A 122,180-nucleotide genomic window follows, 5' to 3' on the forward strand; every position below is an offset into this window, starting at 1 on the left:
CCCATGGCTTCTTCTTCACTGAACCAAAACTGGTTCCACATAGAACCTTTGGGTTCCATTTAGGTTCTTTAATGGAATTAATCGATATAGAACCTTTGGGAACCCAATTTCGGTTATATATTGAACCTTAAGGGGTGCCATATATGAAGCAAGCATAGAACCGTTTTTGGTTCTATCCAGATGTGTTTTTTCTAAGAATGGGTATAAACTATAGAATATAGTATATATCTAACAACATATATATTCGCAATGAATTTAAGAATGTCTGAGTCGAAGCTTCAATTAGTACTAAATTTAAAAAAAAAACTACACAAATGTCTGCTTAATAGTCTACATGTACACGTGAAATTACACTTGATATTTGTCAAGAAAAGTTCTGGTCCTTTGTCTTCAATAAACAATTTACACGTGGCATAACTTTTTCTCCCTCAGTTTGATATCACGCCTGCATTTATATGAATGACATACTACAAACCAATTACAAACGAGTTGGAGTGGAAGAGACAGGCCAGAACTATAATAATCCTTGATATCATTTTAAACGTAAAGAAAAATATTTTGTCACCAACCATTCTTTATAGACTCATGATCAATTGTAGATGGATCATAGAGGCTTTATTTAATTGAATGTTCTAGCTTTTGGTGATTAAAAAAGCACCTAACTACGCTTAGGCGTTACTAGGACTTCTAGGAGTACACATACAAGGAATGGCACTACCGTAAAATGTTCTAGAAAAATAGGGCTGCTAAAGTAATTAAAGACAAAAATACATTTTGGAATACTCACATTCGTTAACATTTTAAATAGATTTTAATCGAACAAACGTTATTGTGCAACTGCTGGTGCAACAACGACTAGCTACAGTTATTTGATTGTATAGGTTAGCTTAATGCAAAGTCTACCTCTTATGAAAATCAGTTTGCCTAACAAGTCTAGGCCTACCCGAGAGTGGGGCTGATAATATGTACGTCCATTGGATTGTCTTAATGTATTGACGAATACCAGAACGAAGTGACTTTCCTATAGTGGCATTTGCAGCGACTTCCAAGAAATAATCATATTTATCGAATTATTTGCGCGGTCTTGTTTTTATGTTAGCCTATCTTAAAGATTGCTTATTGAACTATATTTCATTTCGGCTATACCCACGTAACTGATTGCAAAGTATTTTCTCCACCCCTTTGTTCCTTCCGCCCGTGGCTTTTCCCCCCGAAATCTCTCCGCTAGGTGGCGCCCTTTCACCGTGCAAAAATCACTTTGCTTAACAACTTGACCGCACTGACGTCACCTTAGTCTGGAGCGTCAATGCCACTTCCACGCCGCTATTGGTCTGAAAATCACATGACGGAGCTCCAAGAATCCATAATTATGTTGCTGATATTTTTGGCTCCAAAAAGTTGTCAGTGTCCTACTGTCCTTATTCTCCTCGAGAAAAACCGTTACCACAGGAACACAAAAGACAACAACAATACCAACAATAAAAAATAATGTCATGCCAGGATAACATTGCTGCCGGTCATTTCCTGATGGATTCTTTGATGGGAGGATCATCTTCTTCCTATAGAGGCGAGGGCTTCTCCGGCAGCAACCCAGGAATGTACATCCACTCGGCTGCATCTGAGTATGGATGCTCAATGATGAGACATTTTGGAGTAGTTGGATCGCCCCTTCCCAAAAAAGACGAGGTTCCTCCGAGTAGCCACCCTCTCGGCTCCTACCAAGATGCGCTATACCTGTCATCCCAACTGGGCACTTGGACCTCTGTTTCTAAAACTAACAGTGACGAGCAACCTGTTGCCCAGTCCAGTTTACAACCGTGTTCGTTTCCAATCGACAACGTCAAAAAAGAGGCGTTCTGTTGTCTGTATCAGGGTGACAGTAGCAGCAGGGCTAATACGGACAATACAGAGTCGGCTACTTACATTCGGCTTGGGAACAATAGCAGCAGCCAGACGGACCAAATCGCTGTCTCGGAGGTGTCCGAATGTTATGGAGGTGTAAGACGGGTATACCCAGGAGAGAGCAGGGGACAGCGAGAGGAGCAGTTCGGGGCAGGGTTTGCGTCTTTGGCCCCGGTGACGACATCTGTTGAATCACCAAGAGAATCAACGGTTAACAAATCTACGCAGGAGAAAGTTAGCGAGGAAACAGGCATCGAAGAGGAAGAACAGCGAAAGCGCAAGAAAGAAGAGAGTGCAAAGACTGACAGTTCTTCTGATAACTCTGACGAATTGAAAGGTAATCCAGAAAGCTCCCACCCCCCGCTCTCTCTCTCCTTCTCTCTCTCTCAGGCACACGCGCGCACACACACAGTGCAATGTACTTACAATCCTACAATAAAGCCTCTGCTAGAGAGTATACTAAAATATCCTCTGCATGCATGTCATTCAGTGTTTGCGTTTTTATATTGTTGGTTTGCTACTGTATATCTACGCTATGTATATATCGGAGACATTCTGAACATGCATTTCACGGTCTGGCCTAGCAGGGGTTACTGTGGCGGCGGCACTTATCACCTTTCTATTTAATGTGCGAAGGTGAGTTGGGCAGTTATCATTGAAATTAACAAGATCACACACTCATAACGCGCGTGCACCGTAAAACAGATAGACCAGACAGACACACACACACGCCCCAATTTCCATAATTACTGTTTTTGGTAAAACAGTGTAGGCCTGCGATTTACTTTTTAGACTGAAATAACACTCATAAAGATGGAGAGGTGATACTACTTTCCTAACATGAGATCTTTGATTGAGAAAAAGCTTAAACGCCATTTTAATTATTATGGTGGATAAGATAGCGTATACAAGGAAACACAATGGTGAATATATATATATTATTAATGAATGTTCAATGTATTATTATTATAATTATTATGATTATACAACTAAGATTCAACAAAACAACCATTAAAATGCAACCATCATTATAGTCCCCATAACATTCCAGTTGAAATTTGACTAATTTATGCTGCTACACTGCTTAAAAAAATATCCATTGTTTGTTTTCTCAACAGTGTCGACTACATATTTTCCGGTACCGCTATTTGTAGGCTAAATGCGCCACACATCGGGTTATTTTAACCGCTACAATGTAGCCTTCCTTTTGGTATTATGGACCATTCATTAACCCTATATTATTCCCTTTGCGTCGTCTTTTATGAGCGAAATAAGACCGTTGATAATCCAGAGATGCCCTTCTTATATTATGCCCTTTTGTTTGAATTAATTTCATCAATCGTTTAAAAAGGTTGGGCATTTAATAGGCAATCGAAGAGTTGGTCTAACAAACATGTTATCCATGTACCCTGAAATATGGAATATGCGTAATTCATTATTGAACTATTTCCAATCAAATTTGCGTGTCCGTATAGCCTCAAACCACATAAAGGCTATATGTTGTCTGGGCTTGTATAGTTCCCCTATAGCCTCAAACCACATAAAGGCTAAATGGTGTCTGGGCTTGTATAGTTCCCCTATAGCCTCAAACCACATAAAGGCTACATGGTGTCTGGGCTTGTATAGTTCCCCTATAGCCTCAAACCACATAAAGGCTACATGGTGTCTGGGCTTGTATAGTTCCCCTATAGCCTCAAACTACATAAAGGCTACATGGTGTCTGGGCTTGTATAGTTCCCCTATAGCCTCAAACCACATAAAGGCTATATGGTGTCTGGGCTTGTATAGTTCCCCTATAGCCTGAAACCACATAAGGGCTACATGGTGTCTGGGCTTGTATATTGTCTGTAGGCCTATAGCCTGAAACCACATAAGGGCTACATGGTGTCTGGGCTTGTATATTGTCTGTAGGCCTATAGCCTGAAACCACATAAAGGCTACATGGTGTCTGGGCTTGTATATTGTCTGTAGGCCTATAGCCTGAAACCACATAAAGGCTACATGGTGTCTGGGCTTGTATAGTTCCCCTATAGCCTGAAACCACATAAGGGCTACATGGTGTCTGGGCTTGTATATTGTCTGTAGGCCTATAGCCTGAAACCACATAAAGGCTACATGTTGTCTGGGCTTGTATATTGTCTGTAGGCCTATAGCCTGAAACCACATAAAGGCTACATGTTGTCTGGGCTTGTATATTGTCTGTAGGCCTATAGCACAGGGACAGACACTGTAGAATCCCGTCAAAATAAATAGGTCTGAATTATGTTTCAATTTAAACTATTTGTATTTTCCTTCCAAGCGTTCCAAGAAAGTAAAAAAATTAGGTACTTATTAAACCCGTGTATTTAAAGAGCGTGGACATTTGATTCAAGCTCAAGAACTTGAATGTGCGTTTGAGATAAAGACTGGCAGAGACCGTCCAGACATTGCGGTGCGGCAGTGCAGACCTGACGCAGACCAATTGGAATGCAGTATTTCTGATATAGTCTGTCTTGAACATGGAAGTAGACCTTCAGTAGGCCTATGCTCACCTTTTCCATATTTTTATGTCTACAGATGATTTTACATTGGAAAATGCTCCAGGAAACTGGTTAAAAGCCAAAACTGGACGGAAGAAGAGATGCCCGTACACGAAGCATCAGACGCTCGAGCTGGAAAAGGAGTTCTTGTTTAACATGTATCTGTCTCGCGAGCGCCGTCTGGAGATCAGTAAGAGTATCGATCTGACCGATAGACAGGTAAAGATCTGGTTCCAGAACCGAAGGATGAAGCTCAAGAAACTCAATAGTGAAAGTCGGGGTCGGGATCATCTTATGGCGGCCTACAACTTCACCTGAAATTATATTATCTATAAAACCCTTCCATTTACACACACACACACACACACACACACACACACACACACACACACACACACACACACACACACACACACACACACACACACACACACACACACACACACACACACACACACACACACACACACACACACACACACACACACACACAGTATTCCGTCATACATTGACAATATTTCAACGATACCCAAGAGTACACGACTTTATGAAGGAAGGACTTCAGCACTTGACTTTGCCTTTCGACACATGAACATTAAATAGCGGTGCCGTTTCCATTGTTATATAAAGCAAACATATAAGTGAAGGCCTGTAACGAACACCAACACTCAAGCAGCTTAGAACTGCTGGAATGAAAAAATACTTTGTTTTGTTTGTTCTCGAGCAATGTCCTCTTACTCCCTAGCTTCATCGTGTTGCCTTTAGTTTTCTGCTGCTATGTGTCATAGGCTATTCTTGCACTGGACTTTTTGCATCCACATTGTTGCTCGCGTCATATTTGTCTCGTTGATTATTCCTATAGAAAATATAGTTTGTCCTTCCCATTATTATCCATTTGGCACTATGTTAAGAGAGAGAGAGAGAGATAGAGGGAATGAGAGAGAGGCTGCGGATAAGAGAAATTGGGAAGATCATGGCCGTTTTAATAGAAGAGAGAGACCATTACGTTGATTTAATTATTATCCAGGTGAGCACAGTAAGTCAAGGTCATAAAATTCTAACGTCAGAATCGTCTCGTGGTAGAAGCGCACAGCTAGGGGTGTATTTTATGATCTGCAAATATAATGTGCTAGCTGGCTGCTGCAGTTAAGATGCATAGTTTAAAGGTGTGTGGAGGAGAGGAGGGACAGGCTGCTCTACACATAGGAGAGGGCCTACTGGATAGAACGAATGCGCTCGGGGGGTTCCCTCTGCTATGGAGGCAAGCTGCAGCCTTCTATTGTGGATACTGCATCTCAGCAAGAAAGGAAACAGATGGATGATTATCAACAACAATTACAACGACAACAAGGACAGCATGGATAAATGAGGACCACGACGACAGAGGGTGTGTGAGGAAATGCAAGGTAGGACACAAATAGATATTTATTCTGCTGTTATTTTGAGATGAGTAGCCTATGTCCGCCGGTTGCTCAGCCAAATGCGCTTGGTTGACAGCTCTTGTTATTGCTGCTATTGGTCTTGTCTTTTATGTCTACATGATTGCCATTTCTGGAGACGTTAGAACAGTTTATGACATATTCTGATGTTCTTCAGCATTTTGTCTAACGAGCTTTCCCTTTTATTGGTTCGGCCTTTTTAGACACCTTGTATTATTCTTATATTAATAGTTTACACAATAAGCCTATTTAGGATAGCATGAGAGAGGCGAGAATATCATTCGGGTAATAGCTATGTTATTGTAGACATACAATAAAATCCTTACTTGGCTTTGAATATTTTTGCTGTTTATTTCGTTTCCCTTCCGGTTGGAACACCACGTCTCGCGCAGCTGAAGCGTGGTTTAGGTAGTTTCATGTTGTTGGGATTCGCTTCCTGGCTCCGCAACAAGAAACTGCCTTGATTACGTCAGTTCGTCTTCATCAAGGGCGACACTTTCCTTTAAATTACACCCTAGGCTCTGACTGAAATCATCACAAATGGCATTGTAAATGAACTGGAGCTTTAATAGCCGGGACGGACACTTTTTCTCCCCGGCTCTCATGTTTGTGGCGGGCTGTAAAAAGTACTCGAGCTTCTCAGATGGAGAATGAGTTGTAAACGACATGGGGTAGACGTTAGACCGCTATTGTTGCCTTATCATTTTGTTCCTGGTTTTTGGTTAGGTTTCCCCTGATTTTGGTTTAGGTTGGGTTTTGGTTTCTAGACCATGAAATGATGGGAATGTCCTTTACAGGCTTAGCTTGGTCGGCCATCATCTAAAGATCACATGGCTATCAGGCCAGCCAGCCAAATGTTGACTTCATTTAGTTTTCTTTTCTCTAAAATGTGTAAAATATTATTGATCTTAAAGCTGGAAATGTATGTTGTATTCATGTGGGCTCTTTAATCTTCTTCTGAATATAAGTTTTCGTTGGTACACATAGTCCAGTACTTTTCTGAGTGTGGCACTGTGTGTGTGTTTGGGTTAACAGAATGGACATTTGAATATCCCGTAGGTTTTGCTGACTTGTAACGCATTTGCACCTGTTTAAATCAAGGGGAAATGACTCCATCATCATAATATATTTACCATGACATTTTTATCGTATTTAACTATGCAACTCAGTTATGAACAAATTCTTATTTTCAATGATGGCCTAGGAACGGTGGGTTAACTGCTTTGTTCAGGGGCAGAAGGACTGATTTTTACCTTGTCAGCTCGGTGATTCGATCTAGCAACCTTTCGGTTACTAGTACAACGCTCTAACCACTAGGTTACCTGCCGCCACAGTTCCTTTGATTGTTTCCGTTTCCTCAACATTCTCAAAAGACAAAACGTGTTCTGATTCAAGAAACTTGGTCATAGACTGGATTTAGACTATAATGCGTCCAGAGGAAGAAGTCTGAATAAAACAAATCTAATCATTTACAAAATGTTCATTCAATGGAAAGGAATTGGGTAGATTAGCCTATAGATGAAATACGCTGGGTATATTACATAATATTTATTTATGTATTATGTCCTGTTTCTATTTCATTTGTGCATTTGTGGGCAAATTGTATTTCGCAATTGTTATGTTATTATTCTTTATGAATCATTCATGTAGTTTACTAGGTTATGTCAAGTTATCAGCATTGGAATGTTGGGCCATATAGGTTGATTTAATTTAATTTAATTTGAAATGTTTGTGGTAATAATTTAACTGATTTCATTCGCATGACCCAAATGACAAGACCGAGAAACATGTGTAATCAATTTTATTTGGAATATCATGTGTATCATAATACACAACAAAATGATTTAATGTTGAAATTATTTCATGTTTAGCCAATAACTTTTTTACATGGCACAGTGAACGTCCCCTCTCTGGGAGAGCATGTGTTTATATTTTCTTTCGCGATTTTGTCTTGTTGTTTTCTCAACCCCCCATCATCACAGCAGTAAGTGCAACTAGCAGAGACCGTCTGGAATCCAAAGTCATTTTCATTCAGTTTAGTGAATAGGCGTCTCCCCCTGGAATGCATCACTGACAAAGAGTTTACACCACTCCAAATAGCACCCACAGGAAACACACATTGCTTACACACTGAGACGTGCGTAATTCGCGCTGGTGTACAATTACGCACTAACGCACAATTACGCACAGCCATTACGCACGTATGTAGCAACCTTTTTAAATAAAGGTTCTCGTTACATGGATAATACGTTTGCCTCTTTTGTCCACAAGTTATTATTTCTCAAATTAATAGAAATTTCAATAGAAAATAGCATGCTGTCAGCAACTGCACAGTGGCATTTGATTAACCCATTTTAAATATTAAAACAGGTGGAGCACGGAAGAAGAAAATAAGGGAATAGCTTGGCTAATGGAGGTATTTGTTACATGTCTTTACAGTCCACTAGGCCTGTATCTCTGTCTGTGAGCGGCTAGGGAAGTACTAGTTGTTAGCTATTAATAAAGGCTAACTCATTGTCACAACCATCCGTGTGTCTGGGTATGTGTAGGCCTAATGCTGGCTGATGTAAGGCTGGATCGTGTGAGAGCGGCTAGCACTGATTGTTGTGTGATGGCAAAACAAAATGTGTGCATGATTACTGCTATCTGAATAGGCATAACCAGAGGTATCTCGTACCGGATTCAAGGATTTGCGGTGGGCCTATATTCTGAAACGAAATGGTGCATCACTGTGGCAAGTAGCCTAGTGTAACCTTAGTGTGTGTGTGTGTGTGTGTGTGTGTGTGTGTGTGTGTGTGTGTGTGTGTGTGTGTGTGTGTGTGTGTGTGTGTGTGTGTGTGTGTGTGTGTGTCCATGCGTTGTTAATTTTATGAAAAGGCGCCATAATGTTTTTTAAAGCCACCGAAAATCCGTTCTTTCTATGTCATACGTTTGTGTTATCCTTCAGTCTTCTGTGATGTATTTAAAGTGTAATGTTGGAATGCATACTAAAAATCGAATACTATATCTGACATGGTACAGGTGTCTTCTTTTTTAAGCCCATAACCATGTGTGTGAGGTGTATACTTGTTTCAAAGTAGATTTGTTTAAGACTGCCAAGAAACACTCTGTGACCCTTGATATAGCCCACTGCAGTAAAACGTTCAATTCGGCCTATGCCTATACTGTGTAAAATGTTAAAATGCAACATGGATCATTCAAAAAAACCTTCCTTAAACTACAAGCAGGCACGCAGTGCAAGCACATTGATTACATCAGAATTGGTTTAAATATTGTCAATACTGTTTAGCAGTTTGTAAAATATACAATTAATGACCATTACAACGATGATTGCATTCAACCATTTATTTAATTAATAACAAATTCTTATTGACAATGAGGAACAGAGGGTTTGCCTTGTCCAGGGGCAGAATGACAGATGTTTACCTTGTCAGCTCAGGGATTCGATCCAGCTACCTTTCGGGCCCAACACTCTAACCACTAGGCTACCTGCCGCCCCACCTCCATAACTTTGGGCAGTAAAAATAAGCTATCTACACCTCAGTAACCAGCTATATCTCTCTTCAGAATGTGCTAGTTTGTTATCAAATCACATTTTATTGGTCCATACACATATTTAGCAGATGTTGTTGCAGGTGTAGGGAAATGCTTGTGTTTCTAGCTCCAACAGTGCAGTATATCTAACAATTCATAACAATACACACAGATCTAAAAGTAAAAGAATGGCATTAAGAAATATATAAATATTAGGTTGAGCAATGTCATTCGGGTATGGAGTAAATACAGCCGTTTTTAGCTCATTATGCAATTATTTCTAGGTAGAAATTTAGTTCCTTAGTGTGATTGTTTTCAATTAAAATGGTCAAAAATAAACAAAGATAGCTTCTTAACAAAGGGCAATTTCTCAAGCAAGAATTTTGCTAGGACTGTCTAGGAGTCGTCTTTAGTGGGGAGAGGAAAACTTATAATGTCCTCTTATTGGGAGAGAGGTTTGGAACTATCTTTCTTATTGGTCTTTTAACTCATTTATGCATGGTAATGTCACCATAGAAGGCCAAAACTCCATCCCACCTCATAGTGTGGAAATATATGTAAAATACTTGGAAATCACGCTTTTGAGTGCACTGGGCCTTTAAACTTTCATTCTGCTTATATTTTGTGATCTGACACGGGAAGAAGCACTTGGCTGTTCTACTAGTGGTCTGGGTTTATTATTAATTAACCAATTAAATTAAGTGACGTGTTATAACGCTTTATAACCATTTAGTCATGAAGGGCATCATGAAAAGGAAAACCTTATGGCAGTTTTTGTAGCATCTAAAGATTATTGTGCTATATGAAGTATTTGGGGTAACTCATAGACCTACCTCATCCTTAATTTCCCTAAATTAGCTGTTGCCTTGAATGTAATTTATTTGGGTAAAAAACATATACAACAGAATGTACAATGTGGACCCAGAGGATAGCACTTAAAAGTATGAATTATAACACCTGTTTTCCAAGTGGCCTTAACCATATACTTACTGTATGTGAATGTTTATGGACGGTATTACATTTCTGTTATTTATCAGAATAACAATATGTTCCCTGAATAGTTTCCAAATAGACACCTTGGTGATTCAACATACATGTTTGAGGGTAGGAGTTCAACATGCCAATTCTGAACTGTATAGACCTATTCATTTGTCAATTCAAATTAGCTTTGACAATACAACAACATGTACCTTGTTCAAATATATGTATCATATAGGCTATGAAAACAAGTATTTACTTGAGGTTCCTTCACGTAGTAATGCACGTGAATAAACTGATCACTGTAATACGATATTTTCACAATTAATTCAGAAAAAGCTTAATTGGTTATGCGACATGGATGCAGGGTTCAGATCAAACCTAGAATTTACTAATGGAAAGATGTGGATTCAAATTCTAGTTAGCCAGTATACTATCCTCCTGATTTGAATATTATTTTAGCGCCACACATTTGCAATCAAAGTTTCCAACAATGACGTTGATCCATATAATGTTACATAAGACTTTTAAAAAATCCTAAATTATTTAGGAGTAGGTTTATATCTAATCACATTTCAAATTAAAAATGGTTCTATGGATTCTGATGATTTTTTTTATTTAAACATATTAGTGCGCAAAGTAGACCTACTAACAAAGCGGAAAGGGACTTTTTTTTACTGTTTCCCTTCGTATTTATTGGAAATTATATCACCAACTTAAGGTCGTTATTATGTAGGCGAGCTAGTAGGCCTATGTATTGTAAACAGTAGCCTTATGTTTTGGTTATTGATTGACTGAAACATGTATGCGCAAAAAAATATGGATTTCTCATAAGCGTCTCTTGTAGCATTTCTGAACGAAGAGTTGGGAATCCGACTGCTAACAATATATTGCAGTCTGACCCCTGCACTGAGACGACAGCACCTTTGGACACTACTGTTGTCTACGGTGACAGTCGGCACCTTTTCATCTCCTGCAGCCCTCGCCCTAACTAATTCACCATATTTGGACAATGAATTCCAATGCCATTGCTCTAAACAAATGTCCAACCACAAGTTGACAGTCAGTGTAAATACATTATTTCAAAGCATTTCCTATTATTGGATGTGCAGGATACATGGACAACATTTGTGGAATTTGATAGAATAACATTGTTAGGGATGATAAAGTAGGCTATGGAGAAAATACAAAATATTTGGCAATTTAGTTAGGCTCTTTTGATTTAACCAGAACAAACGATACATAAAAAGGATCATGGTGACGTGCGAAAGAGCGCATTTGGGTCGCACAGCATATGGATTGCTCCAGCGTATCATATTATGGAATGTACTTGAAGTGAATGAATGAACAGTAATTCTATACTAGGCTTTCCAATCAGGGGTTGCATTATGGCGTAGTTTATTCTATCAGTAGGCCTACATATAGCATAATAACAATAGCTGTCACGACACAGGCAACACGCTAATAGGCTAATAGCCTGAAGTTATCAGAGAATTCAAAGTATGGTCAATAACAGAAAAGGAAATAAGCCTAGAATCCACAAAATATTATGAAAACCAGGATACATACATTGGATATTTGATTTTATTATCAATAATCATTAGGACAATAAATACATTCAAACATAAATAACAAGAAAGCAAAGCAATGAGAAAAATAAGGGAATAACCATGCTCAAATTAGTATTTGTCTCCTGATATAATTACATTTGTCCTGTGAATGTTCCATCCAATAGACAATTCCAATATTAATATTGGTAGATTAATTTCATATGTGGCTAACAATACTGAACAAGACTCAAACTGCTCTGTGTCTTAGATATACGTGCAGATAGTCTACTGGCTCTATGGGTATCTACCAGCATGCTAGCAGATACCCATAGACTTTCCAGTCATTGCGCTAACGCCAGTTAGCATTGGATTGTGAAACTACCTCTTAAACTTCCTTCATACTGGACAAAGAGACATAGAAGTGGTAATCACGAGTTCATCTGACTCTGGGGAAGTATATAAAGGGCCTCATTGCCAAAATCCCGGAGTATCCGTTTAAATAAATGAATGTAATTTATACTAATAAAATGATCAATTAAATCACTAAACAATAGCCTACCCTTTTCCAAGGCTGTATGAGGAAGATCTGTTTAGTCAAAACGTGTTGCAAAATGCCGACCAGCCGTAATTTAACTGATCTGATCCTAACCACATATAAATATATATATTAGTAGATATTATTGTGAATAGTTCATTAGTTTCATTAGTACCGGCTGCCTTTTATGCGGAAAATTATAGAGCGTGCATTACGCATTGGTTTGAAATACATTATGACAGATAGATGTATTTTAGACTTTTGTTAATGAAATATTACCTTGGCTATAATAGATACGCTATATTTAGGATTTCATGGTGTTGATATCATGGGTAACCCCTAGGGTTAAAATAGGCGTGTGCTCTCATTGAGCCTGAATGTTAACTGTGTATGAGAAAATACTCAACGTTAGTGAGCTCAAGGTTTATGCTTTTTAATTTGAGCAAAATACTTTCTATTTGCCTGTCTTGATATTTAGTCGCATCGTATTGATAAAAACATATTGGATTACTCGTCACAATATTTAACACAACCTAAAAATGACATTGCCTAACAAGTCGCCTTCTTCCCCACCATCCATAATACCGTAAGACCATACTGTACGACACAAACACCTGCTACAGGTTACATAATTATTAGGTGTTCATATTTCATGGTTGACTCTGAACCAAACAGCCATGAAAGAGAAATACACTTCAAAATCTAAGGATGCTGTACAGCATATACATGTTTTCATTACAGGAAGTTCAAATGATGCAGTAGTTGATGAGATAATTAAATAATCACATTTTGAGACGTAAGTTTGCATACATTTATTCAGTTTAAAGCCAAAACGAATGACCTCCCTTGATCTTGTAGGTCACCAACGCAATGACTTCACACTAGCAGTTGTCAAATAAAAAAACAAGATACAGTCGAAGGGGCCATAGTTATAGTCCCCTTGACGAATATAATAAAAATCTACTATTCAAAAGTTACATTTGAGATAATAGGCTATATCTAGTTTGTCATTTTGGAGGCAACATTGTGCATTATTGTCTGTTATTCGTTTAGACTGCAAAAGCTCAAATGGAATATTTGGATTATTCAAGTATGTGTCTTACCATAGCATGCATACAACGAATTGCAACATGTATCACCAATGTCAACCCTTATCCACTAACTACTCACTATCCCTTAGAGTCAAGTCCGTCGTCGTTTATCGCAGTTAATCTGAATCAAGCTTTTTTGTATCGTTATCGTTAACTCTGCGCGGTTGGAAAATGACCCTTAAATAAGTAAGTATTTCACTGTTAGTCTACACTTGTTGTTTACGAAGCATGTGACAAATAAAATGTGATTTTGCATTTTATTTTTTAGAGATGCCTATAGATGGCTGAGATGAGAAAATGCACATTCGGAATACACAAATGCACATTCGGAATACACAAATGCACATTCGGAATAGACAAATGCACATTTAGTTTTGTTAAGTATTACTGCACTGTTGGAGAAACATAAGCATTTCGCTGCACCTGCTAAAAAAAAATACTGGACAAATACAATTTGATGTGATTAATATGTTTATCTGCGCTATTAGAGTATTCGTAGACTTCTTCTCTAGGCATATATGACAACACAAAGGCTTCTTCTCGGATCATAGACCAGTGTATGCCATATTAGTCTCACAAAACAAGAAAGTGTATTCCTCTTGTTGCAAGCCTACATCTCCAGCCTGATTATTCCTTGAACCAATATCTCATCTCCCCTGCAGCACAAAAATCCCTTAGTCCCTGTCGTTGCTGTCTGTCCTCACTGTTCCAGTGTTGGTTTTATGTTAAGCTAGGAACTCGATTGTAATTTTATTAACGACACGTTTATGAACAATCAAATGGTCCTCGTAAACATTTATTGAAGGACATAAAAACATGCACTGCCACTTGTCGAATATAGCCGCTGTAGTTGCCAAGTTTCAAGCATCGTAGTAGTAACTCGTTCCTCTATCTATCCAAACATCATTTTTTTGGGGGGGGGGGGTTATCCCAATTCTGCTCCTTTGTCGTCTGTGCAAACTTTTCTCTTGTATATACATTTTGGTGCAATGGTAGTAGGATAGAATGTACAATATTATCTATGCAGGCTGCTCATAAAATAAAATCAAGTAAACTATATTTTCTCCAAATGAAAAGATAAATACGGTTATACAATGATAAACGCAGAATAATTCAAAGCCTAATGTGTTAGAGAGTGAGTTTAATGATCCATTTTACTACTGAACTAAGTCTATTCGCGCATAAAACTGGACTACAGAGACATTAGACAGAGATTGATTACATCAGCAAATAGTGCCTACGATTTCATACCTCGCCTAACCCAGCCTGTTTGACGACTAGTTTCACATATTCTACTCATTTTTGCTGCTATTTGATCAACGTCAGAACATAATACTGTTGAATTTACCTCTTATGCATCCAGGGAAAAAACATCTGAATATGATTTTATAATCCATGTCTAGCGCAATGCTTTGCCAGGATAACTCGCGCATTGATCCACAGTGCAATTTTTTGGGGGGTAAATATAATCACGTGTTGCTTCGGCAGCCAATAGCAGCCGGGGAAGCTTTGAGAAATAATTACCTGCCTTGATTGTTCTATGGGTAGATAAAAAAGTACACATACCCCTCCAAAAAATAATCGGATGCATGTAAAATAGAGGGGCAGCATCGACATGTCGGCCACGGTTCCCTTAAGTAATTATTATGTAGATTCCTTGATAAACCACGAAAGCGAGGATGTTATTGCGGCTCGATTCTCGGGTTCTGGTTCGCACCCTACCGGCCCTCGTCCGACGTCCCTCGTATCGGAGTGTGGTGACTATCCCTCCTGCAGCTTTGCCTCTAAACCATCCGTTTTCACTACATCCTGGACCCCTGTTCACTCCCAGTCCTCAGTGGTCTACCATCCATACAGCCATCAACCTCATCTAGGAACGGACTCAAGGTATGTGCGGTCATGGCTGGAGCCGATCTCGGGGGCAATGTCCTTTCCAGGCTACCCTGCCAACGCCAGACACTATGGGCTGAAGCCCGACGCCTTCCAGGAGCATCGAGCCAGTGACTGCCTCGCCTCCAACGGACGCACCTACACGGATTATATATATTGCACCACCGCTGACATCCGAGAAAAGACCCAACCAAACATCCCTTCTCCCGAGACCGAGCCTTTGGCTTTCGGGAAGCACAAAGACGAGAAACCAGAATTAGACCCGAGTAAGTTCGAGCCCCTTGTTCAAAACCGGGAATGTGCGTAGTAGGGAAGAAATTCTGTCTGTGTTCATTTAATTTGGTTTAGAGCTAGACCGTAGCGTCTCTCTGCCACAATTTCATCCCCCTTTCTTTCCTCGACTGAATCAACTCGGCTAGGGGGGGCTACCTTGAGGGACTGTAAAGAGACAAACACTAGTTGGATTGGGCTATAAAACGACGAGCGGGTTATAAAATAGGGGACTACTCGAAAAACCTATGGACGTTGTAAATTTGAGGGACTCTGCAACATGCCCGCATCTCAGCAAATCTGTTTTAGATGCCAAATACTTTTTGCCCGAGAATTGGGACTGTCAATATTAATAATCATTATAAACCATGTTGTATGGCCACTATGGTTTACGATGCTAGTAGACTATGCCACTATATCCCCCAAAGTCTACTAGTAAATAAACTACAATTATATTTTAAAGAGATATTATGTTGCTATGTCAAGTATATCAAGTAAAACTGGATCCGCTCTACACCAGAGAGAAAGCCTGATAAGGAACTACAGTAGCATGGCAACACATGAACACGCGGTGTAGCGTAAGTCTATGTTGTCTGTTGTCATCCTACATCATCTTTTTCCATTCCAAACCAAATGTCGATATAACTCCAACAGTTGAGGAATGTTTGCAACATATTCGAGGGACTTTCACTGGATGTAAGGCTTGAAATACAGGCCGTTTTTATGGGCCTATAAAGCGAATAGGCATTGAGTATTTTACGACGGCATTTCTCAGAAGTCCAAGAAAAGGAAAAGCTGGAAGAGCAACACTAAATGTTCTAAAGTTAAAAGATACATTTGACGTTTGTTTCCTACAGCAATATATTTACTAATGCATTTGAGGGACCACCACTACCTCTGAGATTTAGCATAGCTTTTGGAGACCCAAAAGTACAAGGCCTTATCATGCGTCATAGATTCAAGTTTGATATTATTGCTGACTGATAATGTGTTATCTGTTTTTATGTGTTGATTTTCAGATAACCCAGTTGCAAACTGGATTCACGCGCGTTCAACAAGGAAGAAGCGGTGCCCTTATTCAAAATACCAGACTCTCGAACTTGAAAAAGAGTTTTTGTTCAATATGTACCTAACCAGAGACCGTCGATATGAGGTGGCAAGAGTCCTCAACCTCACGGAGAGGCAGGTCAAAATCTGGTTCCAGAACCGGCGCATGAAGATGAAGAAAATGAACAAAGAAAAAACCGACCGCAACAAAGAACAATAATAAAGGAATGGTTACAACAACGACAAAAGAACAAAAAGAAGAATCAGACACAGTAAAATAACCACTACTGCCATGGATAACAACAAAGATAAACCAAAATACATGATGCCTCCTTCTTAATGTTGGATTTTGTGTTGGATGTTTTTTTTTTTATTATTAACCCCACCTTCCATGTTTGATGCAAAATATGGTTTGTTTCTCCACATGCACCTTTCCTTGTCCAGGTTTAAAATAGCCTTTAAGGAAAGAAAACATTTGCACTTGTGAAGATACCTGTAGGCCTCTATGTTTATTTACATAAGGAACATTTGAAACATGAAACATATTTTGAACAAATGTATAACTGTCCCAAAGTATAAGGAATGGAACACTGGAATGATTTTAATTTCTACCCTCCATAATTTAAGACGTCCGTGCGAATATTCCTTACATGTTTGTTTCTTGTGAATGTTATGCAGAGGTGTTGTGGCATATTTTGTACAGAAAGAGAACATCTGCCCTCTTAACAAATGTATGTCTGTCTTCTGTATATGTGGTAACGTATCCGTTCGGTGTACTTATTTGTGCGTTTCGTATTATTTTGATTGTATAGACAACACGTGCCATTCATTATAGAACGTGTAGATATAGACCTACTCAAATATAAAACTGATCATGAGGCTCTTGTGTTTTCTGTATTTTCAAGCAATCTCTTAACAAAACAGACGTAGATATGCATAGAATCTTACTACCCGTGCAAACCAATGTAAAATCACATATTGCGACGTAGAGCACACATTTGAGGCGCTTCAAATAGACCAAGCCAGTATATTTATGATGTCAACACAAATGCACACAAACCAGATTGCTGTTAACCTGGAAAGAAACAGCTCTAATACATTAAATAGCCGAATTTCCCCGCAAGTGGAATATTGGAAGCAGATGGAACGTTTCCTCATCTTCTGATAGCATTTCCAGGCTCAGCAGACTCTTAGGGCTACCACGCGCGCCCGTAAATGGGTGATTATTTCGAGTAGGCCAACACCACAATGATGTAACTAAATATGATTTAACGAAACATTTTTGTACTCCTTTTATATGGTGTTGCGACACAAAATTATATTTGAATGCATTAATATATGTTTACAAGTCCACTAGGTATGCACAGGCCACCACAAGTATCCACAAACAACCACATTTAAACCACATTTTGGTCTAATTGTAAACATCCAAAACATATAAATCAACATTTAGTAGTCAAATGTTTTATAGAACACATTAGATTCCGTCATTACTCATAACCTGGAAAAACATATATATACATTTATTTCGTGATAAAAATGGCAGACAAACAACCCAAATGTGGTTGTCAACTTCATATGCAAATTTGACAAATAAACCTGTGTGTCAATCACAGACCTATCATATCTGTGTCACTTGAAATACTTTTTTAAAGCAGGAATACTAACAGCTGCTTGTTAAGATACTATTATATTTTTAACCTTTAACAATTTCTCACATTTTCTAAATTGAATAAGGCCCTATACCGTTACGTGTGTGTAAAGCTAAGTGAAGAGTTTAGTGCCTGTAAGAATCGTTCGACTGGAATCCTGGATTAAAGCTATAACCTAAACCTTCTTTCAGTCAACTTTTTGAAAAATAAATATTTTACCTCAACTAAATTACAATTAGAAACACATTTCGAGACATTGGACCTATTTGAAAGGTAACGAAATGAAAATCTTCTAACGTGAAAATAAATTCCCATGTCTGGCATTTGTTTACTGGGTCTTGGCCTAAATTGCCTTTTTGTGGTGTTGAACAATACGGACAGGATGCTGTAATTTCAAAGCCCAATCCAGTGCATTTCCGCACAGGACAAAAATGCTGCGTTTACAGCGCTGCTAGAACTCAGTTGCTTGTCTCAAATGCAGACGAACAAAGCAAACCCGACTAACTGGCTAGACGTCTGGGCTAAATTACTTTATGGTTTTAATGGTGGGACGGTGAGTGATGTTGGGCTCGTTCAAAGGGGGCTTTTTGCAGCTAGTTTTTCTGTTGGGCCCACCGCAAACATGCCACTGCCTTTTAAACAAATGTTTTATTTAACCAGGCAAGTCAGTTAAGAACAAATTATTATTTACAATGACGGCCTATTGGGGAACAGTGGGTTTACTGCCTTGTTCAGGAGCAGAACGACAGTTTTTTACCTTGTCAGCTTGGGAATTCGATCCAGCAACCTTTTAGTTACTGGCCCAACGCTCTAACTAGTAGGCTACATTTGCCAAACTCTAAGGGCAGCTCCCACCCTGAGCAGGTCAGAGTAGACACAGGCTATCTGACCGCAAGAAGAAACCAACGTCAAAAGCAGCATATTCGCATTGGACAATGTACATGTATCTATAGTGGTTAGCAGACAACCCATAGGATAGTATCATGAAAAGAAACACATATCCTGAGTCTACTGAAATAAAAGCAGAACGTAGGAAGCCTACTAATATAGTTTATTTGACGGATCGTGAAATACATATTCAACACATTTGTTATGTCGTCTACTGCATTTTTCCCCTCGTGTAATATATGTGGGTTTGATAAAACCATGCATGGTGCATTTGAATGTTGGTGATCGACCTTAACACTAGATGACGCTGTTGACCGACTCTTTGGGCCTGTACGGCTAGTGAGTCCGTGCAGTGGATTTGCGTGGTGCAAAAACAGGGAGAAGGCTAGGCGTATGTCTGTGGGTCTACTGATGAAAGAAATGCTGCTTCGCTCGTTCATCACATTTTTAAGAAAAAAATGTTGTGATATAATTGACTGTCTCACTTGTAGGACTGGGTACAGGAGACATAGATTATGCCTGTTGAACCTTTCATGCGCTTGTGTTGTCTGTATAGCCTAATAATTGTAGGCTATTTCTAGGATAGGTCTATTTTCCATTTGTACATTCCTTTACCTAAATGTCCCATTTCCACATATTATGACCTTTACAGTAGTAGAACATTAGCCTAGTATTTGTTAACACACTAAAGCTGTTTTGTATACATGTTATGGATTCATTATTCATGGTTGTAAACTGTTAACAACTGCTAGCAAATCGATTGGGTTGATTCTGTATATGTGCACCAACATTGATGCTCAATTAACATTTGGACTAACATTTGAAAACATTACACTTTTCAAGTTAAGCGCAATTTAAATCACTTCTTTGTCTCTTCTTTTACGCCAGTGGTGTGGCCTAGTTTTCCTGTGGAGAGGCGTGGACCATGCACCATAAACGTGTAATAGTCACCATATATATACTTAATAGAATATGACACATTTCCATATCAAACCACTTTAAGAAGAAAACATCTTCAAAGTCAAATGAACAAATAAAGAAAGTATTTATTTCAATGTATTGAAAAATAACACTAAAGGCTTCAATAATCAATTACCCTAATACAAATTTTAACATTAATACTAGATCCTAATAATAATATTATAATACTAGAAGAAGAATTATTGTAATAATAATGTTATTATTAGCAATTATAGGCCTACATCAGAAGCAGTATTATAATAGTCGCCTAGTATAGTGTGTTTTTTATAGTTATTCTCTGTGTTTTTGTTGTTGAAATATGTCTATAACAGCAGCTCAAATTTCCACGACGGTAAATTGCAACAAAGACCAGCAATCAGCATATTTATAGACTGTACGACAAGTCTATACATTTTCTCGGTGCCTTTCCTATTTTACGATCATGTGTAAAAATCGTCAGTAAACACCACAAAGCCCACATGAGCGCATTCAGAGAGAGACTTTGCTGCAACTACACGAGACACAACTGAAATAAATATTGTACCAGCAGTATGTACGCAGAAATAACGAGACATCTAATGCAAGCGGCATATTTACTACATCTACTCATAGGTTTACAGGGTCAGTACAGTGAGTCGGGTATTCACAACAGGTCGTGTTTATATTTGAGCGTTACGGTGTTTCACCGCCTTCTGTAGTTTAAGTGCGCGAGAGACATGGGAAATCGCGTAGACCTATATATATCTCAAGTATGAACACGTAGCATGGACTAATGTTGAGCAACAAGGGTTATTTTTATATTTTTGTGATTTTGTTAAAGATGTCATTATAGCCTTCTTATTGTACGCCATTATCAGTAGACTTACGCATGTTGTATATGCTAAGCCTGGTCTACTCGTTTTTAAAGTTATATAGAACTCTATGTTTAGTTTCACTGTCATAATAGCAGGCAGTATAGGGGCCGCAAGCAGTGCTATTGTGTAAGCTAAGTATTTATGGTAGTCTAGGCTAACAGCATCCAATTTAAACCTTTGTTGATATAAGGAATGGCTCAGAAACTGTAAAACATGAGGGTACACATGAGGACTTTATGAACAAAGCCTTTTTATTATATTCATTAGGCTATACGTGTGTACTTCTATGTATCATGTAAGCACCGTGTAAGAGTAATATGACCACAACGATATTTTGATTTGATAATTTTCACATCTTTTATGCATCAATTTGAACTCCTCTGTCTAATAGAATGGTTAGGGCATGTTGCCTCTTAAGGGGTATGTAGCCTACCCGCTGACAGCTTGTAGAAAAATTAAGGGAGGGGGGGTGATTGGTGTTGGGAGGGGAAATTGTGGTGGGGGTGGTTGGGTGGGAAGCAACAAAAAAGGAACGCTCGTGACACTGTCCGCGGAGCAAGCCAGCTTGAACCTCAATGCATCCAAAGCACACACCATGAGCCGGATTTGAGGCTGAAAAATATAAGATACTGGAGATAGTGAGAGAGACTGGAAGAGAAGAGTGTTGGAGCGCAAGAGAGCTGCCTGAGACTGTCTAAGGGGGCAGCGTTTCTCCATCTAGTTCCGGTTTGTCAGTCTGCGCTGTGTGCGACTGGGAACCTAAACAAAAGGCTGCCACAATCCAAAAGGGGATATTCTACAACGAAGAAATATCGTCTGTGGTTTAATGCAAACTAAACAATGAGCTCATATTTTGTTAACCCTCTTTTCTCCAAATACAAAGGCTGTGAATCACTGGAGCCAACTTACTACGACTGCAGGTTTCCACAAAGCGTTGCCCGTAGCCACACGCTGGTCTACGGACCCGGGGCAGCTGCATCGGGCTTTCAACAGCCGTCCCATCATGTCCAGGATTTTTTCCACCATGGGACCACGGGGATCTCCAACCCTGCATACCAACAGAACCCCTGCGCACTTGCTTGCCATGGAGACGCAACGAAATTTTATGGATATGAAGCACTTCCGAGACAACCGCTTTATGGTACCCAGCAAGAGCCAAGCCTCGCGCAATACCCAGACTGTAAATCGTCTAACGGCTCTAACCCCGGAGAAGGACAAGGCCATTTAAATCAGAACTCGTCTCCCACTCTTATGTTTCCTTGGATGAGACCCCACGGTTAGAATTATTTTGTGTTCTTTTTTTATATATAGCTATAAATGTGTGTGTGTGTGTGTTTGTGTATGTGTGTGTGTGTGTGTGTGTGTGTGTGTGTGTGTGTGTGTGTGTGTGTGTGTGTGTGTGTGTGTGTGTGTGTGTGTGTGTGTGTGTGTGTGTGTGTGTGTGTGTGTGTGTGTTGTGTGTGTGTGTGTGTGTGTGTGTGTGTGTGTGTGTAACCTACGTGCGTAAAAACAAAATATGTAATAAGCGATTTATTTGTTACATTTTTGTGCAACAAATATACATTTCACCCAAAGTAAGTGGATTAGGCCTATCTCTAGCTCTCGCAAGTATACACAACATTAGCACTGTATTATGTAAAGTATAACATAAACATATGACCTTCTTACAAACAACCAGGTTCTCATGTAATAATTCCCAAATAATTAACAACCAATGCTGGCTAACTTGACGAAGGTTTTGGTGATAAAGATTGTGTTTTGCTTGAGAAAATCTGAAATGACAAAAAAACTAAACAGAAATCCAGTTAAAACAATAGTTATTTGAAGTACCAGAAGTACAACTAAGTGCATCCTAAATCTAATAGAAACCTACTAACCAGAATGCCCTAAAAATGTTATGACCAATATGACCAAATTATTACAGTAACAATAAATTACTTTAAAACAAATATGAGGTACTTTGTAATGCTGCTAACGTGACTATTCCTACGTTCATCCCGTTCACATTTCCTTACCCTAAACCAAGCTAATAGGCTAGTGGATGTTAAATAGTTAGAATGAAACCCTGTGGACTAGATCGTCTAGATTGTTTTTAATGTGATACTAGATAGATGTTTTTTAGGCCTAAATATACTTTCCTCCACAATCTGCAGAAGAACTTGTATCCATTGTGTGTGTGAGATGTGTGATGTTTTGTGTGTGTTGTGTGTGCGTGAGTGTGTGTGTGTGTTTGCCTGCGTACACAGTTACCTGTTACATCATTGAAAAAGTAAATGTTAGGTTGTACATTCTAGCTCATGCACATTTCAATGACTAAACCGACTCCAAATACAAACCATCATAGCTATTATTGTATGTCCTTTGATCTTATGCACGAAGATGATCGCATTTATTTAAGTAATCGCACTATGGGCCTCTACAGTATTTAATTGAGAGTTGTTTTATCTTTCACCCTGAAATTTTAATGCCACCATCAAATTCATTCTTATTTACTAACCTTATTTACTATTTAATTTAAGCACCAGGGAGGCGTAATGGAAGACAAACCTACAGTCGCTACCAAACTCTGGAGCTGGAGAAGGAGTTTCTCTTCAATCCTTATCTTACACGCAAGCGGCGGATCGAGGTGTCCCATGCCCTGAGTCTCACAGAGAGGCAGGTCAAGATATGGTTTCAAAATCGACGAATGAAGTGGAAAAAAGAAAACAACAAAGACAAGTTTCCGGGACAGAGAGGAGAGGCGGATGCTGATGCCGAGCCTGAGGAGGAGGTCAACGAGGACGGTGAAGGGGAAGAGGGGGAAGAGAAAGAAGTGGAAGAAAAAAAGAAAGTTGATCCCAAGGAGTGATTTTATGGTCATTTATGGTTTAGTGGCAGAAAACGAGGAAAAATAGGTCCCATATAGTAGACGGGGAGAGGAGAGAAGAAGGCAGAGAGCGTCAACTTTATGGACACGGTTTTATTAGTCAACAAGGAAATGGAAAAAAAGATCTTACAGATATTGCTGGCATAATCATTTATCTATTTCTCCCTCATCACGATGCTTTAGAGATACAAATGAGTTATTTTGTCGTTTTGGACGTTTCCGTACAATATACATTTGCCAATATTACATCTGGGAAAGGTAATGGTAGCACATAGGTGATCTTTGTATGGGTTAACTTTAAACGCATGTTTAATTAACAGAGTAGTCTAGGCTACTTTTAGAATATGTTTGGTTTATCTGACAAAAGCATAACCAAACAAATGCATATAGGAAGACAACGCAAGGTCCAACAAACCTTGGCCAATGCCAATCTAATCTTGTAAATACACAACACATTCACAATAGACATCTTTGCGAATATGTGATTTAAAATCGTAAGCAAAACGTAACTAAAAGCAATGTTCAATGTCATGACAGCAGTGTAACTTCTGAGGGATATAACATTGATTAGCAGCAGGCTCATATGTAAAACACATGTTTTAATTGTTTTTATTATACTTCATTGTCATTTGTGGTGAATGGCCAAGACAAGAACATGTGGTTCTTACTTCATATATAGTTTTGTTAGAATTACCAGGGACATGCAATCGTTTAAAATCCTTAAGACGCTACCTAAAACAGGGAAAATTGCAATAGAGATTTCTTAATAGAGATTTCAAATGATATTGTTTTTATAGTGTTATATCAACGTTATATGATTAAATTATATATCATTTGCCCAATATATACCTATGCTTGTTTAAGACAATTTGTGAGTCTTAGGAAGACACAGTTAGCTCAAAGCCAAGTCAACGATTTTGTCGTTCAGATTGTACCACGGGACTACCTACTAAAACAGAGCTTTGCCTTTTACTTCATTTTGTATTCAATAATAATGGCACTGCTATGTTTAGATGAAAATCTATATTTTCCCCAACAACTAAAACTGCCTATAGAAAACGCACATGACTGTGTGTGATAATACTACCTGCTACAATTGCAAGGGTTTTAAGAAGTAAGGGGTGTTCTTTAATGTGCTGGTGATAATAGAGTAGTTTTTTTGCACTGAATATAATCTTTATGTACGTCTTGTTATATTCTTGATGTTAATAGGCTCGTTGTGAACGACGGAATTGTGTGTCCCCGCCATTGTTTTTTTTTTACATAAAAAGATGAATAAACAAGATGGCTCACAATCGTTCCTCTTCTTGGCTGTAAGAACTTCTTGACTGAATGACTAAATGGCTGAGCGTGCATGTGCTAGATGACTGTTTCTCCTGTCTGTCCGCTACACAACACCAAGCGCTCCCTCATGTACACTGCAACTGAAAACTACATTACATGCTATTTGTTTTAAATTATGAACAGTAAAATATGTTGTACTGCTGCAAACTGCAAATGATGGTGCATTGTGGGGAAATGTTGTGTTCAGGAAATAATGGCTGTATTTTGAATACTACTGTAATCCCACCCCACATAATACCGTATTTTTGGGGCACCCACAACCTTTTGACCATTAGTGGGTGCATGGTAGTGCTGTTTCTGGCTCAATAGCATATTTTGAGACATGCATTGTCAGAGGCTATATTTGTTGCACACGTGAGTGAGAAGGCTGTACCAACTTAGCTCCTATGTGGTTATCGTGCCCACCAACTTAAAATGTATAGGGGAAAGATTGGAGCGGCAGCAAGCCTTGAACCTTAACATTTGCCCTGTAGTCGCTGCCGGTTTATAAGCCTTTGTTCATGTCTATAAAAGTGCATGTGACATATAAACCAAATATACATTTTTATCAACTGGGTTGTTCAAGCCCTGCATGCTGATTGGCTGACAGCCATGGTATATCAGACCATGTACCATAGGCATGACAAAACATTTATTTTTACTGCTCTAATTACACTGGTAACCAGTTTGTAATAGCAATAAGGCACCTTGGGGGTTTGTGGTATATGGCCAATATAGCACAAAACACAAATAGGGCTGTATCCAGGCACTCCGTGTTGGGTCTTGCATAAGAGCAGCCCTTGGCCGTAGTATATTGGCCAGACACCACACCACCTTTGGCCATATTGCTTAAATATGCTGCAATGTTAGTAAACACGTTACCTAGCAGCCAACCTGCTTGCACCAATCCCTCGCAATTACAGTAAAATAATGTGAAATACAAACTCCTCCCCTCAATTTCATTCATTCCGATTATGGTAGCCTTGACTTTTTTTTACAGTATAATGCAGTCAATTGTATTGTATTGTAGTATGTGTCGTTACACAGTACTTGCTTTGATACCATGTATATATTACAGTAAGTGTAATATGAGGTGCCTGTAAGCTACTGTCAAAATCACAGTAACCCCATTTACAGTGTAGGCTACAGAGCAGACAAGGGCTGCCCAATCCTCTTACTGGAGATCTACCGTCCTGTGTGTTTTCAGTCCAACCCTAATTTAACACACCTGATTCTACTATTTAGCTGCTCAACAAGACCTTAACTAGCAGAATCAGATATGCTAAATTAGGGTTGGACTGAAAGCCTACAGGGCAGTAGATCTCCAGGAAGAGGGTTGGGCAGCCCTGGACTAGACAATACCCTCAAAACATTTTAAAGGAATGGCACACTGTTGATTATTATTGTGCCAATACCCATTAGACTACACTATAAAAAGTAACTGTCAAACTCATTACAGAAATGAGTAGTGGCAACTCAAACATCTCCAACAGTCAGTAGAACTCAAATCATAAAAGTCCTACTAATGTCAACTAGATGTCTTATCACTTAATGTTTTTGAGTAACAGTTCACAAATTTTAGGCTATTGAGTAAGTATAACTTCATTTATTTGTTTTCTGCTAATCTAAAGTGATTGAGATTTTACAAGTCATAATTATTTCATATTTTAAAGTAAATCTAATGTTTATTAAATAAGTTGCTCTTGCTTGATTCTATTATGTTTTGCATCTGTACTTAAATTAATAAAGTAAGAGTCAAACATTGATATTTGAGTAAAAAACACTTCTGTGTTGTGCTGATATAGAATTATTACGTATTTGCAAGTTATGAATATACTAGTGCTACGTGGTTAATGTATATATGTTTTTCTTTATGATACTTTCACACAATGTTGTATGCATGTTTAAAGAAAGAAATGCATATTTCTAAAATATTATTAAGCATATGTTATGCTACAAGTTGTAATTGATCATGATGAATAGATATCAAAACCGTCAGGCAAATTGATGTTGAATAATGAGACAAGTCATTCCCACCATCAACAAGGTGTGTACCACTCTTAATGATAGAGGCTAATGCAGCTTCCTGTAATGATTTCGTCCTCTCTCCAGTTACTGCTAGAGGAATGAGCACTGTGCTCAACAATGCCTGCTATAAAGTGGAATAAAATGACAAATGGTCAAATACATAAAACAATGTTAAACATTAAGACACGACCACTGAAAATAACTAATCAGAATTTAAAAGGAGAACCAAAACACTTCATTACTGAAGTATTGAACACTGAAATACTTTCAGTTCAGTGGAGGCTGCTGAGGGGAGGACAGCTCATAATAATAGCTGAAATGGAGTAAATGGAATGGCATCAAACACATGGAAACCATGTTTCATGTATTTAATACCATTCCACTGATTCCGTTCCAGCCATTACTATGAGCCCGTTCTCCCCAATTTAGGTGCAACCAACCTGCTGTGTTTGAGTTGGGTTTCTCAAATAATTCTTGGCAACAGGTTTTCACGACAATGGAAAATTGTTAGCAAAACAAATTACTTTTTACAGTGGAGCTCTGATGCAATATTGCCACTTAACTTGAAGTTGTACTCGTAGCCTGCATATTTCTCCGTAGTCCACTTTGACGGCCAGAAGCTTCTCAGAGTCACAGCCCCTTGACTTATTTCACAGTTTGTTGTGTTAAATCCGCATTAGGGCAATTATTTTGAGATACTAGCTCTATCGTTGACTGTGTCTCCAAGAGACCGATAGAACAATTCTCATTGTACATGATGATGGAAAACTATCGCTCAAAACATGTCGAGCCACAGAGTGTTTGTCCATTGGTAATATGAGTGATGGATTTCTAACTCTGTATGAAAGGATTTATTACACCTACTGGTAATTTCAATGTATATGTTGATAAAAGTGTTACTAGATGTAACTGCAGAGTCATTATATCAATAACTAATATGGTTCAGACTTCCCTGTTCACATTACACAGTGGAACAGGTCAAGTGTTTTAAGACATTTTTACAAATGAATTAAAAATGAAAAGCTGGGGCACCTATAGCTAGATGGGTAAAACCAATATACATACATGTATTTGCCTTTGAGCATGGTTATGTTATTAAATAAATGTTGGATGGTGTATCAATACATCCAGTCACTACAAAGATACATGCAGGCATCCTTCCTGACCCAGTTGCTGAAGAGGAAGGAAACCTCTCAGTGATTTCACCATGAGGCCAATGGTGACTTTAAAAACAATTACAGTTTAATGGCTGTGATAGGAGAAAACTGAGGATGGATCCACAACATTGTACTTACTCCATGATGGGGATCCCGAGTGGTGCAGCTGTCTAAGGCACTGCATCTTAGTGCTAGAGGCATTACTTACTACAGACCCTGGTTCAATTCCAGGCTGTGATTGGGAGTCCCATAGGGTGGTGCACAATTAGCCCAGCATCCTCTGGGGTTAGGGTTTGGTTGGGTAGGCTGTCATTGTAAATACAAATTTGTTCTTAACTGGCTTGCCTAGTTAAAAAAAGGTTAAAACAACAAACAGAAATAACAGAATGAAAAGAAGGAAGCCCTGTACAGAATAAATATATTTGAAAACATGCATCCGGTTCAAAATAAGGTGTATAGAGCTAAGCAGAGGAAGGAAAACCTGGTTCAATCTGCTTTCCAACAGACACTGGGAGACAAATTCACCTTTCAGCAGGACAATAACTGAAAACACAAGGTCAAAGAGACACCGGAGTTGCTTACCAAGACAACAATATGCATCACCTCAATAAAATTTGGATGTAAACATGTAAACAACAGTAGTCCAAAACAAAAATTATATTCAGACATTATCCCAAAATGCCATTCAAAATGCATCTTAAACATTCAAAACTGATACTTCACGATTTTGATAAATATATTTGAAAACATGCATCCGGTTTGAAATAAGGTTCGAAATAAGGTGCAAAATAAAAACTGCCAAATATTTGTGAAAGAAATTAACTTTATGTCCTGAATACAATGCGTTATGTTTAGGGCATATCCAACAACACATTACTGAGTACCACTCTTCATATTTTCAATCATGGTGGTGGCTGCATCATGTTGTGGGTATGCTTGTTGTCAGCAAGGACTACAGAGTTTTATTTAAGATAAAAAGAAATGGAATAGAGCTAAGCAGAGGAAGGAAAACCTGGTTCAATCTGCTTTCCAACAGACACTGGGAGACAAATTCACCTTTCAGCAGGACAATAACTGAAAACACAAGGTCAAAGAGACACCGGAGTTGCTTACCAAGACAACATTGAATGTTCTTGAGTGGCTTGCTTACAGTTTTTACTTAAATTGGTCTGAAAGTCTATGGCAAGGCTTGGAAATATCTGTCTAGCAATGATCAACAAACAACTTGACAGAGGTTGAAAATGTTAAAAAAATATGTGCAAATGTTGCACAATCCAGGTGTGCAAAGCTCTTAGAGACTTACCCAGAAAGACACAACTGTGATCGCTGACAACGGCGATTTTAACATGCAGTGACTCAAGATATATTAATGTTTATTTGTCATTATTATTATGTTTTTATTTTTTTATTTTTTACAAATGTTAGTATTTTTCTTCCACTTTGCAATGATTTAGTATTCTGTGAACATCCTTGACAAAACAAGACAAATCAATTTAATCCCACCTTGTAACACAACAAAATGTGGAAAAGTCAAGGGGTGTGAATACTTTCTGAATGCATCAAAAAAGGGTTCCACTATGTTTACAACCCTTTTATGGCTTTATAGAACCCTTTTTATGGTTCTTTATAGAACCTTTATGGATAATGCTTTCTCAATCTCAACGTTTCTTTGTTGAACCATGCTGGGTCTGGTTTAATAGCTATATTATATTGTTTAAATTCCATAGGTTCATTATTGTGTTTATTAACAAGCTGAATCAGGTGTGCTAGCTCTGGAACAGCTGGAGGTCCTTGAGGAGAGAACTAGGAACTACTGACTAGTCAACTGTTCCACATAGAACCATCACCCTTCCTAAAGAACCCTTGAGGAACCCTCATTTTTTGCGTGTAAGGTGACCAATATATTTGTATACATTCATACATAACTTAAAATAAAATAAAAACACTTAATGCACTCTGCACTTGACAGTATCACTGATTTATTGAGGTTAAATATTGGCCATAGCCTCAAAGCCTTCTTCAGAGCATTCATATACATAAACATTAAATACATTTATACATACATACCTCCACATGCATAAACATTCATTGAAGTTGCAGCAAACGTATCACCTCTCACCACCCTCAAAAGAGGTAAGGTTTACAGACTGCTCCTCACCATACTGTTAATCATAATTATGATGGCTGCAGGCTGATTTCCCAGAGACAGCAGTGACTTACTTTAGATTTATGTGTGAACACGTGTGGAACATTGGAATTTAGATGTTATCAATCATAACTTTTAAATATGGAGTTAAGACAAGCCCCAGTCTTCTGCATTTGGACCATTGAGTATGGTTCTATGAATACAGGGACTGAAGGTCCAACAGTGGAGAAGCAATGGTTCAGCCCATAGAATCAGAGAAAATAATAGTCCTTCTATATTGCTTCATCAGAGAAAGACATTCTTATTTTTTTCTGTTCCAATCCTCCCAAAGACAAACACACCGCACATTGGGAGGAGCACAGGGTCAGCTACAGTGTAGCATGCCAGGAGTTAGCTAGGGGTTACGTGTCTTGCTCAAGGGCACAAATGCAGCCAATTGTAGCTTGGTTCTGAAACTAGCAGCCCTCCAGTTGTGGGTTAGTCTCTTCTATTGCCTGGGCCGGGATTCGAACCTTTGGGATAACATAATTGTTTATGCATGGGTGAATGGATCATATAAAACTGCAGTGTTGGAGACAACAACATCAGAAGAAGTCTGTTTATTCTTGAGAGACTAGAGCTCCCACATCTTGAATAGAAATGTGTTTATGAACCAATCTGGTAATGTTATATTGTTATTTAGGAAACAAGTGTGTCATACCTTTGCTTTCTACTGTTTGATCAAATGTTCTCAGAGAAAGATAAAATCCCCGTAAAACAAGGCCTATTCCACAGGGATTAGTTTTGAGCCCGGGGTTGAGGCCCATTGCTATTCTGCACTCACTATTGGAGGACTTGAACTGTGTGCCACTGTACAGCTTTGGTAATGTATGGAGATGTATAGGAATCACCCTTATCAGAATGTGTTTGCCGTTTTCTTTTCATAACAGGAGTACTGCTATAAGATGTGTTTCGGGGCATCTCGAGCAACCTGGATATCTTGAACCATTTATTTATTTAACCTTTATTTAACTAGGCAAGTCAATTAAGAACAAATTCTTATTTACAATGAAGGCCTACATTTTATAACCAGTTACTACATGGAAATCAACCTCAATATACACCATCATAACTAGTCACATACTAAAAATAAATAGTGTTTAACTTAATTAATTGCAGCAATATGCATCACCTCAATAAAAATTGGATGTAAACATGTAAACATGTAAACAACAGTAGTAACATGTAAACAAAAATTATATTCAGACATTATCCCAAAATGCCATTCAAAATGCATCTTAAACATTCAAAACTGATACTTCACGATGTATTTTCTGTGTTGATATGTTTCTGTAAATCGAAAACAAAAGAAGAATGAGGAGGATAATATTTTAAATGCCTAAAGCCTATTTTCTAAAGCCTACTACTATAAGATATCTACTTAATAAGTTATTGCACAACTTGTTTTTCTCAACTAAAATAATGCTCTCGAATGAAACGGCTATTCAATAAAAATTCAGAAACTTACATGAATGCACATTGTAAAATCTAGTTCAAATCTTCTCGGTTGTCATTCCAAAAGTAGCACAAAAAATATAGGCCTATCACTGTTTTCACTTTTTTTCGTATCCTACTGATAAATGACTTGGAATTAGGTTAGGTTATTTCTTTTAAAACTATTATTGCCTGCTTGTAGCGTATTGAAAATACAGGAAGCTTCCGTGCAATGAACAATTATCCATAAGAATTGTCTGACAGTCGGGCTTTTGTGTGTATACTTTTAACAGATTCCCGTTTAGGTTTAGTCTACGTGCCATAAACTTTAATAGTGCTATAAATGGGGCTAGCTATATCCGGAACACGGTGTTTTTCTTTTTATGGTGTGCAATGTCGACTCATCCTGCGACATGGCACATGGCCTGCACAGAGAAGATGCAACTTGCCTTGGTGTATGTATATCATTTATTTATATCTTAATCATAGCTGTGTAATTTACAAAATTATCTATCTTTCTTTCTTATCTCACAGAGAGACTAATGATATAGCCTTTGTCTATGTTAAGCGACAAGACAAGATCTATTTGGAATGCCAAGAGGATGGAAAATATTGTAAGACTGAAAAAATGTAATCAAATATTGTAGGCGTATAGTATACCTACTGCGAAACAAATCAAACGTGTTTCTCTCCAATATCACCGCCTGCTCTTTTGAATTATCCAAGTAATGTACTCTTCCAACTGTAAATGCCATAAGGCCTGGGCTAGATCTTCACATTACCTCATTTTTATTCAGAACCTTTCTATTTTACAGTATCCCAAAAGAGGTCTGCCGACTGACTTGTTTTGCTCAAACGGGCCTAAATCCCGAGTTTCGTCTGATTTTCACATTTACACTTCACTGCAATCTTCTGTCGAACATTTTCAGCGAATAGACCGACATGTTTAAATTCACATGTGAAGCTTTTCCAATCTTCTATATGTTCTTGGACGGAAAGGCTAAATCAAGCTTTTGGGTGTGGGAAATATCTAACACTTAACCTATATGAAGTATTCATGAGAATAGGAAAAACGAAAGGATATCATTTTCACACGTTATAGTTCTGTGTCGTTTCTCTAAATTAGGAGTATTGTAGGCCTGTGCATATAGTAGCATATCTTTGAATCGAATGAAGATTGATGAATCAAATTAATTGAACCTGAGCATAAATCTTGAAGGTGTTGATTGAGGTGCATGGCCTCAAACTATATCTACTTACCTAATAGGCTGTGTGTGTGTGTGTGTGTGTGTGTGTGTGTGTGTGTGTGTGTGTGTGTGTGTGTGTGTGTGTGTGTGTGTGTGTGTGTGTGTGTGTGTGTGTGTGTGTGTGTGTGTGTGTGTGTGTGTGTGTGTGTGTGTGTGTGTGAAGCTTCCAATAGTTTATTCATTGCCAATGTTCACATTGGTGGATACATTGAGATATTGATATAAAGTAGCATATTGGGGAATACTCTCACATCATTGTTGCATTGCTTCCGTTTTGCTCTTTATTAAACCAGAAATATTAAGAAAATATTTAGGTCTATAGAACTTTATCCTCAAGAAGGAGAAAAATACTAGGATGTCCAATACATTCCTAGTTGTTTTGGGGATACATTTACAGCTGAGTAATCAACGTTTACGACTGAATCCATTCTGGGATTGGTTGCAGCGAGCCACGTGGCACACCCGCTCCGTGAACATGAACTTTATGCTGTTCTCTATTCCTCGGATCTCACGTTATATAAGCAGCTCTCCCAGCAGGGGCTTAGAAATTATATCGCCAATATATTATTTTCCTTCAGTATAGACTAAATATCAGTTCAGCTTTTGGATATGGAACGCATTTGGTCGAGGCATTCCCTTCCCGACGTGCTCCTGCCTCGCGGTTGGAAATGGCTTCACGACAGTCGCAGCCTTTACCAGCCCCTGTCTTCGGTAGCCTATCCTAGAGGAACAATAACCCAACGGTTGCACAAAGAGAGAAAGAGAAAGCAGCGGACAGTAAATTATGCTGGTTACCAAATTGTTCAATTTAGTTTTTGCTTTTCGATCCGTGGGCAGATTTGGAGACATTTGCCATGCGCGGTGTAGCGGCGTAGAGGTCCATTTGCCAGGATCATCGACATACCCTTCCACTGGACCAGTGATCCTGCGTCACGGTCACTACAAACAACTCGGAGAACGCAGATGCGGGTAAGATAGCGATTCCGTGATCCTTCCTCACTGGCTTGATATGAACCGTATCTGTTAGAAGGGGGCATTTGAGACGTTATGCCATTCAGGCTATATGGTATCAGATAAGTGAGGTGGAAAGACATTGTATATGAATGCTATTGATGTATATTTTGCGTATTCGTGACCTGACCTGCAGGCTACTGTAACCACAGTTGTTTCCCTATAGTAGGCAAGACTGCCTCCGCTTGTAAATTGATACTTCAGTAGTGCACTGTTCAGAAAATCAATGACGCACGGTCTAGATATAATCATATGTTATGCTAGAGTGTGGTTTGTTTTGTCGAAGATAGCTTGCCTTGGGTGGGTAAATATTGCGAGAGGATCCACTGGGGGGACCATGTTGTTTATGTATGGTATGTTAATTTGGGGCTTGAATCTTTCTTTGCCATTCTTCCAGATTATAGAGATGACATTGAACTGTGTTTTGGACACACACACAACACACACACACACACACACACACACACACACACACACACACACACACACACACACACACACACACACACACACACACACACACACACACACACACACACACACACACACACACACACACACACACACACACACACACACACACACGACTGTTGTTCACTGCTATTAACAGTGCCCCCTTGTGCCTACCGCTTCCACGGCGGGGGTGAGGGGTAGTGTAGGGGGAGTAGTGGGGTATTTGGTATTGGGGGGTATTTTATTAGGATCCCCATTAGCTGGGGTCTAAACAAAACATGGAACATGACATAATACGGAACATTAATAGACATGAATAGCTCAAGGACAGAACTACATCTGTTAGTCAGTCTGTAGGCTGGCTGTAACTTATATACCACAATAGTGTGGATATAACTTAATATAGAGCTGAAATATGTGCATACCAAAATGACTGAACCTGTCACCAGCATGCACGCAGCTTGGAATATCGTATGAAATATTTCAACCGTCCCCATTTTGAAATTATGTCTGTATTGGTGGGTTGTGAGACGGCCTATGACTAGAAAATAAACCTGTTCTTTTCTGATACAATAATAAAGCTGTACACAACAACAAGAATTCAATATTTAATTATATTAACTGAAGGAACACCAGCAACAGCAAACATGGTCAAAATCATAATAACAAAAATAACAATAAATCATTATCAAAATAATCGTCATGATCACATTCCCTATAAACAATCATATGCACACACATAGGGCAGAATCCTTGCTTAATATATCCACGCCTAACTAGCCTATACTGAGCTCCATAGGATATAAGCCTTTAACTGTGCATAATTGATTAAATATGGTAAACACTTGTACATGAATTTGCCCTAAATACACATGCATGCATGTGTAGTGATGGCAAAGCTACGTGATAAGAGGGGGGGGTTGTGTTACATATTGTGTCTTTTCTATTTATTTCTATAGCCTAAAGTAGAGCCATTATTGGGAAAAGATATTGTATTAGGCTAATTGAAACTAGAGCATGTTAATAGACATGGTCGCAGGTGCGTTTAATTCATACCTTTTTTCCCCCATGGTTTCCTTTGTGCTTGTCATGGGGGATACATTTTAGCTCTTCAGTGGGTTATCCTTGAGAGAGAGAGAGAGAGAGAGAGAGAGAGAGAGAGAGAGAGAGAGAGAGAGAGAGAGAGAGAGAAATATCCTTCAAATAAAAAATTCAGAACACAGAAGCCATATATTACTAACATGCGAACTCGCGTCCCCAACCCCTTGTAACTAACGTTACACTTCAAAATCTTACATCAACGATTGACCCAACTCACTTGTAAAAATTAAAAGAGTGTGTAATGTTCCAGATGTCAGTTTGCAGATATAGACTGGCTTTATTAATGCAGAAAACAGTGGTTTATTGTTTGTCTGTATTTGGCTGCAAAAAACCCAATGGATATCATACATTTGTATATTTAGAAAATATAGCAAACGCTTATGGGGTTATTTTTATTGGGGATTTGAAACTTATAATAGGGCCACGCGCTGTACAGTCAAAGGTTTTAATGTCTATTACACATTGTTATTGAATCAGCAATCAAAATAGAAGATATTTGCTAATTAACATGATTTACGATGTGTTTTAGTCACATTAAACAGCCTCATCTCTCATTAGCCTTGTGCATAACAGGCATAAAGCCTATACCCCACTGGGCTAAAACTGGTTAAATCAATGTTGTTTCCATGTCATTTCAACCCCCCCCCAAAAAAAAAATCTGTGATGACGTTGGGAAACTAATTGGATTTGGTAAGGGTATTTCGTATTTTTTGTCATCTAACTTTTAACCTAAATCCAATGAATTTGTGATTTTTTTGTTGTTGAAATTACGTTAGTTTACAACTCAACCAGATGTAAATCAAAAGTAGACGTTGAACTGACTTCTGTGCCCAGTGGGAAGCGAGTAGACATACTCTTTATACCCAATCTCCGCAATATTTTAACATTATCTCGTCAACGTTTGTTCAGTGCTAGCATTGAGTATTAACTCCTCATGTTACAGTAAGAGAAAGCGGATACAAAAGCATTGCTTCAGGCCCACATGATCAACACATATGTTCCTTTGTGCTTCAAATGGTTGAACATGGAAAACTGAACACTACTGTATGTAGCCTTGTCTATAACTCAACATAATTTTGATATTTTCTATTTTATTATGTTGTTACAGCTTAATATCAAATGTTGCAACAGTAGGCTATTACAACCAACAAGCTCCCAGTCTCACTGCAGTAATATACGTTATCGCACTTATGTCAAATTTCGAAGTTGCTCCAAAGTCAAATTTAGAATTGTTTTTGACACCCCGGGTTGCTCCTCCTGATTACAACTACAAGTGTGTGACACCATTATTAGGCCTAATTGGATTGTTCTGGCTTGTTTCCTCATTTACTACAACTACTAAGAATAATCATTCAAATAATTATATCGTTTTGAGTAAATTATTAGTATTATTATCGGCAGCAATAGTAGGCCTAGTAGATAATAGGGTAGTAAGCTACACGCATATAGGCTATAAAGTGCAACAGTGCAGATGTTCCTCTTCAAAGAAATACGGGCCAAACGGGCTCTTTCCTCTCTGCTTCAAAAGCACGTAATTTGTGGGCTGCCATAAACCACTTAGGCATAGGCATACAACTCATTCTCCCAGCTCACATCACTATACCGCATACCAACAGCTCTTGTGAATTATGCAATGGAACTACCACAAACTCCAGGGTATAAAAACAAAAATCATCGGAGTTGGTTTATAAACAATTATGTAAAATACTTCGGTCATATAGGGGTAAAATGTATAGAGCCTATAAAGGGTATAAAAAGTGAAATACCGATGTATTGAGTGCAGTCATATCATTGAGGTTCACACTCAGTCATCTCCTCAGTCACAGTTGACAACACATTGAAGTACGTGATGTTGATACATTGTGAGTATTGCTGATTTCGGTCGCGCGCTCGGCTGTATGGCTCTCATCATTTGCTAGACACCCAGACTTATGTAGCCCAAGCAGTAGTCCTATACAGTCTGCGACCATTTTGGCTTCGTTGAGCGCAGGAAGAGAATCCTAATTCTATTCACAGAATGGGGACACTGTTTATGCAGGCTCGTGAAATGCAAAACTTGCAAAACTTTAATAGAACATTTCATGGGAAGGATTTCGGCATATAGGTCTCATTTCGGAGTTATGGCGCACTTTCAACTGCCTTTCATTTCCTCACACATGTAATACTGTTTACAATTAGAGGTTTTTAAGATGAAATATTCCTTCTTGGTTTTCCTATTTTTTTTCTCCCTGTTTGCCAGTCTGCGGAGGTCACATATGGCCACTAATCAAGTGGGAAACATTTATTGCACCACAGACTTCCTCGTCTTTGTTCTGTCCTCGCTTTTATGGCCTGTTTAGGCCAGAACAGGAGCATAGACCTACATCTGCAAGTTAAAGATTCGTTTTGTTGTAGTCTGTATAGATATCCCCTCCTCAAATACATTTGTATACATTTGTAGTTTCAATACTGTGAAATCTCAATGTATTGTCAATACTATATATTATTACTATTGATTATTGAAAACAATTTGGAAATATCGGAAATGTTTAGCTAATATCGTTCGCTAATCAACGTTTTGTTATCGAATAGCTTGAAGGTTGTTTGAACAATCAAATTAATCAATCTGAATTGATTTACGTGCAGGTCTGTGTTGAAGCTGCAGGTGGAAAAGGCTTTGCAGTAGTCTATTGTTGAATGAACTTTGCCACACACGGAGAACAAAATACTTCAATGTGGAATATTGGTATCCTATCTGCAAGATCATAAAAGTTGTGTCGAGTTTGTACCTCATTTTATCCGGGTATTCATTCAATGATTAATGACTCTTGTTAATGATAAATGACTCAATTCCCTCAGTTATGCACGAGCTCATGTCATAGGCCTACATATAACACAATTATAAGTCTATTTTTGATTTGATTTGATTTATTAGGACCCCCATTAGCCGACACCAATGGCAACATCTGGTAGTGCTGAGGTCCGACACATAACGAAAAGAACATTACAAACCTAATACTTTACAATTTACATACATATGGTGTAGAGCTAAAGTACTGGGCTATTTCAAAATATACATCCTTGTTTAAGATATAGCCTACATCATGTCACCGATACTAAAATCATATAAATACCGTTCATTTATGTAATATTTGTGTGAAGGCAACACACATAACATATATTTAAGCAATAACGCATGAGGGGTGTGTTATATGGACAATATACCACAGCCAAGGGCTATACTTAGACACGACGCAACTCAGAGTGCCTGAATAGCTGTATTCAAGGGCGACAGGATAGCCTAGTGGTTAGAGCGTTGGACAAGTACCCGGAAGGTTGCGAGTTCAAACCCCCGAGCTGACAAGGTACAAATCTGTCGTTCTGCCCCTGAACAGGCAGTTAACCCACTCTTCCTAGGCCGTCATTGAAAATAAGAATTTATTCTTAATTAACCGACTTGCCTAGTTAAATAAAGGTATTTTTTTTTGCTGTGGTATGACCATATACCACAAACTCCCCAGGTGCCTTATTGCTATTATAAACTTACTACCAACATAATTAGAACAGTAAAAAAAAATGTTTTTATCATTCACGTGGTATATGGTCAGATACATAGCTTTCAGCCAATCAGCATTCAGGGCTCTAATCACCCGGTTTATAATATGCAATTTAGGACTGGTATTACGTGTATGTGGTGAGAGAGTATTGTGGTTAGGTGAATAAATACCAAGCTCTAAATTTCTAAGATGTGATTGTATCCGTAAAAGTGTTCTGTGGAGACATCCTCTGACATAGCCTAATCAATGCTGTACTCACGGTTTCTTTGTTGGATTATCAGGATAGAAGGTGGAAACGTTAATAGCGTAGTCAATTTAAATAAAAAATATTATAGTATTTTTCTTTGAGATTATAATCCAACACATTCGTTTCAGAGGCTCGAGATTTATACATAGAGTTATTTATTGGTGAGCTGGGCAACGTCAGTTGGTTTTATTGCCCATCACAGAGGAGACCCTAAACGCATTCTTAGCATCCCCGACCTTCCCCCTAACAATCGGAATGACCAGTTCAGAGCCGAGGCACGATACTTACCTACGTCATGTAATGCATTTCATACACGATGTAAATCATGGAAAGAATGTAAGAAATTCTTGCTTGAGCAAAAACACAACAACCAACAAAGCACGCGAGTTTTATGAGAGTGCCACCGATACATAAACGTCTAAATGTACAACTCACCCTGAAATGGTGTACAGTGCTCAGGTCAAACAATTACATTATACAAATATATTTGTACATTGTACTTGTTAGTGGCATTTACAATATGCAAAATGTGTGCTTGCAAACTACCTTCTCTCTCTCACACACACACACACACACACACACACACACACACACACACACACACACACACACACACACACACACACACACACACACACAACACACACACACACACACACACACACACACACACTATATTCCACTATTCCCCATAAGCAGGCTAAACAGATGTAAATATATCAATTGAGTTGTCCCATTTATAAAATGACATAAACTGTATTCTGGTTTTGGACAGGCAGCAGATTGATATTGCTGACAGATACACATGTCACTTATATGTTTATATTGTCTTGTTTTCTTGCTGAGTGGCAAGACCCACTAACTTCATGCATGTGTTTTCTGACTGTGTTGTTAGAGCTAAAGATGGATATCTAAAAGCTACGGTTTCCTTTTAACTCCTTGCTATCAATTGGTGGAGAAGGGTCAGCTGACATTGTCATATTTTCCCCCTCGGAGCCTCAGCTAAAACACTCGGGTTAGTGCGTCTAACTGGAAATTAATAATATTGAAATCTCAAGGAACCGTCCATTTTACAGAAGCAGATAACGTATAAAAGGAAGGTTTTGCAAAGGTGTGTGAGATAGACAGAGTATAAAGAGAGACGGGAAGGGGGAGCTACTGAGAGAGGGGAGTGAAGAGAAAAAAAGACCGATAAATTGGGGAGAGTTAAAGGAGAGGGTTACAGGCAAGGTATGAATTCGTATTTCGCAAACCCGTCGGTCTCCTGCCATTTATCCGGTGGTCAAGATGTTTTGCCAAACGTGTCCCTAAATTCCACAACTTATGACACAGTGAGACATTTTTCCCCTTATGGGGCTGCTGTGAACCAGAATCGAATATACTCCAATCCTTTCTATTCTCCCCAAGACAACGTTGTTTTGGGGCCGAGCCGGGCATCCTATGAGTATGGATCTAATGTGTTTCTTCAAGACAAGGATGGGGGTCTTGCCAGTTGCAGACAAACAAGCAGAGGGCTGAATGCACAAAGCCACAGTGCTCAGGAGTACAGCCTGGATCACGCCAGAGGAGGATCGCAGGAGCAGAAAGCTAACGTCCAGATTTACCCCTGGATGCAGCGAATGAACTCTCACAGCGGTGAGTTTTACTACAACAAATAAATTAAGTAAATGGGTCAGTTTTACGATATGTCTTAGCAACAGAGCAACTTCGTTTTTATGGCCCCATAAAACATCATTGTATCGTCTCGCCCTGGTGAAAGGCCTCCTTTCCGAGTATGCGTAACTATTCTAAGAATCTTGAATCTTGTTTATTTCATTTAAACAATTTGCATAAACGATGTATATTTTACAAACAGACGTTGGACATTCATATTACGTATCATGGTTTGGAGAACCGCTTGTTTATTTCACTGCATGCCAGATGCGTTACTACCCGGAGCAGAAATAGGCTATTTTGGACATGAATCGCTGCCATGACATTGTCAGTACCTTTGTAATGTCTAATCTAGATTATGGTGATTAAATCATCTGATATCAGAAAAATGTACAGATTGGTTATGTGTGTGTGTGTGTGTGTGTGTGTGTGTGTGTGTGTGTGTGTGTGTGTGTGTGTGTGTGTGTGTGTGTGTGTGTGTGTGTGTGTGTGTGTGTGTGTGTGTGTGTGTGTGTGTGTGTGTGTGTGTGTGTGTGTGTGTGTGTGTGTGTGTGTGTGTGTGTGTGTGTGTGTGTGTGTGTAATCCAATACTTTGTTTTCTTTTCTTTTAACTGCACAGGAGTTGGATTTGGATCAGACAGACGCAGAGGACGCCAGATATACTCCCGTTACCAAACACTGGAACTGGAGAAGGAGTTCCATTTCAACCGCTATCTAACCAGACGTAGACGTATCGAAATAGCCAACGCTCTCTGTTTGACAGAACGTCAGATCAAAATTTGGTTCCAGAACCGTCGTATGAAATGGAAGAAAGAGAGCATTCTAACGTCTACGGTGACAGGGAGTGAATCAACAGGGACCTCCGTGGAGGAAGGAGACGGGGTGGAGAAGGAAGAGGGAAAAAATACAAATAAATGAAAGAAAGACATTTAAAACGAAATCATGAAACTACAACTAAACTACCTAGCCATTCAAGGACCAGAAAGAAACTCTAATGCATGATAGTATTCTGCTATTTGCCCACCCCCATCTATGTATCGGTTTGGATCACTTCAACCAATTCACATAGGTCATTCATAGGCATGGTTTACAAACACAATATGTATACGCATTCCAAATGTGAAGGAAATGCGAAGGCACACTTATTTTGTTTTTGATAATATAGGTATTTGAAGCTTTACTTACCCATGAATCCCATCGTAATTTTGTGTTGTGCAATATGCATCTAGCAAATATCCTGAAAGCTCTCATGGGGTGAACAACACTACCTAAATTGTAGATATGCCTGTATATATTCTATGTACGCTTATGTGTACCCTGTGTAGCTCAAATGGATGTTCTCATAAAGTGGCACTTACCACTGTTTAGCCTAATAACCGTTTTGGGTTACCCAAGACTACCTAATAAAGAGGACAACTAATACACGAGCAATCACGTTGTTTAGGTTTGTGAATTTATGTTTGATCATAATTGTGTATCATTGAATAAAATGTTTTCAAAACATGTCCGTCCCTGTCTTTTGTACAATTCTGAGCAACGGGTCATCACAATACAGATCACTAACCTCCACTACAATCCAGATACGACAGTGATGTTGTTTTGCACAATTTGTGTGTTTAGTCTGGCAAAGTATGTAATGTATTACAGGTAGCCTCCAAAGTATGTAATGTATTACAGGTAGCCTACAAAGTATTTAATGTATTACAGGTAACCTACAAAGTATTTAATGTATTACAGGTAACCTACAAAGTATTGAATGTATTACAGGTAACCTACAAAGTATTGAATGTATTACAGGTAACCTACAAAGTATTGAATGTATTACAGGTAACCTACAAAGTATTGAATGTATTACAGGTAACCTACAAAGTATTAAGTGAATGGCTCTTTCCATGTATGAATATTACTTGACATATTACTGTTTAAGAAAGCATCCGTATTGAAGCAACGGAAACAAGTTTTGGATACCAAAATAAACTCAGACATAAGCTATAAGCCATATTGTACTATAAAGCTGATAGCTAGTCCAACCTTTAGGCAATCGGCCTATAAACAATGGCTTAGAGATTGTTTATGCTGCTCAATAAACGTTGATATGGGCAGTTTGGGCACAGGCCCCTATTTCTTCCGCACTTCCGGGATGACTATCAACCCGATTTAAACCAAATGAAGATAAACCTACATAGCATAATGACGCCTCAAATAGCACAGCATTTTAATATAATAATAATTATAATAAGTATTATTATTATTATATAATTATGATTATTATTACGATAGCCGACTATGGAGCATTTTGTCGTTTTGTATTGCTCAATCAGTGTTGCTGTTCATAGTGCCTCTATGGGGCAAACCGCCCCACCCCCACTAGAGACTGGTACGCTATGTAATGCAGCAGGGCAAGGGAAGTGGGCCTATGGAGGGGCATAGACGAGATGGCCGCCCTGGTCTGCCCTACACCAGACACCAGATGACGCTATTGTCTTACAGTCTCGCCCTTTTCCTCACCCAGACCCCACCATGGTCCCCAACAGCCCAAAGCACAAAGTTTACCGGGCACATTCCCACTATTCATCAATATACCCCGGGAATATCAAGCCAATGCATGACTGGCCAACATCAGCACGTGATCCTATTCCCCATATTTGGGCATTACACGTCAAATCAAGAAAAAAACATATATGAATGCCACCACCTATAAACCGTGGTATTAAAAAAAAGATACCCCTTGAACTTCCAAAGAGCTTCCTATGAATAGCAACAACTAATATAAATAACAATATAACAGCAAAATATTTAGCCCAGGCTACTCTCGGATACAATATGTATTGTTAGTCTATTGCCGTTTTTACTTCATGAATCCCTTGCGCACCGTTTTTGTGTGTTTCGTGTAAGATGAGCTCGTACGTAGCAAACAACATTTTTAAGGAGCAAACGCACGAGGCATCCTCCTTTAACACCATGAATAGTTTTGGCAGTTATGGGTCTCTCTCTTCCCTCCATCAAGCCAATTATGCCTATAACGGAGGTCTTCATTTCAACGGCACATTCACCTCCTCTGAATCCACTGCGAACTCTCTGAAACGAGAAGAGATGGAAACTAGCTTGCGAGGCAATACGGACACTCAACCTCCACCACGACTACAGTCTTGCTCAGCTGCGAGCTCCCGGAACTCCGTGCAAAACTGCCTTCGTGATGGGATACTGAGCAAAGGGACTGGAAGGCCAATGGAAGTGGTCGAAAACCCTATGACTGAAGAAAACGCAATCAAAATCGAAACTATGCAACCCGTGAAATGTCAAAACCATTCGAAGAAGCACCAAGACAGTCAACAGCAACCGCAGATTTTTCCCTGGATGACAAAACTACACTTGAGCCACGGTAAACTGAAAAAAAGTCTATAGCCAACTTAAAGCCTACTACTTCCCTCACTCACTCACTCTCTCTCGCTTGCTATCCTGCTTTGTCCATTCACCGTTTTTCGTCTTGAGTTTTATAGGCCAAACGCAGGAAATAATAAAACTGGTGGTCATAAATTTTATGACAAAGGCGTCTATTGCTCGTAAACCTGTTCTGTTACTGTGAAGAGGTGATCTGCCACGGTTAGATTTATGGCTGCATAATTGGATAAGAGAAACAAAAATATTAGAAAACGATAGACGAGTAGTCTTTTTTACGTTAATGTATTAATGCTTTTCAGCCCCTAACAGGTTATTATACTCTAAGAGTAGTATAGGCTATAGTCTAGTTGAACTCGGAGGAAAAGTATGTGCCCTGACCCCCGTGTGAACTTTTCACCTTGGAAAGCTCCAGATATAATTGAAAGATGGTATTCATGTCCAAAATCCACTATTGCCCATTAGGCTATAGCCTACTGCTGGAGTAACCACTCAATATTACCACTGCATTTGGTGCTTTATTAAAGACTTTTAAAGACCAAAATTATAGTTCTGCGAGTGTTCTTCCTTATAATATTTATCTGGATTTCCCAGTGCAGCAAATGCTGTTTTTTGTGTGTTTTTTTCCAAGATTTATTTGAAATGAACAAACGCCAGAATAAATAAGTTTTTGTATTCAATGAAATAGAATTAGAAGAACATTCATTTCACTGTTAGTTTACACCTTTTACACCTGCAAGGGACGAATACAATTTAATTTCATTCATCCAGAGCTTTTGTCCCATGATTTCAATTTCATTATTTCGTTCAAGCAGTTAAATTTGAATTGAAATAGTTTCACTTCTTTGGGGCTTAGACACTTGAACGTTTCATCATTTGTAAACGATTTGAATCATTTTAGATGCTGCAACTCAAAATAGAGAGGCAGTATCTTCATCTCACGTCATCCGACATTAACCTTGACCTCAGGTTATTTTTTATATGAATTAAGATTTTATAATATTCGATAACTCTTGGATTTTCCTAAAATGTAGGCTAATGCATATTTTCTCTAATACCACTTCAGAATCATCTGACGGTAAACGCTCTCGAACCAGTTACACCCGCTACCAGACTCTGGAGTTGGAGAAAGACTTCCATTTCAACCACTACCTCACCCGTCGCAGGCGCATTGACCTCGCCAATTCCCTCTGTCTGAACGAGAGGCAAATCAAAATTTGGTTCCAGAATCGACGTATGAAGTGGAAGAAGGATTCGAAACTGAAATCAAAGGACTCAATATAAACATGGAGTTGATGACTGATCTGGAGACGAACTGCTAAAAGAAGTATGCAGAGGGAGACCATTATTCGAAACGTGAAGGCAGTTTTCATAAATCAGCACTTGTGTTACTGACTATTACATTATTAGCATATTACGTGTTTGTAACTTTACATGTGGACTTTTATTCTTTGCTTGATGGGTGTAAAAATGGAAGGAAAATATTGAACAAAAATATAGTAATGTGTTGTCTAAATGTAAAGATTGTGTAAAGACCTTTGGAAGTCTTAGGGAGGAGCTGTGGACTATAAGGCCACTCCCTCTTTCATGTTTCAATGCGAATACACGAACATTCTGCCTATTCTTTTATCTAACTGTTCGTGTCTCTTATAATGACGAACATTTTTTATTTTATTAAATGTCTTAAAAGTCATAGTTGGGCGCTGAGTGACTTTGTTGTTTTCGGGCTTACAGCAAACAGACGGTTCACTTTTTGAACTATGGATTATGTCCAACCAAATATGTAAGACTTTCGTGATGGTATTTGAGGACAGCACCCATACCTATAGGCCTACCATTCCATGTCTTATATATATATATATATATATATATATATATATATATATATATATATATATATATATATATATATGTTCGCAGTTGTCTGAACCAATCGAAACATTGTACATATTGAATAATCTGCCACCCCCATAGATGCACAATAATTGCATATGTACAGAAGGCCTATTGTACAATTGTCTGAATAAGCTTGTGATTCAATCAAAACGCTTACAGGTGTTGAGAAAACGTTTGAATAAACCTCCCATATACCGTATTACCAGCACATTCGTGTCGCAGTTTTGTATCAGTACACATGTATAGGCACTTAGTATTAAGAAATAGATTCGAGGTCTCACACGTCTATTTAAAACATTTACAGTAGGCCTATCTATCCCTGACAGACAGACGCATGCACATACACGTTTAAGCCCCCAATAAAACTGTATTACTGTGTTTCCACCTCTCCCCCACAGATATAAAATGGTTCCTGTTTTAACATGATAGAGCCAGAGAGCACAGCTAGCTGCTTCTAAATTCAAATGGGTTGAGATGTATAGGCTAACTTTCTCCATAGGCCTAGTGTAACAGGGTTATATTACACTAGCCACTCACAGACTTGGATGTTTCAGTGGCCTTACTCACGGACCAAATGTAAAGCTATGGTTATGAAATATGTTAAGAGTATGCTATATGTTTATATTCAGTCTATATCAAACTTTTTTTTTTAAAGATAACAAAAAAACGGTTTTTTAATATAGCTTTAAGTAGATATTTTATCATGTGAGTCAATATTGTACGCTAGTGTAGTAGACAAAACCATAAGTTGAAACACAGCTATGCATTGACCTGTATTTGGCACACTGCTGGCCTAATTATTGACACGTATTGTAACAAGATGTCTTAACAAAACAAACATCTAATTTCAGGGAAAATGATTAATCAGATGCCTTTTCCTGTAGGAAATGTTGCCCCATATGAAAAATATATATATTTTCACTCACCTTGCAGATTTTAGCCTAGTTTCACTGCTATATAAATACAACAGAGCATGGACTGATTTCTCAATGGCACTGTCGGGCCTAACCGTGCTACATTGTTATATAGGGCTATCGCATTCCCCTTTTCGCGTCTCTTTCTTTTAGTATTTTAAAGTTTGTAATGTTATTTATGCCAATTGCCTAGAGCGGGGCCTGTGAATGGTGCACAGGGAGCACGTGGTGCCATTAAAGTGGGGTTTATGGCCTGGAAAAACTGACAAACCTTCGATATATACACATCATATATAATCTTGTCCTGGATCGCAGCTGCTGGCTTCTATTACCTGAGGAAGAAAGGGCTTTGTCTCAGTTAGTGTGGATTACCCTGGCCCGGACTAGTCCGTCTGTAGTGGTGTAGCTGATCTCTCGGTCGCAAATGGATCCTTAAACGATCCAGTAAGTTTATAATATTTTTACTAACATGCATGTTGCGTCAACCTATAGCGTTTCTTTTGTATTTGCTGTTGTGGTTCGGTTGGCTTGATGTTTTCGATACAACGGGATTTGTTCAATTGTTTTTGTGGTACACATTCCTTATAATTATTATAACCAATCGTAATGTTATATCTGGCTCTGCTTGCTGTTTGTTTGTCCGTAGAGGAGATATGTCTTACAATAGATTACTAACGTGTTAATGTATGGATCATGCATGGTCCCTAACCCACTAGTAAAAATAGAGTTACTTCTGAAAGACAGTTCTGTTCTAGCTTTCCTGACTGGGTTCTAATTTACTCTCCTCATTCATTAGGCATATGATACATCTTTAAACAGAACACAATTTATTAATTTAGATAATGGTCTGCACATTGTCAAATGCTTCATGTTACTGTTACACAGTTGTCAGATAACCAAAATAAGAGTTTGTATGTGTGTGTCAGTGTGTGCGTGTGTGTTGATGTCCTATCATACAGTACTAACTGAAGCTACTATGTACAGCTATGCTCCCACAAAAATGCAGTCAGGTTTCAGAGCTGGGATGTGTGTATAAATTACAAGTTCATACTTGTGCTTGAATAAACATAGCAACCCACTTTTCAGGATTGTCTTGGTAAGATATTGTTGCTAAATCACACTGTTGACAGAGAAACTGTCGAGTGAATCATGTTCACTGCTCAATGGTTTGACTATCTTTAACTCTGTAGGCCAGTCCAATTGATACCTGTCATGGTATAGCAGTCCATTGGATAAATGTCATCCATCCCCTGCCATCCCATAATCAACACACAGATGTGATACTGTTTATTTTTGTTGAGGAATGGAATGTTAACATAGAAATTGTTCTGGAAGGTTCTGGAAGCCAACATTTGTTTAAGAGCAGCGTGACAAGTTAAATCTCAATTGTTACATTGTATCTCACCTCACCTAATATAGAACTGGCAGGATTTTCCATACACCGTCAGGACAGGTCAGCTACGTCTGGTAAGACGAGGTGCGGGGGTGTCCAATATTAAAGAAGTCTCAAGGTATTGCTCGCTGTGATGGCGCCTACAGAGATGGTCGCCTCGCTTCTCGTTCTTAGGAAACTATGCAGTATTTTGTTTTTGAATCTATTATTTCTTACACTGTTACCCCAGGAAATATTAAGTCTTATTACATAGAGCCGGGAGGAACTATTGGATATAAGAGCTTACCAACATTACCAACATTACAACTTACCAACATTACGACCAGGAATACGACTTCCCCGAAGCGAATCCTCTGTTTGGACCACCACCCAGGACAATGGATCGGATCCCAGTAGACACGAGACGTATGTGGCAGGGTCTACAGTCAATCACGGATTACAAAAATAAAACCAGCCCCATCTCGGACACCGATGTCTTGCTCCCAGACGAACTAAACAACTTCTTTGCTCGCTTTGAGGACAATACAGTGCCACTAACAGGGCCAGCTACCAAAACCTCTCCTTCTCCTTCACCGCAGCCAACGTGAGTAAAACATTTAAATGTGTTAACCCTCGCAAGGCTGCCGGCCCAGACGGCATCCCTAGCTGCATCCTCAGAGCATGAGCAGACCAGCTGGCTGGTGTGTTTACGGACATATTCATTCAATCCCTATCCCAGTCTGCTATTCCCACATGCTTCAAGAGGGCATGTTCCCAAGAAAGCTAAGGTAACTGAGCTAAATGGCTATCGCCCCGTAGCACTGACTTAAGTCATCATGAAGTGCTTTGAGAGACTAATCAAGGATCATATCACCTCCCCCTACCTGACACCCTAGACTCACTCCAATTTTCTTACCACCCCAATATGTCCACAGACGACGCAATCGCAATCACACTGTACACTGCCCTAACCTATCTGGACAAGAGGAATACCTATGTATGAATGCTGTTCATCAATTACAGCTCAGCATTTAACACCATAGTACCCTCCAAACTCGTCCTTAAGCTCGAGACCCTGGGTCTCGACCCCGCCCTGTGAAACTGGGTCCTGGACTTCCTGACGGATGGTGAGGGTAGGAAAGAACATCTCCACTCCGCTGATCCTCAACACTGGGGCCTCACAAGGGTGCGTTCTCAGCCCTCTCTGTTCACCCATGACTGCTTGGCCATGCACGCCTCCAACTCAATCGTCAAGTTTGCAGACGACACTACAGTGGTAGGCTTGATTACCAACAACAACGAGACGGCCTACAGGGAGGAAGTGAGGGCCCTTGGAGTGTGGTGTCCGGAAAATAACTTCACACTCAACGTCAACAAAACAAAGGAGATGATCGTGGACTTCAGGAAACAGCAGAGGGAGCTCCCCCTATCCACATTGATGGGACTGTAGTGGAGAAGGTGGAAAGTTTTAAGTTCCTCGGCATACAATTCACAGACAAACTGAAATGGTCCACCCAGACAGACAGCATGGTGAAGAAGGTGCAACAGCGTCTCTTTAAACCTCAAGAGGCTGATGAAATTTGGCTTGTCACCTAAAACCCTCACAAACTTCGACAGATGCACAATCAAGAGCATCCTGTCGGACTGTAGCACCGTCTGGTATGGCAACTGCTCCGCCCACAACCGTAAGGCTCTCCAGAGGGTAGTGAGTTCTTCACAACGCATCACCGGTGGCAAACTACCTGCCCTCCAGGACACCTACACCACCCAATGTCACAGGAAGGACAAAAATATCATCAAGGACAACAACCAGGTGAGCCATTGCCTGTTTACCCTGTTATCATCCAGAAGGCGAGGTCAGTACAGGTGCATCAAATCTGGGACCGAGAGACTGAAAAACAGCTTCTATCTCAAGTCCATTTGACTGTTAAACAGTCATCACTAACATTGAGTGGCTGCTGCAAACATACTGACTAAAAATCTCTAGCCACTTTAATAATTAAAAATTGGATGTAATAAATATATCACTAGTCACTTTAAACAATGCCACTTTATATAATGTTTACATACCCAACATTGCTTATCTCATATGTATATACTGTACTCTATACAATCTTTTGCATCTTATCTAAGCCGTTTGGCCATCGTTCATCCATATATTTATATGTACATATGTACTTATTCATTCCTTTACACTTGTGTATAAGGTAGTTGTTGTGAAATTGTAAGACTTCTTGTTAGATATTACTGCATGGTCAGAACTAGAAGCACAAGCATTTTGCTACACTCACATTAACATCTGCTAACCATGTGTACCTTATGATAAGCTGTAGACCACACTATCTAACAAGAGAGTTCGATATTATTCGTAACCGTAACCGTCAGGGACTTTAATGCAGGCAAACTTAAATCCACTTTACCTCATTTCTACCAGCATGTCACATGTGCAACCAGAGGGGGAAAAAACTCTCAACCACTTTTACTCTACACACAGAGATGCATACAAATCTCTCCCCCGCCCTCCATTTGGCAAATCTGACAATAATTCTGTCCTCCCGATTCCTGCTTACAAGCAAAAACTAAAGCAGGAAGTGCCAGTGACACACCCAATACGGAAGTGGTCAGATGACATGGATGCTACGTTACAGGACTGTTTTGCTAGCACAGACTGGAATATGTTCCGGGATTCATCAAATGGCATTGAGGAGTACACCACCTCAGCCATCGTCTTCATCAATAAGTGTGTTGACAACGTTGCCCCCACAGTGACCGTACGTACATATCCCAACCAGAAGCCATGGATTACAGGCAACATCCGCATCGAGCTAAAGGCTGGAGCTGCCACTTTCAAGGAGTGAGACACTAAACCTACTACACCAGCTCTGATGCTCGTTGGATGTGGCAGGGCTTGAAAACTATTACGGACTACAAAGGGAAACCCAGCCACGAGCTGCCCAGTGACACGAGCCTACCAGACGAGCTAAATGCCTTTTATGCTCACTTCGAGGCAAGCAACACTGAAGCATGCTTGAGAGTTCCAGCTGTTCTGGACGATTGTGTGATAACACTCTCGGTAGCCCATGTGAGCAAGACCTTTCAACAGGTCAATATTCACAAAGCCGAGGGGCCAGATGGATTACCAGGATGTGTACTCAAAGCATGCGCATGGAACTTAACACCTCCCTCTGCAACTGGATCCTGGACTTCCTGACGGGCTGCCTCCAGGTGGTAAGGGTAGGCAACAATACATCTGCCACACTGATCCTCAACACAGGGGCCCCTCAGGGGTGTGTGCTTAGTCCCTCCTGTACTCCCTATTCACCCATGACTGTGAGGCCAAATACGACTCCAACACTATCATTAAGTTTGTTGACGACCCAACAGTGGTAGGCCTGATCACCGACAACAATTTTTTTTAAACATTTTTTTTATTTCACCTTTATTTAACCAGATAAGCTAGTTGAGAACAAGTTCTCATTTACAACTGCGACCTGGCCAAGATAAAGCAAAGCAGTGCGACACAAACAACAACACAGAGTTACACATGGAATAAACAAGCGTACAGTCAATAACACAATAGAAAAAAAAGTCTATATACAGTGTGTGCAAATGGCGTGAAGAGGTAAGGCAATAAATAGGCCATAGTAGCGAAGTAATTCCAGTTTAGCAAATTAACACTGGAGTGATATAAGAGCAGATGATAATGTGCATGTAGAAATACTTGTGTGCAAAAGAGCAGAAAAGTAAATAAAAGCAATATGGGGATGAGGTAGGTAGATTCGGTGGGTTATTTACAGATGGGCTATGTACAGCTGCAGCGATCGTTTAGCTGCTCAGATAGCTGATGTTTAAAGTTAGTGAGGGAGATATAAGTCTCCAGCTTCAGTGATTTTTGCAATTCGTTCCAGTCATTGGCAGCAGAGAACCGGAAGGAAAGGCGGCCAAAGGAGGTCTTGGCTTTGGGGATGACCAGTGAGATTTACCTGCTGGAGCGAGTGCTACGGGTGGGTGTTGTTATCGTGACCAGTGAGCTGAGATAAGGCAGAGCTTTACCTATAGCATAGACTTATATATGACCTGGAGCCAGTGGGTATGGCGACGAATATGTAGCGAGGGACAGACGACTAGACCACACAGGTCCCAATGGTGGGTGGTATAAGGGGTTTTGGTGACAAAAAGGATGGCACTGTGATAGACTGCATCCAGTTTGCTGAGTAGACTATTGGAAGCTATTTTGTAAATGACGAGTCAAGGATCGATGAGACAGCCTATAGGGAGGAGGTCAGAGACCTGGCAGTGTGGTGCCAGGACAACAACGTCTCCCTCAATATGACCAAGACAAAGGAGCTAACTGTGGTATACAGTAAAAGGTGGGCCGAACAGGCCCCCATTAATATCGACAGGGCTGTAGTCGTGTGGGTCGAGAGTTTAAAGTTCCTTGGTGTCCACATCACCAACAAACTTTCATGGTCCAAACACACCAAGACAGTCATGAAGAGGGCATGACAATACCTTTTCCCCCTCAGGAGACTGAAAAGATTTGGCATGGGTCCCCAGATCCTCAAAAAGTTAAACAACTGCACCATCGAGAGCATCCTGATCGGTTGCATCACCACCTGGTATGGTAACTTCTCGGCATCTGACCGTAAGGCACTACAGAGGGTACTGCGTACGGCCCAATACATCACTGGGTCAACCTTCCTGCCATCCAGGACCTATATACTAGGCAGAGGAAAGCCCCAAAAAGTGTAAAAGACTCTAGTTACCCAAGTCATAGACTGTTTTCTCTGCTACCGCCCGGCAAGCGGTACCGGAGCGCCAAGTCTAGAACCAAAAGACTCCTTAACAGCTTCTACCCCCAAGCCATTAGACTGCTGAACAATAACTCAAATGGCCACCGGATTATTTACATTAACACCCCGCCTCTCCATTCATGTTTTTACACTGCTGCTACTCGCTGTTTATTATCTTTGCACAGTCACTTCACCCCTAACTACATGTACAAATTACCTCGACTAACCTGTACCCCCGCACATTGACTCGGTACCGGTAGCCCAAGTATTTAGCCTCGTTATTGTTTTTTATTGTATTACTTTTGATAATTTTTTACTTTAGTTTATTTGGTAAATCTTTTCTTAAGTCTTTCTTGAACTGTGCTGTTGGTTAAGGGCTTGTAAGTAAGCATTTCACGGTAAGGTCTACTCATGTTGTATTCGGAGCAGGTGACAAATAAAGTTTGATTTGATGTGTTCTGCTTCTGTTCATTTGGAAAAGTTATGTGGTTGATTTTGTTAAGTTCCTTTGTCAGTAAGATCCTGTGTTGAGTGTTTTGTTCGTGTGACCTGCCCATGAACTCTGGGCCCCTTGTAGTACCTTGTAATTATGGCACAGAGGTTTTCCTGGTCAGTTCCCAGAAGGGCCAGGGAGGAACTCAGCGGTCTGATGATGTAGTGAGTTGATGGGTTCACGTTCCTGAACAGCTAATCAAGGGGCTACCCAGAGCCCTCTTTTCCGCTGCTGCTACTCTCTGTTTATAATCTATGCATAGTCACTTTAACTCATAGTCACTTTAACATAATACCTCAATTACCTTAATTACCCACCCCCTGTATATAGCCTCGCTTGTTATTTTACTGCTGCTGTTTAATTATTTGTTACTTTTATTTTCTATTTATCTATTTTTTTACTTAACACTTTTCTTTTTTTTCTTAACTTTTTGAAATATTGATGGTTCAAGGCTTGTAAGTAAGCATTTCACTGTAAGGTTGTATCGGCACGTGACAAATACAATTTTATTTGATGTTGAGTTTTAACCCCTTACTTCCTGTTAGATGAAGAGAGTGGAAACCAATGATACACAGTCAATAGGGGGTGCTATTAAACATGCTCCCCCTCCAAATAGAGAATAATGATGCTATAGAGCAGGGTATCCCAAACTCGGTCCTGGGGCCCCTCATGAGTGCATGTTTTGGTTTTTGCCCAAGCACTACACAGTTGATTCAAATAATCAAAGCTTAATGATGAGTTGGTTATTTGAATCAGCTGTGTAGTCCTAGGGCAAATCCCAAAAGGTGCACCCAGGATGGGCCTCAGGACCAAGTTTGGGAAATGCTGTTATAGAGAGGATTCGCCTGCATTATAGTGCATTGGGGTGGCTAAGTTCTCCACTGTTCTTAAGCTCGGTATGTCTTCCTCTAGACTTTGTCTAATCTTGTTGACTGTAATCGAGCCATGGTATTCCCATGGTTGGCAAATAATCATCTAATAAGAAAGCCACTGTCTTGTCTAGATCATGAGAGAGTGTTACCTGGCAATGAGAACATTGCCTAATTGTTGGTAAAGGGACCCACCTCCAGAAGCCCAAACATTTTTAGATGAACAGAAAACTCTATTATTCTTTTTATGCTTTTGCATTTGTTTGTAGACTGAATGGTTTATTATATTGTAATGTATTCAGATTATATTAATTTCCCTTTATAAAAATAATTTCTTCATGAGATGAGATTGCAGAAAACACAATAGGGAAGGAAAGGGATGCCTAGTCAGTTGTTCAACTGAAATGTGTCTTCTGCATTTAACCCAACCCCCCCTGAGTCAGAGAGGTTTGGGGGCTGACTTAATCGACGTCTATGACATTGGCACCCGGGGAGCAGTTGTTGCTGGGGGTTAACCTCTTCAATGTAATGGCAAAATGTTGTTTCCCGCCTAAATAGACATACCCAAAAGTAACTGCTATTCATGTGTAATTACATGATTCTGACATGCCAAAACTTGGTATGTTTGGAAAGAAGACATCTGGGAGATTATGAGGAAATTATCAGAAGATAGATTGGAGTTACATAGTTCAGAATACACAAGATCAAGCACACACAAAATAACCATTGTTTATTTTCTTTAAAAGTATTCTTTCATTGACAAGCTATAAGTGAATTATTGATGCCCAGAGCTGGAAACACATCAGATGGCTTCTACAACATGTGGAAACATGTCAGATGATTTCCACAACATGTGAACAATATCAGGAAACAAAATGGAGTTGATAGACCTAACAATGAGAAACGGGCAGATGTTTTAGTAAGTGGTGTCAGGTGTGGTCACAGCACATTTACAAGTGTCCCTAAACCGCTCCAAAGTGGCATGTCTGTAAATTAGATCATTTCAGTGCTATTACATATTTGCAATCCCTAAATGCTATTTGTTCAGTATAAAAACATAATTTCTACCATATCAACCTCTCTCAAACATTGTGGTGGTGTCTGGGGACATACAGGGGATATCCAAGTGTTTTTTAAACCTCTCCAAAGTGCCTGAACGTTTAACCTAGGCATAAATAAATAAACATTTAACTTAAAAAAAAATCCAATGTATTGGTCCCACATAGAAATGACCTGTTTACAAAACAATAGAAAAGCAACAGATGTACAGTACCAGTCAAAAGTTTGGACACACCTACTCATTCAAGGGTTTCTCTTTATTTTTACAATTATCTACATTGTAGAATAATAGTGAAGACATCACAACTATGAACTAACACATATGAAATGATGTAGTAACCAAAAAAGCCTTAAATCAAAAACAGATTTTAGATTGTTCAAAGTAGACACCCTTTGCCTTGATGACAGCTTTGCACACTCTTGGCATTCTCTCAACCAACTTCATGAGATAGTCACCTGAAATGCATTTCAATTAACAGGTGTGCCTTGTTAAAAGCTCATTTTTTGAATTTCTTTCCTTCTTAATGCGTTTGAGCCAATCTGTTGTGACAAGGTAAGGACCAAGTCCATATTATGGCTAGAACAGCTTAAATAAGCAAAGAGAAACGACAGTCCATCATTACTTTTAGACATGAAGGTCAGTCAATCTGCAACATTTCAAGAACTTTGAATGAATGAATGAAACTGGCTCTCATGAGGACTGCCATAGGAAAGGAAGACCCAGAGTTACCTCTGCTGCAGAGGATAAGTTCATCAGATTGCAGCCCAAATAAATGCTTTACTGAGTTCAAGTAACAGACACACCGGGTGCCGATGATGTGGATGTTGATTAAGGCAGCCCCCTGCACCTCTCTGATTCAGAGCGGTTGGGTTAAATGCAGAAGACACATTTCAGTTGAATGCATTGTTGTACAACTGACTAGGTATCCCCTTTATTTTTTTTATTTTTTTTAACATCACTGTTCATAGGAGGCTGTGTGAATCAGGCCTTCGTGGTCAAATTGCTGCAAAGAAATCACTACTAAAAGGACACCAATAAGAAGAAGAGACTTTCTTGGGCCAAGAAACACAAGCAATAGACATTAGACCAGTGGAAATCTGTCCATTGGTCTGATGAGTCCAAATTTGAGATTTTTGTTTCCAACCGCTGTCTTTGTGAGATGCAGAGTAGGTGAACGGATGTTCTCCGCATGTGTTGTTCCCACCATGAAGCATGGAAGAGGAGGTGTGATGGTGTGGGGGTTCTTTGCTGGTGACACTGTCAGTGATTTATTTAAAATTCAAGGCACACTTAACCAAAATGGCTACTATAGCATTCTGAAGCGCGAGCCAGCTCATCTGGTTTGTGCTTAGTGGGATTATCATTTTTTCAACAGGACAATGACCCAAAACAAACCTACAGGCTATGTAAGGGCTATTTGGCCAAGGAGAGTGCTGCATCAGATGACCTGGCCTCCACAATCACCTGACCTCAACCCCATTGAGATGGATTGTGATGAGTTGGACCGCAGAGTTAAGGAAAAGCAGCCAAAAAGTGCTCAGCATATGTGGGAACTCCTTCAAGACTGTTACACTTTTTTTGGTTCGTACATGATTCCATATGTGTTATTTCATAGTTTCGATGTATTCACTATTATTTTACAATGTAGAAAATAGTTAAAAAAATAAAGAAAACCCCTTGAATAAGTAGGCTGTGTCCAAACCCGACTGGTACTGTACATCGAATTATAAAATGTATTATCAAACACAAACACGTGTACTTCACTAAAAAAGGTGCAAAAATAGAAATAAGCTTAACTATATACACATGGAATTTGTGTTTGTTTTACATCCTAGGTGTAGATTATTAGATTTCACCGTAGCTCGTGCATGTCGTCATAGTCTTGGAAGCAGTCCCTCTTTGCCAGGAAAAAAGCGAACTGGAATTTTTTATTTAACCTTTATTTAACCAGGCAAGTCAGTTAAGAACAAATTCTTATTTTCAATGACGGCCTAGGAACAGTGGGTTAACTGTCTGTTCGGGGGCAGAACGACAGATTTGTACCTTGTCAGCTCGGGGTTAGAGCCAGTCCAACGCTCTAACCACTAGGCTACCCTGCCACCCCAATTGAGACAGGCAGAAGATCTGGCATTTCCCCCCTTTTCCCCCCTGTGTTTTGTGCAATGCTTGCAGTTCTTCATTTAGTCTTTTGGGATGTTTTTTGGATAGCTACGCTACGCTCTCCTTGAGTGGGGGGTCTTGTGATGGTTGTGAGGTTGCTTTGGTCCCCCAATTCAGACATTTCCAACACCAGCTGCTCTCGGAAGGCCAAATGGGAGAGAGGAGTTTGACCTTCTGCTTGTAGAAAATGTCATAATTTACTGTATCAATGTCCACAAAATGGTAAAAAAAGTAATACCACTTACTGGTCTTGTGGAGGACCTGCTAGTAGCCTAGCAGAGCATCAGATAGGTCGTCACCCCCAATGCTGGCATTGGAGTCTTTCACAGAACCAGGAATTGAGACCTGTTTTCACCCTCCTTGAGACATGGTCATTATTGCCTTATGCTGTGTGGTGAGCATGGTTACTTCCCTAGTGTCCATCCATTTCACAAAAAGCAGCTTGTTAGTCCTGATCCAACGTATGGTCCCCCTCTCCGCTGTCTTTGTCGTGTAATTATGTTAGTACGAATGGTGCCACAAGCCCCCATTTTCTTTTTCAAGAGGTCTATGAAAAGTGGATGTAGAACCATTAGACGGGTGATTGACATAGCAGTGGGGGATGAAGACCTTGGCCGGTGGGGGCACTATCTGGGGAGGGGTGGCTCCCAAACATCATCATCCAAATCATCTGCATCCTCCACTCTGTTGTGAATAAAATAAAGGTATATACTGTTGTAAGACACACAGAATTACAGTTGACTAAATTTACAAAACAACATTACTGTAAAGTAAAAACACCAAGCCTAAACTTTACCTGTACAGTGACTCACATAGAAGGTGTGAAGCACACACACAAAGGCAAAGGTGAGAACCACAAATAAACAGTGGCCACGAGAGTTTAGTGGCCTCTCCAAAGTTACAAGGAACAGCAAACAGTGAACTAATATGAAAAATAGACAACTACATTGGCATTATATAACATTGAAATTACTTGTTACATAGGCCAATGTAAATTTAATCCAAAGCACAAAAAGCAGGCAACTTATAAAAAATGAAATACATATAGTAAATTAGCTATATAAAGTCATGAAAATAATGTACTAATAGATCTAAAAGTGGATCCAATCCTTCTAGAAGATAGTCCTCATCGCTTCCCTTATCCGAGTCTGACGGGTATTTTATTCAAAGCTTCTATGCCGGTATACTTATTCATAGCTGCCTTCTTTTTAGCTTTCTGTTCGATACTCTTCATTTTTACATTTTCCCCCATTTGAGAAAACCAGCTTTCATGCTAAATCGATGAAAGCTGTTTACAATGTAGTGTAACCTGCTCGATGCGTCTCGTCTCTGAGCCAGGTAGCGATAGTTCGCATTACGCAATACACATAAAAGGTTCTAGGCCTTGCATTGTCCCACCCAGGTCACCTGCATATCACTGGAAAGCTTATCCCATTGGTTACAAGACTGTCAGGTGCCATAGTAGCCAATCCCCTGTGTAATGGATGCCTACGTCATTTTTCACGCGCAAAGATATAGTCACTCTGTGGACATTCAATGTTTCCATTAAGTCATACATCATCAGATAGCATTGACAATAGATTAGGTTTGTTCCTACAAACCTAAGGATTCATTTCATACCTCCCCATGTATCTATAGCTCAAACACAGACCAAATCGAAGCTTACCTTGTAGATGTTTGGTGAAAACGTTGGTGATCAATAACGGTAGGTCACTGTCAGACAAATAAGACATCCTCATGATCTGTGGAGTCCCGGCTTTCGGTGTGTATCGAAGTATTCCGTGTTTATTTTGTTTATGCTTCACAACATAAACCGGAACGTAGGTAGGAGCCATCTTGAAATTAGGTATTCGGCTCGGCCTGCCCTTATACATTTGTATACCAATATATGGCAAGAAATGACACAAACGATTTTAAGGCAAAGATTAATAGCCAAGACACAAAGCTTTTCCGCAGACACCCTGCTTTTGCAGATAGGGACTACCGTTCTCATTTTTATGTATTTATTTTTTATTTCACCTTTATTTAACCAGGTAGGCTAGTTGAGAACAAGTTCTCATTTGCAAGATAAAGAAAAGCAGTTAGACACATAAAACACAGAGTTACACATGGATTAAGCAAACATACAATCAATAATACAGTAGAAAAGTCTATATACAGAATGTGCAAATGAGGAAGGATACGGGAGGTAAGGCAATAAATAGGCCATAGTGGCGAAGTAATTACAATATGGCAATTAAACACTGGAATGGTAGAATGTGCAGAAGATGAATGTGCAAGTAGAGATACTAGGGTGCAAAGGAGCAAGATAAATAAATACAGTGTGGGGGTTAGGTAGATTGGATGGGCTACTTACAGATGACCTATGTACAGGTGCAGTGATCTGTGAGCTGCTCTGATAGCTGGTGCTAAAGCTAGTGAGGGAAGTAAGAGTCTCCAGCTTCAGAGATTTTTGCAGTTTGTTCCAGTCATTGGCAGCAGAGAACTGGAAGGAGAGGCGGCAAAAGGAAGAATTGGCTTTGGGGGTGACCAGTGAGATATACCTGCTGGAGCGCGTGCTACGGGTGGGTGCTGCTATGGTGACCAGTGAGCTGAGATAAGGCAGGGCTTTACCTAGCAGAGACTTGTAGATGACCTGGAGCCAGTGGGTTTGGTGACGAGTATGAAGCGAGGGCCAGCCAACGAGAGGGTACAGGTTGCAGTGGTGGGTAGTATATGGGGCTTTGGTGAAAAAACAGATGGCACTGTGATAGACTGCATCCAATCTGTTGAGTAAAGTGTTGGAGGCTATTTTGTAAATGACATCGCCAAAGTCGAGGATCGGTAGGATGGTCAGTTTTACGAGGGTATGTTTGGCAGCATGAGTGAAGGATGCTTTGTTGTGAAATAGAACGCTGATTCTAGATTTCATTTTGGATTAGAGATGTTTAATGTGAGTCTGGAAGGAGAGTTTACAGTCTAACCAGAAACCTAGGTATTTGTAGTTGTCCACATATTCTAAGTCAGAACCGTCCAGAGTAGTGATGCTGGACGGGCGGGCAAGTGCGGGCAGTGATCGGTTGAGGTGCATGCATTTAGTTTTACTTGCATTTAAGAGCAGTTAGAGGCCACGGAAGAAGAGTTGTATGGTATTGAAGCTCGTCTGAAGGTTAGTTAAGACAGTGTCCAAAGAAGGCCCAGAGGTATACAGAATGGTGTCTCCTGCGTAGAGGTGGATCAAAGAATCACCAGCAGCAAGAGCGACATCATTGATGTTCCAGAGATGTTCCCCTCCAATTGAACCCTGTGGCACCCTCATAGAGACTGCCAGAGGTCCGGACAACAGGCCCTCCAATTTGACACACTGAACTCTATCAGAGAAGTAGTTGGTGAACCAGGCTAGGCAATCATTTGAGAAACCAAGGTTGTCGAGTCTGCCAATAAGAATGTGGTGATTGACAGAGTCGAAAGCCTTGGCCAGGTCGTTGAATACGGCTGCACAGTAATGGCTTTTATCGATTACGGTTATGATGTCGTTTAGGACCTTGAGCGTGGCTGAGGTGCACCCATTACCAGCTCTGAAACCAGGTACGGTGGGATTCGAAATGGTTGGTAATCTGTTTGTTAACTTGGCTTTCAAATACCTTAGAAAGACAGGGTAGGATAGATATAGGTCTGTAGCAGTTTGAGTCTAGATTGTCACCCCCTTTGAAGAGGTGGATGACCACGGCAGCTTTCCAATCTTTGGGAATCTCAGACGATACGAAAGAGTGGTTGACCAAGGAGAGTGGTGCATCAGATGACCTGGCCAAGGCTAGTAATAGGGGTTGCAACAATTTTGGCAGATAATTTTAGAAAGAGAGGGTCCAGATTGTCTAGCCAGGCTGATTTGTAGGGGTCAGATTTAGCACCTCTTTCAGAACATCAGCTTTCTGGATTTGGGTGAAGGAGAAGTGGGGAGGCTTGGGTGAGTTGCTGTGGGGGGTGGTGGGCTGTTGATCGGGGTAGGGGTAACCAGATGGAAAGCATGGCCAGCTGTAGAAAAATGTTTATTGAAATGCTCAATTATAGTCGATTTATTGGTGGTGACAATGTTTCCTATCCTCAGTGCAGTGGGAAGCTGGGAGGAGGTGCTCTTTGTCTCCATGGACTTTACAGTGTCCCAGAACTTTTTGGAGTTTATGCTACAGGATGCAAATTTCTGCTTGAAAAAGCTTGCCTTAGCTTTCCTAACTGCCTGTGTATATTTGTTCCTAACTTCCCTGAAAAGTTGCATATCACAGGGGCTGTTCGATGCTAATGCAGAAGGCCACAGGATGTTTTTGTGCTGGCCAAGGGCAGTCAGGTCTGGAGAGAACCAAGGGCTATATCTATTCCTGGTTCTACATTTTTGAATGGGGCATGCTTATTTAAGATGGTGAGGAAGGCACTTTTAAAGAATAAGCAGGCATACTCTACTGACGGGATGAGTTCAATATCCTTCCAGGATACCCGGGCAAGGTGGATTAGAAAGGCCTGCTCGCTGAAGTGTTTTAGGGAGTGTTTGACAGTGATGAGGGGTGGTCGTTAAATCGCAGACCCATTACGGATGCAAGCAATGAAGCAGTGATCACTGAGATCTTGGTTGAGTACAGCAGAGGTGTATTTGGAGGGCAAGTTGGTTTGGATGATATCTATGAGGGTGCCCGTGTTTACGGATTTGGGGTTGTACCTGGTGGGTTCATTGATCATTTGTGTGAGATTGAGGGCATCAAGCTTAGATTGTAGGATGGCTGGGGTGTTATGCATGTCACAGTTTAGGTCACCTAGCAGCACGAGCTCTGAAGATAGATGGGGGGCAATCAATTCACATATGGTGTCCAAAGCACAGCTGGGGGCAGAGGGTGGTCTATAGCAAGCGGCAACGGTGAGAGACTTGTTTATGGAAAGATGGATTTTTAAAAGTAGAAGCTCGAATTGTTTGGGTACAGAACTGGATAGTAGTAAGACAGAACTCTGCAGGCTATCTCTGCAGTAGATTGCAACACCGCCCCCTTTGCAGTTCTATCTTGTCGGAAAATGTTATAATTAGGGATGGAAATTTCAGGGATTTTGGTGGATTTCCTAAGCCAGGATTCAGACACGGCTAGGACATCCGGGTTGGCAGTGTGCTAAAGCAGTGAATGAAATAAATTTAGGGAGGAGGCTTCTAATGTTAACATGCATGAAACCAAGGCTTTTTTGGTTACAGAAGTAAAAAAATAAGAGCACCTGGGGAGTAGGAGTGGAGCTAGGCACTGCAGGTCCTGGATTAACCTCTACATCATCAGAGGACCAGAGGAGGAGTAGGATGAGGGTATGGCTAAAGACTATCAGGACTGGTAGTCTAGTGTGTTCAGAACAGAGAGTAAAAGGAGCAGATTTCTGGGCGTGAGAGAATAGATTCAAGGCATAATGTACAGACAGAGGTATGGTAGGATGTGAGTACATTGGAGGTAGACCTAGGCATTGAGTAATGATGAGAGAGATATTGTCTCTAGAGATGTTTAAACCTGGTGATGTCACCACATATGTGGGAGTTGGAAGTAAATGGTAGGTTAAGGCATATTGAGCAGGGCTAGGGCTCTACAGTGAAATAAGACAATATTCACTAACCAGGACAGTAATGGACAAGGCATATTGATGTTAGGGGGAGGCATGCATAGCCGGGTGATCAATAGGGATCCAGTGAGTGGTTGGGTTGGCTGGAGACACGGTGATTCAGACAGCTAGCAGGCCCGGGGCTAGCAAGATAGCAGAAGGGCCTTACAGCAACATCTCGACGGAGGAAAGTCTGTTTTAGCCTCCGTGTGCGGTGATGTCAATAGACCAGTCGTGATGGATTAGTAGGGTTCCGAGTAGCAGAGAGGTCCAAATCCAATTGGCAAAATAGATATAGTGGCCCAAGAAATTGGCCATGGATCTATACAGCTAACAGTCCAATATGCTCTAGACAGCTAGCGGGCCGCGGTCCGGGTATTTGTAGCCCAGGAGTGGCTGATGGGCCTCTTTAACTAACCGGGAGAAAGGGCCTAGCATGGGCTAGCTCCAGGCAAATTGGTGCTTGCTCTGGGACCGACGTTAGCCAGTCGACACTCGGCTAGCAGCTAGCTAGCTGCGATGATCCAGGTGAAAATGTCCAGAGCTTGCGGTAGGAATCCGAGGATATGGAGAGAAAATAGGTCCGTATGCTCTGGTTTGAGTCGTTTTGTACAAACTGGCGAGAGCTTTCCGAGCTAAACTGTTAGCTGATGACCGCTAGCAGTGGTTAGCTGACTACTAGCTATTAGCTGGATAGCTTCTCTTGGGGGATTGGGGGATTCCGGATTCGAGGTGAATACAAATACTTTAGAAAAATATATATCCGCACCACATTGGGTGAGGCGGGTTGCAGGAGAGTGTTTTGAAGTTGAGGTTTAGAAAAAAATGTAAAAAAGATATGCGCATAAAAATATATATACAGGGGACACGACAAGACGAGGACAAAAGACGTCTGACTGCTACGCCAACTTGGATTGTTCCACACTGAATTGAAATAAAAAAAAATCTAAATCTAATAGGGTCCCCAAATTCAAGGACATGAACATTGTTCCTTAATGGAGAAAGTTAAATGTGGTTTGTATTTTCCAAATACATTCAGGGAAAAGAGTGATGTCGTTAGAAATGGGAATTTGTGTCGTATGACTTGATTTTCGTTAATTGATTTTCGATGACAAATTAACAAGTATTTAGCTATTTCAAACCTGCTAATTTATTAGATAATTCTCCAATAACGATCATTTTGTGGTTTATGAAATTCGAAAATACTGCAGGCTATCCTGGCCCTCCATTACCAATACCGTATGTTGTTTTTCATGGCATCATAGGCTATTCTATTTTAGAGCTTTTATTAAAACCATTCCGAATAATTTGGAGTGGGAATAATATATACTTTTACGCATTTTAATTTTATTGGTTATCCCACTGATCATCTAATTTGATATATTTTTTCAATTTTGCAGACAACAATCGAGGACTGAGGCGGAATGAAGGGGAGCATGTATGTATCAGTAAGTTGTTTATTATTTTGTACACAAATAGGCGACATGCCCTGTCCTTTCCCGTGCGCAGAGCCAACAGAGAGGGCAGTGTTCCCTGATAATGGCGATGAAGCTATTTGCTCTCATGATTAGAAGTTGGTTTCACTGAAGCCTAGACATATGCACACAAATTCCATTGTGCAATGGGTTTATTATTAAACATTACATTTCACACAGTTTGGCCTCACCGGGCCTCACCATGCACACTGGTCAATGTATTATAATATTCTGAAAGATATCTAATTCAAAATCTTTATTGGTCTCCCGAGTGGCGCAACGGTCTAAGGCACTGTATCTCAGTGAAAGAGGCGTCACTACAGTCTCTGGTTCGAATCCAGTCTGAATCACTGTGATTGGGTGTCATAGGGCAGCGCACAATTGCCCCAGTGTCATACGGGAATGGACAGGGTAGGCCGTCATTGTAAATACTAATTTGTTCCTAATTAACTGACTTGTCTGGTTAAATAAAAAAACAACATTATTCAGTGAAAGAACAACGAATGTTTTCTCATCCTACCATCAATGTTGTAGCCTACATGTGTTGCATGCATATCGTGTGTTACAGATATGCATAGCATATGCGTGTGAAGAGAACATGCTGAAAGGTTTACATTTAACAGAATAGCAAATGTTAACCATTTTTCCCATGAACAAATGGAACATCAAATTAGTTCGCCTATGGCCCTCGTTTTTCTGTAGTTCTACATTATAACTCGATATTGAACTAGATGAGAGATCTGAAAGCCATTTGTGGGGAGAAATTATTTATTTATTTTCGCCCATCAATAATCCTTGGCAGTGAACTATTGGAAGTAGTCAAACGCGAGGGTTTAAACGCAGGTCAGGCTGTCTAACGAATATTAAAATGCGTCCACAACACTGGAGCTGGGTGGAGAGGGGGCCTGTGAAGGCGTGGGCGGGGGTAGGGCGTTTGTGTGCAAAAATTATAATAATATGTGGAGATTTGCAGATGCTAACGTAAGATGAGTACGAAAGGGTCCTTTACATTTTGAGTACGTTTTCTTATTCTCTTGTCTCATGGTTACCAAGGTAGCTGACGTCTTTTGCAGGCCTACCTTCACCTTTTCGATTATTTTCTATTCTATTCTAGGTATACCATTTTATCAAGTTAAGTGAACATGTTATTGTTTTGATTACTTAAAAAATAAAACATTCTATTGGATTCTATTTCTAGACTATATATTAAATATATTCACGATTTCAGTAGCCTATGTTTGCCCCTCTGGATTATTGAAACAGGTCACATTCACACCATGCAGGATATAACATTTTTCATCTCCGTCTTCTCATTAACTTCTGGAGTGGCAGGAAGAGGGGTTACGGAGCGGTCAGTATGGTAATGGCGAGGCATGCGAGCACAAGAAATCGTTGGGGACAAAATAAACATATATTTCATCTGTGCTGTCACGCGGTAGCTCGCTTTGTACCCGTAGTGCACGTGTTTTGCCTGAATATTCATAGTTTAGAGAAGTTACCTCAAAGGCAGGGTTTTGATTGAATCTGATATAGAAAAACATATTAGGCAGGAGACTATTCGTGTGTGTGAGAGAGAGAGATAGAGAGAGAGAGAGAGAAAGAGAGAAAGAGAGAGAGAGAGAGAATAGAGAGAGAGAGAGAGAGAGAGAGAATAGAGAGAAAGAGAGAGAGAGAGAGAATAGAGAGAGAGAGAGAGAGATATATAGAGAGAGAGAGAGAGATAATATAAATATATATATATATATATATATATATAGGGAGAGAGATAGAGAATAGAGAGAGAGAGAATAGAGAGAATAGAGAGAGAGAGGGAGGGAGATAGAGAATATATATATATATATATATATATATGAGGGAGAGAGATAGAGAGATAGAGAGATAGAGAATAGAGGGAGGGAGGGAGGGAGGGAGAGAGAGAGAGAGAGAGAGAGAGAGAGAGAGAGAGAGAGAGAGAGAGAGAGAGAGAGAGAGAGAGAGAGAGGTTTTCACCAAACTGAATTCGTCCAGTTGGAGCTCTTCTTTTCAGGCTGCAATGGAAAAGACTCATTAGTTCCCTATATGTACCCTGTAGAACCGAATTTGTGTTAATAGATAACAATCGCAAGTACGTCTCTACGGGAATACATGGGTTACTGAAATCCCACGTCTCTACGGGAATACATGGGTTACTGAAATCCCACGTCTGTCAAGATAATCGTCTGCTCAACCCTCGCTTCTATCCAGTAGGTTATAGCTGCATGCAGTGTTAGTAGGAATAATAGGGCACGAGTAGCATACATCTCAGAAGAAGTCTGTGTGCAGCATACACAGTATGTGTTCAACCTCCACATAAGTAGCCTAGGCATTGTCAGGACGTCCATAGGCCTATATTGTGTACAGTAGGCTATCTGGAAGCAAAGGACTTCTACGAGTATTCGGTCCGTACCAGCAAGCACGTAAAAAAAACAGCAATCGTTTAAAGCGGATTGATTTACTGCGTTTTACAGCCCTATAAAACGCCTCAAACATCGCTGCCAAAAGTAATAGAAATGGCGGGCGCGGTCTACACATAAGCAAACCATAAACATCTGCCCTGTTATGTCATTTTCACCTGCTCATATAAGACTAAAAGAAGGCCACTACCGCTACATTAGATGATGATTAACAGGTGATTGACCTCTTATTATAATCCATCCCTAGTATGTAGTAGGTCCTACATTTATAATATATTTATTTTATATAAATATTTAATATTTAAATATTTAATATTATTATTATTAACTCCATTGACTCACAAAGGTCACATTGATTATATAGGTCTACAGTCCTGTGGTTTGTGGTGTCGTGCATAATTGAAGGCATGGAATTACAGCCACTGACAAATTTAGCCAGCAGTTAATGACAGTATAATAGCACCTTGTAAAGTGTCTGTGGCAACAGATAGTCTACCAGACATAATTGACAGTTTATCTGCAAGAGTTTGTAATGGACTTACTCCCCCATCTAGGTTTAACATCAAATTAATAACCATACACGTGCACTTAGACAACCACTAGTGTTGATGGAGATAAACTTATGATTGGTCAAAACGTCCCTACGAGTCATTTCAGGGCACGTAAAGCTGGTTTCATCAACATTGCAGCCTTATAAAGATTTGTATTCAAATGCATACGTCTCTAAACATGGAGAGAGAGAGACAGAGACCTCAATGCAATATCCAATAATGACAGTGATATAAACATTAGAGATATACCATCATTAAAGAATATTTGCCTTCCCTTGTGTCCATTGCACAAGATAGCAAAGTAGGCCTATTTGACAACTATGAATGCATTTGAAAAGTATGAATGCATTTGAAAAGTATTAATGCATGTGAAAAGTATTAATGCATGTGAAAAGTATTAATGCATTTGAAAAGTATTAATGCATGTGAAAAGTATTAATGCATGTGAAAAGTATTAATGCATGTGAAAAGTATTAATGCATGTGAAAAGTATTAATGCATGTGAAAAGTATTTAATGCATTTGAAAAGTATTAATGCATGTGAAAAGTATGAATGCATGTGAAAAGTATGAATGCATGTGAAAAGTATGAATGCATGTGAAAAGTTTTAATGCATGTGAAAAGTATTAATGCATGTGAAAAGTATGAATGCATGTGAAAAGTATTAATGCATGTGAAAAGTATTAATGCATGTGAAAAGTATTAATGCATGTGAAAAGTATGAATGCATGTGAAAAGTATGAATGCATGTGAAAAGTATTAATGCATGTGAAAAGTATTAATGCATGTGAAAAGTATTAATGCATTTGAAAAGTCTTAATACATTTGAAAAATATTTGGAATGCTATGTTTGAAAAGTATTGACACAGTTTTGAAAGTTCTCAAATGCAAAGCAAAATACTCATTGTGTGGTTACTTCCCTGATACGGTGCCCATTTGGTGTCCACTTTCTTCTCATATGAGCCAAGCTCAGTTCTAGTTTAAAAAATAATATATATATCATAATTAGAACTGCTATGTGAAAGGGAATTTTAGCGTATTTTTTTTTAACCTATTTAGGATTTGGCGAACATTATTGGAATATTTTATATTTGAGAATAATATTCTTAGAGAGGGTCATAGGCCAACTTTCTGTGATCTAGGCAGGCCTAATCATTCTACTTTTTTTTTTGGTTATTATTTTTACTATTAATACTTATTATTAGTATTATTTACTGCTATTTGTACCTCTGAAATTATGCTAATAATATAACTATAATGACACTGGGTAATTCACATAAGAAGTGTTTGTGTTGCAATTTTTTGCTGCAATATCAATGGCATTGATAACACAACAAGGGAGAGTGAGAGAGAAATTAAAATTGAATTCAGAGAGCAGAGAGCAGAGAGAGAGAGAGAGAGAGAGAGAGAGAGAGAGAGAGATTATGCACACAATGGCGACCGAAGATATGTTTCAAAACCTTTGGTTCCTTATCCGGGGACTAGCTCTCACTCTGCCATTGGGCCGTGGGGTCACGTGGTACAACTAACTTTACAAGGGCTGCTCGCAAGTAGGAGGGCTATATGGAGCAGAAAAACGACAAAGCTAGAAAAATAAATTTCCACTGCAGAAATTAATGATCATGAGCTCGTATTTGATGGACTCTACCTACATTGATCCGAAATTTCCTCCATGCGAGGAATATTCACAAAACAGCTACATCCCCGAGCACAGCCCCGAATATTACAGCCGCGCCAGGGACCCTGGCTCTGGTTACCAGCATCACCATCAGGAGTTATACCCTCCGCGGGCGAGCTACCAAGAGCGCCAATATAATTGTGCAAGCATCCCTGAACCTGACACGCAAAGGGGACATGGACTACCCCATTCTGCGCACCTGCTTGCAGGGAAAGGGCAGCCAGCCTCATGTGAGACCCCACAGTTACCCATGTCCCCCATCACTCCACCAGCTGCATCCTCCGCCTGCAACCAAGCTACACCGGAGCATCCAAACAGCTCAGCCTCCTCCAAGCAGCCCGTGGTATACCCATGGATGAAGAAAATTCACGTCAGCACCGGTAGGCAACTTGTCTGTGTTTGTCTGTTCTCTCTCTCCACTCTCCTACTCCTTTCTCTTCCTTTCCCTCCCTTTATCAGTGCCTCTGACTCCCATCTCCTTCCCAGCCCCTGCTTAGATAGGGGAGAAGCCTTTGAAATGGCACAATTGAGTCGGATTTACGACTCGGCGTCGGTAATTACACCCGCCATAAATTTTATAGCAGAGGTATACTCTGGGCAGCCGTATCACCATGTGGCTTCTGCTGTTATGTATGTGCGGGATGAAGAGAAGAGGGGGAGAGATGAACAGAAAAAAGACTGGCTTTGGAATCTTGCATTAATAATTTAGTGCATACTTGGATGTGAGTGTCCCCTCATTATGGAGAAATAGACAAGTTCTTAACTTCCCATTTCTATGATTTCTAATACCATAACTAGCATATCTAGCCATTCCTTATGCCCTGCCCATCATATGTCTCAGTTGAGGACACTATTGTTTACCCACTCCTTCCCTACTTGTCTTTCTCGCTCTCTCTCTCTCTATCTCTCTCTCTCTCTTTCTCTCTCTTTACTTCTCCCCCTTTACAGCGAACCCGAATTACAATGGACCGGATTCCAAGCGGTCTAGGACAGCCTACACTCGACAGCAGGTCTTAGAATTGGAGAAGGAGTTCCACTATAACCGCTATTTAACTCGGCGGAGGCGCATTGAGATAGCCCATACCTTGGTTCTCTCCGAACGACAAATCAAGATTTGGTTTCAGAACCGCAGGATGAAGTGGAAAAAAGACCATAGGCTTCCTAACACCAAAGTCAGATCCTCCACCACGAGCATATCCTCCGGGTCCAACACAACCTCATCAGCCGGTGTTGTCGCCACTTCCTCGGCCACTGGTAGCATTACTCCAGATGAACTGTCCGGAGTAGAGGATGGCGAGGATATTACAAGGTTATAAGGCTAAAAGAAAAGCCCTTTAAGAAGGGGGATAGAGAATGACTGATTATTTATACTATATTATATATTTTGTTTTCGTAGGTATTTGTGCGGTTTCATTTAAGTCCAAAGTTATATAAAATGCATGTTATATCGCATGGATTTATACGAATACTGATGAGTTATTTTTACGTGACACAGGGTTTAAGTTATTTAATGCTGAATCAAGATTATGTTTTTTTTACGAGAAAAATGTGTTGAATGAAGGAAATTATTGTACATTTAATCTAAATGTTATTGTGAGCCATTTGTTTGCCCTACCGCCCAAGTTGAAATGCACAATCTATTTATTTCAAGCTCAACACTGGAAGAATGTCATTATTAGGCAATCATAGTTATTTTTGGTAAAAATGCTGGAACGTACCAATGGAACATTGATCTTGAACGCATATGTTTAGGATTATAACAAGGTGAATTAGCTCCTTGCTTTCAGAAACAGGATTTTTAATTACAATCTAGTTTGTGGTGTGTTTAGCAGATTATTGTGAAATGCAATACACAGAGTTTAGTGTATTTGTTATAATCATATTGGTCAATAAAACAGTGGGTGTACTCGTTTTACGCGCGTTTGGATCGATTCATTCATGGCCAACAGAGTGCTTATTGTTTTGGTGACTGTGGCCATTGATGTGGTGGCCGTTATATAAAATAGTATTGTCACAATTTACCAAGTTCTTTATTGATGGTTCAGCCTAACAACGCATTATTTGTTTGGCAATGTTTAGCTATACATTGTTTAGCCTATGCCAAATATGATACTGACGATTTGAAATGTTCCTTTAGAATCGTTCTCGAGGTCGGCACTCGTATACAGATCCACCGTTCATATCCCCCCTAATCCAATAATAATCCATAATTCTACTCCAAATAAAGGGTTATGGCCTGGCTGCATGCATCATATTATCCTACATGTAGCTCATTATTCTCAAGGACATTCAATTAACTTGGCAAGCCATTCCACCAGGCCCTCAACCATGCCCCTTCAGATTATACTGGCTGGCTGGAGCCCTGCTTCCTGCTCATTACTGAACATACAGCTCTGCACATACCTTTTGGAAATCAATTTCATATTGCCAAAATATGACACATAATCAGTTGTGTTGATGGTATATGGGCTCATATTAATTCATTGTTTAGCCCCAATTGCAGGTTGCTTCTTTTCTTCTAATAAAGTCAATAACTGAGATCAGATTCTGAAAGGCCTAAGGCCTTGAAGGACTACATCGTGGACTATAAGTGAGAATATAGCCTGCAAAAGATTGTATTCGGATTATATCTACCAGCAAGACCTGTTGCCTCTTAAAAATATGCATCCAGATTTTCCAAGATGATCTTGTATAAAACAATAGTTTGGATAATAGTGTTTTATATGCATGCACGTAGGCCTTCTCAATATGCAATCATTTGTACCCTATATACAATGGAATGTTAGTTATAAATTTGAGATGTTCACCAATTGTCATTCGTATAATAGTCTATGTTTGTTGCGCCCTGAGACCTCCCCCGTCAAAGTGAAGAATGTGCTTTTAAAAAGTGGCGCTTGAGGCAACGTCATCGTAACCTCTGCTCTTGGTAAGTATACCCTATACTGCTCAAGCATCGTGGTGGGATTTACGATAGGACTATGGCAATGTTGTGGACGTGTTGTCACCATGCAACTGTGATAATACATAGGACAGTCATATTGCGCCTACGATCTTATCTGTGCCCTAGCCACGAAACAGGCCATCCAATTAACAGTTCTCCAAAACGAAATTCATTGTAGAATAACTTTTTCTTATTCTGCTCAAAATGTTGTGCAAAAAAATGCAATGTTTGAAAAGAGCGCAATAGTTTGATAGATGATTTAAACTGTGTGACTTGAATATAAATGATAAAACGGCTTGCTAGGTGGGGGGCAAAGAGCACAAAGGGAAGAGGTATTCTAAACCATCAATCTTAGCGCCGCAGAGTAACGAATTATTTGGGTCTGAATATATTAATTTGGCAACAGCCTCTCTCAGAAATAAACCCAAATCGCTAACTAGTAATTTTACGAAATAAAACTATCAGGGGCAAAAATGAAACTTAACACCGTGACTTGGACATGACTTTGGAATGGCAGTTGGAACGCCCGTAAAGCCCTAAAACATGCAGAATTCCAGTAGCCTTTATGTAGCTGCCTGGACAATTGAGAGAAATTCATGTGTAGCTACGCCACAGTCTCACCATCCCTCCAATCTCTTTCTAGATCCTGTCGCCTCCATGTAGCGAGGCTGAAAAGGTACTTTATTGAAGTTTGGGATCAACCGCGAGAAGGCCGAGTTCAGTCGGAGGGCACATTTTCTGTCCCATTAGGTCCGTTTCAGCCGGGATGGCCGACCTTTGCAACCCCCCGTGACCTGACTGGGTCTCTATACTTGTACCTTCTGTGTGTGCCCACGTAGGTCGTCCCCGGTCCTTGCGTGGTCTCGTCAGGGCTCTGGACTTTCTTTGTGTGTTTTTCTACTTGAGGGGCCGGTAGAAGGGCACCTCTGAATGTGTTGGTCTTTTGTTGCTCTCAGTGGTGACCCGAGAGTGCGGTGAACTGTCGGTCACTTCTCTTCCATTGTGCGCCCTGTAGGACCTAGACCCTTTGTAGGACATCCTACAAATTTGAGGGACTTCCAAGCGGTTACTTCGGAGCTTATGATCGGTCTGCGTGTGAGTGTTACTCATGTTGAATGCATTATTACCTTTTTATATTAGAATTATGTACATAACAAAAATAGTTTTGATGTGCATAGCTTCCGTGTAATCTCACGAGTACATATTCGAGGATAGTAATTCAATTTCAATATGATTAAATTAAGGATTGGTAGACCTAAACCGGGGCGGCAGGGTAGCCTATCGGTTAGAGCGTTGGACTAGTAACCGGAAGGTTGCGAGTTCAAACCCCCGAGCTGACAAGGTACAAATCTGTCGTTCTGCCCCATGAACAGGCAGTTAACCCACTGTTCCCAGGTCGTCATTGAAAATAAGAATGTGTTCTTAACTGACTTGCCTGGTTAAATAAAGATAAAATAAAAAATGTATATATGCACTTTCCGGCGTAGTATAGGCGTAAGCCTACCTACATTTAAATGCAAATGTGTTCCTGGACATGCCTTTGATTCTTACAATAACATAACCAGTTCTAAAATAAATAACATCGTTTTTTTTAACAGAAATATTTTTAAATCCATATGCTGTTGCTATCTATCATTTGTATATTGTGTAGGCATATTGTGTATTTTATTACAAACTTTTGTACCTCATGTAGCAAAAATCTATCTTTGCAGTTGACGGAATGTCACTTTAGGATCTATGGTTAAAGTGGGCCTACGAATATCTAGACTTAATTCTCTCTCACCATATGTCAGCATCAGAGATGCTCATTAGAGATGATGCCGGGGATCTCCATGCAAAATATTACATGGCAGGTGTGTTTCATAGAACTGTATTAGGAAGTATTCCCCTCTTACAGTTTGAACATTTGACTTTCTCTCAGATTCATCTCCATATAGATATTTAGGCTATGGTATGTTACAGTATGTATTTGTGTGGGTAACATACTATATAGTGACTCGTAATCACTATAATAGTGAGGTGGCAGGTAGCCTAGTGGTTAGAGCGTTGGACTAGCTGGGCTAGTAACCGATAGGTTGCACGATTGAATCCCCGAGCTGACAAGTTAAACATCTGTCATTCTGTCCCTGAACAAGGCAGGTAACCACTGTTCCTAGGCCGTTATTGAAAATAAGAATTTATTCTTAACTGACTTGCCTAGTTAAATAAAGGTCAGATATATATTATGAACTGTATTTAGAGGATTGACGTTCAAATTTACTTTTTAGAATTATTCAACACAAAAGTGTTTTTTCCGAATAGAATGAACGATATTTAGATAATGATTTGAATTGCTCCCAACGAGATATTAAACCTACTACAGTCTATATGGCACAAATAATGTGTTTACGGGCCTACAAAATGTCACGCGATATTTTATAGGATGCATACCACATTTGATAGGATTTGATATAATTTGGCTTTCGGTCCACTTTTATGTAACCCTGTAGAACCTGTATAACGCCTGTAGAACCTGTAGAACCACCGTAGAACCTGTAGAACCCTTGTAAAACATGTATAACCCCTGTATAACCCCTGTATAACCTGTAGAAACCCATTTCCAGCTAACTTACTTTTCAATGGCCTGTAGTATTCGTACAACCCTTTCAAGCTAACATGCAACTATTTGTCTTTATATGTGTATCGCATATTGGAGTTCTTACACTTATAGGCCTATTCGTTATAAAAATGAATAGTGTAGCCTAAACTTGGACCTCTGTAGATTGTGTATAGCTCACGAATTTATAGCTAAACCTAGCTACATCTTGCATCCGGAATTTGACATTAAGGCTAGGGATATACGGTTACAACTTCCTTTGAGGGGCTTCTTCTGAGCATACAGTCAACGGCATCTAGTTAGCCACCTCGTCACTGACCTCATGGTCTGAAGATATCTGGAAGTTACAGTATGTGACAACTTTTATTTTCACGATGTCCAATATTATTTGAGTAAACACAATCAGCATGAAACACGTTATTGTTTCACTTCTGACTTTAGTTTAATTGAGTCATTGTACTTTGTGACACAATGCGAAAAGACACGGTCAATTGAAAGAAAACATTATTGATACTGCTCAGAAATGATGGAGAAAGTGTTTTTAACAGACATTCTCCCGGGACTTAAAAATGCAAGCTGTCCCATCATACACCAGCTGCAACCTAATGTCTATTCAACTTGATTTGAAAACTTGATAACGAGTTTCAGCTTTCTATCAAATCTACATTTGAATGTAATTAATAAGAAAACTAATTTGAACGTAGAAAATGTAAATAATTATGTGGGTTTACATTTAAAGGAATTACGCACTAGCTCTAATTAAATGTTTTGTTTACTTTGTAACTAGCTCCAGGCTAAGATCCGTCTTTTCAGAAATTGTTTATGTTCGTTTATTATTTATTTGTTTAATTGTCTAACTTCATGTCATGTATTTCAATTGGTGTGATTAATTCCCCAAAAGTAAATAAAGAATACGTTGCATTTGTACAAATGTAGCCTATAGTGGTATTTATTTCTTAAATATAATGATTTGATAGCATTCCTGCAAAAGATAAGCCATTGTGAATCTTGTCTCTTCAAAGTATTTAGAGAATATTGAGATTTTTTCTCTCCATGTGATTCAAGGGAATACAGGCGAACATTCCACTCTAGAAGGTTGATTTATGGCAGGCCTTTGGCAAGGCGTGTCTCTCTCTCTCTCTCTCTCTCTCTCTCTTGGCTGACAGAAAAACGAAAACAAACTTGTATTAAATAGTTAAAATAAGTAGAAAGCATGTAACGAAGTCACATTCATCCATAAATCCTCAAAATAAATCAACAGTTGTAATGATCATTGTGGTGATAACTCATCTGTGCCTATTTTGAGATTTATGTTAGTAATGGATTATGGTTATAGCAACATTTCCTCGTCTTAGACGAGTGTCTTGTAAGACAAAAGGGCCATGTCCAGAGTATTGTGATAGGGATGAGCTAGTCTGTTTAAATGGCAGCCATGGCAGCTGCATAAAGGCGCTGAGTTGAAACAGGGTTCACGTCACCTTGTTCCAGGGATAGGGGGAATAGGGCGGCTCACTCTCACATTGACCAGATGAGAGGAGGACGCGTCATAAATCCGTAAATCTACTCTAGCGTCTGTCGGTTCTCCACCAGAGGAGCAGATGTGTCTGTCCTGTGTGCTTCTGCGCGCGCGCGCGCGCGCGTGTGTGTGTGTGTGTCGAACTGATTATTGAATCTATATTATTAATGAATTAGCTACAAGTAAAGGTACCATCCAAAGCGCAATATTATAAATATTATAAGCACTTGAACCTGACAATAGGTTGCCAAAATGTTATTTCTTTACCATCTTGGGATTATTCATAATTTAGGTAATTATAGGCCTACTGCAATTACTTATAAAGCATTGATAAACATTAGTGTAGTATAATATAACATTTACCTACATTTCAGCCCCTGGTAACAGGCAAGTGTCAGAGTATTGAGCTATTTACACTCTTAGAAAAAAAGGTGCTATATAGAATCTAAAAGGTTCTTCAGCTATCCCATAGGAGAACCTGTGGAAGAACCCTTTTTGGTTTCCGCGTAGAACCCTTTCCATAGATGGTTCTACATGGAACCCAAATGGGTTCTTTCTACCTGGATCCCACCAAAAAATATATATATATCCCATGGAGACAGCCAAGAACCATTTGGGAACTATTTTTTCTAGCGTGTAGGACATTGCAGTCAGTGGATGGTCTGAATAAACTGGGCTTTCTGAATTATAAGGGGAGAGTGATTAGCTACAATATCAAGAAAGCTACTGGTAACTTTGTGTCCTCACTAGTAAGCCCAACAGAGGTTTTATTAATATGATTTGATTAAACAGATTTCTCTGGACAATGTAACAGATTTAGCACGGGTCCTCAGATCCTCAAAAGGTTCTACAGCTGCACCATCGAGAGCATCCTGACTGGTTGCATCACTGCCTGGTACAGCAACTGCTTGGCCTCCGACCACAAGGCACTACAGGCAGTGTCAGAGGAAGGCCCTAAAAATTGTCAAAGACTCCAGCCACCCTAGTCATAGTCTGTTCTCTCTGCTACCGCTTGGCAAGCGGTGCCGGAGTGCCAAGTCTAGGTCCAAGAGACTTCTAAACAACTTCTACCCCCAAGCCATAAGACTCCTGAGCATCTAGTCAAATGGCTACCCAGACTATTTGCATTGACCCCCCCCCCCCCCTTTACACCACTGCTACTCTCTGTTGTCATCTATGCATAGTCACTTTAATAACTGTACCTAGATGTACATACTACCTCAACTAACTGGTGCCCCTCCACAATTACTCTGTATCTGTACCCCCCTGTATATAGTCTCACTATTGTTATTTTACTGCTGCTCTTTATTTACCTGTTACTTTTATCTCTTATTCTTATCAGTATTTATTTTAAACTGCACTGTTGGTTAAGGGCTTGTAAGTAAGCATTTCACTGTAAGGTCTACTACACCTGTTGTATTCAGCGCATGTGACTAATACAATTTGATTTGATTTTGATTTGATCTGATACATTTCCAAGGTGTTGTATCATTCTCAGCAGCCATCAGTTCTTGTCATCTCTCCAAGTCTGTGCACTAGGCCCATCGAATCAGGTGGGAGGGGTGGTGGACTACCAGTTGCATTCACTGAGTGTTCTGTAGGCTATGCGGAACTCAATGGTTCCTATTGCATTGTAGCAGATACATGAATCATGACAAGACTCCATAAAAAATGTATTCAGTGTTGATGCCCGGTATATTGCCCCACCACCTGGAAATGTTAGGGAATAACGGGACTGTGATTATGCTCAAATTGTTTATTAGGTACATCACCCCGTTCACTAAAAATGGCCACTCTTACAGACAGTGAGCCACGTGGTCATGACTTACTATAAAAAGCGTGGTATGATCGTTGATGCCAGGCACGCCAGTTCCAGTATCTCAGAAATAGGGTTTAAAAAAGATATATACATACAGTGGGGCAAAAAAGTATTTAGTCAGCCATCAATAGTGCAAGTTCTGCCACTTAAAAAGATGAGTGAGGTTTGTCATTTTAATCATAAGTACACTTCAACTATGACAGACAAAATGAGAAAAAAAATCCAGAAAATAACATTGTAGGATTTTTAATGAATTTATTTGCAAATTATGGTGGAAAATAAGTATTTGGTCACCTACAAACAAGCAAGATTTCTGGCTCTCACAGACCTGTAACTTCTTCTTTAAGAGGCTCCTCTGTCCTCCACTCGTTACCTGTATTAATGTCACCTTTTTGAACTTGTTATCAGTATAAAAGACACCTGTCCACAACCTCAAACAGTCACACTCCAAACTTCACTATGGCCAAGACCAAAGAGCTGTCAAAGGACACCAGAAACAAAATTGTAGACCTGCACCAGGCTGGGAAGACTGAATCTGCAATAGGTAAGCAGCTTGGTTTGAAGAAATCAACCGTGGGAGCAATTATTAGGAAATGGAAGACATGCAAGACCACTGATAATCTCCCTCGATCTGGGGCTCCACGCAAGATCTCACCCCGTGGGGTCAAAATGATCACAAGAACGGTGAGCAAAAATCCCAGAACCACACGGGGGGACCTAGTGAATGACCTGCAGAGAGCTGGGACCAAAGTAACAAAGCCTACCATCAGTAACACACTACACCGCCAGGGACTCAAATCCTGCAGTGCCAGATGTGTCCCCCTGCTTAAGCCAGTACATGTCCAGGCCCATCTGAAGTTTGCTAGAGAGCATTTGGATGATCCAGAAGAAGATTGGGAGAATGTCATATCGTCAGATGAAACCAAAATAGAACTTTTTGGTAAAAACTCAACTCGTCGTGTTTGGAGGACAAAGAATGCTGAGTTGCATCCAAAGAACACCATACCGACTGTGAAGCATGGGGTGGAAACATTATGCTTTCGGGCTGTTTTTCTGCAAAGGGACCAGGACGACTGATCCGTGTAAAGGAAAGAATGAATGGGGCCATGTATCGTGAGATTTTGAGTGAAAACCTCCTTCCATCAGCAAGGGCATTGAAGATGAAATGTGGCTGGGTCTTTCAGCATGACAATTATCCCAAACACACCGCCCGGGCAACGAAGGAGTGGCTTCGTAAGAAGCATGTCAAGGTCTCCAGATCTCAACCCCATAGAAAATCTTTGGTGGGAGTTGAAAGTCCGTGTTTCCCAGCAACAGCCCCCAAATATCACTGTTCTAGAGGAGATCTGCATGGAGGAATGGGCCAAAATACCAGCAACAGTGTGTGAAAACTTTGTGAAGACTTACAGAAAACATTTGACCTCTGTCATTGCCAAAAAAGGGTATATGACAAAGTATTGAGATAAACTTTTGTTATTGACCAAATACTTGTTTTCCACCATAATTTGCAAATAAATTCATTAAAAATCCTACAATGTAATTTTCTGGATTTTTTTTCTCATTGTGTCTGTCATAGTTGAAGTGTACGTATGATGAAAATTACAGGATTCTCTCATCTTTTTAAGTGGGAGAACTTGCACAATTGGTGGCTGACTAAATACTTTTCGCCCCACTGTATATATATATATATAACATATATATATATAATATATAATATATATATATATATATATAAAAATGTAAAGAAGAATTTGTCTGTCAGGATTTGACATAAACAGCATGAGTACGTCCCCCGTGCTGCCTGGGGTCAGCGGTACAGACTGGTTGCGGTGGTTTAATGATGTGGGGAATGTTTTCCTGACCCATGCTAGGTCCCTTGATACCAACTGAGAAACGTTTCAATGCCCAGAAGAAAGGCTGTTTTGGAGGCAATGAGGTCCTACCCGGTACTCGATGGGTGTACCTAATTGGCCAGTGAGTGTAAATTAAACCATAGAACAGTACTACAAGAAACAGAGCCCTGCCTAACATAAGGGGTCCCTAATGTAAACTGGATCTCGTTCCTCCGTTGGAAAAGTCTATAAGACTGTTCCACATTAGCTATTCCATACTGTTCTACTTTAGCTTTCTATGGTTGGTAAAAAAAAAATCTTATCAAATCAAATATTGGTCACTACACAGATTTGCAGATGTTATTGCAAGTGCAGTGAAATGCTTATGTTTCTGGCTCCAACAGTGCAGTAATCAGGCATATCACAAGAAAGAGCCATCGTACCTAAACTTAACCCTTTGAGTTCTTTCTGTTTTAACCCTGTAACCATGCAGAATTACTGGGTCAAAAATTCATTAGTCAAATCCCAAAGTGAAACTTTGAATAACAATACACACATAATCCATAAAGTAAAAAACTGGAAATGAAGTAATATCAGAACAAGCAATGTCCGGAATGTAAATATTTATATATCTAAAAAAATAGTAGGTTTAGACAGTATGGACAGTATAGGAATAGAAAAGGATTGTACAGCAGTAGTTATATAGGATGAGCCATGACCACTGTACATACATATAAAGTGGGTAAAACGCTGCAAACATTGTTAAAGTGACCAGTGTTCAATGTCTCTATATACATTCGGCAGCAGTCTCTAAGGTGCAGGGCAAAGTACCTGGCAGTGGCCAGCTAGTGATGTCCGTGTAGCAGTCTGATGACCTGGAAATGAAAGCTATTCTTCAGTCTCTCTGTCCCGGCTTTGATGCACCTGTACTATCTCCGTCTGCTAGATGGTAGCAGGGAGAACAGCCTGTGGCTCGAGTGGCTGAGGTCCTTGATGATCTTCTTAGCTTTCCTATGACACCAGGTGCTGTAGATGTCCTGGAGGGCAGGCAGTGTGCCCCCGGTGACGCATTGGGTTGACCACACCACAGTCTGGAGAGCCATGCAGTTGCCGTACCAGGCGTTGACAGAATGTTCTCGATGGTGCATCTGTAGAAGCTTGTGAGGGTCTTAAAATGACTGAATTACAAAATGTAAACATAATATTGGCAGCTTTTTTATTTATTTTGATGCACAAGTACATAGTATGCACATTTACATCACAATTTGACACATTGCATTATTTATGACAGTTTTATAACCTTAACAAAACAGAAGAAAAAATATGTCACTGGTCTTACCGTGTCCTTTGCGGGTGAGGTTCCCGTTTGACTCCATCTCCCTCTATTATGTCACACCAATGAAATGATGTGATGTTGGTCATGTGGTGTCTCTGCAAGGGCTTAGTAACAATAGTTTTGATTTTCACTTCTCAGACCAAGAGATAAACTTGTCAGGATTAAGCGGTTCCAGTTTATATAATGTCGCACTTTTTGCATTTCTGTCTTCTGTAATCTCTTTTATCCCAAATCAAATCAAATCAAATCAAATTGATTTATATACATTCATACATCAGCTGATATCTCAAAGTGCTGTACAGAAACCCAGCCTAAAACCCTAAACAGCAAACAATGCAGGTGTAGAAGCACGGTGGCTAGGAAAAACTCCCTAGAAAGGCCAAAACCTAGGAAGAATCCTAGAGAGGACCCAGGCTATGTGGGGTGGCCAGTCCTCTTCTGGCTGTGCCGGGTGGAGACTATAACAGAACATGGCCAAGATGTTCAAATGTTCATTAATGACCAGCATGGTCCAATAATAATAAGGCAGAACAGTTGAAACTGGAGCAGCAGCACGGCCAGGTGGACTGGGGACAGCAAGGAGTCATCATGTCAGGTAGTCCTGAGGCATGATTCTAGGGCTCAGGTCCTCCGAGAGAGAGAAAGAAAGAGAGAAAGAGAGAATTAGGGAGAGCACACTTAAATTCATGCAGGACACGGAATAGGACAGGAGAAGTACTCCAGATATAACAAACTGACCCTAGCCCCCCGACACATAAACTACTGCAGCATAAATACTGGAGGCTGAGACAGGAGGGGTCAGGGGACACTGTGGCCCCATCCGATGACACCCCCGGACAGGGCCAAACAGGAAGGATATAACCCCACCCACTTTGCCAAAGCACAGCCCCCACACCACCAGAGGGATATCTTCAACCACCAACTTACCATCCTGAGACAAGGCTGAGTATAGCCCACAAAGATCTCCGCCACGGCACAACCCACGGGGGGGCCAACCCAGACAGGATGACCACATCAGTGACTCAACCCACTCAGGTGACGCACCCCTCCCAGGGACGGTATGAGAGAGCCCCAGTAAGCCAGTGACTCAGCCCCTGTAATGGGGTTAGAGGCAGAGAATCCCAGTGGAAAGAGGGGAACCGGCCAGGCAGAGACAGCAAGGGCGGTTCGTTGCTCCAGAGCCTTTCCATTCACCTTCACACTCCTGGGCCAGACTACACTCAATCATATGACCCACTGAAGAGACGAGTCTTCAGTAAAGACTTAAAGGTTGAGACCGAGTTTGCGTCTCTGACATGGGTAGGCAGACCGTTCCATAAAAATGGAGCTCTATTGGAGAAAGCCCTGCCTCCAGCTGTTTGCTTGGAAATTCTAGGGACAATTAGGAGGCCTGCGTCTTGTGACCGTAGGGTACATGTAGGTATGTACGGCAGGACCAAATCAGAGAGATAGGTAGGAGCAAGCCCATGTAATGCTTTGTAGGTTAGCAGTAAAACCTTGAAATCAGCCCTTGCTTTGATAGGAAGCCAGTGTAGGGAGGCTAGCACTGGAATAATATGATCACATTTTTTGGTTCTAGTCAGGATTCTAGCAGCCGTATTTAGCACTAACTGAAGTTTATTTAGTGCTTTATCCGGGTAGCCGGAAAGTAGAGCATTGCAGTAGTCTAACCTAGAAGTGACAAAAGCATGGATTAAATTTCTGCATCATTTTTGGACAGAAAGTTTCTGATTTTTGCAATGTTATGTAGATGGAAAAAAGGTGTCCTTGAAATGGTCTTGATATGTTCTTCAAAAGAGAGATCAGGGTCCAGAGTAACGCCGAGGTCCTTCACAGTTTTATTTGAGACGACTGTACAACCATTAAGATTAATTGTCAGATTCAACAGAAGATCTCAACACATGATACATTTCTGAAATCCTCAAGATAATAATATAACAACAAAGTGTGAATTGTAATTGTGGTACAATTGGGTCTGTAATAATGGTGCCCCAGTTTATCTAACCTGCTGTCCCAGTTGACCAAATGCGGAAGAAAAATGTGGTTTTGGCTCAGTGTACACAAATGGGTGTGTCATGCCTCATGTGAATATGATACCAACATTTGTCCTTTTTGTGTGATTAGGAAACATTTTGAGGATTTCAGAAATAAATCATTTGTTGGGCTAATACTGTATGTTGGATAGATGATGAAAGAGGTTACAGAAGAGTGAAATGCAGAAAGTGTCCCACTGTTTCAGAATTCACCCTGTATCATGTTTTTACCATGTGTTTGAAAATTTGGGCGTAACAATTTTGAAGTTATATACAATAGAAACGTATTAAAAGAGCAGAGAATCAATCCCAAAATAAGGGTGCGTAAAATAGAATTTCCGTCCGTGCTACATTTTGGGGTGAAAATGTAACACTCCCAGCATTCCTCTGAATGGACTGGATGTTCAATTTATGGTATAGGCCCAAGTTTCACACCCTGACCTTAGAGAGACGTTTTATTTCTCTATTTGGTTAGGTCAGGGTGTGATGTGGGGTGGGCATTCTATGTTCTATTTTCTATGTTTTGTATTTCTTTGTTTTGGCCGGGTATGGTTCTCAATCAGGGACAGCTGTCTATCATTGTCTATGATTGAGAACCATAATTAGGCAGCCCTTTTCACACCTGTCTTTGTGGGTAGTTAACTTTCTTTGTGGCACTAATAGCGCTTCACGGTTGTTTTGTATTGTTTATTGTTTTTGTCGGCATCATCCTAAATAAAAGGAATATGTACGCTCACCACAATGCGCTTTGGTCTAGTTCTTTCGACGGCCGTGACAGAACTACCCACCACCAAAAGACCAAACAGCGTGGGAAAAAGGAGGAATGGACATGGGGATGACATCCTGGACGGCAAGGGATCGTGGACATGGGAGGAGATCCTGGCCGAAAAGGATCGCCTGCCGTGGGAGCAGGTGGAAGCAGAGAGGAGGGCGAAGGCAGCGAGAAAGAGGGCCCAGGATTACACAGGGTCACGGCTGGCACTAAAGACCGGGAGGCCACTCCCAAAAAATTGTTTGGGGAGCACACAGGGAGTTTGGCTGGTTCAGGTTGGAGACCCCGTGCTTACCGTGGCGAGTGTCGTACTGGTCAGGCACCGTGTTATGCGGTGGAGCGCACGGTGTTTCCAGTGCGTGTTCACAGCCCGGTACGCTACATCCCAGCTCCCCGCATCTGCCCGGGTAGGGTGAGCATCCAGCCAGGACGGATGGTGCCAGCTCAGCGTGCCTGGTCTCCAGTGCGTCTCTTCGGCCCAGGATATTCTGTGCCGGTTCTGCGCACTGTGTCTCCGGTACATCTGCACAGCCCAGTGCGTACTGTGCCAGCGCCCCATATTTGCAGGGCAAATAAAAGGAATATGTACGCTCACCATGCTGCGCTTTGGTCTAGTTATTTCGACTGCCATGACACCAAGAGAGAGTTAAACAAATTAAAGGTAATGTCTATTGTACACAAACCAACATACTAATTTCCCCAAATTTCACGTTGGCCAAGAAAGACAAAATAAACCGTTTTAGTCGGTTGCTTTAATGGGTTATTTAAGAGCAGCCAATGTAGCTATGGTGCAGGGGTGGAATGGGACCAGAAATTGGCCCTGGCATTTGTAACACACCGGCCCATTTTGTTGCTGGAGGTACTCACACCGGCCCATTTTTTTTTGTTGCGGCCCGATTATTAGTACGATAATGAGAAAAAACCCAAGCTTGACAAGCCCACTAAGCTAAAAATGGACCAGCCTAGGGTTGAATGGCAGGAACCCGATTACAGAGACTTACCACCCAAAACCACTACCCTTTCCTGGGATAAATAACAGCGAGAAAGTGGTACATGACATGAAATGGAACTGTTAAATGATATGCAGTGTCTAAATCTGGATTCTCTATAGCCTCTCTGGTTACTGCATGGTGATTCATCAAAGTTCAGGGTGGTGACTGACAGCCCATCTCAGTATGTAGACCTATCATCTCATCATGGCAACCTTTTTTTATTGTTACAGGTAGACCTACATTTGCTGCAGCCGCCTATACTACATTGCCTTACTCCACCTCAAGAATGGCATTTGGCGAAAGGCTCGGCACACGCATACTCAGGCTGACTGGCTAGCGTTCAGGCAAATGAGAAATAAGTCCACTCACGCTATCCGGAAGGCCAAAGTTAGTTACTCTAAGGAGCAGTTCTCTCTCTGTGGGTCTAACCCCAAGAAGTTCTGGAAAACGGTTAAAGACCTGGAGAATAAACCCTCCTCCTCACAGCTGCCCATGTCCATTAAAGTTGAGGATGTGGTTGTTACTGACAAGAAGCAAATGGCTGAGCTCTTTAATCACCACTTCATTAGGTCAGGATTCCTATTTGACTCAGCCATGCCTCCTTGCCTGTCCAACATTTCCTCATCTCCCACCCCTTCTAATGTGACTATCCCCAATGCTTCTTCCTCTTTTCCCCTGCCCCGCTACAAAGTTTCTCCCTGCAGGCAGTCACTGAGTCAGAGGTGCTAAAGGAGCTCCTTAAACTTGACAGCAAAACAACATCTGTGTCAGATGGTTTAGACCCTTTCTTCTTTAACCTCTCTGGGTTAAATAGCCAGGGAAAATGCAGAGCGCCAAATTCAAATACATTTCTATAAAAATCAAGCTTTTATTAAATTACACATGCATGATAGCAAATTAAAGCTACACTCGTTGTGAATACATCCAAAATGTCAGACTTCAAAAAGGCTTTTCGGCGAAAGCACGAGATGCTATTATCTGATGATAGCACAACAGTAATCAATGAGAGAGTAGCATATTTCAACTCTGCAGGCGCAACACCAAAAGCAGAAATAAAATATAAATCATGCCTTACCTGTGACGAGCTTCTTTTGTTGGCTCTCCTATATGTCCCATAAACATCACAAATGGTCCTTTTGTTCGATTAATTCCGTCGATATATATTCAAAATGTCCATTTATTTGGCGTTTGATACCGAAAAACACCGCTTCCAACTTACGCAACGTCGCCACAAAATATCTCAAAAGTTACCTGTAAACTTTGCCAAAACATTTCAAACTACTTTTGTAATACAACTTTAGGTATTTCTAAATGTATATAATCGATCAAATTGAAGACGGAATGATCTGTGTTCAATACAGGAGCAAAACAAACTGACGCTATTTTTCTGGTTACGCACCTCTATCAAAAGGTACACATGAAGTGACGTTCGTTCTGAGCTGTGGTACTTCTTCATTACACAAAGGAAAAACCTCAACCAATTTCTACAAACTGGTGACATCCAGTGGAAGCGGTAGGAACAGCAGGAAAGTCGATTAGAATTCTGGATTCCCCATGAACAAATCTGATTGGTTTGTCCTCTGGGTTCTGCCTGCTAAATAAGTTCTGTTATACTCACAGACACGATTCAAACAGTTTTAGAATATTCAGAGTGTTTTCTATCCAATACTAATAATATGCATATATTAGGATCTGGGACAGAGTAGGAGGCAGTTCAGTTTGGGCACACTATTTATCCAAAAGTGAAAATGCTGCCCCCTACCCCAAACAGGTTAAGGTTGCTTCCCCTATCATCGTATGAAGCCTATCTCCAAACTTTTTAACCTGTCTCTTCTTTCTGGGGAGGTTCCCATTGCTTGGAAGGCAGCCACAGTTTGTCCTTTATTTAAAGGGGGATATCAAGCTGATCCTAACTGTTATAGGCCTATTTCTATTTTCCCTGTTTATGAAAAGTGTTGAAAAAACTTGTCAATAATCAACTGAATGGCTTTCTTGATGTCTATTGTATTCTCTATGCAATCTGGCTTCCACTCAGGTTATGGATGTGTCACTGCAACCTTAAAGGTCCTCAATGATGTCACTATTGCCCTTGATTCTAAGCAATATTGTCTGCTATTTTTATTGACTTGGCCTAAGCTTTTGATACGGTAGATAATTCCATTCTTGTGGGCCGCTAAGGAGTATTGGTGTCTCTGAGGGGTCTTTGGCCTGGTTTGCTAACTACCTCCCTCAAAGAGTGCAGTGTATAAAGTCAGAAAATCTGCTGTCGCAGCCACTGCCTGTCACAAAGGGAGTACCCAAAGGCTCAATCCTAGGCCCATGCTCTTCTCAATTTACATCAACAACATAGCTCAGGCAGTAGGAAGCTCTCTCATCCATTTATATGCAGATGATACAGTCTTATACTCAGCTGGCCCATCCCCGGATTTTGTGTTAAATCCTCTACAACAAAGCTTTCTTAGTGTCCAACAATCTTTCTCTACCCTTAACCTTGTTCTGAACACCAACAAAACAAAGGTCATGTGGTTTGGTAAGAAGAATGCCCCTCTTCCCACAGGTGTTATTACTACCTCTGAGGGTTTAGAGCTTGAGGTAGTCACCTCATACAAGTACTTGGGAGTATGGCTAGACTGTGCACTGTCCTTCTCTCAGCACATATCAAAGCTGCAGGCTAAAGTTAAATCTAGAATTGGTTTCCTCTATCATAATCACTCCTCTTTCACCCCAGCTGCCAAACTAACCCTGATTCAGATGACCATCCTACCCATGCTAGATTACGGAGACATAATTTATAGATCTGCAGGTAAGGGTGCTCTCGAGCAGCTAGATGTTCTTTACCATTCGGGCATCAGATTTGCCACAAATGCTCCTTCTAGGTCACATCACTGCACTCTATACTCCTCTGTAAACTGGTTATCTCTGTATACCAGTCGCAAGACCCACTGGTCATGCTTATTCATAAAACCCTCTTAGGCCTCACACCCTCCTATCTGAGATATCTACTGCAGCCCTCATCCTCCACATACAACACCCGTTCTGCCAGTCACATTCTGTTACAGGTCCCCAAAGCACACACATCCCTGGGTCGCTCCTCTTTTCATTTTCTCTGCAGCTAGCGACTGGAACGAGCTGCAACAAACACTCAAACTGAACAGTTTTATCTCAATCTCTTCATTCAAAGACTCAATCATGGACACTCTTATCATGGACACTCTTATCATGGACACTCTTATCATGGACACTCTTATCATGGACACTCTTACCATGGACACTCTTACTGATAGTTGTGGCTGCTTTGTATGATGTTTTGTTGTCTCTACCTTCTTGCACATTGTGCTGTTGACTTTGCCCGATAATGTTTGTACCACGTTTTGTGCTGCTACCATTTTGTGTTGCTACAATGTTGCTGTCATGTTGTGTTGCTACCATGCCGTGTTGTCATGTTTTGCTGCCTTGTTATGTTGTTGTCTTAGGGCTCTCTTTATGTAGTGTTGTTTCTCATTTTGATGTGTGTTTTGTCCTATATTTACATTGTTTATTTTTTTATTTTTTTCCAAGGCCCCCGTCCCCCCAGGAGGCCTTTTACCTTTTGGTAGGCCGTCATTGTAAATAAGAATGTGTTCTTAACTGACTTGCCTAGTTATATAAAAGTTTTAAAAAACGTTTTTTATTTTTTTTTTTTTTTTAATACTACAGTAATATAAAGACCAAATGCACGTCTGTTTTACCCATCTCTATCTGGCTTTTTGGGGTCATCTTATTTTTTTACTGTAAGGATGTTTTTTACATTTTTATTGCACCTGCAGAGATTTAAAACACTCCAATATCGTTGCTTTAAATCATTGCACGAGCGAGCACTCTCTCGCAGTCTTTCTCTTTCTCCATCAATTCCATCCAATTTGCGTCCAAAAATTATAATCCTGTTCAAGATTGATATATAGGCCTATATATCGATGTCCTAGCCTACCTCTTTCAGTTAATAAATTCAATGCAGTATTAGCCTTATATTTAGCTAATGAATGATGGGCTAAGCATAATACGTTTCTAACTTATAGCCTCTGTCTCTTGCGCAATACACACACACACCTGTGCTCCGCTAGCCTCCCTGTAAAAAAGGCTCCTTAGCTCTCGGAGTCCCATGGAGGAAAAGCTAGACTAGAAGAGCTTTCTTGACTTTTATTTTTTATATATTTTTTCTTTTTTTTTTCTTATACCAATAGACTATTCGAGGATACAGAAGGCAATAGACCTCACGGGTAGTTTGAAACCAGAGTGATCACGCGATGGCGGTAGGCTATAACAGTTATTGAGTCAGACCCATAACCATTCATTCCTCATGAATAGAAGCAAAAGTCTTCTGCATCTCAATCTAGTCCGATATTATTCAAGGATGTCATTAGAATGATGAAGATGAGGACAACAAAACGTATTTAATTTAACTGTTGAAAGCGAGGAGGGAATGAAGAAACACTAGAGAGAGAAAGAGGAAGTAGGCTAATAACATTCAGGGAAATATTCTGAAAAATTGTAGGCCTCATGTGATGCACTGGAATCACGTTCTCTCCCTGCTATATCATGGTTTGAACGATGTGACTAATTCCAGTCCATATAATACAGTATAATACAATACAGCACAGTAATACAGTTCACACTCAAAAGGATTAGCCTACTGAAGCTTGTTTCATTTATTTACCTAAGAGAGCATAGCTCGTTCTATATGCAGAGGCCAATATACACTACATGACCAAAAGTATGTGGACACCTGCTCATCAAACATCTCATTCCAAAATCATGGTCATTAATATGGAGTTAGTCCCCCCCATTGCTTCTATAACAGCCTCCATTCTTCTAGGAAGGCATTCCACTAGATGTTGAAACATTGCTGCTGTGGCTTGTTCCATTCAGACACAACTGTATTAGTGAGGCAAGGCACTGATGTTGGGTGATTAGTCCTGGCTCGCAGTCTGTGTTCCAATTCATCCCAAAGGTGTTCGATGGGGTTGAGGTCAGGGCTCTGTGCAGGCCAGTCAAGTTTTTCCACACTGATCTCGACAAACCATTTCTGTATGGACTTCGCTTTGTGCACAGGGAGCATTGTCATGCTGAAACAGGAAAGGGCCTTCCCCAAACAGTTGCCACGAAGTTGGAAGCACAGAATTGTCAAGAATGTCATTGTATGCTGTAGCGTTAAGATTTCCCTTCACTGGAACTAAGGGGCCTAGCCCGAACCATGAAAAACAGCCCAAACCATTATTCATAATCCACCAAACTTTACAGTGGGCACTATACATTCATCAGTCCAGAGAACCAATGATGTCAAGCTTACACTACTCCAGCCGATGCTTGCCATTGCGCATGGTGATCTTAGGCTTGTGTGTGGCTGCTTAGCCATGAAAACCCATTTCATGAAACTTTCAACGAACAGTTATTGTGCTGTCGTTGCTTCCAGAGGCAGTTTGGAACTCGGTATTGAGTGTTGCAACCGAGGACAGACAATTTTTACGCGCTAATTCTCTTCAGCACTCGGCAGTCCCTTTCTGAGCCGTTGTTGCTCCTGGATGTTTTCACTTCGCAATAACATTGTGTGCCGCCATATGGGACTCCCAGTCACAGCCGGGTTGTGATACAGCCTGGATTCGAACCAGGGTGTCTGTAGTGACGCCTCTAGTACTGAGATGCAGTGCCCTAGACTGCTGTGCCATGATATATATGATATAGTGTGTCATATAGCCTATGTATTGGATAATGACACAATCATTTGGGCTTTTTTTCCCATTTGCCCGAAATGCCAGATGGCCAGTCCGCCCCTGCTATGGTGTATTGCAGAAGGAAGTTGCTTATGTGCATATAGTTCAAGACAAGACCGCATGTTGGGAGAAAGTAAATTGACAGTGTCTTTTCCTTTTCCTCACTTATGAACTGTTCTTGTGAAGTGCTGAGTGCAGCAGCTAAGTCTCTGGTCCTTTCATTACACTCTGCATTGTTTACATCAATATGGGGCACCGGGCCATAAATCTCCCGCCTGAGCCGCCGAGACAGAACCATTTGTATGCACTTCTTTTAACCGACAACATCCTCTGCCCATTAACGTCCTTCCCCACGCTCTCAGTCTCCTCTTATCTGCCCAAATCGAGCTTTATCCACCGAAAACAAATTCGCAGATCTATGGCATGGTAGCTTTTTCTTGAAAAGAGCAGTGTAGAAAACAGTGCGTTTTTGGAACAAAGGGGTTAGGAATATTATTTTTGCTCCAAGTCCAACATGGTATACATGGGAAAATAAAAAATATATATTTGAGTGGAAATGCTAGTGTTGTGCGTTTGGTATATATTTTCTGTAAATATCGCCCATGTTTATACAAGTCTCCATATTCTGCCTGTTTTCATATAAGCAGGGGATAAATATTTTATACAAGTATTATTTTATCAATGTTTTCCTGAATTTGTCAGCCACCGAACCAAGAGACTGCAGAAGGCAATATGTTATACACCAACCCAAGAGCAGGCTAAGAGACTGCAGAAGGTAATATGTTATACACCAACCCAAGAGCAGGCTAAGAGAGTGCAGAAGGTAATATGTTATACACCAACCCAAGAGCAGGCTAAGAGAGTGCAGAAGGTAATATGTTATACACCAACCCAAGAGCAGGCTAAGAGACTGCAGAAGGTAATATGTTATACACCAACCCAAGAGCAGGCTAAGAGACTGCAGAAGGCAATATGTTATACACCAACCCAAGAGCAGGCTAAGAGACTGCAGAAGGTAATATGTTATACACCAACCCAAGAGCAGGCTGAGACTGCAGAAGGCAATATTTTATACACCAACCCAAGAGCAGGCTAAGAGACTGCAGAAGGTAATATGTTATACACCAACCCAAGTGCAGGCTAAGAGACTGCAGAAGGCAACATGTTATACACCAACCCAAGAGCAGGCTAAGAGAGTGCAGAAGGCAATATGTTATACACCAACCCAAGAGCAGGCTAAGAGAGTGCAGAAGGTAAGGGGGTTGTAAAAAGGGGTTGACACCCAGAGAGACCGTCGCCCGCTTTTGTGCAGAGAGAAAAAAATGATTTATTGCCACGCGAGCGGTTCAACCAGAGTTCACTGAGAATTGTGATGTTTGCGCGCGGAGGAGATAAATGATTGTCTTGCTGAGCTAGTATATCACAGATTCTATATCCAGTAGGCTACAGGCGAGTAAGTGTGCTCAACGGTTTGAGGCAAAGAAAACAAACGGAATGTAATTACTTTAGGCCTGATTTCTCCTCTCCAGATTACAGGACTGCCTGATGCTACAGGTATACAAGATGATGATGATGATTTAATAATAATAGCGTTACGCTCATAATTATCATACTCATCATAATGCCAATAGTGTACATCTAAATTGATCATTTGTGAAGGAAATTAAAAAGTGCATTAAATGCACATGAACCTCAAATAAACCTATCGAGTTCGGTTATTAGTATAATTTACCCATGTTTTAATTTATCCCCGGTTATGGAATGAATCTTCTCGCATTCAATGCACACACCAACCAAGTCATGTTTCATGTAAACTGCACCAATGTCGGACCTGTTATGTGCATAACGAATGCCTCTATCTGACAAGATCTGTGACAGCAATTCACTGAACTCTAAATAACAAAAGTTCTTAATACAAGATTGATTTTGGAAGAACAATTGGAACGGGTAAGAAAACAACGGGCGTTTTCTTGATAAGAGCCCTCTAATAAAGGCTGTGTGACTTGCCTGTTTCATTGCGCACAGTATGGCATACCAAATCTAAATAAAATGTTATAAGGGTATTTTAATGTAATATGTTAAAGAAATGCATATATATCTGACTTTGTATGTTTACACCGTCTTATTCTAGACGTTTAGTGACATGGATTTATTTGTATCAATCTCATATGATCTGAAAGAAATGTAGGCTAAATTCTTGCTCTTCGAGCATTCATTCTTAGGCTTTAAACATGACGTGAACACTCTTCTACGACCCATAAATCAATTTAGCCGAAATTCAAGTGGAGTAATTTGTTTATGTTGGTTATAACTTCATGCTCTCAATGACCAATTGGTGTTGCCGGTGTTAACAAGTGTTGTGCCGAAAATCTCCCCCCTGCCAGAATCCCCCCCCCCCTCGCGTTCTTTATTGCTGCGACTTGCTTGCTAGTTGAGATTTCTGCTCTTCACTCCGTTGTCAGGTTAGCCTAAATGTCACTGATCTTAGTAGCAGAAGGCATTTTTGTCTGCAGTTTTCGGTTTGGCTATTTGTTTCAAGTGTATGTGGCGGTTATAGCTTGTATAGTGCCTGCGCCCGCCCATGTCGTCCGTACCTAAATCCGCTACTGATTTGTATTAGTTTATGAATAAATGTCTTTGCCAATATTAATCTCTCCCATGTTTTATTCGACTCGTAAGGATAATAATTCAGCCATAGTTGTTCTGAAATGTTTATTGCTTGCCAACATTTTACTCCCTCCTCTATGTTTAATATAACACACATACATTAATTATTCATTTCGGTTGCATATCCTGATGTGAAGTTTGTTCTATAGAAAGTATTTGACTCTGACGTGTGCCACAGAAAGTATTTGACTCTAGCCACAAAATTAAGGAAATTAGAAGGGGGGGGGGGATTCTGGCAGGGGGAGATTTTCGGCACAACACCGGAAATTCCAGCTTTGCCCCTCATGCTATTCGTGTTGTTCTTTGGTATTCTAAATTATGTCATGTATTTCCTTTGATCATTTGTGCTTACAATGATGATAAACACGAGATGATCATGTTGATGTCAAAATAACTTATTGGAGTGAGGGTGTGAAGTGTGAATGCAGCTTCAAGGAGTGAGGCTGCCTTTGTGGCGGGGCGAGGAGGAGGGTGAACGGAAGAGAGATTAAATCAGAGTGGTGCTGGAGAGGCTAAGACGTCTACTGGAGGATTCTCCTCAACAGCGTTGCCGTATTATATTAGATAAATAGAGGTACTGTAGGCTATACTTGTAGTAAAAGGCCTATAGTATTGAATCAGCTTTTCGAAATAAATGCAGTAGCCTAATGACGGCATTGGTCCAATGTATACGAGGGTCTATGGCACTGCCATGTTCATTTGAGTTTGATATGTACATATATATTTGGTGTATATTAAGCTAATAATATTTTACACGATTGCATTATTATAATATATTTTGTAATAGCCTACAAGTTCAAAAAATGTACCCTAACACACTTCGTTAGTAGCCTACACTGTATTGCTTTAGTGTTCGCTTTGGGTTCATATGGCGACAGTATGTCCTTATTCGACTACCTCTTTGTCTGTCCGACCGTATACGACACATGTTTTATCAATCGAAAACGACTCTGTAATATGAATGTTGTTTGACAGAGCGAACACATCCATGTTGCAATTGATTAGTGAAAGCAGATAAGCAGACATTTGAGGTAAAACTACTATTATTTACGATATTCTTTTCATTATCTTTGTTTGGCAATGATTTTCAAAACCCTTCTTTCACCACTTCCATTTAATATATGAAGTCGTTTGCTTATAGGGAAGTAATTACGCTAATAACTCGGGTCTTGTCATTCTTTGCATTTTCATACAACCAGCAGAAATTGTCTGCATAATCACGTGCAAATAGAATAAATAAATATACAAAAGTGAGTTTTAAGCCCAAGCAGTGTAGTCTATATCTGGAAGATGTAAGAACACAATTCACAGTGGTTCATCATCATTTTTAATATAGTAATAACAGCTATATTTCAAACAACAGCACACTCATATTATAATTACACATTCACGAAAAATACACATTCAGTCAAAAATAATGTTAAAAATATTTTGTGATAGCATTGATATGATCCAAGTAGCCTTACATATCATTCATTCAAATAGGCTACTCAATCAATAGTTTCCATTAAGGAGCATTGCTATAACGTACCAGGAAAGTTCAAGAAACGAAGTAACTTTAATTGCGCTGGGTTTTCATTCGAATATCTTCCCAATTGTGGTAGGCCTACTCTGTAAATAACAAATAAATATATATTTAGGTCCAAATTATCCATTCAGTGTGTGCCTCTCTGTCTCTGTTTCTGTCTCTGTCTCTGTCTCTGTCCCTGTCTCTGTCCTGTCTCTGTCCTGTCTCTGTCCCTGTCTCTGTCACTGTCCTACCTCTGTCTCTGACTCTGTCCTGTCTCTGTCGTGCCTCTGTCCTGTCTCTGTCCCTGTCTCTGTCCTGTCTCTGTCCTGTCTCTGTCCCTGTCTCTGTCCTGTCTCTGTCGTGTCTCTGTCTCTGTCTCTGTCTCTGTCTCTGTCTCTGTCTCTGTCTCTGTCCTGTCCCTGTCTCTGTCCTGTGTCTGTCCTGTCCTTGTCCTTGTCTCTGTCTCTGTCCTGTCTCTGTCTCTGTCCTGTCCGTGTCTCTGTCCTGTCTCTGTCGTGTCTCTGTCCTGTATCTGTCTTTGTCTCTCTAAAACGGCATACTGATCATGCACTGCTATTGTTCTCTTACTATTCATATATTCTAATTGGTTGTTTTCATCCGTAGGTTAAGAAGAAATAAACGCGTATTGCTATGCTGCCTGAAGAATCGGAGCGGGTTCCTCGGGCGCCATTAAGTTCCTTTCAGACTATTGGAGGATAGCTACAAGTGACTTCACGGTTTATCCATCTGGTTATATTCAATACAGTCTTACATCTTATTCAAAGTCATTTAAGTTCTGTTCATGCAAAAGTTCATTCCTTCCCAACTTTTGAGGTCATATCCATTTGAAGTGCACCCTGCTATATCTATGGACCACCACCAATCCCCCATATGTCATCCACAGGGCTACTACAACACTAGCACCTGCTGGATATGGCACTGGACACAGTAGAGGCCACGCGCCACAATTCAGAGAGATCCCACTCTTTCGTCCTACTGTCACCCCTTCTGCTTGTGTCAGCTGCACTCTGCTCCTGTCTGACCCGTTCTGGGGCACGCCTGACCTGGTGGATACCCGCCATGGTAAGGCAAAGCTCTCTTCAGAGGAAACAGGTGCATTCCATCCACCCCTTTGCCTCTCACCAAGACATCTCTTCCCCTGGATGACAGAAACTCATCAAAAATGCAATTTCAGAATGTGGAGGGGTTTAGGTCCCTGGTTTGATCAATTTCTTATCATTTATGTTAGTTCACAACTGTATTACATACAATGCTTTCCTCCTAGATAGGTCAGATACCCAGGGGTAAATTGGGACTATAAACCCTGCACATAATACTGACAGGACTGTTGTAGCACATGTGACACTGCAGGTGATTATTTCCAGCGGTGGTCTCACTCTTTAAGTGATGAGGTGAGTTGACACTGCCATGTGTAGATTTTATTAATGCATGTGTCAGATGTTTCCCCTCCTAGACTTTGTCTTTAGAAGGGGGGAAGATGTAACACAAGATGTAACTATCCCTTGTTATGTCTCAGACACTTGCAGTACAACATTACTTTTAAATGTTCCTTTTGTCATTTCCCCAGGTGATTCAGTGTGCTGTCATAACGAGGCTGGTGGTCTCCTAAGTAGAGGAAGAGATGGAAAAAGATACAGAGACAGAGGGAGAGACAGAGGGAGGCGAGGCGAGAGCCACAGCGTTCACCAGCACCCAGCTAGTGTTACTAGAGAAGGAATTCCACTTCAGGCCCTACCTGTGTCCACCCCGCAGGCTGGAGATGGCTGCAGGCCTGAGGCTCACCGATCAGCAGGCTGGAGATGGCTGCAGGCCTGAGGCTCACCGATCAGCAGGCTGGAGATGGCTGCAGGCCTGAGGCTCACCGATCAGCAGGCTGGAGATGGCTGCAGGCCTGAGGCTCACCGATCAGCAGATCAAGATCTGATTCCACAACCGACGCATGAAACACGAGAAGGACCATTAGGAGGACAGTGTCATAGAGACTGAGACGCCAAGCCATCCTTCTCTACCACCACACACGTTGTCCTCCCTCAGTCCAAGGTTCTCTATTGGTGTTGGGTACTCAGTTCTTGTCTGGTGAGAGCGCCTAGATCTCCAACCCTCCTCTTCATAGATTAAGATCGTACCCCTGCTCTGGTTGGTTTTAACAGTAGAAATGACAGTGAATGTTTTTGTGTTTCCTCCATGGATCTTCCCCATCTCACCACCATACCTGCACCTGTCTCTTACTGTTGGAGACAGCAGTTTTTTGTCCACAGGTCTCTCAGAACCTTCCCCATGGCACAATGATGCACACCTATCTTATGACATCAGTGCACGCTTCAAACGTCACGGCTTCCCCCTAGAACCTATTACTCACCATTGAGAGTAGGGCACAACCCTAACACCTACTGTGAGGGGAAAAAGTATTTGATCCCCTGCTGATTTTGTACGTTTTCCCACCGACAAATAAATTATTAGTCTATAATTTTAATGGTAGGTTTATTTGAACAGTGAGAGACAGAATAACAACAACAAAACAATCCAGAAAGACGCATGTCAAAAAAGTTATAAATTGATTTGTATTTTAATAAGGGAAATAAGTATTTGACCCCTCTGCAAAACATGACTTAGTACTTGGTGGCAAAACCCTTGTTGGCAATCACAGAGGTCAGACGTTTCTTGTAGTTGGCCACTAGATTTGCACACATCTCAGGAGGGATTTTGTCCCACTCCTCTTTGCAGATCTTCTTCAAGTCCTTAAGGTTTTGAGGCTGACGTTTGGCAACTCGAACCTTCAGCTCCCTCCACAGATTTTCTATGGGATTAAGTTCTGGAGACTGGCTAGGCCACTCCAGGACCTTATTGTGCTTCTTCTTGAGCCACTCCTTTGCTGCCTTGGCCGTGTGTTTTGGGTCATTGTCATGCTGGAATACCCATCCACAACCCATTTCCAATGCCCTGGCTGAGGGAAGGAGGATCTCACCCAAGAATTGACGGTACATGGCCCCGTCCATCGTCCCTTTGATGCGGTGAAGTTGTCCTGTCCCCTTAGCAGAAAAACACCCCCAAAGCATAATGTTTCCACCTCCATGTTTGACGGTGGGGATGGCGTTCTTGGGGTCATAGGCAGCATTCCTCCACCTCCAAACACGGCAAGTTGAGTTGATGCCAAAGAGCTCCATTTTGGTGTCATCTGACCACAACACTTTCACCCAGTTGTCCTCTGCATCATTCAGATGTTCATTGGCAAACTTCAGACGGGCATGTATATGTGCTTTCTTGAGCAGGGGGACCTTGCGGGCGCTGCAGGATTTCAGTCCTTCACAGGACTACCAATTGTTTTCTTGGTGACTATGGTCTCAGCTGCCTCGAGATCTTTGACAAGATCCTCGCTACTAGTTCTGGGCTGATTCCTCACCGTTCTCATGATCATTGCAACTCCACGAGGTGAGATCTTGCATGGAGCACCAGGCCGAGGGAGATGGACAGTTATTTAGTGTTTCCTCCAATTGCTAATAATTGCATCAACTGTTGTCACCTTCTCACCAAGCTGCTTGGCGATGGTCTTGTAACCCATTCCAGCCTTGTGTAGGTCTACAATCTTGTCCCTGACATCCTTGAGAGCTCGTTGGACTTGGCCATGGTGGAGAGTTTGGAATCTGATTGATTGATTGCTTCTGTGGACAGGTGTCTTTTATACAGGTAACAAACTGAGATTAGGAGCACTGCCTTTAAGAGTGTGCTCCTAATCTCAGTTCATTACCTGTATAAAAGACACCTGGGAGCCAGAAATCTTTCTGATTGAGAGGGGGTCAAATACTTATTTCCCTCATTAAAATGCAAATCAATTTATAACATTTTTGACATACGTTTTTATTTTATTTATTTTATCCTGTCTCTCACTGTTCAAATAAACCTACCATTAAAATTATAGACTGATTACTTCTTTGTCAGTGGGAAAACGTACAAAATCAGCAGGAGATCAATTACTTTTTTCCCTCACAGTAGATTGTGAGTCGAAGGGCTCAATTCAATCAAACCAGCCCTGCAGACGTTACCTTTCATTCAACGTTTTGATAGCAGCTACCTGAACAAGGCATAATTATTACCTGTAGGTTATCCTGAGTATCCCTGGGACAAGGTTTCTTGTCCAAAGCAACCACTACTGCCCCCTCTGTTGCTATTCTATTATACCTTGTGGCAGATGTAAGGCATGATGTACTGTACATAGCATACCAGTAATCTTTTGGCATAATTGACCTGATTTAGCTTATAGCAATAAACTCCTCAAATACCTTCTACTGGTATTACTGTACTGTTTTGCATGATGAATGCATGTTTTGAATACATCATTAATCTGTGTCAGATAATGTATCAGATAATTGACTTGTGGTTGTCATCTCTGTAAATCGTAGAGAAAATAATTTGACTTTGCTATAGTTGTTTGATGTTATGTTCTGATCGTGTAAGTAACATAATTTACTAGCCATCCATTTAGTATTTTCAAGACCTCCTCCTGTGTCAAATACATGTGGCTGTTGTATCCGTAGACCAGAGGGAGAGACTTGACTTTGGCTGTAGGTGTCATGTGTTAGGTCTTGTTTCATGTGTTCTTATCATGTTCATAGCTGCTCATATGTGTAAGTTGTTTATATGTGTAAGTTGTTAAGGCTAAGTGTGAAAACACAAGCAAGCATATGTTCATACTGAACAAAGTTCTATTTTTGTTATGTATGTATTATGTAAATTACGTTTTTGATACTGTTCTTGATTATTTGAGATGTTTAATAAATGCATTTGTGTGAAATCAATATCAGTGGAATCCTTATCTTCATTAATTTCTTATCAGAATGACTTCATTCTCCAACAGCATTTTATTGAGATTAAAGAGCGTATGCTACTTCTGGAAAACAGGGTTTGTAATGAAATTAACCCATTCTGTAGAATAGATTCAATAACAACTCTGTGATATTATGTTTTCATGTTACACAATCTCTGGAAACAGCTTCTCCCTGGCTCCTGCTTCCGAGCTACCGTACATTAATCATGGAGACAAGGTAGCATTACCAGCCATCCAATTACAGGCTCTCAACTCAACCCTCTCCTTTTCAATTGGCTATTCGAAGCAGTGCAAGCGGGGACTAACAGTGCAAGCGGGGACTATTGGTTGCTTGGCCCAGCACCCTATAGGCTACAGCACCCTATAGGCTACAACACAGCACACTATAGGCTACAGCACCATATATGCTAAGGCATCTGTAGTAGGCTTTCAGGCAAAACAGTTTCTACTTGTAATTACACATAGAGAGAGAGTGTGTGAGACAGAGCGTGTGAGAGAGAGGGAGAGAATGTGTGTGAGAGTGACAGAGAGAGATCGGGAGGGAGGAAGATGGGGAGAGAGAGAGAGAGGGAGAGAGTGTGTGTGAGAGTGACAGAGAGAGAACGGGAGGGAGGGAGATGGGGAGAGAGAAAGAGAGAGAGAGAGAGAAAGTGTGTGTGAGAGTGACAGAGAGAGAACGGGAGGGAGGGAGATGGGGAGAGAGAGAGAGAGAGAGAGGGAGAGAATGTGTGTGAGAGTGACAGAGAGAGAACGGGAGGGAGGGAGATGGGGAGAGAAAGAGAGAGAGAGAGAGAGAGAGTGTGTGTGAGAGTGACAGAGAGAGAACGGGAGGGAGAGAGATGGGGAGAGAGAGAGAGAGAGTGTGTGTGTGAGAGTGACAGAGAGAGAACGGGAGGGAGGGAGATGGGGAGAGAGAGAGAGAGAGAGAGAGAGAGAGTGTGTGTGTGTGAGAGTGAGAGAGAGAGAGAGAGAGAGAGTATGGAGTAAATGTCAGCAGTGTTATCAAATCAAACTTTCATTTGTCACTTGAGCTGAATACAACAAGTGCAGACCTTACTGTGAAATGCTTACTTACAGGCCCTTAACCAACAGTGTAGTTCAAGAAGAGTTAAGAAAATATTTACCAAATAAACTGAAGTAAAATATTATAAAAGGTAACAAAATAAAATAGCAATAACTAAGCTATACAGTGCCTTGCGAAAGTATTCGGCCCCCTTGAACTTTGTGACCTTTTGCCACATTTCAGGCTTCAAACATAAAGATATAAAACTGTATTTTTTTGTGAAGAATCAACAACAAGTGGGACACAATCATGAAGTGGAACGACATTTATTGGATATTTCAAACTTTTTTAACAAATCAAAAACTGAAAAATTGGGCGTGCAAAATTATTCAGCCCCCTTAAGTTAATACTTTGTAGCGCCACCTTTTGCTGCGATTACAGCTGTAAGTCGCTTGGGGTATGTCTCTATCAGTTTTGCACATCGAGAGACTGACATTTTTTCCCATTTCTCCTTGCAAAACAGCTCGAGCTCAGTGAGGTTGGATGGAGAGCATTTGTGAACAGCAGTTTTCAGTTCTTTCCACAGATTCTCGATTGGATTCAGGTCTGGACTTTGACTTGGCCATTCTAACACCTGGATATGTTTATTTTTGAACCATTCCATTGTAGATTTTGCTTTGTTTTGGATCATTGTCTTGTTGGAAGACAAATCTCCGTCCCAGTCTCAGGTCTTTTGCAGACTCCATCAGGTTTTCTTCCAGAATGGTCCTGTATTTGGCTCCATCCATCTTCCCATTAATTTTAACCATCTTCCCTGTCCCTGCTGAAGAAAAGCAGGCCCAAACCATGATGCTGCCACCACCATGTTTGACAGTGGGGATGGTGTGTTCAGCGTGATGAGCTGTCTTGCTTTTACGCCAAACATAACGTTTTGCATTGTTGCCAAAAAGTTCAATTTTGGTTTCATCTGACCAGAGCACCTTCTTCCACATGTTTGGTGTGTCTCCCAGGTGGCTTGTGGCAAACTTTAAACGACACTTTTTATGGATATCTTTAAGAAATGGCTTTCCTCTTGCCACTCTTCCATAAAGGCCAGATTTGTGCAATATACGACTGATTGTTGTCCTATGGACAGAGTCTCCCACCTCAGCTGTAGATCTCTGCAGTTCATCCAGAGTGATCATGGGCCTCTTGGCTGCATCTCTGATCAGTCTTCTCCTTGTATGAGCTGAAAGTTTAGAGGGACGGCCAGGTCTTGGTAGATTTGCAGTGGTCTGATACTCCTTCCATTTCAATATTATCGCTTGCACAGTGCTCCTTGGGATGTTTAAAGCTTGGGAAATCTTTTTGTATCCAAATCCGGCTTTAAACTTCTTCACAACAGTATCTCGGACCTGCCTGGTGTTGTCCTTGTTCTTCATAATGCTCTCTGCGCTTTTAACGGACCTCTGAGACTATCACAGTCCAGGTGCATTTATACGGAGACTTGATTACACACAGGTGGATTGTATTTATCATCATTAGTCATTTAGGTCAACATTGGATCATTCAGAGATCCTCACTGAACTTCTGGAGAGAGTTTGCTGTTCCTTTTGTCCAGGTGAGAAAGGGCAGTGTGGAGTGCGATTGAGATTGTGTCATCTGTGGATCGGTTGGGGCGGTATGCGAATTGGAGTGGGTCTAGGGTATCCGGGAGGATGCTGTTGATGTGAGCCATGACCAGCCTTTCAAAGCACTTCATGGCTACTGACATGAGTGCTACAGGGCAGTAATCATTTAGGCAGGTTATCTTAGCTTCCTTGGGCATAGGGACTATGTTGGTCTGCTTGAAACATGTAGGTATTACAGGTTGAAAATGTCAGTAAAGACACTTGTCAGTTGGTCCGTGCATGCTTTGAGTACACGTCCTGGTAGTCTGTCTGGCCCAACGGCTTTGTGAATGTTGACCTGTATAAAGGTCTTGCTCACATTGGCTACGGAGAGCGTTATCACACATTCACCCAGAACAGCTGGTGCTCTCATGCACGTCTGGGTTTCCCTATGTCCGTAATAGTTTTCAAGCCCTGCCACATCAAAGCGGCAGTTCTAGCCTTTGGCTTGAAGCGGATGTTGCCTGCAATCCATGGCTTCTGGTTGAGATATGTACGTACTGTCACTGTGCGGATGACGCCGTCGATGCACTTATTGATGAAGCCGATGATTGAGGTGCTATACTCCTCAATGCCATTGGATGGATCCCGGAACATATTCCAGTCTGTACAAGCAAAACAGTCCTGTAGCGTAGCGTCCGCATCATCTGACCACTTCTGTATTGAGCGAGTCACTGGTACTTCCTTCTTTAGTTTTCGCTTGTAAGCAGGAATCCGGAGACAAATGGAGGGTGAGGGAGAGCTTTGTATGCTGTATGCATCGCTGTGTGTGGAGTAAAGGTGGTCTAGAATGTCTTTCCCTCTAGTAGCACATGTGACATGCTGGTAGAAATTAGGCAAAAACCTATTTAAGTTTGCCTGCATTAAAGTCCCCGGTCACTAGGAGCGCCGCTTCTGGATGAGCATTTTATTTTTTTCTAATGGACTTAAATAGACGGCTACAAATAATATAGAGTATTCTCTTGGTAGATAGTGTGGTCTACAGCTTATCATAAGGTACTCTACCTCAGACGAGCAATACCTCAAGACTTCTTTCATTTTAGACATTGGCACCAGCTGTTTTTGACAAATAGACACACACCCCCACCCCTCATCTTACCAGACTTCTCTGTTCTGCCCATGCATGGAAAATCCCACCAGCTCTATATTATCTGTGTCATCGTTCAGCCACGACTCTGTGAAACATATGATATTACCGTTTTTAATGTCCCATTGGTAGGATAATCTTGCTCGTCAGTCATCGATTTTATTTTCCAATGATGGCACGTTGGCCAATAGAACGGATGGCAGTGGGAGTTTACTGCTCGCCTACGAATTCTCAGAAGGCAGCCCCACATCCACCCCTTTATTCTCTGTCTTTTCTTTACGCAAATTACAAGGATTTGGGCCTGTTCCCATTAAAGAAGAATTAAAGAAGACTCATTAAGGAAAAATTATTCTTCCAGTTCGAGGTGAGTCATCACTGTTCTGATGTTCAGAAGTTATTTTCAGTCATAAGAGACTGTAGCAACAACATGATGTACAAAATAAGTTTAAAAAAATATTACAAACAACGCAAAAAAACAAACAAAATAGCACAGTTGGTTAGAAGCATGTAAAACGTCAACCATACAATAGGCGGTGTCAGAGGAAGGCCCATAAAATTGTCAGAGACTCCAGTCACACAAGCGAGACTGTTTTCTCTGCGAGAGAAAGAGAGCACGAGAAAGTGGTACTGGAGAGCCAAGTCTAGGAAAGAAAAGGCTCCTCAACAAAGAGAGCGAGAGAAAGCTAGAAGAAATTAGAAAGCTGGACAATTAATAAAATGGCCACTGGAGAAAGCGAGGAGAAAGAGAGCCCCCCCTATTCCTTTTGTAGAGCGAGAGAAAGCTGATAGAGAGTGAAGCGAGAGAGAGAAAGCAGAGAGAAAGCCGACTGAGAAAGCGACGAGAGAAAGCCTATTATTGTATTCGAGAGAAAGCTACTTTTTATCAGAGATTTTATTTGTGCGATAGAAATTTCAGAAAGAGAGAGAAAGAGAGCAAGAAAGCGAGTTAGAGAAAGCAGAGAAGAAAGCGAGCAGAGAAAGCGAAACTTGTATTCCCCTGCACAGAGAAAGTTATTTGAGAGAAAGGCGAATAAGAGAGCCCGAGAGAAAATAGCCTCATTATTGTTAGATTGAAAGCGAGAGAAAAGAGAAAGAAACATTACTTTTTAGAAAGCGAGCTGAGAAATATTTTCTTAAAAGAGAAAACTTGAGAAAGCGAGCGAGAGAGAAAGCGGCGAGAGAAAGCGATTTCAAAGAAAGCGAGAGAAAGAGAGCGAGAGAAAGAGAGAGAGAAAGCAGTTTGAGAAAGAGAGCGAGAGAAAGAAAGCAAAACGAGAGAAAGAATAAAGCGAGAAAATATTTTAGAAAGCGACCGAGAGAAAGCGAGCGAGAGAAAGAGAGCGAGAGAAAGCGAGCGAGAGAAAGAGAGCGAAGCGAAAGAGAGAAAGCGAGAAGAGAGCGAGAAAAGCGAGCGAGAGAAAGAGAGCGCGAGAGAAAGAGAGCGAGAGAAAGCGAGAGAGAGAAAGCGAGAGAGAGAAAGCGAGAGAGAGAAAGCGATCGAGAGAAAGAGAGCGAGAGAAAGAGAGCGAGAGAAAGCGAGAGAGAGAAAGCGAGTGAGAGAAAGAGAGCGAGAGAAAGCGAGAGAGAGAAAGCGAGTGAGAGAAAGCGAGCGAGAGAAAGAGAAAGCGAGCGAGAGAAAGCGAGCGAGAGAAAGAGTGCGAGAGAAAGAGAGCGAGAGAAAGCGAGAGAGAGAAAGCGAGAGAGAGAAAGCGAGCGAGAGAAAGCGAGAGAGAGAAAGAGAGCGAGAGAAAGCGAGCGAGAGAAAGCGAGCGAGAGAAAGAGAGCGAGAGAAAGCGAGAGAGAGAAAGCGAGTGAGAGAAAGAGAGCGAGAGAAAGCGAGTTAGAGAAAGAGAGAGAGAAAGCGAGTGAGAGAAAGCGAGCGAGAGAAAGCGAGCGAGAGAAAGCGAGCGAGAGAAAGAGAAAGCGAGCGAGAGAAAGAGAAAGCGAGCGAGAGAAAGCGAGCGAGAGAAAGAGAAAGCGAGCGAGAGAAAGCGAGCGAGAGAAAGAGAGCGAGAGAAAGAGAGCGAGAGAAAGCGAGAGAGAGAAAGCGAGCGAGAGAAAGCGAGAGAGAGAAAGAGAGCGAGAGAAAGAGAAAGCGAGCGAGAGAAAGAGAGCGAGAGAAAGCGAGCGAGAGAAAGAGAAAGCGAGCGAGAGAAAGCGAGCGAGAGAAAGAGAAAGCGAGCGAGAGAAAGCGAGCGAGAGAAAGAGAGCGAGAGAAAGCGAGAGAAAGCGAGAGAGAGAAAGCGAGAGAGAGAAAGCGAGCGAGAGAAAGCGAGAGAGAGAAAGAGAGCGAGAGAAAGCGAGAGAGAGAAAGCGAGTGAGAGAAAGAGAGCGAGAGAAAGCGAGTTAGAGAAAGAGAGAGAGAAAGAGAAAGAGAGCGAGAGAGCGAGAGAAAGCGAGCGAGAGAAAGCGAGAGAGAAAGCGAGCGAGAGAAAGAGTGAGAGAAAGCGAGCGAGAGAGAAAGCGAGAGAGAAAGCGAGCGAGAGAAAGAGAGCGAGAAAAAAGCGAGAGGGAGAAAGCGAGAATGAGAAAGCGAGCGAGAGAAAGAGAGCAAGAGAAAGAGAGCGAGAGAAAGCGAGAGAGAGAAAGCGAGAGAGAGAAAGCGAGCGAGAGAAAGCGAGAGAGAGAAAGAGAGCGAGAGAAAGAGAGCGAGAGAAAGCGAGCGAGAGAAAGCGAGAGAGAGAAAGCGAGAGAGAAAGCGAGAGAAAGCGAGCGAGAGAAAGAGAGCGAGAGAAAGCGAGAGAGAGAAAGCGAGCGAGAGAAAGAGAGCGAGAGAAAGAGAGCGAGAGAAAGCGAGAGAGAGAAAGCGAGAGAGAGAAAGCGAGCTAGAGAAAGAGAGCGAGAGAAAGCGAGAGAGAGAAAGCGAGAGAGTGAAAGAGAGAGAGAAAGCGAGTGAGAGAAAGCGAGCGAGAGAAAGAGAAAGCGAGCGAGAGAAAGCGAGCGAGAGAAAGAGAGCGAGAGAAAGAGAGCGAGAGAAAGCGAGAGAGAGAAAGCGAGAGAGAGAAAGCGAGCGAGAGAAAGCGAGAGAGAGAAAGAGAGCGAGAGAAAGCGAGAGAGAGAAAGCGAGCGAGAGAAAGAGAGCGAGAGAAAGCGAGAGAGAAAAGCGAGAAAGAGAGAAAGAGAGCGAGAGAAAGCGAGCGAGAAAGAGAGAGAGAAAGCGAGTGAGAGAAAGCGAGCGAGAGAAAGCGAGCGAGAGAAAGCGAGCGAGAGAAAGAGAAAGCGAGCGAGAGAAAGAGAAAGCGAGCGAGAGAAAGCGAGAGCGAGAGAAAGAGAAAGCGAGCGAGAGAAAGCGAAGCGAGAGAAAGAGAGAGAGAAAGAGAGCGAGAGAAAGCGAGAGAGAGAAAGCGAGCGAGAGAAAGCGAGAGAGAGAAAAGAAAGAGAAAGAAAGAAAGCGAGCGAGAGAAAGAGAGCGAGAGAAAGCGAGCGAGAGAAAGAGAAAGCGAGCGAGAGAAAGCGAGCAGAGAAAGAGAAAGCGATGAGAAAGCGAGCGAGAGAAAGAGAGCGAGAGAAAGAGAGCGAGAGAAAGCGAGAGAGAGAAAGCGAGAGAGAGAAAGCGAAAGAGAAAGCGAGAGAGAGAAAGAGAGCGAGAGAAAGCGAGAGAGAGAAAGCGAGAGAGAAAAGAGCGAGAGAAAGCGAGAGAGAAAGAGAGAGAGAAAGAGAAAGAGAGCGAGAGAGCGAGAGAAAGCGAGCGAGAGAAAGCGAGAGAGAAAGCGAGCGAGAGAAAGAGTGTGAGAGAAAGCGAGTGAGAGAAAGCGAGCGAGAGAAAGCGAGCGAGAGAAAGCGAGCGAGAGAAAGAGAGCGAGAAAAAGCGAGAGGGAGAAAGCGAGAATGAGAAAGCGAGCGAGAGAAAGAGAGCAAGAGAAAGAGAGCGAGAGAAAGCGAGAGAGAGAAAGCGAGAGAGAGAAAGCGAAGCGAGAAAAGCGAGAGAGAAGAAAGAGAGCGAGAGAAAGAGAGCGAGAGAAAGCGAAGAGAAAAGCGAGAGAGAGAAAGCGAGAGAGAAAGCAGCGAGAGAAAGCGAGCAGAGAAAGATGAGAGAAAGCAGAGAGAGAAAGCGAGCGAGAGAAAGAGAGCTGAGAAAGTGAGCGAGAGAAAGCAGAGAGAGAGAAAGCGAGAGAGAGAAAGCGAGCAGAGAAAGAGAGCATTAAAGCGAGAGAGAGAAAGCGAGAGAAGAAAGCGAGAGAGAAAGAAAGCGAGAGAAAGAGAGCTAGAGAAAGCAAGAGAAAGCGAGCGAGAGAAAGCAGAAGAGAAAGAGAAAGCGAGCGAGAGAAAGCGAGCGAGAGAAAGAGAGCGAGAGAAAGAGAGCGAGAGAAAGCGAGAGAGAGAAAGCGAGAGAGAGAAAGCAGCGAGCGAGAGAAAGCGAGAGAGAGAAAGAGAGCAATTAAAGCGAGCGAGAGAAAGCGACTTCCAAGAGAGCGAGAGAAAGCAAGAGAGAGAAAGCGAGTGAGAGAAAGAGAGCGAGAGAAAGCAAGTTAGAGAAAGATGAGAGAAAGCTTTCAGAGAAAGCTCTCTCTCCAAAGCCAGCAGAGAAAGCCCACTGTTCATGACTCTTTCAGAGTTGTTGCTCAAGAGAAAGAGATTGAGAAAGAGAGCGAGAGAAAGCGTCAGAGAGAAAGCGAGAGTTTAGAAAGCGAGCGAGCTCTGTGAGAGAAAGAAGCGAGAGAAAGAGAGCGAGAGAAAGCGAGCGAGAGAAAGCGAGAGAGAGGATGATAAAACGAGCAGAGAAAGCGAGCAGAGAAAGCGAGGAGAGAAAGAGAGCGAGAGAAAGCGAGCGAGAGAAAGCGAGCGAGAGAAAGAGAGCGAGAGAAAGCGAGAGAGAGAAAGCGAGAGAGAGAAAGCGAGCTAGAGAAAGAGAGCGAGAGAAAGCGAGAGAGAGAAAGCGAGAGAGAGAAAGCGATCGAGAGAAAGAGAGCGAGAGAAAGAGAGCGAGAGAAAGCGAGAGAGAGAAAGCGAGAGAGAGAAAGCGAGCGAGAGAAAGCGAGAGAGAGAAAGAGAGCGAGAGAAAGAGAGCGAGAGAAAGCGAGAGAGAGAAAGCGAGCGAGAGAAAGCGAGCGAGAGAAAGAGAAAGCGAGCGAGAGAAAGCGAGCGAGAGAAAGCGATTGAGAGAAAGAGAGCGAGAGAAAGCGTGAGAGAGAAAGCGAGAGAGAGAAAGCGAGCGAGAGAAAGAGAGCGAGAGAAAGCGAGAGAAAGCGAGAGAGAGAAAGCGAGAGAGAGAAAGCGAGCGAGAGAAAGCGAGAGAGAGAGAAAGAGAGCGAGAGAGCGAGAGAAAGCGAGCGAGAGAAAGCGAGAGAGAAAGCGAGCGAGAGAAAGAGTGTGAGAGAAAGCGAGAGAGAGAAAGAGAGCGAGAGAAAGCGAGAGAGAGAAAGCGAGCGAGAGAAATCGAGCGAGAGAAAGAGAGCGAGAGAAAGAGAGCGAAGAAAGCAAGAGAGAAAGCTAGAGAAAACATGAAAGCTAGCGAGAGAAAGAGAGCGAGAGAAAGCGAGAGAGAGAATGTGAGAGCGAGAGGAAGCGAGAGAGAGAAAGCGAAGAGAGAAAGCGAGAGAGAAAGCGAGCGAGAGAAAGAGAGCGAGAGAAAGCGAGCGAGAGAAAGAAAGAAACCAATCAGGGAGAGATTGAGTGAGAAAAAATAGAAGGCAGGCAGCAGCGTTGGAATCTTTGCATTGTTGCATGTGCTGTGTGAGTAGAACAGATGGAATTTATGGTAGTAATACAGAGCATTGCTTACATGAGGCCTGGCCCAGTATCTGAGGAGCTCTGCTGTGCTCCATCCTAAACATTCAACTTTTAGACATTTAAAACCAGAGACATATCACACTAAACAATGCCACTACAAACACTGTCAGTGACATTGCAGAATACGAAACAGAATCCAGGTTTAAGAATGCATTACATTATACATTCAGGAACATGAGGTCAGATTCTAGCAGGCTAGCACTTCAAAACAGAACATCAATTGGTGGTCACATAAAATAAGAGACAGTCAGACTCTCTCCCAAACTGCCCATAACACTTTCAACGTGAGATCGTTCTTGGTGACCATTTTTTTATCATTGTGTTGTTATATTTTCATTAGGTTTATTTTTGGCCAAGTAAGTAACTATTATAACTGTATTATACTTTACTCCTCCAATGATTAACGAGACACTGAACTTCACGGGTGGCCTTTAGCCAATCATGTCTCTCTCTCTTTCTTTCTCTTTCTTGCTCCCTCTCTCTCCATCCCCAGCAGTAATTCCCACTGTTCATGACTCTTTCCAGGTGCTTGTTGCTCAAGAGAGAATTGTTAAGTATCAATTTCCTGTGTCATCTTTATAGGTTGTATTTCTTTGTCTGCTCTGTGGTGTGTAACGGAGCAAAGGAGAGCATCACTCAGGTAGATGGATGATAATAACTCATCTGCTCATCCATCTCAGGATTTGACTTCCTGGTTGACCAGACAACTGTTACTGTCATATTAAAGCAAGATCAATTACATTTTAAATGCATCCCAGTTAAGGACAATCTGTGACAATAAAAAAGGTAAAGCCACTGATGAAAGCGTGTCAGACAGTACAGGAAAGGAGTTCTCAGAGTCAACAGAGAGTGTGACCTACTGTACTTGTCCAGTGGTCCTGTGTGGCACAGTTGGTAAGCGCCTTGCAAAAAAGCAATGCCAAGGTTGTGGGTTCAAGTTCCAGAAGCATCATGTACTGTTAAAATTGCTTCTGTTAAGAGAGTTTTCTAACTGGCATCTTTATCTGCCGCTAGAACAAATTGGACAGTTAAATTAAGTTATAATCACACCAATCATCATGGATAAATGTCAACATGTTGATCGCCAGTGATCTTTCAGGAAGGACAGGAGATATGATGGAAAGACCAGATGGCTTCATTATACAGCTTCAAAATCAACACATTCTATGGTAAAACATGAAATTATAAACACGGCCATTTGTGTTACAAGAATTTGAAAACTATTAATTTCCACAATAAAGTTTTTAAAACGGCTTTGTCTTCCTGTTCATATTCTATTTCCCACATTTAATTGTGTGATTGTGGACAGAGAATGGCATATGGCAATGTGCTGCTATGATGAACACACTGACACACACACACCGACACACACACACACGTTGAACCCTTTTCATTTCCGTTAGTAAGTGCACTGGAAAGAAACAGACAAGTGTGCACAGCAGCTTGTGGGGAAAGGAGATGATGAATGCTTTGTTGTCATGATGTTTGGGATACTGCTTGCTGAGAACCTCTCTGGGGTCCAAGGATCTGTGAAGCATCATACATACATATTGTTGTGGAGCATCAGGATGTATTCATATTGTTGTGGAGCATCAGGGTGTATTCATATTGTTGTGGAGCATCAGGATGTATTCATATTGTTGTGGAGCATCAGGATGTATTCATATTGTTGTGGAGCATCAGGATGTATTCATATTGTTGTGGAGCATCAGGATGTATTCATATTGTTGTGGAGCATCAGGATGTATTCATATTGTTGTGGAGCATCAGGATTTATTCATATTGTTGTGGAGCATCAGAATGTATTCATATTGTTGTAGAGCACCAGAATGTACTCATATTGTTGTGGAGCATATGGATGTATTCATATTGTTGTGGAGCATCAGGATGTATTCATATTGTTGTGGAGCATCAGGATGTATTCATATTGTTGTGGCGCATCAGGGTGTATTCATATTGTTGTAGAGCACCAGAATGTACTCATATTGTTGTGGAGCATATGGATGTATTCATATTGTTGTGGAGCATCAGGATGTATTCATATTGTTGTGGAACACCAGGATTTATTCATATTGTTGTAGAACACCAGGATGTATTCATATTGTTGTAGAACACCAGGATGTATAGATATCATTGTGGAACACCAGGATGTATAGATATCATTGTGGAACACCAGGATGTATAGATATCATTGTGGAGCAACAGGATGTATAGATATCATTGTGGAGCAACAGGATGTATAGATATCATTGTGGAACAACAGGATGTATAGGTATCATTGTGGAACACCAGGATGTATAGATATCATTGTGGAACACCAGGATATATAGATACAGGATGTATAGATATCATTGCGGAACACCAGGATGTTTAGATATTATTGTGGAACACCAGGATGTATAGATATCATTGTGGAACACCCGGATGTATAGATACAGGATGTATAGATATTATTGTGGAGCACCAGGATGTATAGATATCATTGTGGAACAACAGGATGTATAGATATCATTGTGGAACACCAGGATGTATAGATATCATTGTGGAACACCAGGATGTATAGATATCATTATGGAGCCCCAGGATGTATAGATATCATTGTGGAGCCCCAGAATGTATAGATACAGGATGTATAGATATCATTGTGGAGCATCAGGATGTATTGATATTATTGTGGTGCACCAGGATGCATACATACAGTTGAAAAGTTAATATACATTAGCCAAATACATTTAAACTCAGCTTAGTGATCCCCACTAAACAGATTGCTGCAGGCCTCAACACGTATATCACCTAGCTGCTTACACTGCTCGGGTGGGCCCCACTGAGATCCTCACCACTGTACAGATCGCCCAGCTTTAACCGCTCAGCCCCACACTGCATTACAGGCCGGCTGTGACCTCTCTGGTTGGTGGTGACAGTTATCTGTCATCGCCCAGTTAATTCCCAGAGCTCCCAGGGTCGAGAGATGACACATAATGAGTCTTTGACAGTGTTCCTGGGTTAGACCAGGGCCTCATCCTCATCGTGTCAATGTCAGCATCATCACCACTGCAGCATCATTACCGACCACTGTCAGCAAGGTGTGTGTGTGTGTGTGTGTGTGTGTGTGTGTGTGTGTGTGTGTGTGTGTGTGTGTGTGTGTGTGTGTGTGTGTGTGTGTGTGTGTGTGTGTGTGTGTGTGTGTGTGTGTGTGTGTGTGTGTGTGTGTGTACATGTTTATGTGTGTGTCAGCAGGGTGAGGGGTCAATACAAACCTATAGGAGATGATCCCATCCGGGCATCACCACCACCATGATCCCTGGGCCTCAGCAGTTCAGCTCCTCTATTGACGACAGATCACAGACATCACTGACATCAGAGGATGGAGAAGAAAACTAATTAGCCGAATCAGTTAATCAATAATCCCTGGGGGGGGGGGGGCTACTGGTTTGTTTTATTCCAGTTTTATTTTTTAAGCTTGAATCTTTCCTTCTCCATTCTGAACATGAGACCAGATTGTTTATCATCACCTGTCCCTGTAAATGTGTCTGTTTTGGGGATACAAGCTGTTGAGAGGGAGACTCCAGATGACTTGCTTTTCTTCCTGAGGTCTATGTGATAACATCACTCCTGTTGCCAGGAAGTGTACAACCACTTGTATTTACGCCACTGAAAAGATGGTTGCACTTTTTCCTTGTAAAAAAACATATTTTTAATTAGTCCAGTGGCAACTGGGATCATTATTATTTTTCATTCAACAATGACATGTATTTCCATGAAGGGAGAGGAGAGACGCTCATACCAGTTTTTTTCTTTATATCCCTGCAAACCCCTTTCCTCCTCCCTCTGATGAAAGCCGTTAGAGAAATACAATTTCTAATATCTCCACACAGGTCTGCGATCGACTGAAAACAAATTTATATTCAGGCGGTAAACAGAACGAGTTTTATTTATTGAGTGTAGGGGAGAGAAACAGGCTAGCGTGTGAACCCTGGGTAACCTCGCGAGCTGACAACAAGATGGATAAGTGTTGCATGCAAATGCGCGGAGGGAAGGAATATATCGCACTCAGTCATTCAGCTCATCGCTGCCTGTAGAATTCCATTACCTCCCCCAGCTGCGACCGGGTTTCAGGGGTGTAGTCTATAGAAGGTTGTATGCCGTTATAGGCCTAAATCGTTGATTATATAGAATTGCTTTGTAATTACTGTTGCGGATAAATATGATGTGATCAGGTTAGTGATATGGTCTTTGATAGAAAATAATGTTATATGTGATAATAATAATTTAAACAAAAATGCAGATGACAAATACAATGAATAACAAGAAAACAAGAACAGCGTAGTAACAATGATATGTGCTTTATAATAATCATATTAATACGATAATTAGTAGGCCTACAATAATACAAATAAACAAACCATTACTTTATTGCAATGTTGGTGTTCCGGTATATGTTATATTACACACTAAACTCAAGACTATCCACAAATTAATTTGAAGGAGAAAAAAACTAAAGTTGTGTGGCATCCCCACCTACTTCGGTCTCACCCAGTCAATATCTGGAGCGCAACAGACATGATTACTTTATCATTAATAACGTTGTAATTATCTTTATTTCTAAACATCCTTCAATTAAGGCTAAATACAATTGTGTAACATTTCTAAATTATTTTGTTCACGAGCTAATACTAATATGTTTTCTCATGGTATGTGAATGTGGTGGTATAGATTTTTCTATGTAATCTGAAAAGATACAAATTTAATGTAAAGGGCAATTAAACAGGTTTAGCTCTACTTGTAGTACAATGAAATGAGTATAAGCGTCTAGGAATATACACGTAACTATGGGAATTATATCGGATGAACAAAATGGAATATAAAGTTTGTTGTTGTATTCCTTTATTTATTGAATTAGCACTTTTACAATTTCCCATGCCACGTCTCGAAAAACGAAAATATACTTTACTGTCGAGAAAAAGGCTTGCTGTGTTTGTGGAATAGTAAAGATATAGTCCTATTTATCTGAAATAACAGCATTGAATGTGCAATATTGACAGTTAGATCATTTATAGTTACTAACTTTATATTAGTTTAGCATCCCATTTCATTAAGTAAACTGTGTAGAGGCTGCATAGCTAATTGTCGGTAATTGGGAACACAAACCGGAACGTGCATGTCCTCTGTCACCACCGATGTTCCTAGTTATTCGAAGACTATTGACAGTTCCGATGCCAGTGAGTAGCCTAGCTGTTAAGAGCATTGGGTCAGTAATGGAAAGGTCGCTGGTTCGAATCCTCGAGCTGACTAAATCTGTCGATGTGCCCTCGAACTAGGCACTTAACCCTAAATGCTCCTGCAAGTCGCTCAAGATAAAAGGGTCTGCTGAATGACTAACGTGTAAATGTCAGTGAAGAGCTCAACAGTCACGGTCAAGACCTTTGAACCCATTAAGTGTGTCTTTCACATGACCTTTAGCCCTGCACCAATCACGGCCTCTGCTGCTGAAGAAACCATAATTGTGTACGAGACTAATGTCAATCAATAACTAGTCTGGATTTCCTTAGTCTATTATATTTTGAGGGTTTTTGTATTTTTTTGTATTTTTATATTTGTGTTTTTGTTGGCAAACATTTAAATCCAGGACCTGCTAACAAATTTCATTACTTTCATTGGTCCTTAATTAAAACCAGTTATAAAAAAAACATCTAGCCCTAATCGTTTATAATTGATAACAACAAAGCTGGCATGATAGTCACAAAGTTGGTAGATCGCCGCAGGCCTACAGCACTGTGTGGTACAAACATACCACACCTGACGTCATCTTACCTGTGCCTGTTTTAAAAACGAGCACTGATACTTTGATGAAAGCCAGACTTCAGAAGCGTCGGTCCATCGTCTTAGCAAACTTGACTTACTTGTTTCTCCATATCCCAGTCCTATTTGATGACCAAGTACCTCTTCTATGTCCATCTAATGTGTAAATCCTACTAATTTAAACAGCCCTGTTTGAGAAAAGAAAGTTACCATGAACGATGGGGACTAAACAGCCATTGTCTGCTGTACTGGAGTTTGTTAATTTGACCACATGAAATGAGTCTACAACTTGATTGGCTTGATTAATCAGTGTGTTGTCCCCGGTGGATGACATAGATGTCCATCTATTGGCCAAGACCAAGAGGGCACGTCATCTCCATCAATCAGAGATCGAATTTCTCCAGGGCATGTCCCTCTGACTGTCTATGGTCGCTATCTCGGTCATCCATGCGTTATTGGGTGTTAGCTAGAGGCCACCCGTCCATGAGTCCTATAACCGTTTGACCGATCCAATGATTTTGCGTAGGTGATAATGAATTTGTATCAAGAGTTAACATGCGATGGGGAGAGTAGCGCTCTGTTCGCAGAGGGACACCGACCAGGGGAGGTCAGGATAGGTGACTTGGGCCAGATAATTTCTCCAGAACTTGGAGCTGGCAATGAGGGTAACTCTTTATCAGAGGGTGACCCGGGATATTCATTACAACACAGTTACCCGTCTTTCTCCGGTGCCAATTCTGCGACCGACTGCACGGTAACTCAGCTACCAGTCTACTCAGGCTCGAGCAGCTCTCCTCTGACACAGAGTCAGGGCTTTTCAACCACGCCACCGGCCTGCATTCACTACTCTCGTCTCCCCTCCTACCTCCGGGTGCAGGAACACGACTTCCCGGGACTTGGATACTCCTCTTCCACACACATCACCGGGACTGAGGCGCTAGCGCACGCAGAATTCGGTTCTATAAATGCGCACATTAAAATCTACACCCACGATGGGTCTAATGTTCACTTTGCTGTTGTGGACAGTAGTTCTCACTCCGACCCCAAGTGTAAGGTACCTGAACTAAGTCACAGGAGCAAAACTTTTGATTGGATGAACGTGAAGAAGAGAAGTCAAGCTCGGACGGGTAAGTTTTGGAGTTTACATTTCCATTTGGAAAGACAATAAGCATCTTATTGACAAACTACTTTTTAAACATTGTATTTATTGTTGATACGAAAAACAATAGCACCTATAACTTTTAATAAACTGCCCATTGATTCATCAACATAGCCTACTATTGGAAAGTATACATTTCAATGTGCCATATTCACAATTCAGTATGAAGGACAGTGCTGTGCTGTGAGAAAGTACAGACTTGGCGACTGTGCAACGGGCAACAACGTGTGACGTGTTCAAGCGTAGATGAAGTTTCGTAAAGTCGCTCGACATCATCAACAACATTTCTTTAAATAAGAAAATTATACATTTGGATGCATGTAACCTATTTTTCAGCAAGTGATGGCTCAAAATGTACAAATACATGCATACTTGTGAATTTACCTTGAACAAAACTTCCAGCAAAAATATTAATATGATAACTGTAATACTTACGATTCCTGAATCAGCCTACTACAATAACCATATGTGACAATTGAACTATGTATTCTACCCGGATTGGGATAATCGGAATGGACTGGGATGCGGGCAGGGGAGGATGGGCGAGGTATACATGGTCATTATACAGTATAGGCCAACTTGCCTCTCTCTACCTATTGGGCGCAGAAAACGGGTGGAGATATTTCCCACACTATAACACAATAGAAGGGAATAAAATTAAATAATAGAATAGAATGAAATATAATAGCTATCCACGTGCTTTGCTTTCACATCATTGTGCTCTGACAATGCAATATTTCCTGAGCGTGCAGTGTGCAATGCTGCTAATCGTACATTTAGTCAAACGCACTCCCTATAACGTTAGTAACATTAGAGCTCTCTGCCTATTGATTATCTGTCTGTACAGTAATGAGAGCCTTGTGTATTGATCTCAGTGCCCAGCACCTTTACATGTGTCCGTTTTAACATAATCATTGTCACATATCATCAGTCCACCAACATCTCATGAGCCTTTACTGTGACACTTAGCATAAACGTTCTGATTTCACAGAAATTAGATCATACAACTAATGTAGAATACGTGGTATATTTGAAAAAATACCTTGAGTATCTTGACTTTGCCCATTTAAAGTAATTTCTCATCCTGACAAAGAGATGTCGTCTCACAAGACCTCACAGCACAATATCTAAATCTGAGTATCTAGTGTGAGGTGAAAAGGGAAAACTGTGAGCTCACAGCCTTCGGAAGAATTGCATCTCAAACACATATGAATAAAGAGATGCTTTATTGGGGTGATATGGACCCAATTGTATATCCTTCTGTCTGGTTCTATTATGATGTGCAATCTGGGCCTGTATTCACAAGCGCCTCAGAATAAGAGTGCTGATCTAGGATCAGTTTGCCTTTTTGACCACCATGAATACAAATGATATGGACAGGGGGAACGCTTCATGAATAAGGGCTCCAGAGTTTGAAGATGACATTCTTTGTTGTCTGTCTCAGAGACATAAGAATACAGCGGAACAATTAATGCTGTCGACGCTTATCAGTTGGTACCAGGCTGACAGTTCATATAGTCACCACATATGTCTTCATTTATATTGATTGTTTATGTTGCTTGCCAGGACTGCTATCAATGTCCTCTAGCCAGCGTTCTAAGCTATCATACAAACAGCTGTAAAGATATTGATATCGTATCTGTAAGGATGATTTCCAGGGTTGGAGTAGATCTCTTTAGCGACACATTGTTAGCAGTAGTATTATTAGTGACAGCAGCAGCAACGTTTCAGGGTGGGGGGGTATATTAGTCTTGGCACGAAGCAAAGCATCCCTATGTTCTCTCTTGCATAAAGGCCTATCACCCCTCTGCCTCTTGATCTGCTGGAACAGTGTATATACTCTCAGTGTGTCATTCTTCGATTATGCTCTGACAGCACCTGAATTACTGTGGGCAGGATGCCCAGATGGTGGAGGCAATGTGTATTGATCTCTCTCTCTCTCTCCTTATCGTCTTTCTCTCTCTCTCTCCTTGGCTGGGAAGGCCTCACCTCGGTGGCTTGCCCTGGCTCTGCTGGCTGGCTATTTCTAAAGCGTGCAAGTCATTCCTCAAATATTTTCATTTTACGCCTTCTGGCCAGCGCCAATTTCTATTATCTTAGACGTCATTAATCAGAATGTGATTATCTATTCATGAGAGCCAAAGCGCTTATTTACTTACTGTACTGTTTTGTCTGTCTAAGTTTTTTCATATTCACTATTGGCTACTGCACTCTCATTTCAGGTTAGGTTTGGTAGCCTCTGTATATGTAACGTGTCTCTGACATTCTTCTTTGTCTAAAACATGGATGTCAACATTTATCATATGAGCTTTCTGTTCTCTCTGATATAGGCCCTGTTAGATAGCCTATACCTGTACTGTGATATACGTTATTACATCCAACACCTGTCCTCGAGGTACAGATACAACAGTATCAGGAACTTCACAGCTGAATGTTTGGCACAAGAGCATGTGCATGTGGCGCTAGAGTCAAGTTTCCTCCGCGCAATCATCTACTCCAATTTATGGATGTTAATACACTTAACCAATTAACTAAATTAACCTATTTAATATATGTTTTATAAGTAATTGTGATGGATATAAACCGGTAGTGATTGATATAAAACCGGTAGTCATACATTTTGTACTGTCTATATTTTATGGCTGGGTTACTTCTTTGAATTCAGCCGATATATTTATACTATACCTGTGTTTTAACTGTCTTTTCAGCCAAGATGCACATGGCCTGTGGATTAAGTATAGTCGCTCCGGGCGTCAGTATGGACAGAGAAGGTGGAGGTAACCACAGCATTCCCACCGATGGCCATCATATTACCGCTAACGGGGTACTAAGGACCAATTTCACCACCAAACAGCTCACAGAGCTCGAGAAGGAGTTCCACTTCAACAAGTACCTGACGCGAGCCAGACGCGTGGAGATCGCGAGCGCCCTGCAACTGAGCGAGACGCAGGTGAAGATTTGGTTCCAGAACCGGCGCATGAAACAGAAGAAATTAATGCGCGAGGGTCTTTTCCCGGTGGCCCCTCCCGTGTCCTCGAGCTGCTCAGAAAGCTCACGCCCCAACAGCCTGGACACTTATTCCTCTCCTGGACAACTTGAACCGACCTCATGCTCTCCCAAACACCTGCCGCCCATTAACACTCAACTAGAGGAACTGTCTCATGCATTACAAAACAAGGTGTGTAATAGTGGCAGAATAGTGGCAGACAGTATCATCAACATGCAGGTTCTTTGATTCCCCATTAGGAGGAATTTCTTCCTAATTGGTTAATCAGGGTCATGTTGTTTTTCACACAAAAAAACAACACGGAAAGCAAGGTAAGTTTTGTGAACTCCAGAATGTGTTATTGTAAGTGTTTGAGTCAGTGATTCCTCATTTTAGGGGCGCATGTAGGCCTACCTGAGACTTTTCATTGGAGTAGCCTTTTCAAGAGGACATTTGAGTTGCGCTCGCTTGTCAGGTGAACTAATATAATGATTATTGCACTTTATGAGTTCACATCAAATAACATAACTTTATTCAGACAATCAATATTATTATATTTATTTGTGTATTTAGTAGGCCTACTAAACTTGATGTAGTTATTTATTGTCTCTTGCATGTCATTAAAGCATCACTACATTAACGTTGTGGCCAGCTCTTTCTTCGGTACAACCTACTTAAAATATTTTGGACTAAAAAGTCTACATTTCCGTCAGGGTTTATCTTGTATTAAAAGAATATCCAATTCATTTTACATTTTCCAGTGAGTTTCAAGTACCGCATAAGGCTGAAAGCTATTTCCAAAATAATTTAGATCAATAGCCTATCTAAAGTACATTTATTTTGTTTATACACATTTTGAATAACTTAAATGTGATTTGAATTGTAATATGTTATATTGACCTATTTCATGTTCTTGAATATGTATTTTTGCATTTATTTTTCATTCTCTATTCAACATTGTTGGTTCCTCTCTCTCTCTCTCTCTCTCTCTCTCTCTCTCTACATCTCTCTCTCTCTCTCTCTCTTTCTTTTTCTCAATGGTTTTAATTATCCCGCCAGCACTGAAGGATTCATGTGGTAATTGACTGATAGATCTATTGACTGGCAGGTTTAATGCATTGATCAAAGTTAATCATACCATTAAAAATCAAATATTCGAACGCATTTCAACGGAACTGCAAGAGCAAATGATGGTAGAATCCTCTTTCCTAAACTAGTGAGCTAAAGCCTAATCATAAACATATTTCAAAAATAAGAATCCACTTCTTGAATATTTTTTACAGTTTGAACACTCATGGTTCGACGATAAAACGCTCTCTAAACTGTCATGTTCTCTTATAAATGAACAAATGAATTGCCTGGGCACGCACGACACCTCTGAAATGCATTCGGTAGAGATTCGTTTAATGCCTCATAAAAACGTTATTAATGGTGTAACAGGTTATCCGGGGTGTTAATATATAGGACTTATCGCTTAATGTCACCTTTAAAACCACACAAGTGATAAACCATTTTTTTTGTTGAAATATCGAATACGCTCCTAATTTAATTTCGTAGATTAGTTTTTGTGTGTGTTATTTATCACCAGTAAATGTGGTGCAGGGCTGAAAATTACACAACAATTGGAAACACGGAATTGCTTCATTTACTTGGTGTAAACTATTGGCCTACTTACCAATGCCTTCATTTACTTGGTGTAAACTATTGGCCTACTTACCAATGCCTTCATTTACTTGGTGTAAACTATTGGCCTACTTACCAATGCCTTCATTTACATGTATTGCAAGTGTAGACAATTGTACTTGTATTTTGGGATTTTCAATGCATATTTTTTCACATGAATTAATATGCCACTATTATAGAGTTATTATGGACACATGCACATAAGTTTGTGCAAGTCATGCTAATGTATGCAGTTACTCCAGAGTTCAACTCTGACCCGGTGACCTTCAACATGCCTACAGACGACAGTGATCTGGTCAGTGAGTCAAGGAGAGAAAGATGATCCTTCCTCTGGATGACCTCAGAGGCTCACAAGCTTTTTGGCTTTTTCAACAAGGAAAACACTTTTGTTCAGGACAATATTTAATCCAGCATTGAAACGGCCCGAGAAGAATAGGTTT

General features: G+C 40.8%; 7 protein-coding genes and 1 pseudogene across 15 annotated transcripts; all 8 read left to right on the plus strand.

Moving 5' to 3' along the window:
- Positions 1-1,364: 1,364 nt before the first annotated feature.
- Positions 1,365-4,739, plus strand: LOC135504070 (homeobox protein Hox-C10a-like). Its single transcript, XM_064922349.1, has 2 exons — positions 1,365-2,239; positions 4,459-4,739. Exons 1-2 carry the CDS (start codon positions 1,489-1,491, stop codon positions 4,737-4,739), a joined length of 1,032 nt encoding a protein of 343 aa, XP_064778421.1. The 5' UTR covers positions 1,365-1,488.
- Positions 4,740-5,261: 522 nt separating this feature from the next.
- Positions 5,262-100,615, plus strand: LOC135504085 (homeobox protein Hox-C5a-like). Of its 8 annotated transcripts, none has more exons than XR_010450064.1 (5): positions 33,792-34,318; positions 65,305-65,352; positions 96,426-96,551; positions 96,706-96,884; positions 97,390-100,615. XR_010450064.1 is itself a non-coding variant. In XM_064922366.1 (2 exons), exons 1-2 carry the CDS (start codon positions 44,246-44,248, stop codon positions 46,031-46,033), a joined length of 705 nt encoding a protein of 234 aa, XP_064778438.1. In that variant the 5' UTR covers positions 44,083-44,245; the 3' UTR covers positions 46,034-46,584. The 8 variants fall into 8 exon arrangements, 1 of the variants encoding a protein (XP_064778438.1); XR_010450066.1 differs by having other exon boundaries at positions 96,426-96,527; XR_010450068.1 differs by lacking the exon at positions 33,792-34,318 and adding an exon at positions 5,262-5,827 and having other exon boundaries at positions 96,426-96,884.
- On the plus strand, positions 15,126-18,253 carry LOC135504080 (homeobox protein Hox-C9-like). Its single transcript, XM_064922360.1, has 2 exons — positions 15,126-15,704; positions 16,728-18,253. The coding sequence occupies exons 1-2, from the start codon at positions 15,164-15,166 to the stop codon at positions 16,973-16,975; spliced, it is 789 nt and encodes a 262-aa protein (XP_064778432.1). The 5' UTR covers positions 15,126-15,163; the 3' UTR covers positions 16,976-18,253.
- On the plus strand, positions 21,651-25,264 carry LOC135504082 (homeobox protein Hox-C8a-like). 2 transcript variants are annotated; one of them, XM_064922362.1, is made up of 2 exons: positions 21,651-22,385; positions 23,629-25,264. In XM_064922362.1, the coding sequence occupies exons 1-2, from the start codon at positions 21,950-21,952 to the stop codon at positions 23,955-23,957; spliced, it is 765 nt and encodes a 254-aa protein (XP_064778434.1). In that variant the 5' UTR covers positions 21,651-21,949; the 3' UTR covers positions 23,958-25,264. The 2 variants fall into 2 exon arrangements, with proteins under 2 accessions (XP_064778434.1, XP_064778435.1); XM_064922363.1 differs by having other exon boundaries at positions 23,635-25,264.
- LOC135504087 (homeobox protein Hox-C6a-like) lies at positions 40,369-42,847 on the plus strand. Its single transcript, XM_064922367.1, has 2 exons — positions 40,369-41,332; positions 41,970-42,847. The coding sequence occupies exons 1-2, from the start codon at positions 40,930-40,932 to the stop codon at positions 42,266-42,268; spliced, it is 702 nt and encodes a 233-aa protein (XP_064778439.1). The 5' UTR covers positions 40,369-40,929; the 3' UTR covers positions 42,269-42,847.
- On the plus strand, positions 69,061-72,747 carry LOC135504079 (homeobox protein Hox-C4a). The gene is made up of 2 exons (XM_064922358.1): positions 69,061-70,420; positions 70,989-72,747. The coding sequence occupies exons 1-2, from the start codon at positions 69,979-69,981 to the stop codon at positions 71,354-71,356; spliced, it is 810 nt and encodes a 269-aa protein (XP_064778430.1). The 5' UTR covers positions 69,061-69,978; the 3' UTR covers positions 71,357-72,747.
- Positions 100,616-105,972: 5,357 nt separating the features above from the next.
- Positions 105,973-109,605, plus strand: LOC135559296 (putative uncharacterized protein DDB_G0271982; the record flags this gene model as incomplete). Its single annotated transcript, XM_064993488.1, has 4 exons — positions 105,973-106,020; positions 106,572-106,628; positions 109,338-109,417; positions 109,527-109,605. Coding segments are annotated over 4 exons (264 nt in total), but the record flags the coding sequence as incomplete, so codon positions are not given.
- A 6,839-nt stretch (positions 109,606-116,444) lies between these two features.
- Positions 116,445-120,247, plus strand: LOC135504072 (homeobox protein Hox-C1a-like; annotated as a pseudogene).
- The last annotated feature ends 1,933 nt before the right edge of the window (positions 120,248-122,180 follow it).

This window comes from Oncorhynchus masou, chromosome 18 (genome assembly GCF_036934945.1).
Source record: "Oncorhynchus masou masou isolate Uvic2021 chromosome 18, UVic_Omas_1.1, whole genome shotgun sequence".
Classification (NCBI taxonomy): Eukaryota; Metazoa; Chordata; class Actinopteri; order Salmoniformes; family Salmonidae; genus Oncorhynchus; species Oncorhynchus masou.

Bases quoted from the DNA above. Each gene is read 5' to 3' on its own strand.
- LOC135504070 (XM_064922349.1), top strand. From the start codon at position 1,489: ATGTCATGCCAGGATAACATTGCTGCCGGTCATTTCCTGATGGATTCT. The intron at 2,240-4,458 runs GTAATCCAGAAA...TTATGTCTACAG, and splicing joins TAACTCTGACGAATTGAAAG to ATGATTTTACATTGGAAAAT.
- LOC135504080 (XM_064922360.1), top strand. From the start codon at position 15,164: ATGTCGGCCACGGTTCCCTTAAGTAATTATTATGTAGATTCCTTGATA. The intron at 15,705-16,727 runs GTAAGTTCGAGC...GTTGATTTTCAG, and splicing joins GAAACCAGAATTAGACCCGA to ATAACCCAGTTGCAAACTGG.
- LOC135504082 (XM_064922362.1), top strand. From the start codon at position 21,950: ATGAGCTCATATTTTGTTAACCCTCTTTTCTCCAAATACAAAGGCTGT. The intron at 22,386-23,628 runs GTTAGAATTATT...ATTTAATTTAAG, and splicing joins TCCTTGGATGAGACCCCACG to CACCAGGGAGGCGTAATGGA.
- LOC135504087 (XM_064922367.1), top strand. From the start codon at position 40,930: ATGAATTCGTATTTCGCAAACCCGTCGGTCTCCTGCCATTTATCCGGT. The intron at 41,333-41,969 runs GTGAGTTTTACT...TTAACTGCACAG, and splicing joins GCGAATGAACTCTCACAGCG to GAGTTGGATTTGGATCAGAC.
- LOC135504085 (XM_064922366.1), top strand. From the start codon at position 44,246: ATGAGCTCGTACGTAGCAAACAACATTTTTAAGGAGCAAACGCACGAG. The intron at 44,733-45,815 runs GTAAACTGAAAA...ATACCACTTCAG, and splicing joins AAAACTACACTTGAGCCACG to AATCATCTGACGGTAAACGC.
- LOC135504079 (XM_064922358.1), top strand. From the start codon at position 69,979: ATGATCATGAGCTCGTATTTGATGGACTCTACCTACATTGATCCGAAA. The intron at 70,421-70,988 runs GTAGGCAACTTG...CCCCCTTTACAG, and splicing joins GAAAATTCACGTCAGCACCG to CGAACCCGAATTACAATGGA.